This window comes from Saccopteryx bilineata, chromosome 10 (genome assembly GCF_036850765.1).
Source record: "Saccopteryx bilineata isolate mSacBil1 chromosome 10, mSacBil1_pri_phased_curated, whole genome shotgun sequence".
NCBI classification, from domain to species: domain Eukaryota; kingdom Metazoa; phylum Chordata; class Mammalia; order Chiroptera; family Emballonuridae; genus Saccopteryx; species Saccopteryx bilineata.
The window spans coordinates 54,782,849-54,927,027 of record NC_089499.1 but is presented as its reverse complement, the minus strand read 5'-3'; positions in this window follow the sequence as shown (position 1 = coordinate 54,927,027).

The window sequence follows — 144,179 nt, the reverse complement described above, 5'->3', positions numbered from 1 at the left end:
CCAACTAATCTCACTGGGGGCAGGGTTTTTTCTCAGCTTCAGTAGGGGGAGGTGTATCTCAGATCTCCATGGAGACCTGAGTTACTGCCCCTCCTCCCCACTTCTTGTTTTCAGCTGTGTCTTGTTGTGCTGATTGGAGCTGGATAGATGTCCGGAGATCTCTGATCCGGAAACACTTCAGCTCTGTTTTGTGAAAGGTTCAGTCCCTCCCCCAGCTATGGCCGCCTCCAGCACGAATGAGTCAGCTTTTTTATTTCGTTTCTTGCATACCTTAGCCCCTCACAGTCTGTCCTTCTCCCTGTCTTTTCCACTTGGGAGATAAACTGGTCTTTTCAACCCACCTTGCTCCCTGGTCGCCAGGTAAGTGGCTGTGAGCAGTAGTTTCTGCTCTTTTTCCTCTGTGAAATCCTCTCTGGGCTCTCAGCCTTCCATTCCTGTAAGCAGAGGAGATTCAGGCACTCCTTACCAGGATTATTGTGGCTTCCTTTTTGCTCCTTGGTTTTTGAGAGCTGTTGTTGCAGTTCAGTGTTGGTTTTTCATGCTGATTTTTTCTAAATTGATTTGTATTCCAGTTTGGTGTTGAGAGCTGGGCGTCTGTGCATCCGGCTACTCCGCTGCCATCTTACTACCCTCCTAGCTGCCACATCTTCTTTATCCAGTCATCTATTGACGAGCTTTTTGGTTGTTTCCATGTCCTGGCCACTGTGAACAATGCTGCAATAAACATGGGGCTGCATGTGTCTTTACGTATCAATGTTTCTGAGTTTTTGGGGTATATACCCAGTAGAGGGATTGCTGGGTCATAAGATAGTTCTATTTTCAGTTTTTAAAAATGCAATAAGATATTAATGAGGAAAAGGTTAGAGGTCATATTTCTTCTATATGGCCTTATCTGCAGAAGTTATAAGGTGAAATATTGTTTAATTGAACATAAACCTATAATGATTGTAACTCAAACAATAATCCTAAAGTTAGTTAACTCTCAGATACACAAGTAAAAACTGCATGGCCATCTGGTGGTCTTTAGTGCTATTCTGTCGGTAGTTGGCAGAGGATGAGACCAGTTGGTCCCCAAATGTATTCCTAGTTAGAAATAACTCATCATGCTTAAAGCATCAGGAAAACAAAATTATAAATTGAAAAGCTCTACTTGTGTCCCTGTATAAGTCCAAGAAAACCTAATGATAATGGAAAAAGTTTATTTCCATGACTTTCACTACACTGAAACATCCTATTTGTATTATACATATTCCATTAACTTGATCCTCAAAGTTGGCCTCTGCAGAGACACAGCCACTGATAATTATGTATGATACAAACAGTAGAAGAGCTATGAAGACCTGCCTTCCAAATATAGGCATTCCTCAGAGATACTGTGCGTTCAGTTCTAAACAACCGCAGTAAAGCAAATATTTCAATAAGATGATACTCTGTGCTGGTGGAGGGGTTTCCTTCAATGCGTTTAAAATGCAACATCTGTGAAGCACAATAAAGTAAGGCACAATAAATGAGGAGTGCCTGTATCATTTCTTGATTAAATTCAGGAGAAAAGACTTAACATTTTGCCTTTATTTTCCTCCCACAGCATGGAAAAGTGGTATCTCTACTATAAAAATTCTCTGTTTAGAGGAAATAATACTCTATCACTCCACAGATTCTGCCAGTGTGCTATAATAGAAAACTTTTTAGGTCCACTGCAATGTGAACCCTATAAAGTATAGATTTTCTCTTTTGCAATATTATCAATGGCAGTCAAAGCAGTATCTGGAACATAATAGATGCCCAATAAATATTTGTTGTTGGAGAGTGATGAATATAATATATTGAGTAGGTACTTACAAAATACCAGGAGATCCTATAGGGTATTTCTTTGGGCACTTTCCTCCCCACCAGATAATGCCCTTTAAAATAGTGTTGATTACAGCAGACAAATGCATGGGGGTGATCCGCCATCCTGAGGACTCAAACTAGCCTCAGGTGAGTAGGAAGGCAGACCAGGAAGCCATGGCATTGTGACTGCTTCCTGGATGGCATATCCCTTGAACAAAAGTACCTGCTGATTTCAAGAGGACACTAAGTTGGTCACCAGCTGACTTAGGAAGAGATCAAGGAAGGAATTGCTCATCAGCTGGTTGCACTTGATTCAGGCTAATGGGTATGGTCAAAATGATTGTCACATTTTGACTGGGGTTGGCTTACCTTTTTAGTGGCTAATTCTGGGTGTCAGATTAGTCAGATGGGCAGATGGTCTTGTTCCTAGCATTAGGCCTCCCAGGTATAACCCAATAAATTCATGCATATTATATACTATCAATATCAATTCATTTTAAATACTTAGTCCTATAAGTTATTGTCAGAAGGGTCACCTTTTACATTGGAAGCTCATTATCTTTTAGAATTTAATACACACTATTACTATTTACAATTAAACACATTATATTTGAGTAGTATTCAAAGTCTTGCTAATGCACAGTTTATTTCTGTTGATCAAAACAATGTGTTTAGGCCTGACCTGTGGTGGCGCAGTGAATAAAATAAATAAATAAATAAATAAATAAATAAATAAATAAAGCACGGACCTGGAAATGCCGAGGTTGCCGGTTCGAAACCCTGGGCTTGCCTGGTCAAGGAACATATGGGAGTTGATGCTTCCAGCTCCTTCCCCCTTCTCTCTCTCTGTCTCCCTCCCTCTCTGTCTCTCTCTCTCTCTCCTCTCTAAAAATGAATAAATAAAATAAAAAAAAACAAACAAAACAATGTGTTTACTGTTTTGAGGCTTATTGATGATCTTGGAAACATCTCTGGGAGAGTGTTATACACTTTTCTTCTCAGGAGTTAACAATGAGCCTGTGAATTGTCTAGAATTGCCCTGATGTCAGCAAAATCCTGGCTACTCTAAGCTTTGCCTCTCATTGTTTGACTTTATATGAACCATTTAACCTCACAGGATTCTTTCCTTATTTTAAAAGTAAGAGATTGGAAAATATAAACCCCTAGATCCTTTTAGCTCTAAATCCATGATTCTGACTTACATCACTCAAAATGGTGAGCAAATGGCACTCTGACGGGTTCAGAGTGGAATGTGAGTGTCAGCATTCACTAGAAGAAATACCCAAGAGAATATTAATAACCTGATGCTAATATTCCTTTAGCAGTGGAGGATCAAATGGCTCTTAAAGACACACTCCAGTGTAATAGAGTTTCAACTCATTGTCATTTTTAACAATGACAGAAGTGGAGGACATTAACATAGGTTTTTTTGTGCCATCAGGGTTACAGAGGGATTTGTTGAGCCAAGCAAAGAAAAAAATGACTGACTGGTACATTTAATTTATTACTTTTATTGACTTCTGTAGCTCCAGTGCAGTTGTACTCAGAAGGCCCATATGAGCTAATAAAATAGGACTTTAGAATTGATGTAGCAAATAAAATGCCAAATAAGAATGCCATTGTTATTAAAATGTAGTGACACTATCGATTTAAAATAAATATATTAGCCAGTTTGCTGTGCATTTAGGACTGGACCCAGCTTTTGAAGGCACCATTTAGGTTACGGGTTTGCATGACAAATGAAAGGCCTCTTACCAAGAGGAGTAATGGAGTTTTATGTAAGAGAATTGCCATGGAAACAGAAATAAATCCTGAGGCTAAATAGGGCCATGAATATCCTGTCTTCTAAGTTCAGCTCCCCATGTTCCATAGAATGTATTCACAGGAAGCTTACCATAGTTTCCTTTTTAAATGAAAAATTATAGGCTTGGTATTTCTCAACTCATATCATTATTGAATGTTTTCTTTTCACCATAATTGATGTGAAGATGGCAGGCTTAGACAAAACAGATCCTGCTCTGTCTCTCACACCTCCACTCAGTTTTTCTCTTACACACACACACACCTCACACCTCTGCTTTCCCACTTTGGGTAGTGTATAATCAAGCATTTTTCTATATAAGGTATAATACAGGCATGATCCTGAGCGGGTCTGAGAACTATATGGCTTCTTAAATGCCCGAGTGATATGTTAACAAGGTCTACATAGTTACCAGGGACCATCCTCACATGAGAGCAGTAAGTTTCCCTGCAATTCAGTGTCCTTGATATAAAAGTGTGAGTGTGTACGTTATGTGTACCATTTTCTTATAATGGCCCTGAATAAAAAAATAAATAAGTTCTTGGTAGTCTTCTCCTTTTAATTCAACCAATATAGAACCCCGATGGATGGTTTGTTTTTTTTTTCCTTTTTTGGGTTTTGAATGTTCTAGGACTGGCAAGTCTTCTGTAAAAAATGCCCACCAATCTTGATTATCAGTTTGAGATGCCCTTTTAAAAGCAACCACTAGAGACTCTGAGGACAGTTTTAAACTTTTTTAAAATAGCTCAAAACATTAAAAAGTAGCCTGGAAACAGTTTACTTCCCTTTAGGACTTTTTAACCCTCCCCCAGGGCCAGATAGAAGAGGGTCTTGTTTGCCTCCATGAAGGTAAAAATCAAATCTGTCCTGTTTGTCACTGTGGCAACAGTGCCTAAAACTGTAATTGACACATAGAAGAACAGTGAGTATTTCTGGCATGAATATATTAAGCCAGGCAAGTAGTTTCAGCAGTAGAATTGCTCTTCTAACAGTTTCAGTATTCATAGAAATAAAAGAGAATACTGAGATAGTCTGCAAGCGAATATTGGCTGGCAGTGCTGTTGCTTTGGACTGAATATTGTGTCATCCCCCTGTCCATCCCCAAATTCCTATGTTGAAACCCTAAGGAGGTAGGGACTTTGGGAAGTGCTTAAGTCATGAGGAAGGGGCTTTCAGAAATGGAATTAGTGCCCTTACACGGAGAGGCAGACCACCAGATCATTCTCCTCTCCCATGTGAAGGCACAAGAAGTTGGCAGTCAGCACAGCAGAGGAGGGCAGGTGCTCCCCAGAACCCGCTGTGCTGGCATCCTGATCTTAGGGTTCTGGACTTGTAGCCATCAGAACTGTAAGATGTAGATTTCTGTTGTGTGATCCAGCTAGGCTAAGGCACTTTGCTATATCAGCCTGAATGAAATAAGATAAGTAGTCTTTTATTTCTCACTCCCCATCAGAATGTAAGTACAACTGCAGAGCTCAACTACCATATTTTCACTCTATAAGACGCACCTAGGGTTTTAAGGAGGAAAATAAGAAAAAAAAATATTCTGAAGCAAATGGTGTGTTAAAATATTTAATAAAATATACCACAATAATATTTCAACAATGTAAACTCAACAGCAGTATTAACAACCATTAACACTGTTATTAACAAATGAGAAGATACTCTTCTAGTTGTCTGGGCACCTGCAACAGCTAAAATAAATGAACATTCACTCCATAAGACGCACAAGCATTATCCTCTCCACTTGTGGGGAAAAAAGATGCTATTATGGAGTGAAAAATATGGTAATTGTGGGTCTTAACTCTGTTCCCAGCAGGAATTCCAGAGTACAAGAAATCTTTTTCTTAGTCAACAATTGTTCAGTGGAGACAAGGTCAGAAACTGCACCTTCCCAGTGAAGTATGTACAGAAACTTGACTTTCTAGCAGTTTTTAGCCTTGTAGCTTTTATCTTAGTTATTTATGTCTTTTAGGTGTGAGGGTTAAGAAGAACCACAGTTACCCAGCAACTTTCTCCTACTTTCTAATTTGCTTTGACTGACTAGATGTGGCCTTGAATAAACTATTTTGCTATTGTGTGCATCTAAAGCTAAGTGGTTTTAAAAATAGATGAAAATCAGATTTGCTGTTCTCCCTCTACATTCCAATGTATAGCTTTTGCATAAAATTGCCATGAAGTTTTACTTGTGACTATAAATTATTTTGTGTGACTAAAATAATTTTTGACCTTCGCTGATGAATTGTCTTATTCCTTTTAAATAGTAATTTAAGAGTCCAATTCAAAATATAATTTCTAATAAAGGTTTTTAAAATGAATTGATTAAGACTCATTTATTATGTGTCAAGTACTGAAGTCACTGAGAAAGAGAACTAAGGTGACCAATTGTCCTCCTTTAGGGAGGACGTCCTTCTTTTGTAAGTTCTATCCTCCCTTGAAAAGTGTCCTACATGTCCTCCTTTTTGATATTGGAAGACTAATCTGTAAATGTTCGTATTCAATCGATGCAGAGTTGATGCAGAGTTGCGTGTGATGTGACGTATTTGTATCTAAATGAGTACTTTTTTCTTACAATTATTATTAAAAACCAATAGGCATGTAAGCATAATTATAATATAAAATATTACAAATGTTTTTATCATGCATTTATCATATTATAGTGTATTATTGTTGCATTGAATAAAATGTTTCTTTTATTTACGATATTTTTTTTCCAATTTATTTTTGTTCTCCTTTTCATTATAAAAAAGTTGGTCACCTTATATAATCTCAAGCTCACCTAAAGTATGTGATCCCCTACTGAAAACTAAGCACTATGATTCTGAGGAAAGTTTAAGATGCAGATAAGAGCTTATATTAATGAGAACGAGACAAACCAGAAAGTGGTGAATCCATGGTTTTCACTGATTAAACTCTTCATAAGTAGGATGTTCAATGTTGCTGCGGTTAGAAATTCTAACAAGAATGGTCCCCATATGCCTTCTGAAAGAGACCTACTTTTCAGATATGTTGCAACGCAACTGAAGGTGAATTATTTCCAGCTTTATAAGAAATGAAATGACATGTATTTTATAGTTGGTTGTCTTCTTGAGGAACCAGTTTTAGGTGTTTGAATGAAAGTCACAAAGCCTTATCTAAACTCACTAGGAAAAGCATGAACACACTCCAAGTTCCAGTTTTGTGAGCTAAATGATACTTATCTGTCTTTGAGGACTGAGGTCTGAACCCAAGTATTTGTGGGTCTTAACTCAGTACCCAAAAGAAAGAGCTCATCTATTTAAAGTCATAAGCACATTAGCAAAAATGACAGTGTCTGCTCAGGGTATGTCAAAGAAGATCAGCTCACCAGTCAGGGTTGCTTCTGCTTTGTGGGGAAGGTAGGGAAAGCAGCCTCAGAAAAGAGCTGTGGAAGAGGCCAGGTGAGGGGTAGAAGCTTAGTAGAATGAAGTAAACACTGGGCTAGGAGTCAGGTGAACAGAGTCAAGTGCCACCTCAACCAGCTGATGCTGGGAAGATATCTAATGGAGGCATCAGACTCTTGGTGTTTTAAAAGATAGTAACAGTACTGCTTTGTAAAGTTGCTATGAATGCTAAGGAGGAAAATGTGAGTGTATGTGCATGTGCATAAATATACATACATATACATAAAAGCACCAAATACATGTCAGTTTACACACACACACACACACACACACACACACACACTGCTGCCTTGCCAGTGGTCAGTAATCTTCTTTCCCTTTCTTCTTTGAACCACAGTTTGTTCATTTGTCAAGGAATAATACTTGCCTTACCTCCCTCACTGACAGAGCTGCAATGAATTTCTTACTTAAATATAAGATGCTAGCTAATAAAGGTGTTGGTTGTATTTATTTAAATTTATGCGTTTGAATCTCTGTGTCTGGGGTACTAAGAGCTGTAGAGGGTACAGTCACAGCAAAATCCTTGTCTGCAAGGAGGTCATACCCTCTTGAGTAGTGGTTCCTGCAGAGTTAAACGTAAGAAGAAAGTAGCAATACAGGACTGCCACATCCTTTCCATCACATCTGCCAAGTAGTCCGGACCCTTCACAGTCTGCTCTTCACACCTTGTTCTTCAGCCTCTCTTTCCTTTTCTTTTCTTTTTCCTCTTCTTCCCTCCCCTCCCCTCCCCTTTCCTCCCCTCCCCTTTCCTCCCCTTCCTTTCCTTCCCCTTCCCTCACCTTCCCCTGCCTTCCCTTTTCAGAGAAAGAGAGAGAGAGAGAGGGAGGGACAGACAGGAAGAGAGAGAGATGAGAAGCATCAACTCATAGTTGCGGCACCTTAGTTGTTCATTGATTGCTTCTCATATGTGCCTCACCCTTGCTCAAGCCAGTGACCTTGGGCTTCAAGCCAGTGACCTTTAGGCTCAAGCCAGTGACCTTGGGCTTCAAGCCAGTGACCTTTAGGCTCAAGCCAGTGACCTTGGGCTTCAAGCCAGTGACCTTTAGGCTCAAGCCAGCAACGATATGGTCATGTCTGTGATCCCACGCTCAAGCTGGCAACCCTGCACTCAAGCTGATGAGACTGTGCTCAAACCGGCAACCTCAGGGTTTTGGATCTGGGTTCTCAGCGTCCCAGGCTGACACTCTATCCACTCTGCCACCACCTGGTCAGGTGAGACTTGTACTTGACATGTAAGGCTGGTCCACCAACCATACCATATAGTTTTATTTCCTAAAGTTATCCTGACCTTTTGGCCTTAAAACCTTTTCTTACATTGTGTTCTTGGCCTCTGTTGCAGATTGTGGAAATCCTGTCCTTCAAAATAATCTCAGTTGGAATGCATTCTTTGTCAGGAATTTTCATCTACATTCTGCATGATTTAGAAATTCTCTTCTCCCTTTGAACATATTCCATGACTTCCTAGATGCTGAGGGTTTCCTTTTCTATGAACTGTCTGCTTATGCCCATTATATCATTATTTTTCTTACTTTTGTCCTGTAGAGTTCCCCAAATGACTCCCAGAAAAACATGTTGGTGAAGCAAAGCTCAGTGTATTATACCTACTTTATAAGAGAAAATGCACATTGACAGAGTGTTAGTTGGGTCTCAGAAGAGAGATCTCAGGGGTTGTAGGTTTTCAGTATCTGCCCTAGACATCTTTGAGGCAGATCTTGCAGGTAAGGAACTGCTCAGAATGAGGCTGAGTTTATAAAATAATAGTTGTTGAGGCTTTTCAAGTGAATATTGATAAGCAAGCAGTCAATTTTGAACAGAAACATGTTTTATTTAGTTGCAAGTCTTATCTTTCAGAAGTATATTTTTTTGAGCAAAGAGCTAAGTTATTTTCACTTGTTCTCAGTCTTGTTTTAGCAGGGACGGCAAAAATGTGTGATGAGTTGTGTATTCTATACCTAACAGCAGTGGTCTTTGTGCACTTTATAAAAGTGTAACTTCTATTTTTTCTTGTTACTTTAAAAACCTACTCTTCAAGAGATGACTTTGGGGGAAAAGAAGTCAATAGGCTGTTTGTATTAAAGGTGATCCATTTGAGAGACTCCAAGTCTCAAGTAAAACCAGGAATAACCTTAAGTAAACCTGAGTGTGCTGTGATCCTGGGAACCAACTTACTATCTCAGAAAAAGAAAGGATGAAATTGACCTCAAGGAAGAATGGGTTGTTGCAAAGGAAAGCAGATGAGAGTTCAAGATAGAGGGGCTCCAGGAAGGTGTACTTGGTTCTGATTAAAAGGCGACCCAGGCATGGGGCAGAATGTGAACAATGTCTGCATATCTGTTGGTTTCCAGCTGATTTTTTCTATGGCTATAAATAGGTTCTTTTTGGTGATGGCCAGCTTGCATAGTGTCAGTCTTGTACAAATTTACCCTGATCTCTCAGGAATAAAATTAACATCTATTGAAAGTGGGGTTATAACAAATATATAAGAATGTAAATGAGAACTATAGCACAGCTCACTAGCTTGCAAATACTGTTTGGAATAAACTAGTGATTATTAGCACTAATTTTCACAATGCACATCTTTGAAGTTCTGCTGCAATATGTCTGGGATAACAGTTCATCAAATTGGATATTTTAGTAATTAAACATGTGCAAAAGTCATATGGCAACTTTTAAAATACTAGAGAGCACTAAGGCTGGGGAAACTTCAAAATAAAACTGCTTCTGCCATCTTGAAGCATATTTTTGAGCTTTTATTTATTTTTAAATGTATACATTGATTGAAAAAGTTGTAGAAACTTTTTATTTTTTTAATCTTGTTTTTATCTTTTGCATATCCACTCACACAAAATTACACAGTTCATGGGCATTACATCCCTTAAAATGTTATGCAAAACTCAAGCACAATATCTCTGTTTTAGAAGTGCCTTGTCAGTACATGTCAGATTGTATTCTGTAAAGTTTCAGCACATATTTTAAATTTTAGTGCTTCTTATGTAACTTATATTTATAAAATGAAATGTGTTAGATGTTTTTAATAGACATGTTTGAAACAATAACCCAAATTATTGGTACCCTTTTAGGCATCTAATTCAGTTAATTGAAGACTATTCTATGATTGAAAATGAGTGATTAAAAAAAATAAGAAAAAAACCCCCATTACCATTGCCAAAGAGGATATACAAATAAAAGTGTTTTTCAACCATCAGTCCGCAGAAGGGTGCCGGTCCACGGGAGAGTTAGCCCCCTCGTACAGCATCAGTGTGGTTAACTCTCTCGTGGACCGGCACCCTTCTGCAGAATGACAGCTGAAAAACACTGCAACATAGTATATACTAAGAGTCGTATACTGTACAAACAAAATATAATAATTAGAATACTGAGTCCAAAAGAGACTACAGTTTTCATCCAAACACCCAAATTCAAATTTTGTGTTAAGATGTCCCATTTTGTTAATGATGCAATGGTATTATACATGAAATGATCTTATCCTAACAGAATAATGTTCTCTTCTATTAAGACATCAATGAGAAAAAATTATTTTGCCTCAGAATAATTAAAGATTGATGGGCTCTGTGACTGGAGTAAGAAGCTTCCCACCGACCCCAACTACCCTGTAGGGAAACAAATTCAATCAGAGGGCTATGCCAGAGCAGTGGAGAAATAACATCCTGAAAGGCCTGCCTCTGGCCTGGGCTCCATGATTTATAATATTTTAAAACAGCCATTCTCAACCTTGATTAACACTTTTTTTTTAATTGAAATTATTCTCTAGGGAGCTTCAAAATATATTGCTATCTAGGTTTCTCCCCTAGAGAATCTCATATCTTGGCTTGGTGCTCATACTATATTATGGGGCTTTTTAAAGCTGCCTGGTTGATTCCAATGTGCAGACAAGGCCAAGAACCACCTTCTAAATGGTTCTCAATTATCAGGCCATCTTGCATGCCTCAGTTTCTATTTGTACTAAAACCTCTGTTGAAGCAGAATGTTGACCTTACAGTAATGATCAAATAGTATAACATAGTGGATAAATTTTATCAAGGCTCTCCAATGTGTCAGCATGCAATGTGGGCTGTACCTACTTTATCTCAGTTCAACCTCTCAGAGACCCTTGGAGGCCATGATTATCTGTCTGTTACTGATTTTTAAAAAATTAAGGCTCAGAGAAATCAAACAACTTCCACAAGATCAGTCATCTACTAAATCGTGGTGCTTGGATTTCAACCTAGATTTATTTATTCCATCTGAATTTCTGATCAGAAAATACTATCTAGTTTGAAATAATGTACAAGATAAAACATTATTAGATAGTGCTTAACAAAACTACCAGGAAATGTTGGCAGGTAAAAACAGAAGCCTTATCCTTCTGAAGATAAACTAACTTATTTCTCACAAGGAACCATGTGTTTGCACAAGTCCTATTTCCCATCAGCTAATACCGAGAAGGCTCACTGGGGCATGTGAGTGCTGTTTCAGAAGGTAACCATGACAAATAATCAGCATTGACTATATGGCAGCAAATATTAATCAATGCCTTTATAATGCCTCCTGAGAAACTTTGTTACTAGTTTTCTAAATACTTAGATTTCAGACAGGGTGGGCTAATCAATATAGTAAAAAGACAATGAAACCAATATGTCTTTGTCTTCATGTAACAGCTAACAGATATTCACTAAATCCTGCCTGGTGATCTGGAAAGTACTGTTGTTCTCATTTGGCAGGGCAGGTTCTGGAGAAGTTAGAAACAGTTTTATGCATACCAATGTCCATTTTTTTCACCCTCGTTTGCTATTGTTTTTTCCACTTCCCCTACTCCTATTGGTTTTCCTTGGAAGTTCTACCTCTGCTTTAGTTGCAACCTAATCCCTCTGACCACCCTATACTTAAGGCTCAAGTCAAAGAACCATGCGTATGTATGGGAGGGGTCTTCCTTATTATAAGACAACAGTGAATAAACCTGTACTCTAGTTTTCATTCTGAAGACGGTTTCATAACTTTTGACTGCTGTTGTGATGTAGGGACAAAATTGAATTTACCCTGGTCATGGCCAGTGATTCTGAAGAGAAGAAAATAAAGGGATGTTTTCCCTTCTTCTTGTGGACTTTGTGGAATACCTAGAACAGTGGGGTCAGCAATTCTGGCAGGAGATGAAGAGCAGCTGTGATAAATCTTTAAAGAAAATCCCCTGTTATGTAGCTAAGCCCTGGATTTCAGAGTCTGTGCCTGGGTAAGACACAGGTTATGACTGACTATAGCTCAAACAAACCAGGGATGATAAATTCAGAGAAGTGCACCTGATTTATATGAATGTGATCTGGTCACCCTAGTTCTTAGTCCCAGATGAGAATGGTTGAACACAACAAGCCAATTACATGTCCTTATTTCTGACCAGCTGGCCTCTGACTGTCAACACTCTGCCGGGAAAACAAACCTTGTTTCCATAGTAGGGGATATTTCTGTCAGATCAATGCATTTGTGATTTTCCAAAAATCCTTGGATAATATAGAGAAAGAAACTGATTCAAGATGCATTGCCATTTGAACCTTCATAGAAGGGACTTACTTGTCTAGATGGTAGTTAGGCATGTGAACCTGGCTGCTAATCAAAAGTTCTGTTATTTTCAGAAGCAGCTGTTTGAGAGAGTATAAAGAACTTTGTCCAGAGAGCATAGGTCTACAAGTGCCATTATCTGTGGAGGCCAGCCTGGACACTGGACTCTAGTCATCTGAATTGAATGGATTCCTCACATCTGCTTTCAGTAGATTATTTTACAAAAAAAAAATTCAAAACACAAAAATGCTTTAAAACTTTCTACAAATGTAAAGTAGTATTTTTTTCATTGATATCTAATGAAACTCATTATGTAATAATTTTTCCAAGTAAAGTAATATCAGTGTGGTCACAAGACAGATCAGTGTTAACCTAGTTAGCTAATTCAAGAAAGCTGTTTATGAATGCAAAAGACTATTAAATGCAAGTACTTGACTTCTAAAACAACGGGTGTCAACTTTCTTCTCTCTCCTCTTTGGGAAAACTGACTGAGGAGGAAGGAAGTTCTGGATTTCCTCTAACTCTGCCTTTAATTTATTTTGTGTCTGTGGACCCGCCTCCCTGAGTCTGTACCTTTAAAACTAAGACGCCAGGGTAGACTGCTCCCACGGCTCATTTCCACTTCTAGGTTTAAGTGAAACCACAATACTTTCAGGCGGTAAACATGATGGCAACACCAAACACCTCACTCCTCTTCTCATGCCAGCCATTTAAAATATTTGAGACAAATACAAGGAAAATCCTCTTAAGATATATTCTTTAAGATTTTATTTATTGGTTTTACAGAGAGGAGAGAGAGAGAGAGTAAAAAAGATGTGGGAGGAGTAGGAAGCATCAACTCATAATTGCTTCCTGTATGTACTTTGACCAGACAAGCCTGGGGTTTTGAACCAGCAACCTCAGCATTCCAAGTCAATGTTTTATCCACTGTGCCACCGCAGGTCAGGCCTCTTAAGATATTCTGGTAGAGGTTCCCTTCATTTCTGCCTAAACACAAAGAAAACATTATTAAATTTATAGGCTAAAAAAGTTGCCTTGCATTCTAGAAATCTGATTCAGAAGCAGCGTTCACTAAATATATGGAGGAAAATAAGAATATTTATGGTAATGTTTGAGGCTATTTCCTTAAACAACTCAGGCAGTCATTCATTCAGGAATCTTGTTGCTTTGTAGCACATTAATTTATTGTCCATGTGCCAGCTCCACGTGGATACAAACACTCTGCAGGAATTGATAGTTTTAAGTTACAGCATTAGTCAGGCAAATGATAAATACTTTTCACTTCACCTTCTCTTCACTTCAGCATTAGACACATAAGGAGAATGATAATGCCCATTTTATGTTTCCCAAAGTATAAGCAATTTTGTGTACTAATAATGTGTACTAGATGGTGAGATTTTCACACGAACATCTTCCCAGGGGCCTCTGCAGTACACATGGCCAGAACATTTTAATTTTAAACCTAAACACTTTATAAAATGAGATAATTGTAACCCAAGAGTACCAGGATTATGTGTTTTTGACTGATTTCATAGAAACAGGCTAGACTCTGTGTTTCTCTAAGTGAGCTCTGTGTGTCTCCCAGAGTCAGAAACTGTGAGAATGGTTGTTAAAAATTCAGATTTCTGAGACCTGAAGATGACAGCAGAGTAGGCAGATGCACAGACTCCCAGCTCACACCACCAAACTGGATTATAAACTAATTTATGAACAATCAGCGTGAAAAACCAAATCTGGACTACAAGAACAGCTTTCAAAAATCAAGGAGCAAAGAAGAAGCCACAACAAACCTGGTAGAGAGCACCTGAATCTCCCCTGCTTACAGGAACGGGCGGGGGGTGGTGAGGCTGGGCTCTCAATTCCAAGGATAAAGAGCAGTAAATATTGCTCACAGCCACTTACCTGGTGACCAGGGAACGAGCAGTGTTGAAAGGGCCCGTTTGTCTTCCAAAAAGAAAGGAGAAAGAGAGAGACGGATGGTGAGGGGGAGAGGAATATAGGTAATGACATAAAAAGCTGACTCATTCAGTGCTGGAGGCAGCCATAACTGGGGGAGGGGCTGATCCTTCCACAAAGCAAAATACAAAAATACTTCCAGGTTACAGAGATACAGACATCTCTCCAGCTCCAATCAGCACAACAAGACACAGCTAAAAACAAGAAGTGGGGACGAGGGGCAGTAACTCAGGTCTCCTTGGAGATCTGAGATACACCTCCCCCTACTGAAGCTGAGAAAACAACCCGCCCCCAGAGAGATTAACTGGCAGAAGAGGATATCAAAGCCTCAGGTCACACCCACCGCATTCCTGGATACAGTTTCAAATAAGCCCCCTGCTGAGATCAGCAAACAAGACAATCACCTGTTAAGAAAACAAACAAATTAAGACTTCAAAGAGGCCCAAATCCTAAAGTGGATTACAAATAATAGCTGAAGCCAACCCAAGAAGACTTAGAAACAACACAAGTAAAAACTAGAGACAGACAACACCAAGCCTAGACTCAACCACCTCTACAAAGAAAACACCCAGATACCCAGGCACAATGAGAAGACAAAGAAGTGCAATCCAAATGAAACCACAAGAGAGACCTTCAGGAGATGAATTGAGTGATATGGAAATAATCAAACTTCCAGATGCAGAGTTTAAAATAATGATTGTAAGGATGCTTAGGGATCTTAGAACAAAATGGATGGTCATCATGAACACCTAAATAAAGAAATAGCAAGTATAAAAAAGGATATTGAAATATTAAAAAAGAATCAGTCGGAGATGACAAATACAATATCAGAAATGAAGACCACAATGCAAGGAATTAAAAACAGGATGGATGGAGCTGAGGATCAAATCAGTGAGTTGGAGGACAACTGAAATGAAGGCATGAAAGCAGAGAAGAAAAGAGAAAAGAGACCAAAAAGTCAGAGGAAACTCTTAGAGAGGTCTGAGACAACATGAAGAGAAATAACATCCGCATCATAGGGGTTCCTGAAGAAGAAGAAAAAGAACAAGGGATAGAGACTTTGTTCAATCATATCATAGCTGAAAACTTCCCTAAATTAATGCAAGAGAAACTCTCACAAGTCCATGAAGCACAGAGGACTCCATTAAAGAGAAACCAAAAAAAACCTACACCAAGACACATCATAATTAAAATACCAAGGCTAAGCGATAAAGAGAAAATATTAAAAGCTGCAAGAGAGAAAAAAGTTATCACCTACAAAGGAGCCTCCATAAGGATGATATCTGACTTCTCAACAGAAACACTTGAGGCCAGAAGGGAATGGCAAGAAATATTCAAAGTAATGCAGAACAAGAACCTACAACCAAGACTACTTTATCCAGCAAGACTATCATTTAAAATTGAAGGAGAAATAAAAAGTTTTCCAGACAAAAAACAACTCAAGGAATTCATTACAACCAAACCAATGCTGCAGGAAATGTTAAGGGGCATGGTGTAAACAGACCAAAGTGGGAAAAGAATATAGCAAAAGAAAAATACAGCTTTAAAGAATAAAGTGGCAATAAACAATTATGTGTCAATAATAACCCTAAATGTAAATGGATTAAATAATCCAATCAAAAGACATAGGGTAGCTGCATGGATAAGAAAACAGGACCCGTACATATGCTGTTTACAAGAGACACACCTTAAAACAAAAGATGCACATAGGTTGAAGGTAAAAGGATGGAAAAAAACATTTCATGCAAATGGAAATGAAAAAAAAGTTGGGGTAGCAATACTTATATCAGACAAAATGGACTTTAAAACAAAGAACATAGTAAGAGATAAAGAAGGCCACTACATAATGATAAAGGGAGTAATCCAACAGGAAGATATAACTATTATAAAAATCTACGCACCTAATATAGGAGCACCTAAATATATAAAGCAGACTTTGATGGATATGAAGAGCAAGATCAACAGCAACACTATAATAGTAGGGAATTTTAATACCCCACTAACATCACTAGATAGATCCTCAAGAATGAAAATTAACAAAGGAACAGCAGACTTAAAGGACACACTAGATCAACTCGATTTAATAGATATCTTCAGAACCTTTCACCCTAAAGCAGCAGAATATACATTCTTTTCAAGTGCTCATGATACATTCTCTAGGATAGACCACATGTTAGGGCACAAAAGTGCTCTCAACAAATTTAAGAAGATTGAAATCATATCAAACACTTTCTCTGACCACAACGGAATGAAACTAGTAATCAACCACAACAGAAAAGCTCAAAAATTCTCAAACACATGGAAACTAAATAGCAGGTTGTTAAATAATGAATGGATTAAGAATGAGATCAAAGAAGAAATAAAAAAATTCCTAGAAATGAATGATAACGAGCATACAACAACTCAAAATTTATGGGACACAGCAAAAGCAGTACTGAGAGGGAAGTTCATAGCACTACAGGCACACTTTAAGAAGCTAGAAAAAGCTCAAATAAACAACTTAACACTGCATCTAAAAGAACTAAAAAAAGAACAGAAAAGTAAAGCCTAAATGTAGTAGAAGGAAGGAAATAATAAAGATCAGAGCAGAAATAAATGACATAGAGACTAAAGAAACAATACAGAGGATCAATGAAACTAGGAGCTGGTTTTTTGAAAAGGTAAACAAGATTGATGAGCCTTTAACTAGACTCACCAAGAAAAAGAGAGAGAGGACTCAAATAAATAAAATTAGAAATGAGAGTGGAGAAATAACAACTGACACAACAGAAATACAAAATATTGTAAGAAAATACTATGAAGAACTGTATGCCAAAAAACTAGACAACCTAGATGAAATGGACAAATTCCTTGAAACATACAATCTTCCCAAAATCAATCTGGAAGAATCAGAAAACCTAAACAGACCAATTACACCAAATGAGATAGAAACAGTTATCAAAAAACTCCCAACAAAGAAAAGTCCTGGGCCAGATGGCTTCACAAGTGAATTCTACCAACTATTCAAAGAAGAACTAACTCCTATCCTTCGCAAGCTATTTCAAAAAAATTCAAGAGGAAGGAAGACTTCCAAGCTCCTTTTATGAGGCGAACATAATTCTGATTCCAAAACCAGGCAAAGACAATACAAAGAAAGAAAATTATGGGCCAATATCCCTGATGAATATAATGCTAAAATCCTCAACAAAATATTAGCAAACCGGATCCAACAATATATGGAAAATATCATACACCATGATCAAGTGGGATTCATTCTGGGGAGGCAAGGCTGGTACAATATTTGCAAATCTATCAATGTTATTCATCACATAAATGAAAGGAAGGAGAAAAACCACATGATAATTTCAATAGGTGCAGAAAAAGCATTTGATAAAATCTAGCACCCATTCATGATCAAAACTCTCAGTAAAGTGGGAATACAGGGAACATACCTCAACATGATAAAAGCCATCTATGAGAAACCCACAGCCAACATCATACTCAATGGGAAAAAATTATTATAAAAACAATCTCCTTAAGATCAGGAACAAGGCAGGGGTGCCCCCTTTCACCACTCTTATTCAACGTAGTCCTGAAGTCCTAGCCACAGCAATCAGACAAGAAGAAGAAATAAAAGGCATTCAAGTTGGAAAAGAAGAAGTAAAGCTATAATTATTTGCAGATGATATGATATTGTATATAGAAAATTCTAAAGTCTCAGTCAAAAAACTACTGGACCTGATAAATGAATTCAGCAAGGTGGCAGGATATAAAATTAATACTCAGAAATCAGAGGCATTTTTATACACCAACAATGAACAATCAGAAAGAGAAGTTAAGGAAACAATCCCCTTCACTATTGCAACCAAAAAGTAAAGTACCTAGGACTACATTTAACTAAGGAGACTAAAGACTTGTACTCGGAAAATTATAAAACATTGATAAAAGAAATCAAGGAAAATACTAACAAGTGGAAGCTTATACCATGCTCATGGTTAGGAAGAATAAACATCATTAAAATGTCTATATTACCCAAAGTAATTTATAAATTCAATGCAATACCGATTAAAACACCAGTGACATACTTCACAGATATAGAACACATATTCCAAAAATTTATATGGAACCAAAAGAGAACACGAATAGCCTCAGCAATCTTAAAAAAGAAAATAAAAGGGGAGGTATCACACTTCCTGATATCAAGTTATACTACAAGGCCATTGTACTCAAAACAGCCTGGTACTGGCATAAGAACAGGCACATAGATCAATGGTACAGAACAGAGAACCCAGAAATAAAACCACAGTTCTATGGACAACTGATATTTGACAAAGGAGGTAAGGAAATACAATGGAGTAAAGACAGCCTCTTCAACAAATGGTGTTGGGAAAATTGGACAACAACCTGCAAAAAAATGAAACTAGACCACCAACTTACACCATTCACAAAAATAAACTCAAAATGGATAAAAGACTTAAATGTAAGGTGTGAAACCATAAGCATCTTAGAAGAAAACATAGGCAGTAAGCTCTCTGACATCTCTCGCAGCGATATATTTGCTGATTTATCTCCATGGGCAAGTGAAATAAAAGACAGGATATAAAAAAAAAAGACAGGATAAACAAATGGGACTATATCAAATTAAAAAGCTTTTGCATGGCCAAAGACAATAAGAACAGAATAAAAAGACAAACTACACAATGGGAGAACATATTTGACAGTATGTCTGATAAGGGGTTAATAACCAAAATTTATAAAAAACTTACAAATCTCAACACCAGAAAGACAAACAATCCAATCAAAAAATGGGCAAAAGAAATGAATAGACACTTCTCCAAAGAGGATATACAGATGGCCAATAGGCATATGAAAAAATGCTTAACATCACTAATCATTAGAGAAATGCAAATTAAAACCACAATGAGATACCACCTCACACCGGTTAGAATGGCGCTCATCAACAATACAACAGGGAATAAATGCTGGCGAGGATGTGGAGAAAAGGGAACCCTCCTGCATTGCTGGTGGGAATGCAGACTGGTGCAGCCTCTGTGGAAAACAGTATGGAGATTTCTCAAGAAATTGAAAATCGAACTGCCTTTTGACCCAGCCATCCCACTTTTAGGAATATACCCCAAGGACGCCATAGAATGGTTCCAGAAGGAGAAATGCACCTCCATCTTTATAGCAGCATTTTTCACAATAGCGAAGACATGGAAACAGCCCAAGTGTCCATCAGAGGACGAGTGGATTAAAAAGCTTTGGTACATATAATATATACCAGGGGTCCCCAAACTACAGCCCGCAGGCCTCCATGAGGCCCCCTGAGGCCATTTATCCGGCCCCAGCTGCACTTCCGGAAGGGGTACCTCTTTCATTGGTGGTCAATGAAAGGAGCACATTGATCATCTCATTAGCCAAAAGCGGGCCCATAGTTGCCATTGAAATACTGGTCAGTTTCTTGATTTAAATTTACTTGTTTTTTATTTTAAATATTGCATTTATTCCCGTTTTGTTTTTTTACTTTAAAATAAGATATGTGCAGTGTGCATAGGGATTTGTTCATAGTTTTTTTTATAGTCCGACCCTCCAACGGTCTGAGGGACAGTGAACTGGCCTCCTGTGTAAAAAGTTTGGGGACCCCTGATATATACTATGGAATACTACTCAGCCACAAGAAATGATGACATCAGATCATTTACAATAACATGGATGGACCTTGTTAACATTATACGGAGTGAAATAAATAAATTAGAAAAAAACTAAGAACTATATGAACCAATGCATATATGGGACATAAAAATGAGACTTAGAGACATGGACAAGAATGTGATGGTAACAGGGCGTGCGGTGGAGGGGTGGGGAAGGGGCGAGGAAGGAGAGGGAGGGAGTTGGGGGGAGGGTAGGGGCACAAAGAAAACCAGATAGAAGGTGATGGAGGACGATTTGACTTTGAGTGAGGGGTATGCAGCATAATCAAAGGTCAAAATAATCTGGAGATGTTTTCTCGGAACGTATGTACCCTGATTTATCAATATCACTGCATTAAAATTAATAAAAATAAGATTTTAAAAAAATTCAGATTTCTCGGCTTTATCCAGACTCCAAATCAGAATGTCTGAGAATAAGGCTAGAAAATAGAATTTTGAAGAACTCCCAGATAGCTTATAGAACAGTAATGTTGCTAAGAGAATAAGGATAAGAAGTAAAGATTGTAGAAAGATTATATATGTGGAAAAATAAACAAACAAACAAATAAATAAAAACCCACAGAAGAGAAAAACCTAGGGAACCTCTGGCCAGGTCCGTGGCTGCTTCAGTGAGTCTAGTTAAATACCCTCACCTCCTCTATATAATGAGCGGCTTGGTCTAGAGATCTGTAATGCTTTTTGCCTCTTATACACTAGCATTTTCCAGTGTGTTGTAGCAGCTCATCAACAAGATTCTTAGAACTGGTATGTGAAGAGGATATTACTCTTCCTCCTATGTTATAAGTAACAGGGCAGAGGATGAGAGAAGCAAAGTGACTTGCTAAAATTTGCAGCTGTTAGTACTAGAGCAGAAACAAACCATTGTTCTCTGACTTCAGATCTCATTTTGTAGAATTCAATAATACTTTATGATTAAATAGAAAACATTGTTTGTGGGGCAATATTCAAATTGTATTTTATTGCAGAATTTTAATTTAGTTTTGTTTATAGATCCACCTGCCTCCCCATACTGCAGAATTGGGTTTTCCAATTATTGCTGGTGGACCTGTGGTGGGCGCAAAGAATGATCCTGAAAACCTGGTCCAGCAGCCCAAATATCCACATTGTAGTATTCAGAAGGTCTGAATTACATGCTTAGGTACAAATAAACTATGATTCTCTGGAAGTTATTTTTATGAGAATTTGGTAGAAAAGTAAAATTCAGAGAGTAACAAAGTTCTATGATTTCTGTGCTCACTCTTTTTTTAAAATTTATTTTATTTATTTTTTAGAAAGGAGAGAGAGAGGGAGAGAGAGAGAGAGAAAGAGAAGAGAGAGAAAGAAGGGGGAGGAGCAGGAAGCATCAACTCCCATATGTGCCTTGACCAGGCAAGCCCAGGGTTTCGAACCGGCAACCTCAGCATTTCCAGGTCAACGCTTTATCCACTGCACCACCACAGGTCAGGCCTCTATGCTCACTCTTAATTGAAAGAAAAAATGGGGGTAAGCATTTTGATATTTAGATTTGAAGTAATAATTTAAAGAGACATAAGTAAAAAGAGGATTTATTGGCTCACATTACATAAAGGTCTCTGATTATGTGGCTTCAGGTGTGGCTGGTTCCAGGAGCTCACAGGCTAGAATCAGAAATCTATTTTTTTAACTTGGTTATAGTTTCCTTTGCTTCCTCTCCAGACAGGTTCTCCCTGTGATGTGAGGCGAGGAGTGCCAGCAAGTCTTTCACTTGTCAGATTGAAGGAAGAGAGATAGTTCTCATTCACATTCTTTCTAGGACAATCATTGGGCCTAACTTGCCAGGAATTGGAAATATGCTAATTAACCATGCTTAGATCAAATGTCCATCCTCACTGTGGCAGGGACAACCCAGACCACCCTCATTAAGAAAGAAAGGAGAAGGGGTATTCTATATCAGATGGACAAACATCCCAGATGACCATGGCTGGCTACAGTGGCCTCTGGCCTCGAGTCAGTGCCTGTTCACTATGAACTCACTCCCGTAGCTATCTTTAACAGTATCATTAACATAGTAAAAATGGTGACTAGTTAGTGCTACTACAGCTCCTTTAAGGGTTCTGTTTATGTCTTTCTTATCAAAATAAGTTATTTTAATAAAAGAATGGAAAGAAAACGGTTTGATTGTTGGATTATAAATGAAAACTACACTTTAACAACATAATAAGATCTGTCATCAGTTAGACACGTATTATTTTAAGTCACTTTTGCCTTTTCAAACCTGGTTTATCTGTTTAGACAGGACTGAGAGTTGACTTGATTTTCCTTTGTGACATCTGGGTTCTCTACATCTTTCTAACCCAATAAGAGGTTTAAAAAATATTTTCTATAAAATAAACTCACAAATGAAGTGCTATGTGTATGCCAGGTTGATGGAGAAATGAGAGAAAATGTAAATGCTTGAGCAACACCCACATTTCTGGAACTTTTATTTTCTCATGTCACTGCTGTTGCATTACAAATTTGGTATTATTTCTTCTTACCTTTTCAGAGGGGGAAATATCAATATTAAAGGACTAACCTTAGTTCACTCATTTGGATGCTACATATTGAACTTCTTCTGGATGGCAACAGTCATCTGGACTACCAATGGAATTTTCCACACACATTCATCCCTGACAAACCCTGGGCAACAGAAAGTAAAAGTGTGGGCATCTCCTGACACCCTCTGTTCCTTTTCCCAGGTCAGACTGCCACTGAGAATAAAATTTGGAGACTATTACATGATTTTTTGTTTGTTTGTTTTTTGTGGGCTTTTTTGCATTGCGCAGAGCTCATTTTATTTTATTATTTTTGCATTTTCAATTTTTAAAAAAATTTTACTTAGAAAATCAAATTTAATGGGGTGACATTGATCAATAAGAGTATATAGGTTTCGGGTAAATATTTCTACAGCATTTGAACCATCAATTTTGTTGTGTGACCATATTCCTTAGAGATGCTAGCTCTGTCCACAGCACTGACACTGGAGGTACAATTCCTACCACAATGTCCTCAAGAAATCAGTTTCAGTTGAATTCTGTGTTTTTTCTTTCATCAGGGAACTAATACAGAAAATTAGTCAGTAAATGTGTTGTGGTTGTGGTATGGATTCCCTGACTGCCAGATGGAGAACATGCCAGGCAGTGCAGTGCACCCAGGAGAAATTAGGTTGAAAGAGGGCAGCTAAAAAACCCTGGTTCTGACAGAACCTTTCCTAACATGCATTCCTTGTTATTGAAAATTTGTCTGCAAAATCAGTGCCTGCTATAAAAATAATCCATAAAATGCAAATATTGCCGTCACGTTATTCTACTCTTGGACTATGACTAGTATCTAAAACTGTGTGCCTGGCTTTGTGCTATCTTATCATCTCTGTGCCTTAGTACATCCTCACAACAAGTCCATGCACTGGATGCTATATTCATTCTATGAGCTGAACACCGCTTTGCAGACGAGGAAATTAATGCACAGAGGGGCTGTATAACTTACTAAAGGTCGGTCTCCTTTGCTAAGTGCACAGTGGAGTTGGGATCAAACCCAAGAAATTTATGTCTGTAACCTGAGCTCAGAAACAGTCCGCAGCCTGCCCCTTCTGCTGGAAGGAAAGGGATGTTTCTGTAGTCATGTCGCTTTCTGCAGACTTGGGCACCTGTAATATTTTGTTTTCTTATAATGTGTTTAAATGTCTCACATTAACAAAGAAGGGAAAGGAGAGCATGTTATATTATTTAAATAAACTCAGCTTGAAAAGAAACACTGTTGCTGTGACCATACTTACCTTAAACAATTGTACCTTCTCTGGGTTGTTAGATTTTTCTGAAAAACTTTGCTTCAGGTGTAACTTAGAAATAGGCTGAGTGACTTCACAAAACTACTCAATCATCTCATCTCATTATTTATTTAGGAACTATTTCCATGGCATCTACTATGTTATATGTAAATCATGGTTATGATGGAAACACAAAAGTTCATAAATTCAATGACTGCCCCTAAAGTCAAGGAGAGGTGATGAGGGCAATGTCTGTAACTTTCAGAGATATATGCAAGTACACAGTGGACCGTGTGTGTGATCTCCCTGTGCATACCAGAGTGGTCATGTTTGTCCTACTTTGAAATCTGAATAGGTTACTCTAAAAGGAAAAAATAAATAAAACATTGCTGAATGAGGGAACAGTTAATACAGAGGTAGGAAGGTGTCAGTGTTTTCTTTTGTTTTTGTATGATGGTAACATCAGCATTTGGCTGACATATGACTATGGGGTTTATCTTCAATCAGAGAAAATGAGAAGTTTCTCAGAACTGTGGGAAGCAGGAGACACTAATAATGGATTATTATGTCCTTTACAGCCCCATTTTAGTCTCCTAAAACCAGACAATGTAGAGCTAGAGATAGGTATAAAATTGAGGTTAGGAGTTTGTGGTATCTATTAATAGCCCATTCTAGAAAACTTTTGTTGACAGGAAATAAGTTCTCAACTGTGGAAGACAAAAAGCATCAAGAATAAAGGTGTAACTAATAGGGAAACAGTACTGAGCAGGAATTCATTTATCTTATTCTCTCCCTGACTAAACATAAATGTACTTGTAATGTGCTGCTATGCTTTGATCTGAAGAGAGTAAATTGTCATTTGAGTGTGTTCAATCCTTGAATCACACAAAGTATATGTTATAAGAAACCCAAGGTGAGTACAAGGCGTTTGAACATTGCAGTCAGGGAATAAGACACATCAGTGAAAGACCTGTCTGTCATATGATGGAATTTGCTACGACTGGCTACCTGGTTCTTCTGTAGTCTCCCATATTAACCCTTTGAGTAGTACAAACATTCATGTACGTCCTCGTGCCTCCTGACCATCCAGAGTATGATTGATTGATTTTAAAAATGTGTAAGGCAACATTAAAAAAAAGGCAAATGTATGTTTCTCTTATTTACATTAAATTCGTTATCAAACAAACATGATTCTAAGGTAATACAACTGTAACTGGAACTAATTTTAGTTTTTGAAATAAAAACTCACTCCTGGGGGTCAGCGAGCATGAAAAATACTCACTACTCAAAGGGTTAATGAAGGGCCCTTAGATGTTGTAAAAATAACAAGGAAACAGACTGATCATTATGTCTTCTTTTCCATTATTTTATCCCTGTCCTCAATAACCTAACATTTTCCTGAATTCTAGAAAGCTTTTCTGTCTAGATTCTTATAAATTCATTGCTATTCCTAAAAACAGCTCAACTGATCATTGATTTCTGAAGCTAGAGCCTTTAAAGTCCTTAGCTTACCAGTTGCCTACCCCTCTCATCCTACTTAATGTCACTTCTTAGTTCAAGTGATTGTCATGTGAAAGAAATCCATCTCCAGACAGGATGCATATGTGGTATGAGGCTCATTATAAATGACAGGTCTTGTTCCTGATACCTTATATACATGTATTGCTCAGACCTCTGACTTAGATCTCATCTTCTTACTACTGAGACCATGACACTTGATTATTCATCCTCAAATAAGGTCTCTGATTCCTGAAACCTGAATTTCTAGATTTTGCTTAGAATTATAGTAATTATACTGCGATTGATGTTGTTACTAGACTTGACCTCTTGTCTGTTTTGACATAATTTCTCTGTATAACTTTATGTCCCAACAACTCAACCTGTAGCCTTCTTTGCAATATTTCATTCCATAGGGGATTTTGAATACTTTGCAATGATTCCAAGTGAAAACAATGTGACAATTTGTTGTAAATTTGTCATAAGTAGTGGATGATTAAGAAAAGTTTGTTTAACGTGTGAGGACATTGATAAATACATGGATAAATTGAAGGAACTAAGAGCAAAGAACTGAACTAAATTCAATAATAAAGAATAAATAAAAAATTTTGATAGTACCAGATAGTATTTTCTGATCACAAATTCAGATGGAAAGAAAATGAAGGAAAAAACAAACAAACAAACAAAAATTGCCATAAAAATTCTGCAGTAAAAAGTGACAGTTGTATTGATAACTCTGTAATGCTAAATTCATTTGGGTGTCAAAACTTGTTTTACATTTTCTAATTTTATTGTTTCACTAATGTTAGATTTTGGGTGATATTTTTAAACTGATTTCCTCAGAGGTCTTTCTGGACACAAAAGTTTGAGCCTTTTTTATTTTTATTTTTTTATTGAGGCATAACGAATATATAACATTAGTTTTAGGTGTAGAACATAATGATTCAATATTTATATATATGATCACCATACATAGTTAATAATTATTTTTTTTCTTGTTATAAACTTTTAAGATCTATTCTCTGCAACTTTCAAATATATAGTACAGTATAATTAACTATTGTCACAATGTTGTACATTCTATCCCATGACTTATTTATTTGATAACTAGAAATTTGTACTTTTGACCACTTTTCCACATTTTGCCTGTGCCTCACTCCCTGCCTCTGGCAACTGTGAATCTGTTCTCTATATCTGTGAGCTTGTTTTTTTTCTTCTTCTTCTTTCATTTTGGATTTCACATGTAAGTGAGACTATACAGTATTTGCATTTCTCTGATTTACTTCACTTAGCGGAATGGCCTCAAGGTCTATCCATGTTGTTGCAAATGGCAAGATCTTATTCTTGTTTATGGCTGAATAGTATTCCATCATATTTCTATATTTATTTTTTTATCCATTCATCTATTTATGGACACTCAGGTTACTTCTGTATGTTGACTGCTATAAATGCTGCTGCAGTGAACATGTAGGTGAATATCTCTTTTTGAGTTAGAGTTGCTGTTTTCTTCAAATACATTACCAGAAATGGAGTTGTTGGATCATTAGTTAGTCCTCTTTTTAATTTTTGAGGAACCTCTATACTATTTTCCATAATGGCTTAATCAGTTTACATTCCTACCAATAGTACACAAGGGTTCCCTTTGCTCCAGATCCTATTATCTCTTGTCATTTTGATAATAGTTATTCTAACAGATATGAGGTGATATCTCATTGTGGTTTTGATTGGTATATCCATGATGATTGCTTATGTTGAGCATCTTTTAATGTACCTGTTGGCTATCTTTAGCCCTCTTTGAAAAAATATCTATTTAGATGTTCTGCCCACTTTTTAATCAAATTGTTTTGTTTTTGGTGACAGAGACAGAGAGAGTCAGAGAGAGGGACAGATAGGGACAGACAGGCAGGAATGGAGAGAGATGAGAAGCATCAATTATTCACTGTGCTCCTTTAGTTGTTCATTGATTGCTTTCCCATATGTGCCTTGACTGGGGGGCTACAGCAGACTGAGTGACCCCTTGCTCAAACCAGTGACCTTGTGCTCAAGCTGGAGACCTTGGGGTCATGTCTATGATCCCACGCTCAAGCCAGCTACCCTGTGCTCAAGCTGGTGAGCCTGCACTCAAACCAGTGACCTTGGGGTTTTGAACCTGGGTCCTCCACATCCCACTCCAATGCTCTATCCACTGAACCACTGCCTGGTTCATATGAGATTTTAAAAAATATTTTGGTTATTAACTCCTTTTCAGATATACAATTGACAAATATCTTCTCCCACTTAATGAGTTGCCTTTTTACTTTTCAATGGTTTCCATTTCTGTACAGAGCTTTTTAGTTTGATGTAGTTCCCATTTGCGACAGTGTAGATAAATATAGTAAATTTATTTGATTGTGAAAACTTGGTGTTACATTTTTTCTAATGTTATTGTTTCTCTAGTGTTAGATTCTGGATACTTTGCCTATGCCAGTGGCTTTCAAAACAGCACACATGTATTTCTGATGTTTAAAAAGTTGTATTTTACAGTGACTTACAGATTACAACATAGTGATCTGTATAGCTGGCCATTCTTGGTGATATCATTGAACTCATAAAGACTCAGCAAGGAGGCAAATGAAAGGGATAGTAGCTGCCTAAATGTCTCTGGTCTACAAGGAGAGAGGACATAGTATTTGCAATGAGAAAAGAAGAAAAAAGAAAAATCATTAGGGAATCTACATTTATTTTTCAGCTTTAAAGGGATTAACATGTGATAATGACAGAAAGTTAAGGGTCTATATGAGTGGTGACTACTCCTTGGAAAATGCATGCTACAATTCATGGATTAAACACTGAAATTGAGATATTAGTGTTTCATATACAGGTATCCCCCATTTGAGAGGTTAGGATATGATAGATATCATATATATTATATGTCTACACAAACATGTATCCTCTCACATGGGAATCAGGAATTCTGAGTAACCCTGTCAATATGCTGCTCTCAACTAAAGCAGTGATCATAAGCAAATCAACTCAATATTGCTTTAATAGATAAAATACAAGTTCGTAACATGGTATATGAAGTGTGTGTTGTTTGGTCTATCTGGCCATATATAATTACATGTGGTTTCCAGAATTTATCATGTTTTCCTATGCTGCCATGCTTATTTTTAATGCGAAATCGTGTGTGTGTGTGTGTGTGTGTGTGTGTGTGTGCTTTTATTAACCTGAGATACTCTTTCCTCATATCTTCATTGGCTTCATAGAATTCTGCTTGTCTTAAAAACAATATGGATATCATCAATTCTTTTACGTGCTCTAGTCCTCAACCTATAGTTGTAGTCTTTCAAGACTCTAGATTAATTTAGAAAGGATAGAGGCTGGTCTCTTGGGAGATTTTATTGATATTGAAAAGCATCCTTGACTCATGAAAGAACAGGTAATATAATGTCCCAGCCTAACTCAAAGAAGATATTAAGAAGTTATAAAGAATCTCTTAGCCCTGGCCAGTTGGCTCAGTGGATAGAGTGTTGGCCCAGCATGTGGGCATCCAGGGTTCGACCCCTGGTCAGGGCACATATGAGAAGTGACCATCTGCTTCTCTTCCCTCTCTTCCCCCCCCCTCTCTCAGAGCCAGTGTCTTGATTGGTTTGAGCATTGGCCTAGGCATTGAAGATGGCTCAGTTGGTTCAAATATCAGCCCCAGATGAGCATTGTCAGATAGATCCCAGTCAGAGTGCATCTGGGAGTCTCTCCTTTTCTCTCCCCTCCTCTCATTTAAAAAAATCTCTTGTCCATTATTCTTATGCCCATATACCTTCTATTACCATTACAACCTGCCTTCCAGGTTATATTTAACCAAAAGGACTGGAGGAATGAACTATGCTAATTGTGTTTTTATGTTATTTCTGGCTGCCAATGAAGTCATATCCACCAATATCAGTATTATTATTATTTTATTTTATTTATTTAATATTTTTAATTGAGAGGAGGTGAGTATTGAGGCAGACTCCCGCATATGCCCTGACTGGAACCAACCCAGCAGCCCTATCTTAGACCAGTGCTCGAGTACCAAGCTATTTTTAGCACCTGAGGCCATCATGCTCCATTGGAGCTATTCTCAGTGCCTGGGGCCATGCTTGAACCAATCGAGCCACTGGCTGTAGGAGGGGAAGAGGGACAGAAGGAGGGAGGGAGGAGAAGAGAAGCAGATGATTGTGTTTCATGTGTGCCCTGACTGGGGATTGAACCTGGATATCCATATGCTGGGGCCAACGCTCTATCCACTGAGCCACCAGCCGGGGCCAATATCAGTAGTATTTTAACTCACTGCCAACACCACTCACCCCCAAAATCCTGCAATGTACAGGTAAAAGTTACCAAAGATCCTGATTACTTTGACCAATAGTATAGCACATTTCACAATTATTGTGTGTATGCTAAAGGTCATATAGTAGATTATTAAACCTCTGTGTGCCCTGGTTTCCTAATTGGTAAAATAATGATTATATCCAGGCCATACTACAGTTTGGATTTAGTTTCATGAATCAGATAAACATTGAGGTTTTCAAGAGCAGACATAGTGGCCTACTCCTTACTATATCTGCAGTCCCCAATATGGACACTCAATAAAAATACATCAAACATATAAACTAATGATCCAAAGTACATCTTACATCACTGAACAGTTATTTAAAAGAATCCCAGGGTAGAACTTTGGTAGAACTTCATTTTGACTCAAGAGAAATGAATCTAATTACCAGAGAGAATTGAAGCCAATATATGTATAGTTAAAAACTGCATTTCAGAAACTTGAGACATACTGAAGATATGACCTACTTTCCATTTCATGACTTTAGAAAGAATTAGACATTGAGACAGCATCTCAAGAATAAATACAATGATGGTACAAGTGTTAGAACACATAAAACCCTGAGAAGAAGAATACTCCTGAACTAAATGAAAACAAAATTCAAAAGATGACCAATAGATATTTTAATAATAAAAAAAATGATGAGGAATGGGAGAGCTAATGTTTGAAATGTAGAAATATGCCTACAGTGCCAGAGAGAACTTCGAAATTTTGTAGGCTTTATACTTTCATAATTTAGGGAAAGTAAACAGGTCAGATGGACAAAGACTCACCTAGACACATAAAAAGAATCTTATTTGTTATACTTTTTAAAAAGTAGGGAAACCAATTTTGACCCACCATGGTGGATAACTGATAATGAAATATGACAGAAAAAAGTGAAGTGTGTAGAAAGTCATTTAAGATGATAAAAGTCTCCAATTTGAATTTCTAGAAAAGTTAGGTTTAAAATTTAACTTGATCACTGACTAGCAGAGTGATTATGGGTTTCATTCCAAATTTTTAAAATGGGAGACATAACATTGATACATATTATCATATTTAATCATCATGTTAACATGTTTATTTCAGTGTCTTTAATATTCTCAATAACTAAAAACTTTTAGTTGAATATAAAATATATAAATTTTTCTCAACTATTGAAAGATTTGCAAGTGTTTTTCTTTATAACTTGTATTTTTCCAAAGTGAAGGTGGGTGCGGCAGATAGATTCCTGCATGAGCCCAACTAGAATCCACCCGGCAAGCCCACCAGGGGGTGATGCTTGGCCCATCTGGGGCGTTGATCCCCTGCAACCCGAGCCATTCTAGCACCTGAGGTGGAGGTCATGGAGCCATCCTTAGTGCCAGACTAACTTTTGCTCCCATGGAGCTTTGGCTGCAGAAGGGGAAGAGAGGGATAGAGAGAAAGGAGAGGGGGAAGGGTGGAGAAGTAGATGGGTGCTTCTACTGTGTGCCCTGGCTGGGAATCGAACCTGGGACTTCCACACACCAGGTCGATGCTCTACCACTGAGCCAACTGGCCAGGGCTTGCAGGTGTTTAATTTTTCAATAAAATAATATTTTGACAATATAAGGAACATTTTAAAGATTAGAGCTGCCCAATGATTAAGGAGCTGTTTTAGATTGTATTACACTAATATTTTTAACATGTGCTGTGTTCAAGCAAAGTTGCAATAAAAAGGATTCTTACTAATGGTAAGCTTTACTATATTAATAATGAAATTTGCCATACTTTTTTATTACATGGCAAGTGGAGTGGAGGGGTCAACTTAAGTTAATTATGAAATTGCATCCCAGATATAATAATTTTTAATAATTATAAAGTGTCCATACAGGCTCCAATTGCACTTAGATTCTTAATTACCAGTTCACCTTACACAAGGTGTATAAATCAGACTGTTTATAGAACAAAAGCAAGCAAGCTTTTTATGTAAAGAGTCACAGTAAATATGATTTTGTGAGCCATAAGTTCTGAGGTACTCAACTCTTCCATAGTAAGGTACAAGCCATTACAGCAAATGGCTATTGCTGTGTTTTAATAGAACTTTATTTGCAAAAACAGGTGGTAGGCATTATTTGACTGTTGATCCTTACTACAAACCTATGTGTTCCCAACATTTAACTTACTGTCTTTTTCAGACACATAAGCCTAGGAAAAGGAGAGTTGAATTTGGAATTGGAAGACTTATCAAGACCTCATGTCTTGGGTCACTTACCTAGTAGATATGTGTCATGGAGTAAAAGATACAATATTTCTGAGCCTCAGTTTTTTTTTCATGTTAAAATTTGAAAACATCCTTTTCTGCCTCAAAGTTGTCACAAATATCAAATGTACAGTGCAAATGATAGAGAAAAGATTACAAGGGCAAAGTGCTACATAAATCTAGATTTCTTTGGTAGCCAAGGTGACTATGGTGGAGATTTTAGGGAAGATGAAATATGACAAAGATTCTCTTATCTTCATTTATGTGTGAGGAAAAGAGGGCAGGGAAGAACTTCATTTTGACCTTATTTACTCCTGTGATGACTCGATCCTTGATCCTTGAGAGCAAGAGGCCTTTGAAAAAAGTGATCTGTAAAACAAATCCTTCATGCAAATAATCTAATGACTTCACATAATTCCTGGGTGTGTCAACCCATACGAGAACTTGAATTTTTTAAAAAGGAAAGAGGATATAGAGAAATCAATAAGAAAAATAAAATTTTTATATCATTATAGATACATGCAGTAAAAGCAATCAGTCTTTAATACTTAAAAAGTCAGTTTTATGCAAACTTACATCCTAAAATCAGAATAGTTGTTTAAGGAGGAATGCCTTTGTATTTAATTCTTCTTCAATAATTCAGTTATTACAGCTTTCATAAAATTGTAAGCTTTACTATATTAATAATGAAATTTGCCATATTTTTTTATTACATGGCAAGTGGAGTGGAGGGGTCAACTTAAGTTAATTATGAAATTGCATCCCAGATATAATAATTTTTAATAATCATAAAGTGTCCATACAGGCTCCAATTGCACTTAGATTATTAAGTGCATAATAATATGCACTTCTTCAGTTATTACAGCTTTCATAAAATTTCAAGGTGATCTGTAGATTTATATATTTTTAAAATTTTTAACTGTATCTTTTATTTTCTCTTATAAAAGATACTTTAAAAAATAGAAAGCATTTTTCCAGTGACCCAAGGTGCATGAGCCTATGAGCTTTAAATTAAATCTCACTGAGTAAACAACTAAACTTTCTGTTGCTAAAGCCAATTGTTCAGTTCTGTCTGAGGATATGTATCTGACTGCATTCATAAGGTATGATGGTTACTATCTGGTGGAAGAGAAGAGTCAAGTGTACAAATTATGAAGATATTCTAGGCACAGATCTTGAGATTCAAGCTCGAGAATAGAAGGTAGCCAGCCAGTGAAGTAGGCCATGAGAAATCAAGTATAGCAGATAATTCATTATGGATCATTTGAAGAGCAAAATATCAATCCAAATATTAGTTGTTTCGGAATCAAATCTATTTAGCTTTGAGCCACTAATTTCTGGAAATGGCACAAAGTTTAGTAGCAAATTACTATTATTATTATTATTTATTTATTTATTTATTTATTTATTTATTTTGTATTTTTCTGAAGCTGGAAACGGGGAGGCAGTCAGACAGACTCCCACATGCGCCCAACTAGGATTCACCTGGCATGCCCACAAGGGGGCAATGCTCTGCCCATCTTGTGGCGTCGCTCTGCCGCAATCAGAGCCATTCTAGTGCCTGAGGCAGAGGCCACAGAGCCATCCTCAGCGCCTGGGCAAACTTTGCTCCAGTGGAGCCTCAGCTGCGGGACGGGAAGAGAGAGACAGAGAGGAAGGAGGGGGGGTGGAGAAGCAGATGGGCGCTTCGCCTGTGTGCCCTGGCTGGGAATCAAACCCGGGACTCCTGCACACCAGGCTGACGCTCTACCACTGAGCCAACCGGCCAGGGCAAGTAGCAAATTATTTTTTTGGAAATGTCATTCACCTGAGATTTATTTAGACTGCTATATTGTTCCATAATACCATATACAATTATTCATTTTATTCAGTAAAAAAATAACAAAAAAGAAATATAGCCTCAGTTATAAGAAAGTATTGTAGTCATAATTATAATAAGAAGCCACATAGTAATTAAGAGCTCAGTATTTGATATTTGTATTTTAATCTTATCCTTTGTACATTTACTAGCTTTGTGATGCTGGAAAGGTTTTTAACTTCCCCAGGACTCAGGTTACTCTATATATAAATAATATAAAACACAGAAATTTACTGGTACATAGTAATTTCTTACAACATATTAGATATTTACATTTTTGCTTGTTCTCCATCTGACATTTCATTACAAATTAAAACAGATTCATTCCACTCTATTATTATTATCTTTAAGAAATCCAAAGAAAAAAATTATTTATAGTATCTTTGTTCAGAAAAATATTAGCAAAAGTAGATCAAGCTTTCTTGCTATTTCTATTGCTTTATTTGGAAGGGGCTAACTCAGGGCACTAATGGTGAGATAAAAAAAAAGAAAGAAAGCAAGGCAGGATGGGAGGCAATACCGACTAATACATTATATGCTTAATACTCCATTATAACAAACCATAAAAAGTAATAATGAAATTTGCTGTTCAATTGTACAGGCACAGCCTCATGTTATATTTTAGGAGAAGTGTTAAAAAGAGGCCATGCCTCACAGCCAACCATTGGAGGAGGAAAAGGTGAAGAAAGTGATCTGGTCATTACCCTTATAATTCCCAACATATATCCCTCAAACTTTGTACCAGGTGGAAGAAACTCCATCTCTCATGGGCAATATTCCCTAAACACTAGCCCTCAAAATTATTTTGATAAAAGTTCCATACATCATCTCCTAGCATCTTATAAACATTTCAGTTGTATCTCTAGATGATAAGGATTATTTTTTAAAGTTACTCTGGATATTTCTAATTTAGCCATAAAAGAATATTTCATAAACAATGACTAAAAACTCTGGACATAATATATGAAATTACTATTTAAAGACACTGGAAAATAAGCAGCCAGAAGGAAAGCACGGTTACCCCAGATTTTTTTGTGGGTATTTTGCAAATCGTAGCATAGTAGAGTAGAATCTAAGCAGAAGCAGCAGTCAGATTGAGTTTGGAGTTCAAGGCTGTCAAAGTTGCTAGGAACAGAAGAAATCACAGAGAGGGAGAGAGGAAGAAAAATAATCACAGAGGAGAACCAAACCCTGCAGAGAGATTACCATTAAGTCAATGTTTTGTTTCTAAATTATATACTATATGTTCCAGAATAGGGCTCTGAGAAATCCAACAACAGCATCATCAACAAAGACCCAACAGCTCAGAAAACTACTACGCTAAGCAGAGGCTACAGCAGTGGTGCAATGCTGGGGAAATAGGTTGGAATTCAAACCCCACCTAGGCACAAAACTAATGGAAAAAAAACCCCAGGCATTCAGTTCAGATTTTAGAAGGGTCACACACTAAGGTTACAGACCATAACCAAGAGGAAGACATATCCTAAAAGTAAGGGCAAAATTGACATAGAACAGAGCTCACAAGCCTAACACCAAGCTTTAATATGACCAAGATAGTCCAAAAGCCTTCTGTAACACTGCCAGAAAACATTACAAATATCTTGAAAATAGCATAATGAAGAGTTTTACAATTTTATTTGCTGATGTCTGCATTCAATGAACATATATGAGTCATGCTAGGAAAAATAAACAAATGACTGAAAACTGAGAGAAGAAATAGATGACAGAACCAAACCACAAATAAATAAAATATTGATATTAATAGGAAAGTTTTTAAATTCTGTGATTGATATAAGTAAGAAAATATAACAAAAAATAAACAAAAGAGAGGATTTTTTAATTTAGCAAAAGAACATTTCCCCTCTCCTAATATTTGAATGGGCTTAAAATTTCTCACTGTTATCAAAAATTATTTTCATTTTAACTTGGTTTGAGAACCCACTTTTACTTAAATTTATTGGGGTGACATTAGTTAATAAAATTATAAAGGTTTTAAGTATACAATTCTATGATGCATCATCTGTATATTGCATTGTGTGTTTATCACCTAGTCTAATCTCCTTTTATCACCATATATTTGACCCCCTTGACTCTTTATTATCCCACTATAAACCCCTAGCCCTCTGGTAACCACCATACTATTGTCTGTGTCTATGAGTTTTTGTTCAGTTTATGTCCTACATGTGAGTGAGAGCATATGATTCTTGAAGTTTTCTGACTTACTAAGCTTAGCATGATATTCTCAGGATCCATCTTTGTTGTCACAAATGGCAGTATTTCATCTTTTCTTATGGCTGAGTACTATTCTGCTGTATACATGTTTCCAATCATCTGTTGAGGGACACTTCAGTTGTTTTCATGCCTTGGCTGCAGTAAATAATGCTACAATGAATATAGAGGTACATAGACCTTTACAAATAAATGTTTTCAAGCTTCTCCCAAGCAGTCATATAAATGGCCAACAGATACATGAAAAGAGGCTCACCATTATTAGATATTACAGAAATGCAGATCAAGGTGCCAATGAAATACCACCTCAGCCCTCTTAGAATGGCTGTGATCAACTAGACAGGTAATAACAAGTGTTGGGGAGGCTGTAGAGAAAAAGGAACCCTCATTCACTCCTGCTGGCAATGTAAACTGGTACAGTCACTATGGAAAAAGAGTATGGAGGTGCCTCAAAAAATTAAGAATAGAGTCTCCATATGACCCAGCAAGTCCTCTTCAGGTTATCAACCTTAAAAACAGATTTTTAAGTTGCAACATTCTCAAGATTCTCTGTGAAGAATGAAATTAACATTGTATCAATCAGCAGAAAGGTATGGTTATACTACACTAACAAATAAATTGTGTAACTTAACTCAGTAGCATTAATATCCTCTACTAAAAAAACCTGCTGCATCTCCCGGTACTGTGCTTTTCCAGGACATATGATTTTCCTGTTGTTACTTGGGGACCAAGGAGTTTCCATGCTTTGTTTACTTGAATCTGCAAGCCTCTTCCAAATCTTGTCACTTTGTAACAAGTGAACAGAGGCACTGGTGGGGCCTATTACATCAGCTATTACTTGTTGTGGCTTGTAAGTGGCAAGTACTTCTTCGGCTTATAACCCATCCTCCACACAAATCTTAGTGACTTAAGGAAAAGCAACCACTATTTTGCTCATAATCTTTCATTTGAACAGGACTTGAGGGAACAGCTTCTCTCCTCTCCATGTGGTGTCACAAGCTGGAGAACCCACCTCCAGTGTAGCTACTTACGTGGCTTACAAGTTTATGTTGGTTTACAGCTGATGACCATACTTCCTCATCACATTGGTCTTCTTGGACTTCTCACAACAGAGCAACTGGGTCCAAAGAGTGCATATTCCAAAGACAAAAAATGAATATCACCATTGTCTTAAGACCTGGGTCCAGAAGGGGTTGCCACATCCCTTCTACTATATCCCATTAGTCAAAGCAGTAACACTGACTGCTCAAATGCAGTTAAAGAGGAGATAGGCCCCAGGTCTTTCTTTCTTCCTTCCTTCCTTCCTTCCTTCCTTCCTTCCTTCCTTCCTTCCTTCCTTCCTTCCTTCCTTCCTTCCTTCCTTCCTTCCCTCCCTCCCTCCATTAGTCAAAGCAATAACACTGACTGCTCAAATGCAGTTAAAGAGGAGATAGGCCCCAGGTCTTCCTTCCTTCCTTCCTTCCTTCCTTCCTTCCTTCCTTCCTTCCTTCCTTCCTTCCTTCCTTCCTTCCTTCCTTCCTTCCTTCCTTCCTATTTTTCTGAAGCTGGAAACGGGGAGAGACAGTCAGACAGACTCCCGCATGCACCCGACCGGGATCCACCCGGCACGCCCACCAGGGGCCACGCTCTGCCCAGGGGGCGATGCTCTGCCGCAACCAGAGCCACTCTAGCGCCTGGGGCAGAGGTCAAGGAGCCATCCCCAGAGCCCGGGCCATCTTTGCTCCAATGGAGCCTTGGCTGCGGGAGGGGAAGAGAGAGACAGAGAGGAAGGAGGGGGGTTGGAGAAGCAAATGGGCGCTTCTCCTATGTGCCCCGGCCGGGAATCGAACCCGGGTCCCCCGCACGCCAGGCCAACGCTCTACCACTGAGCCAACCGGCCAGGGCAGCCCCCAGTTCTTGATGGGGCAAATGTCAAATGTTTGTCCAAATAAATGTATGTTTTAAGAACAGTTCTCATATCTCTAAAGACAAAGATAATAAAAGACATTTGCATGAGATCTTCTTCATTTAATTTGTGTATTATTTAAGCAGTATTAAATATTAAACTGTTGAACAAATTGTTGAATAAACAAAGATCTATTCAATCATGAGAATCCATTTTCAATAAACATTGTAGAAATACTAAGTGGGGACAAAGAAATTTTAGTGGAGTTGGAGACAATTAGATGGTGTCAGGTAAGGCTTCCTGGAGGAAGTGGCATTTAATATAGACTAAAACAATGTTTGAGATTCAAATAACTAAAATCAAGGAAAATAATATCATTTAGAGTGAATATGTCAAAAAAATGGTTTGAAGTATGCAACCTGGGCCTTACCAGTGGCAGGGAGTCAGATCTTACAATAATTTAAAGCACATAAGATAATGTTGGAAAGAAAAATGAAGGTGATATATGTTGGACAGCCTTACATACCTAGGCTAAAGAGATTATACTTGATTTTCTAGATTAACTTTGTCTATGAAAATTTTCAAATAATTTTGAGGAAAATTATGGATCAAAGTGGTACTACTATGTCTCTCTATGTCTAGGCCTAATTTTCTCTCATCCTTTTAGCTCTGACTGATGTTACATGGCCAGTCTCTATTTCTGAATATTAGTTAGTATTCTCATAACTAACTCTACCTGCTGTGATATAGAATTACACCCTAATTCCAAAGAAGAAAGTAAAATTCCTACTAAAATATTTAAATAATTCCCTGTGTTCTTGATTTGATGAAATTGTGAACATGCATTATTATACATTAGGATGGCTTATCTTAATACACATCTTGGGCTGTCTGAAAAAATGGCTCAACAGAGTGGTTGATAAGGTTCACAAATTATGTAGAAAACACAAATACACTGTCTTCCCGATCACATGTAGAAGATGCATTTATACTGTTAATTTTTTATGTCTCTTGAACTCTAAACTCACGTAGTCAGCTGATTACTTATCTTTTCTTGGTCTACATAAAGGCACATAAAATATAACATGTCCAAAATTATACCCAAGAACTTTGACCAAACTTTATACCTTTTTCCAGTATAGTAGGTTTTAGGTGGCAGCCATTTTTGGTGGCCCCAAAAGATAAAAGATATGCCTACAAATATGTCCTAATCTCCAGAACCTGTGCTGTGAGCTTATTTAGAAAAGAGATCTTTGCAGGTGTAAGTACTTTAAGGATCAACTGATGATATCATCTATGATTAGATAGAGGGGACCTAAAATCAGTGACAAGTTGCTTCATAAAAGACCAAAGAAGAGGCCCTGGCCGGTTAGTTCAGTGGTAGAGTGTAGGCCTGGTGTGCAGGAGTCCTGGGTTTGATTCCTGGCCAGGGCACACAGGAGAAGTGCCCATCTGCTTCTCCACCCCTCCTCCTCTCCTTCTTCTCTGTCTCTCTCTTCTCCTCCGCAGCCAAGGCTCCATTGGAGCAAAGTTGGCCCAGGCGCTGGGGATTGCTCTATGGCCTCTGCCTCAGGTGCTAGAATGGCTCTGGTTGCAACAGAGCAATGCCCCAGATGGGCAGAGCATCACCCCCTGGTGGGCATGCTGGGTGGATCCCGGTTGGGCGTATGTGGGAGTCTGTCTGACTGCCTCCCCGTTTCCAACTTAAGAAAAAAAAAAAAGACCAAAGAAGAGAAGACATAGAGGAGATGACTGTATGAAAATGGAGACTGTAATTGGAGTTATGCTATCACACACCAGGGATCAGCTAGAAATACCAGAAACACAGGTGAGGAAAGATTCTTCCCTAGAGATTTTGGAGGGAGCTATTTTGGAATTCTGGCCTCCAGACAACAAAAAAATAAATTTGTTTTAAGTCACCCATTTGTGGTCATCTATTAGCAACCCAAGGAAATAAATACATCTGGTCATTCTGATCTCAGTAAATGTTCCAGGTAGTCAAAGTATACATACTGCTTGCCTTCATTCCATACTCTCTAATAGGATACATCACAAGTCCTTCTGGTTTTACCTTCTTTTCTCATTTTCCTCCATCCATGAACTCTCACCTCGTATACTCATGAATGTTGCACTCTCCACCACTACCAGCTTTCTGCACACAGAAAACAGTGTTACTTCTTTGGCAGACAAATTTTAAAATATTTTTTATTGATTGATTTGAGAGAGAGAGAGGAAGTGAGAGAAAGAGAGAGAAAGGAGAAACATTGATTTGTTGTTCTGCATTCATTGGTTGATTCTTGTACATGCCCTGATTGGAGCATTGAACTGGAAGCCTTAGTGTACTTGGATGATGCTTTAACCGCCTGAGCTACCCAGCTAGTGCCTAAAAGGCAAATTTGATCATGCTTTTCTTTTTGCCCCTGTGAATCTTTATTACTCTACTGCATTTAGGAGTAAAACAAAATACCTTAGAGAAGTCTACAATATCTGGCATGATGCAGGCGTCCCCAAACTATGGCCCGCGGGCCGCATGCGGCCCCCTGAGGCCATTTATCCAGCCCCCCCCCTCCCCCCCGCTGCACTTCTGGAAGGGGCACCTCTTTCATTGGTGGTCAGTGAGAGGAGCACTGTATGTGGTGGCCCTCCAATGGTCTGTGGGACAGTGAACTGGCCCCCTGTGTAAAAAGTTTGGGGACCCCTGTAGCCTTTCATTAATAGACTTTAATTAATAGACTTTTTTTTGGAGTAGTTTTAGTTGTACAGAAAAATTAAGGGAAAAGTACATATAGTTTCCATATACCCTTTTGTCTCTTCCCCTCCTGCATATAGTTTCCCTTATTACAGGGGTCCCCAAACTACGGCCCGCGGGCCACATGCGGCCCCCTGAGGCCATTTATCCGGCCCCCGCCGCACTTCTGGAAGGGGCATCTCTTTCATTGGTGGTGAGAGGAGCATAGTTCCCATTGGAATACTGGTCAGTTTATTGATTTAAATTTACTTGTTCTTTATTTTAAATATTGTATTTGTTCCCGTTTTGTTTTTTTATTTTAAAATAAGATATGTGCAGTGTGCATAGGGATTTGTTCATAGTTTTTTTTGTTGTTGTTGTTTTGTTTTTTGTTTGTTTGTGTTGTTTTCTTCTTTTCTGAAGCTGGAAACGGGGAGAGACAGTCAGACTCCCGCATGCGCCTGACCGGGATCCACCCGGCACGCCCACCAGGGGCGACGCTCTGCCCACCAGGGGGCGATGCTCTGCCCCTCCAGGGCGTCGCTCTGTTGCGACCAGAGCCACTCTAGCACCTGGGGCAGAGGCCAAGGAGCCATCCCCAGCGCCCGGGCCATCTTTGCTCCAATGGAGCCTTGGCTGCGGGAGGGGAAGAGAGAGACAGAGAGGAAGGAGGGGGTGGGGGGTGGAGAAGCAAATGGGCGCTTCTCCTATGTGCCCTGGCTGGGAATCGAACCCGGGTCCCCCACATGCCAGGCCGACGTTCTACCGCTGAGCCAACTGGCCAGGACCATAGTTTTTTTTTATAGTCCGGCCCTCCAACGGTCTGAGGGACAGTGAACTGGCCCCCTGTGTAAAAAGTTTGGGGACCCCTGCCCTATTATTAAACTCTTGCATTATTGTGATATACTTTTTATAATTGAACCAGTCCATTATTTACATTAGGGTTTACTTCAATATAGTTCTATGGATTTTGACAAATGCATACTGCCATGTATATACAATTATGGTATCATACAGAATAGTTTCCCTGAACATTTCCTGTGCTCACCTGTTCATTCCTCTCTCCATCTGCATACTCTGGCAATCACCAATCTCTCTACTATTCCCATAGTTTTGCCTTTTACAGAGTATCATACACTTGTAATTCTATGGTAGGTAGCTCTTTATATTAGCTTATTTCACTTAGCATTAAGTTTCCTGAATGATTTTTTATGGCTTGATAGTTCATTTTCTTTTATAGCTAGCTGACTAATATTCCATTGTCTGGATGTACCCATTAAGAAAATTATGAATAAAGTTCTAGAAATATTCCTGTGCAAGTTTTTGCATGGACCTAGATTTTAAACTTATTCAAGTAAATAATACCAAAGAGCTGGGTCATATGGTAAGACTATGTTTAACTTTGTAAAGAAACTGCCAAACTGTCTTCCCACCATGGGGACGTAGCTGTACCATTCCCATCAGCAATGAATGAGATTTTCTGTTGCTCCACATCATCACCAGCATTTGGTGTTGTCAGTGTTTTGGTTTTTGGCCGTTCTAATAGGTATGTGTGGTATCAGTTGTTTTAGTTTGAAATTTCCTAGTAACATAATGATGACCACCTTTTCATCTGCTTATTTGTAGTATATCTTCTTTGATGAGTTATCTGCTCAGATCTTTTACAAATAATTAAGCTGGGTTATTTGTTTTCCCATTTGAGTTTTAAGAATCCTTTGAAGATGCTAGATAAAATTCTTTATCAGATATGTGCTTTGCACATTTTTTTTTTAGCTTGTGGTTTGTCTTTTTAGTCTCTTAACAATGCCTTTCAGAGTGTAAGTTTTTAAAATTTAATAAAACCCAAAGTATAAAAAATTGTTTTTATGGATCATGCTTTTGGTGTTTTATCTAAAAAGTCATCACCAAACTCAAGGTCACCTAGATTTTCTACTATGTTATCTTCTAGAAGTTTTATAGTTTTGTATTTTATATTTAGATGTATGATTCATTTGAGTAAATTTTTGTGAAAGATGTAAGGTCTGTGTCTCTATTAATTTTTTTTGTATGTGAATGTGCAGTTGTTAGTATGTGCATAACTTTAGGAGATATTCTTTCTCATTAGATTTCATGTTTTGGTAATCTACATAAGCAAAGCAAAACTTAAGCCAAAGATAAATGCTCTTGAATCCAATAAATGAAACTTATGAACAACCAATCACAGTTGTTCCAGCACCATTTGTTAAAAAGACTATCCTTCTTTTCATTGAGTTGCCTTTGTGTCTTTGTCAGAGATTAGTTGATTTTATTTGTATGGGTCTATTTCTGGAGCTCTTTGTGTTCCATTGATCTTTTTGTCTATTTGTCTATTTGTGGTATTTCACCAATACCACTCTATTGTGTGCAATACTGAATTGAATACTGGAACACTACTGAATGGAATACTGTAATGGTATACTGAATCTTAAACTCCAATAGTGTTTCCTCTCACTTTGTTCTTTCTTTCCACTATTGGGTTGTCTATTCTGTGTCTTTTACTTCTTCATATAAACTTTAGAATCAGTTTGTTGATATTTGATATTCATAAAATAACTTGCTAGTATTTTGTTTAGAGGTGTGCTGAATCTATAGATTAAGTTGGAAAAAAATGACCTCTTGCTAATATTGAATCTTCCTGATCATGAACATAGGGTGATTCTTCATTTAGTTAGTTCTTCTTTCACTGTTTTTCATCAGTGTTGTAGTTTCCATATATAGATCATGTACTTATTTTGTTAAATATATACCTAAGTATTTTATTTGTGAGTGCTAATGTATATGGTGTTGTGTTTGTTCATTACTAGTATATAAGAAAGCAATTGTCTTTGTGTATTAACCTTATATCCTGCATTCTTGCTTTAGTCACTTAGTTCTAGCAGTTTTTAGCGGGAAATAACTAGTTTTTCACCATTAATCATGATTTATAGTGACTAAACAAGGAGGCCATTAGCTGTAAACATTCCCTACTCCTGACATGATGAAGACTTAAATAGCAATGAGTTGGAGATTTATTAAATAGAAAAAGGGTTAACATCAATCAGGCTTAATATATGCAGTCAAATTACTCAGTCTTTTTCCTTTAATTAGCAGGGTATAAGGAAACATCTCCAGTGTGGAGTGGTTAGTATGTGCATAACTTTAGGAGATATTCTTTCTCATTAGATTTCATGTTTTGGTAATCTACATAAGCAAAGCAAAACTTAAGCCAAAGATAAATGCTCTTGAATCCAATAAATGAAACTTATGAACAACCAATCACAGTCAACTAGACTTTCTCAAATCAGGCATCTGATTAAGCAATAGCCAATCCAATAATTTCTTGCTTTATATTTGTGTCTTCTCTATAAAAACCTATTACCTAGTTCCTGTTGGTAAAGTGCCTCTCACCACTTTCAGTTTGGTACTGCTCAATTCAAGTTGATCACACTCAATAAACTCTTTAAATTTTTTTTTAGATTTTATTTATTCATTAGAGAGAGAGAGATAAGGGGGGAGGAGCAGGAAGCATCAACTCCCATATGTGCCTTGACCAGGCAAACCCAGGGTTTTGAACCAGCAACCTCAGCGTTTCCAGGTTGACTCTTTATCCACTGCGCCACCACAGGTCAGACTCAATAAACTCTTTAAAATATAATATTACTATACCTCAGTTTATGTTTTAGCAGATGCTTGCCATGTGTCTTTTGCCTTTTAGCATGCTTTGAAATTTTTGTTGAAAGTTAAATGTGGTGTTTTGGGTAGAAGGTAGACAGGCCTTTGGTGTGATCTTTAAGTTCATCTGGACAGTGGTTAGTTAGGCTGTGTTTACTCTTTTTTGTACTGCTAGGCGTTGGAGTGTATGATTTCCTATACATCCTTATTTTTATCTCCCCTACTCTTTGTGGTTCCCTAGATACTTCATCTGAACTAGAGTCTGAGTTTCACCACTATGTGTCCAACACAGAATATCTGTCACATGGTAAGCACAGGATAAATATTTGGCAAATGGGCTCTTTTTGGTTTCTTTTTTTTCTTTTTAATTTAAAATTATAAATGTCTGGATTTAAAGTTATGTAATACTTAACATTTGTATTAATCGTTACTCCATTTTAGTGCAAGGGAGCTTAATATGTGTGCCCCAGGGAAGCTCCCCCACATTGCTGTACCAATTGTACCTAAAAACTTTGAAATTACAGAGCTCACAATTAGATTCATCACTTTAGTTTGGGGTAGTCAGTAATTGGAGTATTATTTTTTTCCAATTTAAATATATGTGCAGTGTGGCCTCCCTTTTAAAGATTAAGGGAAATTCCCCTTCTTACTGAACCATCAATAATTTTGAGTATATTTTATTTGTACACTTAATGCATTAGAATTATCTTTCAATTACAATAAGAGTAAGCATGTATCTCTATCTGTGTGTGGATTTATTTTTCCTTTGGGCATGTTTTGAGAGCTGTAAACATTCCCTACTCCTGACATGATGAAGACTTAAATAGCAATGAGTTGGAGATTTATTAAATAAAAAAAGGGTTAACATCAATCAGGCTTAATATATGCAGTCAAATTACTCAGTCTTTTTCCTTTAATTAGCAGGGTATAAGGAAACATCTCCAGTGTGGAATGGTTAGTATGTGCATAACTTTAGGAGATATTCTTTCTCTTTAGTATAAAAAAGAGATTTTTCAGCAAAAAATAGTCACAGATTTGCTTCCAAGATGCTGACTCTGTCTAATAGCTCTTAAATGGTTGGTCCTGGAGGAAAAATGCTGTTTCATATTACATCAGAGTCAAATAACTTGTGACATTGTCTTACTTTCTCTGTGGGAAGTGGGCAGAGATTTATTTAATAAGACCAAAATTAAGACTGATGAACTGTGAGTTCAAAAAACAGATTTATAATTTCCTTCCTTCATCTACTCTCTCTATATATACATTAGATATTCATTAACAGGATATTATAACAAAATGACTTTATGTTTAGATCTTATTTCTTAACTAAATTTAGGTTACTTGATTATGTAATCAAGTGACCACACTTGTTATAAAATGTATAGTTGTGAAATGTAGAATAACATTCTGATAACCAGTGATCAAATGTCATCTTAAATTATATTGGCAAGATGGAGTTAGAAAGTAGATAAGTATAGATAATATTTTTCCAATTAACTGTTCTATAACTCTAGAAGTTGTGTCTTGACAACATTGCTTATTTCTTATTTATAGCAATAAAACAAAGTAGAGATGGTTGAAAATTCATTGCTTTTCAAAGAGTTTGTAAGAGAGAGTGCAGAAGGCTACATTCTTTCATACCTTTGCTTATAATCATAGCAGTCAGTTACAACTCTGACAGAGATCTGAAGGTACTTTTAATCTTTCCAACAAAATGGAACTTGTGGAAAAGCCTGGATGTCCAGTGCTGTTTGCTTTGATCTGAAAACTAAAGCTGGTTTCTTTTGTGTGTTACTGTAGCTATTTATGCAACTTTATTAACCAGAATGACATTTTGTTCTGATACTGTTTTATTTTAGCTGAACAACTCAGAAGATTTTGAATTTTATATAAAACATATTATTGTAAAATTTGCGATTCCATATTCATTCTACAGTCAGCAATACTATTGGGTGGGGCTCTGGAGAGGAGTTCAGGGGAAGGGTCTTTGGGATGCATCCCTACTGGGAAATCCTCAGACTCTCAGACAGGCCTTGAAGTCCCTGTCAATGTCCTTTGCTATTTTCCACTCTTGTCCTTTTTTTGTCTTTTTCTTTACTTACAAATGTGAAGCATATATACAAAATAAATATAAGCAAAGATATAAATCATGTGAATTTCAAATGACCACCACTAATTAAGTGTGATAGATGATCTTGTTTGGCTGAAACAAAATTGTTCATATTGGGGTTAATAGCAGAAATATAGAAACTTAGTTTATTTCTGTGGGGTTTTTTTTGGAACATTACTAATGATTGTTTGCATAGTGTGTTGTACAAAACGTTGATGACTTTAAAGTTTCGTTAGCTAGGTTCAGAATATTAATGATAATTTTTAATCCAAACTCTGCCACTGATCAGTCCTCAAAGTGCCATGTTAAGGTAATAACTTCTTGTTTACTTGAATATATGGCTAATGTTACAGTGCTATTAAACTTCAAATTAAATTAATATCTAGTCTAATTATGAGTGAATTAAAGACAAAAATTCTTTGTTTATTTAATGCCATATTTTCTGTTAATAATCTATAGTTAGTTGATACAAAGTTAAGAACAACTCAGTTTATTTGTTGCTATGTGAATATTGTTTATACTATTAGACAATATTCATCATGTCTATACTATTATGCTTTGATTCAATTTTTCCATCATTTTTTCTCTTCAAATTATGATGGCATAAAGACCACTAAAAAATAAATGCAAAGCTAGGCTTCAAGTGACCACCTAGCTCAGGGATCGGCAAACTTTTTTTCTATTAAGAGCTACATAATAAGTATTTCAGGCTTTGAGGGTTGTATAGCTCTGTCACAACTACTCAACTTCATCATGGTGGCACAAAAGTAGCTGCAAATAATCTATTAATGAACTGGTTAGGGCTGTGTTACTCCTAAAATTATTGACCTATGGCTGTAGTTTGCAGTCCTCTAATATAGATGTTGTATTGTCCAGTATGATACACTGTGTTGTCCAATTAAACACGTGGCTATTGACATTAAATATAAGTTAATTGAAATTAAAAATAATTATTTTTATTCCTTTGTCCATTAAACATATTCAAGCATCTAGTAACTATGTATAGTGAGTGGCCACTATATTGAAACAATGCAGATATAGAATAGTTCCATATATAATATCTCTATCTTTACAGAAATTTTAGACCACACTGAAAGAGGATTTCAAACACGCTTACATCTCTGTCTCTAGTTATCATTGAACTAATGACACAAAACATAAGAACATATGTCTAAAAAAACTCATAAACTTCTAAAACACATTCCCAGACTTCCCAGAGGTAAACCAACTCTGATTTTAGAAACATCTTAAATGATGAAATGACTTGAATCTTGTCTCTGTTAATACATTTCTGATCTTAGGAAAGTTTGTGCCTGTCATCTTATCTCTTATATAAAAATTATAGCCTGACCTGTGGTGGCGCAGTGGATAAAGCATCGGCCTGGAAATGCTGAGGTTGCCAGTTCGAAACTCTGGGCTTGCCTGGTCAAGGCACATATGGGAGTTGATGCTTCCAGCTCCTCCCCCTTCTCTCTCTCTGTCTCTCCTCTCTCTCTGTCTCTCCCTCTCCTGTCTAAAATGAATAAAAAAAAATTATAATGCCTGCCAAGTTTGCCATAATGTGGTATTGAACAGGGATTAATCTCCTGATGACAACTGGCAAACATTCTATAATGAAGTAGGAGCACATGGTAGCAAGCAAATTAGTGTGATTACTAAGATTAAGGGAAGAGAGAGTTTGAAATTCAAATCCTGTTTTTTGCCATTTTCTCCATGAATTTCAGCCAACTCTTTCAAAGCCACTATTAGCTTGTCATTAATTAACTAATTTAGTTATGAAGATCAAATAAGATAATGTACTTAAGTTTGCTTAATGCAGTTCATAGCAAGTCCTCAGTTATTACTGTTGCATGAAGAAGGAAGGAGGAAACCTCACAACACTAGACATAAAGACTTTCTGCCACAACAGAAATGTCCAAGTGTAGAAGCATATTACAAATAATAAAGGTAAGGAAGACAGGTTAGACACATTAGAGAAAAACAGGAAGGAAAGAAAATAAAATTTTAAGTGTATATTGATTGGAGGAAATGGAAATTGTGATGACTTAATGAGAAATATATAAAAATAGATAAAAATTTTAATCTTTTGTAATGCAAAATATGAGAGGGTCAATTAAATGAGACAAAGTTTCTAGAAATGTCTTTGTGTGTTATGTGTTACCTAAACATATGAATTATTATAACTTTCTTCTCTAGATATAAGCTAACATTGGCACCTGCAGACCAGGCCCTCTGGAAATCTTCAGATTAAATGAGATAGCTGATTTCCAGGTTATGGTGAATCATCTATCCAGGCTCCTCTGTTCTGTGAATTGAGCACAGCCAGAGACTGTAGAGTGAAATTATTAAATAGAGTAGCACTACCTCTATCTGTCTGCTAGTCATAGGCTAACCAACTGTCCTAGTTTGCCCAGGACAGAGGGGTTTCCTGGGATAAAAGAGTTTCAGCATTAAAATACAGCAAACAGCGATAGCTATCCACCCAAGTAGCTGTCAGGCATCTAGAAGGAAGAACACTTAACTTAGACACCTGATAAACCAGATTGATTAGGATTAATGCTGCTTCTGTGTCTATCCCTTTCCTCCCAATAAATGGTGACAATACTGGTAAGAATTAAGTGTCTGTAAACACCAGTTAAATAATTCTAGCCTTTGCATGAGTAAGTTGATTAGTTCTTCATAGAATTCTACAACCCTAGAAGTAAAATTTAGAAAAAAATCATAGATGTTTTCTAGCCCTAAATTTTAAAACCTTTTGGCATCTATCTTTAAAAAAAAGGCTCAGGTGAGAATATTTTATGGAAAAAGATAAAAATGGCTAAAGGTCCCTGAACCTTATCTAGTGTTGCTTCTTTTGCACTTTTCATTCCCTTCAGAATGTGGTTTCAGAAACCACAGGATTCCCAAGAGCACAGTTGAAAAATGTGATCTACTTCAATTTCATCAGGTTAAAGAGGAGAAAACAGCCCCCTCAAGGCATCACTTTGTGCTTAAGTTTTGAAAGCTGACACATGTCAGAGCAGCAAATCAAGCTCAGGACTTGTTTATTGAGAAATGTAGCATTAGACATTTTTGTCATGGCCACTGGTTCTTCAGCTTGATTACATGTTGGGATCATCTTGGATTATTTAAAGAATAATGGATGCCTGAGTCCCAACCCCAGAGATTGTGAATGATGGCACTTAGTTGTGTCCTGGGCATAGAAATTTTTAAATGCTCCCCAAGTGATTCTAATTTAAGCCAAGTTTGAAAACCCTTGGCTTAGGCTAAGGAATACCAAACAAACAAACCAACACACATCCATACACATATGTATTGTAGTCAGGAGACATGGGTTTGATCTCAGCTCATTTAGTGATTGGTTTCTGACTTCTGGAAAGTCCTTCATTCTGTGCTTCATGAGATAATTGTCAGTTTCAAACATTTTAGAGCCATAGAAACCTTCTTCAAGTGAAAAATTTTTGAACACCTGATATAACATACACCTAAAAGCAGAACTACTTTGGTGAAACCACAGAAAAGGCCAAGAGGCTCAACATTCTGTCTGGATGCTACCAGATAATACACAGGCACATTTCAGAAGGCTCTATGCCAGTGTTTCCCAACCTTTTTTGTGCCATGCCCCACCTTAACCTTTCTAAAATTTTTATGTCCCCCCCTATGTAACATACATAATTTTTAACATTAAAAAATTGATTTGTTCACTTAAACATAAATGATAGGTTCTAGGAAGAAATCACTATGAAATTGTTAACAAAACACAGTAAGTAAAATTTCAAAACATATAATGAAAAACAGAAATTTAAATTCCAAATAATTTTAATACTGATTTTTCTATATTAATTTATTCTTTTAATTTAGTGTGATCCTTGCGCTTGATGCTTGCTGCACAGAGATTTTATATTAGGTTCCAATTTGGTTAGCTTTAGTCTCAAGTCTCCACGTTGTGTTATATCCAGCCGATTTCTTTTTTTTACCAGTAAATCATTTACAGCTCTAAATCCACATTCAGCTAAAAATGAAGATGGAAACGGTAGCAATAGTTTTCTTGCACATTTGGTTGAATTTGGGTATTTGATTTCTGTTTCCTCACAAAGCCATGCCATCACTCCTTTGATATTAAATAAAGCTTTAACTGACTCATCATTTTGCAATTTTGTGAGTTCTTCTTGATACTGCATATTTGATATATCAGACAAATCCACTAACATTGGCTGCATCATCCATGTTGGGCAATCAATTTGTTTCAAATCAGAAAATCTTTCTTTTAAATCAGCCAATAGAATATTCAAATGATTGACAATAATAAGTAAAGCAGTATCAGTTACTTCACATTTTTGGAGCCAATGAAACTGTTTAAAGTTTTTGTTGTTAATATGTTTCTGACATAACTCAATATTGGTCATGAAACCAAATATCTTTGCTTTTGCATCGACAAGAGTTTTATTTGTTCCTTGAAGTTGCTTATTTAATATATTTAGTTTTTCAAAGATATCGGCTAAATAACTCACAAATGCTTTACCATCTATTGTTAACAGATACTTCATTTCAGGTTTGTCACTTAAAAAATCACTAAGAGTATCAAACAGTTCCATAAATCTTTTCAAACAGTTTCCTTTAGATAGCCATCTTACTTCAGTATGAAGTAAAAGTCTCACATGGTCTTCATTTTGTTCTTCACAAAATAGCTTGAAAAGACGCTCACATTTGGCACTAGCTTTAATAGCATTAACACACTTTATTACTGTATGTAATACTTCATTCAGAACAGGTGAGATGTTTTTAGCTACCAAGTTTTCCCTATGAATAACACAATGCACAAGAATCATTTCTGGATTCGCATCTTTCATCAATTTTAAGCAGCCATTTTTCTTGCCCATCATATTGGGAGCACCATCTGCAGCACAAGATGTTATATTTTTCATTGGCTTATCATTGACATCTAAGTAGTTTTATAGCTTATTATATATATCTTTGGAGGTAGTGGTGCTTTCTAATCTTTTACAGAACAACATTTCTTCAGCAAAATGTCCTTTATCAATATATCTTACGTAAGTTATCAATACTGCCTCACTGTCTCTCAAAGTTGATTCATCCATTTGCAAGGAGAATTTTCTTGTTTTCAGCTTTTCAATAAGTTGTTTTTCAATATCCTCACTCATTTCGTCTATTCTTCTGCTAACAGTATTGTCACTGAGTGGCATAGCTTTTACATCTTTGTCATCTTTTTCAAGAACCGTTTTAGGAAATGCTGATATTGACGGTTTTATTAAATTCTCTCCTATGGTGTGATTTTCTCCAGTTTTAGTGATGAATAAAGAAATTTGATAACTAGCCTCAAGAACACAATTATTAGTTGAAGTATGAGCAGTAAATAGAGACTTTAATGTTGTTCTTTTTTCAAAAATTTTCTTTAAAGTTTTAAAGTAACTCAAATCTGAATTAATATGAGCACTATGTTTTGCCTTTAAATGAGCCTCAAGATGACCTCATTTCATTGATTCATTGGTCAAGCATTACTGGCATAAAAGACAAAAAGGAATCATCGTGAACAGCAGGTATGAACCCAAATTTTAAATATTCCTCCGAATATTGACGAGTTTTTTTCTTGCTTGCACCACTCATTTTACTATGGGCTATAAGAAATAAAAATAAGATCAATTAAAAACTAATATTAAAACATGTGTTAAAATATATTCAATGTGACATAGAGTAAACGTATACTAAAAATTCATATTTATTTAAATGTATATAACACATTTACTACACTACCACCGCAAATCAAAAGGTATCTATATTTTTTCCACTTGACAAAATTTTCTGGAAAGTTATGCTTCTAAAATTAAAATTGTCGTGCATGCACTATTATAGCCCCAATAATATTTATAAAATATTAGTGCTTTCTAGCCCCGATGCAAGAAGTACTTAATAAAGAGTTTAATATTGATAAAAATAAAATCAAATACTTACCAATTATATCTATACAATATATATGTATATTTATTAAGTCAATGAGCTTTTACAACAGTTTTGACTGACACTTATTTCAAATTAACACCAACTGAATGATGTGAAACACTACAGAAGTTGTGATGGGCCAATTAGGTGAGAATAACTGCGTTGTTTAGCGAGTTTTTAAAATGTCCGGGGTTCCCCGCGGCAGACAGCACGCTCCGCAGTGAACCCAGGACGAAGTTTACTTGATGACGCCAATCACCCAGTTGATATTTTGGTCTCATCAAACGAAATTATACTTAATAATTATTTACCGCAATTATTTAAGAATTGCATTTTTTGTTAAATTTGGCACCGATATCTAGCATTGCATTTAAATGGCCCGGGGTGAAAGAGTTAAAGTCGTGTCTAGTCCATTTTCAAATTGCCCCCCTTAACTATCGAATTGTCCCCCTGTGGGGCGTGGGCCCCACGTTGGGAAACACTGCTCTATGCTCTAAGGAACCCACAGGGTGTTATGATTCTGAGAGCTCTAGTTTGTTACTAAATTGTTATTTGATTGGCTAAAACTGCATGCTTCTTAGGAGGTTTACTTGCACCTGATTTACAAACAAGTTCTGGTTCTGTTGTCCAATCAAAAAGAGTGTTGACCTGAGATCAGGTTTAGTGATGAATAAAGTTGTTTCCTTCTCACTAGGCAACTGTGATGAAATGATAGACCGCTCTAATATTCTATGCTTCTCAACTGTAGGACAGATTACTTTTAGTTGAAGGATCCTATGGTCTATTTCCCTTAGTCAATCCCATAAGTATTTTAGATCACAACTGGGACCTTTGGAACTTTGAAAACTTAGGTCACAATTGGTTTCACCTGAGTAAATTCATGAGACGTCCCATCGTGAAGAAATCATTCTCCATTATTGTTTATAAGAACACAGGCATAGATGTGCAATTGTTCCCTGTATCATTTTCATACAGGAAATATCATGTACATTGAGAACACTGTCAGATGGCATAACACTGCATTTATTTCAGAGATGGAGTCTTTTCTTTGTCATTGTGCTTAGTACATGCATTTCCAGTATGGTGAGCAGCTGACTGTCAGTTCTGTTTCCTTTGCAAATATCCAATGGTTTTCAGAGTGTTGTCATTGTCTTATGTTGTTCTCAGTAAGTCACTTATTTATTTATTTATTTATTTATTTATTTATTTATTTATTTATTTCTATGAACTTATCCTTGACATTAGGAAGAAAAACACAAAACTTTTCATCAGCGACAGTTTTTCCTCCCCAGTTTCCAAAAACCTACTGGTCTTATGGATTCACATGACTATGTGTGTGTAGAAGGTATCTAATAACTCCTCCTTCCACCTTCTTGGAATTCTCTTTCATTTAAAATAAATCGTAAAATACTGACTATTCATATAAATAGGTTAGTTTTTTTCTCACAAAGTTTTTATCAGTTCAAATATGGAATTCTATATTAATAAAGCTTTTTGTCTGTTAAGACAGAAGATAAAAATACTTGACTCACAAAATCCAATATAAACCATTTTCATTACTCAATTTGACTTGGGAAGAGAAAGTCTTTTAGTTAAATTTTTTAAATTAATTAATTTATTTATTTTTAATTTTAATGTGGTGACATTGATAAATCAGGGTACATATGTTCAGGGAAAACATCTCTAGGTTATTTTGACATTTGATTATGCTGCATTCCCATCACCCAAAGTCCAATTGTCTTCCGTCACCTTCTAACTGGTTTTCTTTGTGCCTCTCCCCTCTCCCAGCAACCTCCCTCTCCTTCCCCCCAAGCCGTAACCCCCACACTCTTGTCCGTGTCTCTGAGTCTCATTTTTGTGTCCCATCTATGTATGGAATCATATAGTTCTTAGTTTTCTCTGATTTACTTATTTTGCTCAGTATAATGTTATCAAGGTCCATTCATGTTGTTGTAAATGATCCGATGTCATCATTTCTTATGGCTGAGTAGTATTCCATAGTATATATGTACCAAAGCTTTTTAATCCACTCGTCCACTGACGGACACTTGGGCTGTTTCCAGATCTTCGCTATTGTGAACAATGTTGCCATAAACAACCAAACAGCCAAATAGCCAAACAGATGACCTTGGCCAGTATAATGGATAGATGACTATTTTCTTTATGCTTAGAAAGTTTTCCAGTTTATTATCTCTCCTTCAATAACAATGATTAATAACTATCTCTGTAATTTCAATGGTAATTTATCTTTTGAGATAGTCACTCTGGAATTATAGGATCTATAGTTTTGCTGGCTAATTAAAAAGATTTTAGTATATGGGAAGAGTGTGTCCTTAATTCACTGTCTTCCTCATGTTACACGACCCACAAAAAGCTTCATTTCTCTGGAATCAAGTGTTAAATCTAAGCAAAAATTACATCTTGGAAAAGAAACCCGGGCAAACAAGTCAAGATGAAGGTGCTGCTTTGGTGCGTCCTTGTCTTCCCCACCTTGTGTTTATACTAGCACTCCTTAACATATAGTTGTTTTCAGGAGAAAGTAAAAAAAAAAAAAAAAAAAAGAAAGTGTGCCTAATACACAGGAGGAAAGAAATGACTGCTGATCTTCAGGTCAGGGGGGAAGTGGACAATGATTTTTTTTTTTAATTCTACTCCCTATTGAGTTCTGCACTCAGCCCATTCTGAGAACCATTGCCTTTCCCTTCTTGTCCACACTGAGCAAAGAAGTCTCGTAACTAAGATTTCCCAGTAATCTCAGTTTGGTTTGCCATCCCCTGAGAATCTTGGAGTGCTGCTTTTTCCAGAGGGAGGCAGAATAACACAGTGGATGGAACTGTGAACTGTGGAATCAGACTGATAGAGGTGTGCATTCAGATTTTGCATTCAGATTTTGTCACTTCTTAATGTATGATTTTAAGGAAAAATCTTAGTTCTTTAATTTTCACTGCTCACTAAAGTGGTAATAGCGATATTCCCTAACATACAAAGTTATGTAGAGGCCCTGATGACAATATTTGAAGTTAATTAAGAACAGGATCTCACACATGATAAGCAATCAATATAATAGGTATAATTATTTAAAATTATACCTTTTATACCCTTTTCTCCTCATTCCCCTTTTTATTTCATTATCATCATGATATAGTTATTGAGCTATCAGTTTTAATGAAAGGTATCATCATTCTTCAGATGAATTGAGGAAGAAGGAAGCTTACAAAACCATTATAGATAATAAACTAGGCCCCATAGAGGAGAGTTTTATTGGTTAAATGTTACCACTCCAGAAATTTCTTATTTAAGAGAGGATTTTGAAGATGGCTGAAGCCTTAATGCAAGTGAAGATGGAATAGAGGGATATCTCCTATTTACTAAGTTATGGCCCCATAGATTCTCTAGGGAGGAATTTCTTGCTCTTCAGCAGAGAAATGTGAGCACTCCTTCTATTTCCCTCTGAATTACGTTTTAGGCAATGAAGTAGGGCATAGGAACTGACACACCCTGCTATGCCTCAAGGAAAGCTTAAATCCAACTCTGCACATGCCAGGATACATGCACCTGTCTCCAAAGCATGTGAAAAGATTTATCTAATTCTTTATATAACGCAGCTAACCTAATGGTTCTTTAAGCAGGAGCCCTCTGTAATTCACTGGAACTCTATTATATGCTTGAACGAATCCTGGAACAAGACTGTTCTCCTTTATTCAGAGAGTTCATGCATGATCACATAAAGCAGAACAAGAATCAGTAATATCCACTACATAAAGTATTATCGCCTTATTAACGTATCTACCGCACATATGTGCAGCATCAAAGGCTCAGCCCAGATGGTCTGCTGGGGAGGGTGATGAACACTCTACTTGGTATGCAGTCAGAATCTGGCCAGGTGAGCTCTTCCAAGGCAGAGTTCACAATTTGGTTGTAAGTAGAGCATTCAGAGTCTTTGGATGAAAAACATCCCCTCTCCCTCTACTTTCTTATAATGCTCAGACACCTTGGACTTGCCTGCTGGTTTCTAGAGAGAGATCTTACACTGTGAAAGGATCCCTTGGGATGATTTCATGGGTAGTGACCGATATTAAGAATGCAAACTACATAGTTTGGTGTTTGAAGCTCTCCATAATATTATCCCAAGCCCCCTTTTCAGCCTTATTTCCACTACACTCATTCCTGGACCTTGCACTTCAGCTATGATGACTCTTTTAAGTCCTCTCCAGAGGCTTTATTAATTCCATTCCCTTTCCCTAGAGTGTCTTCAGCATGCTTTTCCATTCGATGAGAACTTGCAGTTTTGAGGACCACCCCAATGTCATCTTTTTGCTCAGAAGGAGAAGGATAACAGAAAGTGTCACTCTTATGGTACTGGAGAAAAAGGATTGAAAAAAAAAATTTTAATTTCTATTCCTAGGGGAAAGGCCAGGAATACATGCAGAAGGAATGACAATGGTAGGCAGGACTTTAGCCCTGAACAAGCCACACCATGATACCAAGAACACAGTGCCTTCCCGAGACTAAAGGTTAACCCTTGCTCCTCACCACTAGTCCAACCAGCCATGGGATACTGTCAGGAGAGTTAGAAGATGGACTCTCACTGAGGGGAAGGAAAAGCCTAAACCTGAAATTCAAAGAGGCATTTATTAAAACTCTCAGGAAAACCAGCCCCTACCTAAACACAAGACATCTCTGGATGTCTTTAAGCCTGAGATATGCTTCATGTAACCATAGCAACCACAAACTTTAAAACCAAACTAAGTTTAGAACAGGAATGAACAAAACAAAACAAACAAACAAAAACCCAATAAAGCAGTTATCAGGAGGAGGTGGGTGGAGTGTTGAGGAGTAAGGACAAATAAACAGTGACAGAAAATGATTTGAATTTGAGTGATGGGCACACAACACAATCAGTACTTCAAATGCTATAGAAATGTTTAGCCAAAACCTATGCACTTTTATTGATCAATGTCACCCTGTTAAATTGTTTTACATTATTATTTTTAAAATTTTATTTAGGAAGTTAAATTTAACAGGGTAACATTGATCAATAAGATCAATAGGTTTCAGGTAAATGTTTCTATGGCATTTGAACTGTTGATTATATTGCATGCCCATCACCCAGAGTCAAATTATTTATCATCACTGTATATTTGTCCCTCTTTACTTCCTTCCCCGCACTCCCTATCTACACTGCCCTCCCCCTGGTAACCACTTCACTTTTGTCCATGTCTATGAGTCTCAGTTTTATATTCCACCTATGTGTGAAATCATACAATTCTTAGCTTTTTCTGATTTACTTGTTTGACTCAGTATAACGTTCTCAGAGTACATCCATGTTGTTGTAAATGTCACTATGTCATCATTTCTTATGGCTGAGTAGTATTCCACTGTATATATGTACTATATCTTTTTTTTTATCCAATTCTGTATTGAGGGACAATTGGTTGTTTCCATGTCTTGGCTACTGTGAATAATGCTGAAATGAACAGGGAGTGCATGTGTCTACATACCAATGTTTTCAAGTCTTTGGGTCACCCCATTAAATTAAATTTTCTGAAAAAAAAAGCCCTAACACTAAAGTCCTAGCAGAAGAAAAGGGCATAACCATTTGCAAGCATAAAAACTACTTTCCTCAGTCTGTACTACTGTACAACAAACAGAACAACAATAAAAATAACTATAAGGCAGAGTCCCAGGGTGGCTGTCCCTGACACATAACCGTCCTTATTGCTGCTCACCCAGAAGAGCTCAGGCCACACTTCTTTCCTAAGTTTTCATCCAGCATTCCATCTAGAATATCATCCAGAATTCCACCCAGAACACCTCATTACATGTAGCTGTCACATCTCCTTACAGAGTTCAGACTGTGGTGAATTTTCGGAGACATCAGTCCACACTCCACACACCTTCTGAAGTACTGCAGGAATGAGGGATCTGTAGAGTGCCCTCACCTCTCAGGGGCTCCCTAGGGTATTGATATAGTCATTATGTATCTTTAATGTTTATAATGTTTACATTTTAATTTGAAAACATTTTTAAAATAAGTGCTGAAACAATACTTTTAGAACTATGAAAAACCATAGGGTTCTATGGAATAGAGCCTGAAGTCCACTGAGCTGGAGAATCTGTTATTTCCAACTCTCACATTCTAGGATTCTAAGCAATTGGCTAGGAAGGGGAAGTAGGTTTTCTCAGCATGTGTTTATATATTTTAAATTTAATTAATTATATTTACAAACATTCTAGGGTCACCCCGAATGCATCCCCCTCCCCCCATTCCCCTCAACATCTCCCTTGTCCTCCTCCATACAGTGCCCTCCCCCCTTCCCTTCAAGTTTTTCCCATCCTATCATCCCCTTTCCCTCTGTCCTCTTTTCCTCTGGTCTCTTTGATCCCTCCTCTGTCTCAATTCCGTTCCTCAGTTCTCGTTATTCCTTGGATTCCTCAAATGAGTGAGATCATATGGTATTTTTCTTTCTCTGCCTGGCTTATTTCATTCAGCATAATAGTTTGCAGGTCCCTCCATTTTGTTGCAAAAGGTAATATTCCCTTTTTTTTCATAGCCCGATAGTATTCCATTGTATATATTTACCAAAGCTTTTTTATCCACTTGTCCACTGATGGACACTTGGGCTGTTTCCAGATCTTTGCTACTGTGAACAATGCTGCCATAAACATGAGGGTGTATTTCTTTTTTTCAGTCAGTAATATGGTGTATTTGGGATATATTCCTATAAGTGGGATGGCTGGGTTAAAGGGCAGTTCCATTTCTAATTTTTTGAGGAAATCCATACTGTTTTCCACAGTGGATGCACCCGTCTGCATCCCCACCAGCAGTGCAGGAGGGTTCCCCTTTCTCCACATACCCACCAGCACCTATCCTGTGTTGTTTTGTTAATGAGCGCCATTCAGAGTGATGTGAGGTGGTATCTCATTGTGGCTTTAATTTGTATTTCTCTAATGATTAGTGATGTTGAACATTCTTTCATTTGTCTATTGGCCATCTGTATGTTCTCTTTGGAGAAGTGTCTATTCATTTCTTGTGCCCATTTTTTGATTGGATTGTTTGTCTTCCTGGTGTTCAGTTTTACAAGTTTTTAAATAAATTTTGGTTATTAATCCCTTATCAGATGTATTGTTGAATATGTTCTCCCATTGTGTGGTTTGTCTTTTTATTCTGTTCATATAGTCTTTAGCTGTGCAAAACCTTTTTAGTTTGATACAGTCCCATTTGTTTATCCTGTCTTTTATTTCATTTGCCTGTGGAGATAAATCAGCAAAGATATTGCTGCGATAGATGTCGGTGAGCTTACTGCCTAAGTTTTCTTCTAGGATACTTATGGTTTCACGATTTACATTTAAGTCCTTTATCCATTTTGAGTTTATTTTTATGAATGGTGTAGGCTGGTGGTCTAGTTTCATTTTTTTGCAAGTAGCTGTCCAGTTTTCCCAACACCATTTGTTAAAGAGACTATCTTTACTCCATTGTATGCTCTTACCTCCTTTGTCAAATATCAATTGTTCATAAAGATGTGGGTTTATTTCTGGGTTCTCTATTTTGTTCCACTGATCTATATGCCTGTTCTTATGCCAGTACCAAGCTGTTTTGAGTACAATGGCCTTGTAGTATAACTTAATATCAGTAAGTGTGATACCTCCCACTTTATTCTTTTTTTTAAGATTGCTGAGGCTATTTGTGTTCTTTTTTGGTTCCATATAAATTTTTGGAATATGTGGTCTATATCTTTGAAGTATGTCATTGGTATTTTAATTGGTATTACATTGAATTTCTAAATTGCTTTGGGTAATATAGACATTTTAATGATGTTTATTCTTCCTAACCATGAACATAGTATATGCTTCCATTTGTTTGTGTCTTCCTTGATTTCTTTTATCAATGTTTTATAATTTTCTGAGTAAAAGTCTTTAACTTTCTTGATTAAATTTACTCCTAGGTACTTTATTTTTTTGGTTGCAATAGTGAAGGGAATTCTTTCCTTAATTTCTCTTTCTGACAGTTCATTGTTGGTGTATAAAAATGGCTCTGATTTCTGAGTATTAATTTTATATCCTCCCACCTTGCTGAATTCGTTTATTAGGTCCAGTAGTTTTTTGACTGAAACTTTACAGTTTTCTATATTCAGTATCATATCATTTGCAAATAAAAATAGTTTTACTTCTTCCTTTCCAATTTGGATGCCTTTTATTTCTTCTTCTTGTCTGATTGCTGTAGCTAGGACTTCCAGTACTATGTTGAATAAGAGTGGTGAAAGGGAGCACCCCTGCTTTGTTCCTAATTTTAGGGGAGTTGCTTTTAATTTTTGCCCATTGAGTATGATGTTGGCTGTGGGTTTGTCATAGATGGCCTTCATCATGTTGAGGTAGGTTCCCTGTTTTCCCACTTTGCTAAGAGTTTTGATCATAAATTGGTACTGAATTTTATCAAATGCTTTTCTGCATCTATTGAAATTATCATGTGGTGTTTCTCCTTCCTTTTGTTTATGTGGTTAATCACATTAATTGATTTATGAATGTTGTATCATCTTTGCCTTCCCAGAATAAATCTCACTTGATCATGATGTATGATTTTTTCCCTGTATTGCTGCATCCAGTTTCCTAATATTTTGTTGAGAATTTTAACATCTAAATTCATCAGAGATATTGGCCTATAATTTTCTTTCTTTTTATTGTCTTTGCCTGGTTTTGGAATCAGAATTATGCTTGCCCCATAAAAGGAACTTGGAAGTGTTCCTTCCTCTTGAATTTTTTGAAGTAGCTTGAGAAGAATAGGAGTTAGTTCTTCTTTGAATATTTGGTAGAATTCACTTGTGAAGCCATCAGGCCCAGGTGTTTTGTTTTTTGGGAGCTTTTTAATAACTGTTTCGATATCTTTTGTTGTAATTGGTCTGTTTAGGTTTTCTGATTCTTCCAGATTGATTTTTGGAAGATCATATGTTTCAAAGAATTTGTCCATTTCACCTAGGTTGTTTAATTTTTTGTCATACAGTTCTTAATAGTATATTCTTACAATATTTTGTATTTCTGTTGTGTCGGTTATTATTTCTCCACTCTCATTTCTAATTTTATTTGAGTCTTCTCTCTTATTTTATTTTTATTTTTATTTTTTTTCCAAAGCTGGAAATGGGGAGGCAGTCAGACAGACTTCTGCATGCGCCCGACCGGGATCCATCCGGCATGCCCACCAGGTGGCGATGCTCTGCCCATCTTGGGGTGTCACTCGGCCGCAATCAGAGCCATTCTAGCGCCTGAGACAGAGGCCACAGAGCCATCCTCAGTGCCCGGGCCAACTTTGTTCCAGTGGAGCCTTGGCTGCGGGAGGGGATAAGAGAGACAGAGAGGAAGGAGAGGGGGAGGGGTGGAGAAGCTGATGGGCGCTTCTCCTGTGTGCCCTGGCCGGGAATCAAACCTGGGACTCCTGCACGCCAGGCCAACGCTCTACCACTGAGCCACCCGGCCAGGGCCCTCTCTTCTTTTCATGGTGAGTCTTGTTAAAGGTTCGTTGATCTTGCTTACCCTTTCAAAGAACCAGCTCTTTGTTTCATTGGTCCTCCGTATTGTTTCTTTAGGTTCTATGTCATTTATTTCCACTCTGATCTTTATTATTTCCTTCCTTCTACTACCTCTGGGCCTTACTTGCTGTTCTTTTTTTTTTTTTTTTTTTTTGTATTTTTCTGTAGCTAGAAACGGGGAGGCAGTCAGACAGACTCCCACATGCACCCGACTGGGATCCACCCGGCATGCCCACCAGGGGGCGATGCTCTGCCCCTCTGGGGCATCACTCTGTTGCATTCAGAGCCATTATAGCACCTGAGGCAGAGGCCACAGAGCCATCCTCAACACCTGGCCACTTTTGCTCCAATGGATCTTTGGCTGCAGGAGGGGAAGAGAGAGACAGAGAGGAAGGAGAGGAGGAGAAGTGGAGAAGCAGATGGGCGCCTCTCCTGTGTGGCCTGGCTGGGAATCGAACCCAGGACTCCTATATGCCAGGCTGATGATCTACCACTGAACCAACCAGCCAGGGCTACTTGCTGTTCTTTTTCTAGTTCTTTTAGATGAAGGGTTGGGTTATTTGTGCTTTTTCAAGCTTCTTAAGGAATGCCAGTAGTGCTATAAACTTCCCTCTCAGGACTGCTTTTACTGTGTCCCATAAATTTTGAGTTGTTGTTTGCTTATTATTTGTTTCTAGGAATTTTTTTATTTCTTCTTTAATTTCATTGTTAACCCATTCATTATTTAATACCATGCCATTTAGTTTCTGTGTGTTTGAGTATTTTTCATTTTTTCTGTTGTGGTTGATTTCTAGTTTCATGCCATTGTGATCAGAGAAAGTGCTTGATATGATTTCAATCTTTTTGTTGAGACTACTTTTGTGTCCTAATGTGTGGTCTATCCTAGAGAATGTACCATGAGCACTTGAAAAGAATGTAATTCTGCTGACTTAGGGTGAAAGGTTCTAAAGATATCTATTAAATCAAATTGATCTAATGTGTCCTTTAAGTCTGCTGTTTCTTTGTTAATTTTCTTTCTTGATGATCTATCTAGTGATGTTAGTAGGGTATTGAAGTCCCCTACTATTATAGTATTGATTTCGTCCTTTATATCCATCAAAGTCTGCTTTATATATTTAGGTGCTCCTATCTTAGGTGTGTAGATATTTATAATGGTTATATCTTCCTGTTGGATTGCTCCCTTCTTCATTATGTAGTGACTTTCTTTAGTCTTTGTTTTTTGTGTGTGTGTGTGTTTTTTTCTGAAGCTGGAAATGGGGAGAGACAGTCAGATAGACTCCCGCATGCGCCCGACCGAGATCCACCCAGCACGCCCACCAGGGGCGATGCTCTGCCCACCAGGGGGAGATGCTCTGCCCCTCCGGGGCATCACTCTGCTGTGACCAGAGCCACTCTAGCGCCTGGGGAAGAGGCCAAGGAGCCATCCCCAGCTCCCGGGCCATCTTTGTTCCAATGGAGCCTTGGCTGAGGGAGGGGAAGAGAGAGACAGAGAGGAAGGGGGGGTGGAGAAGCAAATGGGCGCTTCTCCTGTGTGCCCTGGCCAGGAATCGAACCCGGGTCCCCCACACGCCAGGCCAACGCTCTACCGCTGAGCCAACCGGCCAGGGCCTATAGTCTTTGTTTTAAAGTCCATTTTGTCTGATATAAGTATTGCTACCCCAGCTTTTTTTTTCATTCCCATTTGCGTGAAATATTTTTTTCCATCCTTTTATCTTCAGTTTATGTGTATCTTTTGTTTTAAGGTGTGTCTCTTGTAGACAGCATATATATGGGTCCTGTTTTCTTATCCATGAAGCTACCCTATGTCTTTTGATCAGATCATTTAATCCATTTACATTAAGGTTATTATTGATATGTAATTGTTTATTGCCATTTTATTTTTTAAAGCTGTATTCCTCTTTTACTATATTTATTTTCCCACTTTGATCTGTTTACAACAGGCCCCTTAACATTTCTTGCAGCATTGGTTTAGTTGTAATGAATTCCTTGAGGTTTTTTTTTTTTTTTTTCTGTCTGGGAAGCTTTTTATTTCTCCTTTAATTTTAAATGATAACCTTGCTGGATAAAGTAGTCTTGGTTGTAGGCTCTTGTTTTACATTACTTTGACTATTTCATGCCATTCCCTCCTGGCCTCAAGTGTTTCTTTTGGGAAGTCAGATGTCATCCTTATAAGGGCTCTTTGTAGGTGATAGCCTTTTTTTCTCTAGCAGCTTTTAATATTTTCTCTTTATTGCTTAGCTTTGGTATTTTAATTATGACGTGTCTTGGTGTAGGTCTCTTTGGGTTTCTCTTTAGTGGAGTTCTCTGTGCTTCTTGAACTTGTGAGACACTTCCTTGCATCAATTTAGGGAAGTTTTCAGCTATGATTTGATTGAATAAAAAGTTTCTCTCCTTTGTTCTTTCTCTTCTTCTTCAGGAACCTGTATGATGCAGATGTTATTTCTCTTCATGTTGTCACAGAGCCCTCTCAGATTTTCCTCAGACTTTTTGAGTCTCTTTTCTTTTTTCTGCTCTGCTTCCATGCCTTTGTTCATCTTGTCCTCCAACTCACTGACTTGATCCTCAGCTTTATTCATCCTGCTTTTAATTTCTTTCATTGTGGTCTTCATTTCTGATATTATATTTGTCATCTCTGACTGATTCTTTTTTAATATTTCAATGTCTTTTTTTAAACTTGCTATCTCTTTATTTAAGTGTTTGTAATGACCATCCATTGTTGTTCTAAGATCCCTAAGCATCCTAACAATCATTATTCTCAACTCTGCATCTGGCAGTTTGGTTATTTCCAAACTACTCAGTTCCTTTTCTGGAGATTTCTCTTGTGGTTTTATTTGGATTGCACTTCTCTGTCTTCTCATTATGTCTGTGTGTTTGGGTATGTTGTTTTTAGGACTGGTTGAGTCTAGGTTTGGTGTTGTCTGCCTCAGCATGTGTTTATATTTATAACCAAATATGATAGAATAATTTTTGTCCAAAAGGTAAAGGGAACTCAAAGAAATCAAACTGTTGAGTACATAAATAGTTCACCCTACAGATATTCTGATTCTGAAATTTGGGAACAAACCTACAAATAAGAATAGCCCTGCCTGGCTAGGCAGTGGCACAGTGAAGAGCATCAGACTGGGATGCAGAGGACTCGAGTTTGAAACACCAAGGTTGCTGGCTTGAGTGTGGGTTCACCTGGCTTGAGCTCAGGCTCACCAGTTTGAGCGAGGGGTCACTGGCTTGAGCATGGGATGATAGACATGACCCTATGTTCACTGACTTGTCCCAGAGGTTGCTGGCTTGAAGCCCAAGGTTGCTAGCTTGAGCAAGGGATCACTCACTGTGTTATAGCCCCATCAGTCACTGCACATATGGAAACGCAATCAATGAACAACTAAGGTGCTGCAACAAAGAATTGATGCTTCTCATCTTTCTCTTTTCCTGTCTGTCTATCCCTCTCTGTATCTGTCAAAAAAAAAAAAAAAAAGCCCGCCCAGCTACCTTCTCAATTAGTATTTGCTGCAGTTGCTCTTCAAGGTTTTGTTCTTGCCTTTTCCTGTGAAGCCTGAAAGCATTATCCCCAGAAATGAGGTAAAAGTTCTGCTTGTTCAAAGTCGATGAAGAGATTACATGCTTATCTCCATGGTATCTCAGCAATCTACAATTTGGAGAATTGAATGCATCCATGTACAAACAGGCAATTTGCACTACTTACCCACTCTCTATTCTATTCTCAAAAATTAAATTGGGATAGACTCTAAAAAACAAAATGTTGCTGAGATTAGTATTTTAGTGATTCTTACAAAGTACACTTGTAATCAAGCATACCCTTCTTTGATTTTACAAGGAGAGAGCACAAAAGCCCATTGAAAGAAAAAACAGTTCAAACGTCTTCTTTGACTACAATTAGGAAGTTGGATAGTAATTAATAAACAGTCATTAGAGGATTTTCTGTGTTGCATTTACATTATTTGGCTCAACCTAGGCAAAAATAACTCACAAAGAAAGAGGGATATGTATCTCAGTGAATTACAAAACTTCGTATGTGCTGATTGAGAAATACTGCCTCAGTGATTCCAACATATATTTATTTAATTATGTATAGTTTTTCTTTTTAAAATGTGATTATTAAAATTCTTGTCTTTTGTAATCATGTAATATCTCTTTATGAAAAATCCTCCTGATTACTGTACCATATTCTTTTTCCTATTTGTACTGAATGTAGAAATTATAAAGATGGTACTTTTGCCAGAACTTTGTACCTGCCCTTTTCAAGTTTACAAAGTGTGGTATTCTAGGTTATTTATGACTACATACAAATTGCCCCAAAACTTAGTGGATTAAAATAATTTTTATTTTCCCATACTTCAGATGATCAGGAATCTGGGAAATCCTGGAAAACAACAGTGCTTACATGGTGTTTTTAATGTGGTTCCAGTTAGATGTTGCCTAAACCTAAAGTCAACTAAGGGCTTGACTGGGCTAGAATGTTCATGACTCAGTTCCATAGCTGGCAGTAAATGGCTGATTGTTGGTGCATCTATATGAGATTCCTTCATGGCTGATGGATGTAGCACAGAAGGACAGTTTGGTTAAAAGAGAACTAGTCCCAAGAGGGAGCATTTGGAATGCAAATTGTTTAAGAATATCAAAGCAGAAACTGCTAGGTTTCTTCTACCCTAAATTAAGGTATCTCACTGCATGGTGCACATCCAAGTAAAGAAGAGATTTTTTAAAAGGGTTCAAATACATCTTCAATGCACTACATATGGAGTTCCTTATGCAAAAACATGGACATATATTATTTATCAGTTTACCTAAGAATTATCAATGTACTATCCATATCCTCTCATAGCTCTGTCAAAATCTTCTTTATGCTCACCTCCTTTCTAGTTTCACAGCTTATTGATATACCTTAACATAAATATAATTTAAAATACATATATAGCAGTTGGCAAGAGTAGGTTTATAGATTTTGAGTGAGAAAATACAAAATAAATGAATGAAAATACAAGAATAAACTGTATCCTATTTATTCACAACTATAAGCTCACCCCTGTATGTAATTAATAACATTAATTGTAAAAAATCCAAAACTACAGTAAACTATCAATAGCAAATACATAATGCCTCTTGATCTAATCATCAAGTGATAGCCATATTTTGCATTTTTGTTGCACTCACATTATATAGTTTTGTAAATGTAATACAGTTAAATACTTTAAGACATTAAAATTGTTTTACTTTACATATTTTGACTATTTATATTATTATTTTTTAAATCTTGCATTGCCTTGCTAATTTCTTAAATAAGGTACAGAGAAAAATTTAACCTGACTCTCTTTATGGGTCACATTCTTTATCACTGTGATACTGATATGGATATAATAGAAATGCAGATGAAGATGATGGGAAGCCAATGATTAAACAAATCATCTTGTCACAGATATAGTACTGATAGTGGTATAGTTCCAAAATTCTTGATCAGAATTCTAAAATTAAAAAAGAATCTTAAGAACAATTTTTTTTGTTTTGTTTTAACAACTTCTTTGACAATAAAAACTGATCTAATCTGTTGAGAGACTATAATCTTCATCTCTATCAATATTGTATATATTCATACATACCTTCTCCTACAGAAAATATTAGTATTTAATTATGGGTTGTTGCCTAAGACTCCCACTGATTATTTATATGCTATAATAATTTTCTGAAATCTGGACACTTGAATTCTGAAAAATACCTGTCCTCAATGTTTTGTGTTTTTTTTTTTTGAAAAAAAGAAAGAGCAACAATTAAGATTTGTCAAGCTAATTTTTGTACAGGGGGACAAAGTGTAGTCAAGTTTCATTCTTTTGCATGTGGCTTTCCAATTTTCCCAGCACCATTTATTGAAGAAGTTTTCTTTTCTTCATTGTGTGTCTTTGGCTCTTTTGAATGATGAACACACAACACAATCAACAGTTCACATGCTATAGAAATGTTTACCTGAAACCTACATACTCATATTGATCAATGTTACCCCATTAAATTTAATTTCTAAAATAATAAAAAAGATTTTGAGCTAGTGTTAAACACTATTATAAGCCTTTAATATGCATTTTTTCATTGTATTCACTAAACAAACAAGTATGGATGAGTATTTATTTCTCAGGTGATATTAAATAACTACCAGCCAATGGAAGAACTATAATTCAACTTGACCCCTGATCCTCTGTGTTTATCTTTTCCATTACTTTGCTTGAATGATTTATTGTCAGATGTCTTCCAAGCTGTACTGAAATGCCTTCAGCAGGGCAAAATGATGCTTTTAGCATTTCTCTCCTCCTCCACTTGAGTATTTTCTAAATTTCTGTAGATTCAAAGAATTCTAAAACAGAGTCTAGCCCTGCTGTCACCCTCCTAGGATGGTCTGTTCTCAATTTCTTTGCTTTTTTTCCTCTATTGGCTATTTCTTAAATTTTGTTTTTCTCTACCAAAGACTTTGCCTAATTCTATCTTCTTTACCTTGTTTTTTGTTCAAGATATATATGGAAGGCCACCTTAATGTAATGTGTCATGACCAAAAATAACTTCAAACGAGAATTCATAAGGCTTTGAAAAAGAATGTATTCACAAAGGCATTCTGGATGGGATAACGAATGAGAAATTGCAGCATACAGCACACAGAAGGTCTTACTAAAAATACTCTTCTAAAAAAGCCCAAATCCTTCTCCAGTTGTACCTTTCACAGTAATTACTTCTTTTTGTTTATTTCTTTACCTTCCTTTATTTATAGTCATCTGGCTCAAACTTTTTTATCTGTTTCCCAAATTCTTTTATACTTTATTTCCTCTTTTTTCATTCTGGACCTATTATTTTCTTCTTCAGGTCATTCCGTGTCATTTCTGATGTCAAGGGACTCAGCCCTTTATTCAAACAAACAAAAAAATTTTAGAGGGTTGAGGTAAATGTTGAAGAAAATGGGCTTAGGTGTCTCAGACATTTGTGTTTCAGGATATTGTCTATTCATTTCTGTTTATGAAACAGTCAACATTGATATATAATGATAGACAAAGTATTGACACTCTAACCACTAATGATTTCTTTTCTCAGAAAATTACTGTCTTAATATATGGTCAGGCCTATAATGCTCAGTAAAAGTGTTATTTGCTTGTTTATGTGTAATTATTCTAGTTCTATTGTATTTATAATCTCATGGAGGATGAACAGGGGAATTTAATTATCAACTTGGATAAGAATAAATTTGATGTACAAAAGGATATGACTATTCCCCAAATCTTATGTGTTGAGCCCTTTGCAGTGCCCACCATACCTTTCAGAGACCACTTGTTTAGCAAATATTTGAACAGATACCACACAGTATTAATGCTCTCTTTTTTTTTTATTTTTTTTATTTTTTTTTTTTTTTGTATTTTTCTGAAGCTGGAAACGGGGAGAGACAGTCAGACAGACTCCCGCATGTGCCCGACCGGGATCCATTTGGCACGCCCACCAGGGGCGACGCTCTGCCCACCAGGGGGTGATGCTCTGCTCCTCCGGGGCGTCGCTCTGCCGTGACCAGAGCCACTCCAGCACCTGGGGCAGAGACCAAGGAGCCATCCCCAGCACCCGGGCCATCTTTGCTCCAATGGAGCCTTGGCTGCGGGAGGGGAAGAGAGAGACAGAGAGGAAGGAGGGGGGGGGTGTGGAGAAGCAAATGGGCGCTTCTCTTACGTACCCTGGCCGGGAATCGAACCTGGGTCCCCCGCACACCAGGCCGATGCTCTACCGCTGAGCCAACCGGCCAGGGCCTATTAATGCTCTCTTAAAAGGATATGGGCCCATGAGATTTGCTTGCTAGCCAATTTCTAATTCATTCCAATTGAAAATTCACATTTTGCTATTTATTATTTACACTATTTTGTATTTTTTCTGAATCTTTTTAAGCTTAGGAGGCAAGGATGTCACAGGGTCTGTAATGAGCATTCCCCAAACTGTACTTCATAAAAGACAGGGTGATTGAATATGATACTTATGTCTGAATATGATACTTAAATGGATAAAAATATGCTAAAATTTACATCCTCAACTGTCTGAAATATTGGTGGTCTATTCAACCTTATCATGAATACTGTGTTCCCTAAGGAAGAGGAAAAATAACAAAATGTGTATCAAAATCAGAGTTCTGACATTATTTGAAACTCACTTACCCTAGCCCCCTGAAGACAAATGTCCCATTCTTCATTGTTCTTGATTTTGAGCTAATATATAAGGCAAGGTTGAATTTATAATGTATAGCAAGCTTGGAATGTGATGGGGGCAGAATAATGCCAACTGACTTATATGTGCAGTTTTGAAGGAGGGAAGACATTATATGAGTTTTTTTTATACTCAAATCATCTACTTTACAGTCACAAGTCACTTCCAATTATTTATGAGAATAATATGTTATCTTCCTTTTTTTAGATTTTATTTATTGATTTCAGAGAGAGGAGAAGGAGGAGGAGAGAGAAAGAAAGAGAAAGAGAAGGAGAGATAGGAATGGGAAGCACCAACTCATAGTAGTTGCTTCTCATATGTGCCTTGATCTGGCAAGCCCGGGATTTCAAACTAGTGGCCTCAGCATTCGAGGTCCACACTTTATCCACTACATCACCACAGGCCAGGTTGTTGTCTTGACAATTAAAAGCATTTCCCTGTGTTCAGGGCCAACTACATAATGTATGGAGCCCTGTATAAAATGAAAATGCAGGTCTTGTTTTAAAAAGCAGGTAAGAATTGCCATTAAAATGCTAAAATATAAAGCTTTTCTTCATTCTTTTGTGGTTTATCTTGTCACAGTTATTTGATAGTTGAGTCATTCTATGTTAAAAGTAATTAAAATTATATATTATTAACATGACTTTTATCACTCACAATTACATTAGACAGTGCTAATTTTAATGAAAATATAGGAGTGTTGAACTCATAAGTAGAATCATCAAAATTATACAATTCCTATTTTCTAGCTTACAGATTCATATGTAATTCATTCTTAGCATAGTAATGAAAACAATGCACAAAACTAACTCAACTCTTTTTACTTCTCTTCGTGATAGATGCACATTCTACCAACACTGTCTTTAGTTACAGTAAGGAGTAAAAGGAAAATAAACTATGGATTGCCCTATGATTTCCTATTTTCCTGTGTCACTATTTTTGCATAAGGGTTGGTTGATACAGGGAACTAAAGAAAGAAAATGTCTGTGAGGCTTTTTTAGGTGTTCAGGTATTTTAGAATGATGTCTTTTTTCTATCTTCAAAGCATGTTCTAATTTGAATAGAAAGGGTAGTCTCTCAGAGTTGTCAGTACTCTTCTTATTCGGTCATGGAAGGAACGTGCTTACCTTGTATTATCTTTAAGTCCTGCTGAACTCCCACACATGGTGGAGAAACAGAATGCTGTGTTTATGGGACTCCTACACCACTACACACACAGGGTGTCAAGGAATGGCAGCAGAGTATATAGCCTGTGCATGTCCTGTGTTCTGTCACACTCCATTGTCCCATGGACCCTCATCACAAAACACAAGTGCAAGATCAGATTATTAATACTTTCAAGATGGCAACAACAGATCACTAAATCAAGAGTGAGGCCCTTCTGAGGGTGGCCTCCCTGGATGCACACCCATGAAGTCAGCTGTCAACATTTCACTCTTACTTCGTGGAACAGTTCTAACTCAAGGCTGGATAAAAGAAGATGAAGGATTAAGCAAAAAAAAAAAAATCATATATATGTGTATAAAACACATAGACACACACAACAGTGTCATGATAGCCAGAGGGAAAAGGGGTTGAGGAGTAGCTGGAAATGGCCGAAGGAGGGGGAAATGGGGGTGGAGAGACTTTGCTTGGGGTGATAGGCACACAGTGCAGGGTGCAGATAAGTTTTATTGAGTTGTACACTTGAAACCTGTATGATTTTGCAAACCAGTACCATCCCAATAGGTACAATTAAAAAATAAAAAACTAAATAAAATACACATGCACATAAAAAAAAAAAGAACAATGGAGGAAAGAAAGGAAACAACATGACCACAAGGCTTAGGTCTCATGCCAGGATTTTTAAGTAATGTGAACACATGAGTCCACGACTAGACATTTTGTATTTAACTAAATCCTACTGTGAGAAAAATTATTTTATCCTGGAGAGAATAGATAGATAGATAGATAGATAGATAGATAGATAGATAGATAGGGCTACTTGGAAAATAGATGGGGCATAAGCAGATGCTGCTTAAGTGGTAAGCTTTAAAACAATCAGATGGTTTCTAAATCCTAAACATAAACTCAGATGACGTTTGAAATTTTTTATTTTTTTCTCTTCTCCCTAGTAAATTCCTAATCCTGCAAAGATAATAATCATACGCCTGACTCACAAAGCTCCCACTGCCCTAGATATGATTGTGTTTTACGTAAAATGTGCAGCCACTGAATGAGGGAAGGTGGCGGAGAAGAGGTGTGGAGCCCCGGATGTCGGGCCAGGTTGTGCCCGCTTATTGTGGGCATCTCTGATCCATGATTCTGAAGATGGATAGTAATCCAGAAATGGATTTGTACCTTTTACACCTCATTAGCTTACATTCTCTCTGCTTGTCAGGCAGGGCAAAGATTTATGATTCGGGCATTCTCTGCCTCACTGCTTCTTTTTCCCTCCTGGGATTCATATTTATTTTTACCTTCCACCTTTGACCACTGAATTTGACTCAGTGAAGCATGTATGACTGCATCCTAGTACTACACTTGTGTATTACTCCATCTAAGTACGATTTTTTAAAATGTATTGATTTTAGAGAGAGAGATAGGGAAAGAGAAAGAAACATTAATTTGTTGTTCCATTTATTTATGCAATCATTGGTTGATTCTTGTGTGTGCCCTGCCTGGAGATCAAACTTGTAGCCTTGGCATATTGAGGACAACCCTCTACTGATTGAGCTACCCGGCCAGATCTCTTAAATATGAACTTTAAGGGGGAAAGTGGTGACACAAAATTAAATGTCATAACAACCAGTTCAATAAATTTGGGGAATTTCTCTTCTTTGGAGCTACATCAGTAAATTTTTAAGTTGGATTTATTGGGGTGATACTGGTTAACAAAATTACACAGTTTTCAAATGCACAATTCTACAACACATCCTCTGTATACCATATTGTGTGTTCACCACCCCAAGTGAAGTCTTTGTTTATCACCATTTATTCCCCCATACCCCCTCTACATCCCCCAGCCCACAATCACCACATTGTTGTTTGTGTCTGTAAGTTTTTTTCCCCATCTCTCTTTATTTTGTCCTTTTTTGCTCAAATTTATCTTGCTTGTAAAATCAAAGCTAGTGAAATGCAGGTGACTAGATAGTTAAATTTCAAACATTCAGGAAATTTTCACATATTTCTCTTCAGGGAAGTCAGTTTTCTTAGCTCAGTGAAAATGATAAGCTATTCTGAATAACTTTTTTGATTTTCAAGGGAAACTTGAAGTAGGTGAATTTCTATCAAATTTTTTATATGAAATATTTATTACATATAGTAAAATCTTATTGCATTTGCAGTAGTTCAATAGTCAAAGGAGTTTGACCCTGTTTATGCCAAGCACATTTTTTTAGCTACAGTGTAATGGCAAAAAAAGGTGTGAAGTTAGGGACGATATTTGAGACCCAGAGAGCTCTTGTACAGCATCCAGTTTTCAGAGCCTCAGTAGCGTTATCTGCAAAAGGTTCATAATAATTCTCACTTTGGTTGTGAACACCAAAGAAAGATGGTTGGACATTGAGCATGGAAGAGGCAGTCTTTGGCAAATGCACTTGGCTGTCCTCATGGACCAAGAGTGGTATTTGCAGAAACACATTGTATCCTCACAAACATCCCATGAGTTTGCTTCAGTCTGTGTTGCCCCATTTTTAAAAGAGACTAATGTATAGAGAAGTTTAATAAATTTCCCCAGTTTACACAAATTAGAAATGGTAAGACTGGGACATTTTGTTTAATTCCAGAGTCTGTAATTATGCCTTTTATATTACAAGATATTAAGTGCTGAATTCTGTCTTTAAACCTTCATAAATAATTTTATGTTTATTCCAAAGAAATAGCAGTCCTGTGTTTCATGGGCATTTGCTAGTCATTTCTCTTAATAAAACATGCCCATGAAATAATTTATTTGTTGAAAAACCATAAGGGGAAGGCCAGAATAATGCAATAAATTAAGATTTCAAATATAGCAGAATACTAATTACAAATAAATTGGTAGTTGTTCATCTATATACGTTTAAGATTCAATAAATCAATATAATTTCAAGGACACAATTGTTGATTTGTTCACAGATGTGGTGACATTTTAGATCAACTTTCTCACTTGAAAAACAGTTTTGAAAATAGGCAAACATGATTTTCTAAAATAAATTTTTCAAACATAAACTATTCACACAGGTGCAACTGCTTTGAAGACCACATGAAATAAATGCCAGCTGTTTTTTTAGAGCTGGCATTCTAATGGTTAGCAAGGACTCATTTGATGTGGATATATTTTAAGTATTAATAAAGCATGGTAATATATCACTTACCTCAAACTAATGTCAAAGATCATGACATAACACGTGGGTTTACCTGACAGACTAAAACTGAAATCTCCAAAAGAAATATTTCCATGACAGTAAAAGTATTTACTCATATTTTAGCCTAGAAGTACAGTGGGCTCTAAGAGGTTTTTTAAAAAAGAAAGGTCACTTAAACTCTACTACTTTTCTCTGCATTGTCAATGGCAGATCATTCATTTAGCATATTGAGAAACACTTTTTGAGCAGTGATGTGTCAGACACTACCCCAGAAAATGGACTAACAGACGTAAACCAAGTGGTCGTGGTTTCGATAAGTGGCCTTTTAAGACAGCAGATATAATAGGCAGAGGGAACAGCTCGCTCACCCAGGTGCAGACAGGAAGTGAGTGCATTGCATGAAGAGTATTTAAACGCAAGAATAAAACAGCATAATCAGTCTTCTTTTGTCACTGTATTCTAACAATTTTATACAATGTCAGTGTTAAAATAGCCCTCCATGTTGGGAATAGACTTTTCTATGCACCCTTGCTCCCTTTTTTTTGTAAAAGATTGTTGAGTGCTTTATTTTAAAAAGTTGGAACAAACCAGGTATCAAACAACGGGTAAATAGATAAAGTGTAGTAGGTACATACAATGAAATATTACTCAGATATAAAAAAGAACAAAATACTGTCACCTACAATAATATGAATAAACCCCAAAATTACTATTTTCTAGGAGAAGCTTTACTTCTGTATGATTCCATTTATATAAAAGTTCTAATATATGGTGGGGCAATGACTAGGACAATGCTTGCCGCTGAAGTAGCATGGGTGGAATTTGACTGGGGAGAGATATGAAAAATCTTCCTTGGATGCTGGGCATGTTCAACATCTTGATAGGGTCTTGTGTTACAGACATACATGCATTTGTTAAAATGCAACAAATATATACTTAAGATTTGTGCACTTTATTGTCTGTATATTTTGTTATCAAAAGAAGAAAATCATAGTCAAATGTTTAATTTAATTATATAAATGTGTATTATTTATGACCTCTGAAATTTATTTTGAAATGCATGAAAAATAAGATGGATTGATAGATAAATAGAGAATGGATAGATGGTAAAGTAATAAGATATTAGTGGTAGAATGTTAATAGTAGGGATATAAGTTTAGTGTAAAATTCTTTCAATGGTTTTTTATGTTTGATAATTTTCATACATGATGTTTGGAAAAAATAGATAGATAGATAGATAGATAGATAGATAGATAGATAGATAAAAATGACCTGCAGTTCTGGTAATTATTAAAATTATTAAAAATTGCTTTGGTCAGTTTGCTCAGTGGATAGAGCATTGCCCTAGTTGGATTCCCAGTCAGGGCACATAGGAGAAGTGACCATCTGCTTCTCTTCCCTCCTTTTCTCCCTCTTTCTCTCCCCTTTCTCTTTCTCTTCTCTCTCCCTCCTCTCCCCCTTCTCTCACTCTTCCCACAGCCAGTGGCTTGATTGGTTCAAGCATCAGCCTTGGGCACTGAGAATGGCTTGGTCAGAGCACATCAGCCTCAGGTGCTAAAAATAGCTCAGATGATCCAAGCATGGGCCCCAAATGGGGATTTCTTAGTATGCGCATGCAGGAGTCTGTCTCACTGTCTCCCCTCTCAAAAAATAAATTAAAAAAAATTACTAAAATTCCCAACCAGGTGAATTCCAGATACTGATTGTTTAAGGATCTGAACAAGTTACTATTTCTAAGTGGGATGAGTTGCATTTATTGGCCTAGTTCCCTGGTCGGGAAACTGTGGCTCGAGAGTCACATACAGCTTTTTGGCCCCTTGAGTGTGGCTCTTCCACAAAATACCACATGCGGGCATTACCTCGATAAGTAATATACCTATCTATATAGTTTAAGTTTAAAAATTTGACTTTCCCAAAAGAAATTTCAATCGCTGTACTGTTGATATTTGGCTCTGTTGACTAATGAGTTTGCCAACCACTGGGCCCTAGTCCAACTGTCATTTACTCCAGAAACTGAGGGTGATATTTTTCCAACACCCACTACAGTCCATTTTGTTTCTTAAAAACATTTTTCATTCTTTGTTTGTAGAATAGTTTGCCTGCCTTTATGTGTAACCCCCATTCACCTCCAAACCCAGGTGACAGAAGGATAGTGAGCTTAGTTATCTCCATGTGCAAGCTGAGAGACCCTAGCTATTTAGGCCAGGATCATGCGAGGAACCAAACGGGTTCTCTGAAGCTGCTGGTTCTTAGACTTGCCCTTCAACTCACTGAATCTGGCAGCCTCTACAGGGTGGCAAAAGATTTTTCTATTTTATTCCCTGAGTTCTGAGAGTGCCTTTACAAAGTAACCAGTCAATGATTCTTGATCTTTCTTTTTCAGAATTTGTTGTATGTGGTTCAAAGTCTGAAATGGAAGCTCCCTAATGATTCCTTCCTGGCTTTTGTTAGCTCATTGAAATAAGCCCCATCATTCAGCAAATCACATCCTCCTGGATGGACCAGGCAGGCTTTAAGATAAATAGATCTATTAGTTTCCTCGAGATGTCCTTTTGGTAACAAAGACACTAAAATATATGCCTCGGCATGTTTCCAGTACCTGAAACCACAAACTGCCTTTGGCCAGTTCACGGTAAGATTTTAGAGTCTGCCTGACACCTTTGTTCTACATTGGAAAGCTTTAACTTTACTAAATATAAATGACTTCCTGACAGTATACTTTTATTTAGAGAAAAGCTTTGAGAAAAATTTAAAAATGAAATCTAGCTCTGTTATCCCTTTCTTAACAAGAATTTTTTCTCTTATATTTGAGGAATTGTTTCCCAACATAATGTATAGGAGAATAAAATCATGCTCCAATCTTTTTAATGGACTGTGGATTTTTGTATTTAAACTAGGATCCTACATTCAGTCAAGTCCTCCAATAGGCAGAAATGTAGAAATAAGGACGCTGCTGTTCTGCTTGTTGCACCTGTGGAGTTTTTGGACTCAGAGTTTCATTTCTATTCACTTATTATTTAAATGTGTAAACCTTATGGGCATTGGTCAGTTGACTGACCAGTCCTGTACTAGATTCCATGGAACAGAGGCTAGGAACAGTCATGTGCAACAGCCTATAGTAACAAAAGCTTTGACACTTAGCAGAAAAATCATCTTGACAGTTTATTAAAAATACAAAATTTTAGGTCTCAAAATGACATCGATTTTGCTTCAGTAAGCTAGAGGGGAGCCCTTAATCTGAATTTTGAACAAGTTGCACAGTTGATTCTAATGCAGGTGATTTCAAGGGCTATACTAAAAGGAATACTATTTGGAATCCAGTTCAAAGTCAATAACATAGCAATTTATTCAACCCTAGGGCAGGAGTTAGAAAGCACTAAATCAGCATTCTAACTTTTTTGCTTATTTTTTGAGAGATAATAGCCAAATTATTGGCCCTCTGAGCCTTAGCTTCTATAGCTTTATCAAAGGAAGAACGCTGTTACCTGTCCCCCAGTATCCTGAAATGACTACATGTGATTAAACACATAAAACACAATGCCTGTAAATGTATACTACCTTTTGTACACAGACACCTGTTTAAACCACAAACATTGATCTTCACATTGTGATGATCTACCTCTCCAGAACCTAATCTGACAAAATTTCCAAAGGCAATAGGTTGTGAACTGACATGGAAAAGAAAGATAAAGAAATCTATTGATTATGGAACACATCATTATATTCTACATGTAGTGCTGGACACTCTAGAATAGTTGCCTCATTTTATCAGCAGAATATTACCTATATGAGGGATACAATACACAGGAAGTTAAGAAATCTCAAAGTCTCATATCTAGTAAATGGCACAGTCTGTTTTATTCTAGATCTTTTTGATACCCAAATTCTTCAAATAATGGGAAACATTTTCTTTTCCAGTCATATTAGTAATTTTGGAGGGCTCATCCTAAGAAAGGAAGCTCCATGAACTTCAGGCAGTGACACAGTGTAGTGGAATAGAGAAGCCCCAGGATAGAGAAAGAAAGGTGAAAGAATTATAATGAAACTATATGGTATTATAACATGTGTCTATGGCAATGCTTTGCTTCACCATTTTTCCCTGGGTAATGCCTATTTTTACCCAGGCTCAGTCAGAGAGAACTGGTACACTAGTGATCTCTACACTGCATTATGGAACAATGATAGTTCTTTAAAAGGGTCCTTACCATCTCCCACAAGCCAGTCTGTGTCTCATTTGGAAACCATGAGGCTAACTCTGTCAGAACTTACATGGAATGGGGTGCCTATTAAGAACGTATTCTTTAAAAATAATTCCCAATCTACATTCTTATGATTTACCATTGGAATAGGAGGCTGTATAAGAATAAGGTGTGGGATGATTATGATTCATTTGAAAGACAGAGTTAAAATTGTCATGTTTCTGTGTTACCATCATGGGCCAATACTATTTGTTAATTCATAGTTATTTCCATGATTAAGCCAAGGTTGTCTGTGCTAATTTGTCCTCAGCTGAAGTAGATTACATTGGGAAAAAGACCTGGTTGACTACAGTCTGACCATTTACTGATGTGACGCAGTTCACTAAATGAGTTTTTTGTGATATGATATCTTTTATCAGGAGACAACAGATTTTTGTCAAAATTCTATTTATATTCGAATTTTCATGTCTTAACTTTCAAGATTGAACACATTGATTAGTCCATGGGACAATTACAGTCTTTCTTTCTGGACTGTCAGTTTGCTTGAATATTTTAGGATTAAACAAGTAGAGATGTATATGGAGTTGAATATAAAATTTATCTGAACATAGGGCTGTGTACTCGAATGCTTAATATTTGCTTTATTTTTATAGCAAAGACTTACCAAAAACTACTCTCTGCCAGGTAATGTGGCAAATGCTCTACCTGTCCGATTTTAATTTGCCTCATAAGACAATGAATTAAATATTATAGCTACCATTATTTTACAGTGGATGAAACAAGCTTACGGGCTAAAAGTTTTCTCATAGCTGTGTAGTAAATATTATTGTGCTCTTAACTACTGAGTTATAGTGAATGTTGATATTATCAGTTACCCTGCACCTGTAATTTAAGAATTACTGACTTAAGAATGAAGGACAAGCTAGCTATAGAAGTAGTTTCACTTGTGGAAAGGCTATGTGAAGCTGATCTTTTCATTTCTAGAGGCTCACATGATCCATTTCTTTGTTTAGGCTTTAGAAGGCTTATTTGAAGAATTAAAGAAAAGAAGTGCATATTTTCTACTCCTCCTTGAAAATCAACCACTTATTTTTTTTCTGTATTTTTCTGAAGTTGGAAATGGGGAGGCAGTCAGACAGACCCCCTCATGCACCCAACCGGGATCCACCTGGCACGCCCACCAAGGGGCGATACTCTGCCCATCTAGGGTGTAACTCTGTTGCAACCAGAGCCATTCTAGCGCCTGAGGCAGAGGCCAGAGCCATCCTCAATGCCTGGGCCAACTTTGCTCTAATGGAACCTCGGCTGTGGGAGGGGAAGAGAGAGACAGAGAGGAAGGAGAGGGGGAGGGGTGGAGAAGCAGATGGGTGCTTCTCCTGTGTGCCCTAGCCGGAATTGAACCTGGGATTCCCGCATGCCAGGCCGACACTCCACCACGGAGCCCACCGGCCAGGGCCTCAACCACCTATTTTTTAAGGAAAGACAAATAGTGATAACTTTATAGAGTATTGTCTTCTTTTTCAGAAACTGAAATATACAGTGATTGCTGGTTCAAAATTAATGACTTGCCTATGCAAAAAGAATTTTGTGGTATTTCTCTCAATGGAGTATTTCAGAGTTAAACATATTTGCTCTTGTCAGCAGACAGATATTATTTCTTGAAGTAATTCTTTGTGCCCCTCTGGTTTCAAATTTCATTCAAAATCCTTGAAAGTCAAAAGTAAGTAGTTAGCTCCTCTGTTTCAGAACTAACCATACACTATAATTTTCCAAATTATACATAGGAGATCAAGGTGTGAAAACTCACAATTGTATCTCAAAAGTGGTTTTAGTCTCAATTATCTCTGGGCAACAAAAACACCTCTTTGGGTCTGCCTACAGCTTTATCATTTGTTAGGAAGTTTCTCATAAATATCTCATTCAGTACTCACAACTACCCTGGGAGGTCTGTTATGATTATACACATTTTATGCATTCAGATAAGTTTAGAGGCATCTAGGAAGTGGAGGGGCTGTCCCAAATCCCGGTCTTTTGATTTCAAGTCTGATCTTTTTTCTAAATCTTGTCTTCTGATGCTTTTTTCTACCTCACAGAAGTAGACAGGATGGATGCATTGTGTGATGAATGCTGTGAGTGATGAAAAGTTGAACTTAACCTAAAGTTCATAAATTAGCTAATATGAAAAAGAGTGTGATGGTTGATTTTATGTGTCAACTTGACTGGGCTGAGGGGTGCCCAGATAGCTGGTGAAACATTTCTGAGTGTGTCTGTGAGACTGTTTCAGGTAGGGATTTGCACTGATTCAGTAGACTGAGTAAAGACATATGCTGTCATCATGTGGGCAGGCCTTAACACTTTGGGAGGCCTGAAGAAAACAAAAAGTAGAGGAAGAGTGAATTCCCTCTCTATTTCTGAGCTGGAAAGTCCATCTTTTTCTGCCTTTGGACAGTGGAGTTTCTGGATCTCAGTTCTTCAGACTCTGGGACTTACACCAGCCCTCTTGTTCTCAGGCCTCTGGCCTCACAGTGAATTTCACTGTTGGCTTTCCTGGCTCTCCAGCTTGCAGACAGCAGATTGTGAGACTTCTTGGCTTCATAACTACATGAACCAATTCCTATGCTAAATCAATCTGTGTGCATGTGTGTGTGTTTCCGAAAGTCTGCATTACAATGCCACTTCATTTTTACAAAAGACCTATATTGGTATGGTAACAGCTTTTTTCAAAAAAGCAAAAATTCTCTTTGACTTTCTTTTGGTTAGTGGAAACAGGTATTATTGTATGTCTTTAGCAAAAGTGAAAGGCCATAGATCACAAACTTTTGGAAAGAGAGGGATACTTTTGTGTATATACAGGGAGTCCTCAGGTTATGACAGTCTTGATATACAATGTTTTGAGTTTATAATGCTTACATCCATAAAAACTTTAAAAAATTGAGACATCAGTGTTTTGGCTTGCACCATTAGCATCATACTTATGGACTGTGTGGGTGAACTAGTTTGGTTAGAAGAAGTCATAAACCTTCCAGACTAGCCTGGAACAATTTTTTAAGATGAGAAAGAGGCCTGCAACAGATCCTGTACCCTCTACATCAGCTGCTTCTCGAGGTGAAACACCTGTAGTACAGGCAGAATCATCTCCAGCATCTCCTGCATGTTCCTTAGACAATCCTGATTCACCTGACCCAGTGTCTCCAGCACCTTCTGCAGGTTCTCCTGCCTCTCCAGCTTCCTCCTCCCAATAGGTCACTCTCTCCTACCTTGCAATGCCCCTTCCAGTGTGCAAGCCAGCCACAGGAATAAAAGTAAGGAATTTTTTACATGCATTTTTTGTCATATTTTTTGTTACAACAGTATAGTGTATAGTACAGTATATTTGTGTCATTTTTCTTTTTCTGTGGCTTAGTTGTGTTGTTATGTTCTAGATTATGACTTAAAACTGTGTTAGGATAGGTAAGCGACTTAGGCAAGGATTTGTTTTGACTTACACCAAAACTCAGGTTACGTCACTCTCTTAGGAACAAAACTGTGTCGTAACCCGAGGACACCCTATATAGATCTTCTGGTGGTTCTTTTTCACTAGAGAACCCTGACCGATACAAAAAGTGATCAGTAATTTGTTTTTTTTTTTTTTTTTTTTTTTATATTAATGTATTAACTTTTCTCCTACCACTTTCACATGTATCCCTGTATCCCTGCTCCTGGAATCATCTACTGATCTTAGTTGTCCCAGGATTGTAGCCTGTATATCATCTCTCCCCTCTACCATTCTGGAGTCTCCATTCTAGAGTGCAGTACTTACAGGTATCCATCTTACTCAGGTTGTTGTCCACACTAACAGATCAATAAATAATTGTCTAGCAAAGTCTTTGCAACTATTGGTATAGTGCTATTGCAGGGCACATAGATGTGAGTCTGTCATTGAGGAAGTTAGATCATCTTCCCTTGGAGAATCAATGACTAACTGTGTGGGCTTCATGACACTGAAATGTAACTCAGTAGTGAACTCTCCTATCTGAGGCTGGATAGGATCCATAGGCAACAGAGGAACTTTGTAGCTACAAAAAGCAAAGCAATAGAAAACTGAAGAGATATATATATATATATATATATATATATATATATATATATATTTTTTTTTTTTTTTTTTTTTTTTTTTTAACTTTTCTAACAGGGCTTAGAGGCCCAGTTGACCTCTTCCCATTATACCAAGCCTATTGGAGATTATGTAATTTAAAAAGAGAAAAACTCCCAAAAGGATGTGATCCACTGGTAAACCACTGATATTATATGGAGAATTGTGATTATGGTTACTAACATTAAATAAATAATATGGCTGTTTTTTTAGAAAACAACTTGTGAAATGGTTCAGACAAGTTAGATTTGGGACCAACTCCATAATTTATATCTTTATGTCAATTACCTTCTCATAGTAGTTGATGACTTCTATCATAGAAGACAATAACTGATCTGGGAGGATGTGGAGTAGATAATAACATCTGTCAACTTAATATTTTATAAGGGACAAATTACATTTCTTTTTACCTAAATCGGCCCTCTGAAAGCCTGGCATGTATTATGTAGTTAAAGTATGAAAAGGGCCTAAGGAGTTGAGAACACCTAATCAACCAATTATGATCTATTGCAATTACTTTTAAATGTTAATTCCTATATAAGTGGCTCTGACTAGAGATATTCATCTCTGCCATTAACCCTCATAATATGCAATAATGAGAAGAATTATGCTGTGGCATATTTCGTTTTCTGACAGGCATTATTTGATTGCCTCATTTCTCTTTCATTGGTTTAGGGCATTTTGTTTCAAGATGAATGAGAATGTGCAGTGTCCAAGGGTCTAGGGTGAAAGTTGGACTTGTAATATGTGGAAAGGAATTTAGGGGTCATTATTCATAATAAGCATAAAATGTGCTTTGTGTCTGGATTATTTTTTTGGCTTCACAGAAGGAAAGCTTTATACAAAATAAAACAATCCAGAAACTCCTTACCCTGCCTGTTTTGAACAAACTGAATGTATAATCAGTTATCTTCTTGATCTGAGTGTTTCAGAAGAATTTGTCCTCGTGTATCTAGTGCATGTCATTTTATAGCATAGCACAGTGAAAACAGCCATCTCTGAACTGCTTACCTCTATTCAAGGCAGCTTTAAATAGTCCCACCTAAGCCAGGCATGCTCATGAAGAGCATGACGAAAGTGATTAGTGTATAAATTTTTGCTCATTTTCCTGTGTCTCAATCATGAACAAGACTTCTTGCTTTGCTAGGGCATTTTCTTCCCAACACCTGTTCTTCACAGATGGCCCTTTCTGGACAGATTTGTTCTTTGGAGTTAATGGAAAATTGAAAAGTATAGGTGGAAAACAGGATGGATAGGTAATAGAGAAAGGACAGGACTTAACAAAACAAGTTTTTAATTTATTTATTTAGAGTGGAGGAAAGATTATTAAAAGTGGGGGAAAGAGATAGGCAGAGTTAAAAGCAGAAGGCCAGAAGACAAGAGAGGGAGTTTTCAACATTTTGAAAATAGAGCAGTGATAAAGCACCTGCAATGGGAATACATGTAAACAGGAGAGAGATCAAGAATCTGCTGTGATCTAAAACTTCCTGTTAGTTCTAAAAATTCAAGTTAAAAATTTTTTTAATTTATTTTTTGGTTTCTGAACTATCCCATCCATTGCAAAATAGCTCTAGGCTAGGAACAAAGATGCAACGCTTCCAAAAGCTTACATTTAACAATCTTCCTACGGGCTGTTTAATCAACAAAAGGGGTCTGCAAACTGCAGGGCCTGGGCCAAGTCCAATCTACTGTCTGTTTTGGTGAATCAAGTTTTGTTGAAACACAGCCGTGTTCATTCATGGGCTTGTGCCTACGTTGCCTTCACACTGCATGGACAGAGGTGAATAGTTCTAACAGAGACCTTATGGCCTACAAAGCCAAAAATAGTTATGGCCTTTTTTTCTTTAAATTAAACTCTTTAATTTAAAATAGTTTTTAATTCACATGCAGTTATAAGGAACAATACAGAGATAGGTAGCCTGCACCTCATTTTCCCTACTTGTACCATCTTTCAACACTAGTACAATATCACAACCATGACAATGACAGTCTCACAACAAAGAAAAGTTCCATCACCAGAAGGACTTCTCATGATGCCTCTTTATAGCCACATCTACTTCTTTCTCAGTCCCCATCCCCTTCTTCACCTCTAAAACTTTCTATTCTCTTTTCCACTTCTATAATTTAATTTTATCACTATAACAATGTTATATGTATATATATTTGGAAACGTATAGGATGTTACCTTTTGAGATTGACCTATTTCATCTAGTAGAATTCACTGGGAATTTATCTAATTTATTATATGTATCTAACTTTTATTCCCTTTTATTTCAGGATAGTATACCATTGTAGTAAATATGCTACAGTTTGTTTAACCGTTTTCCCATTGAAGTATGTCTGGGTTGTGTCCAATTTTTGAGTATTACAAATAAAGCTGTTTTGAACATTTGTGTAAAGGACTTTGTGTGTCATGTCTTTATTTATCTGGGATAAATGCCAGGTGTGCAATTGCCAGGTCATAATGTAGTTGCATGTTTAATTTTTTTTTAAAGAAACTGCCACACTGTCTTTCAGAGTTGCTATAGCATTTTGCATTACCATAAGCAATGTATGAATGATTTCATTTTTCTGTATACTGACAACATTTGTGGTCGCTAGTTTTTATTTTAACCATTCTGGTAGGTGATAGTGTTACCTTATTATGGTTTAATTTGTATTTCTGCAATGGGTAAATATGTTTGACTTCTTTGCATATGCTTTTTTAACATCAGTATATTCTCTTTAGTGAAATAATTATTTATGGCTTTTGCACATTTTTAAATTAGGTTGTCTATTTTTTTACCATTGAGTTTTGATAGTTCTTTATTCTAGATATTATTGCATTGTCAGATATGTAGTCTGAAAATATTTTTTCCTACTCTATAACTTGTCTTTTCATTCTCTTAACAGCGTGTTTCACAGAGCCAAAGTTTATAATTTTAATGAGGTCTCTTTATTCTGTGGGTCATGCTTTTGCTGTAAAGTTAAAGAACTCTAGATCTACCACTAAATCCCCAAATTTTTTCTTATGATTTTCTGCTATACGTTGTGTATTTTGACATTTTACCCTTAAATCTTTGATCTGTTTTGAGATAATTTTTGTACACAATGAGTTTTGTGTAGTATCATTTTTATGCATGTTTATGAATGTCTAATTGCTCCATAATCTTTTGTTGCACAGTACTGCCAGATATTTTAGAGAAAAGGTTTGCTGACCCTCAATCTGGGATATTATGAAACATGTTTTAGAAAGTACACTATTGAAAAAGAACCCAATCTAATTTACTACATAGAAATATAAACATAAATATATTTAACAAACCTTAAAAAGATATAAAGTTTTTATAAAAATGACTGTTCCTTTTTTACTAATAAATGAACAAAAGGGATATTAAAATTAATAGAATAGTGCCTAATTTTTATGTATTCTATTTTTATCTACCAATATTGTTCTGCTTCAATTGAATAACTTCTGAGGACTCCACAGACATTTTCTTTTATATTATGCAGGACTTTTTTTTAAAATCAGGATAATTTTTAAGAATGTAAAAACTTTTTTAAAAATTTTACTACTTGGTTGTGTTCAAAGTTCAATTTGACTTCCGGGTTTTTGTCACCAAATGTTTAACTCAGGGGTCATCAACCTTTTTATACCTACCACCCATTTTTGTATCTCTGTTAGTAGTAAAATTTTCTAACCGCCCACCAATTCCACAGTAATAGTGATTTATAAAGTAGGAAAGTAACTTTACTTTATAAAATTGATAAAGCAGAGTTATAGCAAGTTAAAACATATAATAATAATTACTTACCAAGTACTTTATGTCGGATTTTTGCTAAGTTTGGCAGAATAAATCTTTATAAAACAACTTACTATAGCTAAATCTATCTTTTTATTTATACTTTGGTTGCTCCGCTACCACCCACCATGAAAGCTGGAATGTCCACTAGTGGGCAGTAGGGACCAGGTTTACTACCACTGGTTTAACAGAATGCGTGAAGCTCCAAAAAATGCAGTTGGCCTGCTTCTTCAATTTTGCAGGATAGCTTCATATTTGAGAAGCTTCTAATTTGAGAGGCCTGACATCTTGTATTGGAATCCCCCTACGGCACTGCTGTGAAGGAGAGGCATTTACAACTCCTTGATAAAATGGATGACCCTCAGATAGAAACGTGAGCATCATGACACTTGGGGTAAACAATATTAGTTATGAAGTTCTTTCTACCATAGCTGTACCCCTCCAAAAGATAAGCCACATCAACAATTTAATAACAAAATGTTATGCAGGTTATAGTCTTATTATCAAGTATTTTTTTATCCCAAGACAGTGGGCTTTTATGAGTGAATTTTCCAGATGCTCAATGCTTTAAACTCCACAACTTTCTTTCACATTAAACACTCATATGAAAATCTTTCTTAAAGGAATGGGACTCGAAGCCTACTTCTGAGTGACGTCACGGAAATGGCGCCGTGAGCAGCGCGTCCGACAGCTCTCCCCTAAATCACAACAAATTTATCAACTAGAAACAGAAAAATTTATCCTCGGAGCATTCCAGAGTTCCACACAAACTGAAAGCGAAAGGACTGTTATCACTTGAATCTGAGAGACGAGGGTGTGGAGGAAGCTACCGCAGCGACGCTCATTCAAGCCGTGAGGGAGTGCGCCTGTGGTGAGTCAGCCCACACTTGGGAGCTGCGAGCAGCCGTGGGCGCGCGCCCCGGTCCGGTTGCAGTGCGAGCACCGCCCACACTCGGGAGCCGCGAGCAGCCGCAGGCGTGCGCCGGGTCCGGTTGCAGAGCGAGCACCGCTAACGTTCCCAGCAGCCCGCGCACTGCGAGTGAGAGTCCCCAGCCACCGGTGCCCGGAGCACCCCATTTTCGCGCGTGCCCTGGGCATTCCACACGCCCAGAGCGCCCTACTGGCCCGCACACCCAGGGTGCCCCATTATCCTGCGCCTGGTGCGATCCAGCCGCCAGCGGCAGGGAGAGTGGGAGAGGCACCAGGGTGGTCTTTTGCTTGGGAGATTATCTCCGTGGGCGGGGCACCTCACCCAGCCATTCAAGCTAACAATCAAGCGTTGGGGGAGGGGCGCGCGCAGGCAGCCTAAAATACCTTCGGGAGCACAGCTGCGACCCAATCACTGAAATTAGCTTAACCCATGAAATCTGAGCACCCTTGGTTCTAATTGATAAGATCTCTCTCAGTTCAACGACCCAAGACAAGAGGCGTAATATTTTTTAGTGCCTCTCGCTAAAGGGACGGGGGTAACTTCTGATTGATAGAGCCTCCATATTCAGGGATAAACGCTAACAAGAGGGACTTGGCAGATAATAAGATCTATACTACACTAGTCGCAAGCAGAGACTAGTGCCTCTTCTTCCCAGCCAAAACAGGCTACAAAGTGTGGAAAGCCTGGGTTGAGAGGTCCAACTGAATGCTAGGCGCTGAACAGTCACCTTGACAACAATTGACTCCCACCCCCGCCTGATTACACTGGAGGCCCTGACTGCCAGAGCCTTTCCCAAAGCCTTGCACTGAGTGGGGATAGAGTGGGGATTTCCCAGCTCTTTGAGCCTCTTACTCCCCAGGCAGAAGCAGTTGCAGCCTTATAGCTGGATCACCAGGCTGCTAATTCAGGAAGGGGGGACTAGGAGAGAGAATCCAGGAAAGCAAACTCTCTCATCGTTGGACCCTGCAAACGCCAACAAGCCTTGACTACCAGCAAGACTAAAGCCAATTATATGACATTGCCATAGAATCCCATCAACTGCAAATCCCTACCTAAGTGTGACACAGGGGCAGAGCCTGGGGTACAGAGTCACCGACCAGGAAGAGGGAGAGAAAAGAAAAAGGAAGAAGTTAACCTCTCAAAATCAAGAAAAATCCACAGACTTTACAACTTGTTCCACTAATTTTTTTTGTTGTTGTTGTTTGTTTCTTCTATCTTATTGAATTATTTCCTCCACCTCGGTCCTTCTATTCTCTGCCCATCTTATGCTTCCCTTTTCTTGAACTACACTACCCATAAGTGTTACATTTTATTTCTCTTCTTCATCCTCACCCTCCTTTAAGGTTATACTCCAAAACACTTAACTCTCACTCTCTCCTCTTTTGTTTTTTTTTTTGATTTGCTTTATTTTGTTTTTTTTCTCTTCCTTTTTTATTTCTTCCTTCGTTTTTCTCTATTTCTTATTTTTTCCTTTCTATTCGTTTTTTCTTTTCTCGTTTTACTTTCCTCCCATTTAATCCTCAATCACGAACAAATTAGTTAATTTGGGACTCAAGGCTTTTTTTGGCTTTATTTTTCTTTTTTGCTTTTGTTTTTGTTTTTTTCTTGTTTGTTTATTTTTGTGGCATTTTGGGTCCTCCCAACCCAAGGTCTCCATTGTATTTAGTCTTCGCTCCACTTAATACAACAGATTTTTACTTATTATTTTTATTTTTTTCTTCTTTATTATTCTTTTTTTGGTCCTTTTTTCTGGTTCCCTCTTATCCCTCTCATTATATCTCTTAGTTGACCATCACTTACAAGCAAATCATCTTATGCTTGTCTAAAATTTTCTTCCTTTTTTTTTTTTTTTTTTTGCATTTAGTAGGTCCCTACTCCCTTTTTTTGCCCCTTGAACTCTTCACCCCAAATCAGGCCCTCCATTATAGGCACGATATTTCCCTGAGGAGGGGAGAGGAGGGAAAGAGAAGAAAGAAAAAAAGGGGGAAATAATAAATTATTACTGTTTTTTTTTTTGTGGGGTGTTTTACCTTTTTTTTTTTTTTTACTATTTACTCTTTATTAATTCTAATTAGTGCTATCAACAAGACCACCCTCAGATGCCAATAAGAAAGAGGAAATAGAATATTATGGATACAAAAGAAAGAGAGGTAACACAAATAGATGTGGAAAAATCTATGGAGAAAAGACTTAACATATTGGAAGCCTTGGAGCTAAATGACAGAGAATTTAAAATAGAAATCTTAAAAATGCTCAGAGATATACAAGAAAACACAGAAAGGCAATATAGGGAGATCAGAAAACAACTCAATGAACACAAAGAATATATTACCAAGGAAATTGAAACTATTAAAACAAATCAAACAGAAATGAAAAACTCAATTCACGAGCTGAAAAACGAGGTAACAAGCTTAGCTAACAGAACAGCCCAGATTGAGGATAGGATTAGTGAAATAGAAGACAAACAACTTGAGGCACAACAGAGAGAAGAAGAAAGAGACTCAAAAATAATAAAAAACGAGAAAGCCCTACAGGAATTGTCTGACTCCATCAGAAAGAATAACATAAGAATAATAGGTATATCAGAGGGAGAAGAGAAAGAAAATGGAATGGAGAATATACTCAAACAAATAATAGACGAGAACTTCCCAAGCCTGTGGAAAGAACTAAAGCCTCAAATTCAAGAAGCAAACAGAACACCGAGTTTTCTTAACCCCAACAAACCCACTCCAAGGCACATCATAATAAAGATGACACAAACCAATGACAAAGAAAAAATTCTCAAGGCAGCCAGGGAAAAGAAGAGTACAACATATAAAGGAAGGCCTATTAGATTATCATCAGATTTCTCAGCAGAAACTCTACAAGCTAGAAGAGAGTGGACCCCAATATTTAAAGCCCTGAAAGAGAGGAACTTTCAGCCAAGAATACTATACCCATCAAAGCTATCCTTCAAGTATGAAGGAGATATAAAAACATTCACAAATACAGAAAAGATGAGAGAATTTATCAACAGAAAGCCCCCACTCCAGGAAATAGTAAAGGGGGTTTTCCAACCAGATTCAAAGAACAAAAGAAAACAACACCACAAGTAACAGCTCCACCAAGAACACAATAAAACCAAACTTAAACTGTGACAACAAAGGAAAAAAAGGGGGGAGAGGATGGAGATTAACAGTAGCAAAGGACGATGAAGTGCAGAAATACTTATAAGATAGGGTACTACAATGAATATGGTAGGTACCCTTTTCATTACTTAATGGTAACCACCCTTGAAAAAACCACCACAAAAACACTTGACTTAAAAAAGGTAGCAACAGAGCAAAGAAGTATGGAACACAAACAAACAAAAACAAATGATAGAAAAACAAAAGAGAAGAATCAAACTAGATACAAAACTAACAGAAAGCAATTTATAAAATGGCAGTAGGGAACCCACAAGTGTCAATAATTACACTAAATGTAAATGGATTAAACTTACCAATAAAAAGACACAGAGTAGCAGAATGGATTAAAAAAGAAAATCCAACTATATGCTGCCTACAAGAAACACATCTAAGCAACAAGGATAAAAACAAATTCAAAGTGAAAGGCTGGAAAACAATACTCCAAGCAAACAACACCCAAAAAAAAGCAGGTGTAGCAATACTCATATCTAATAATGCTGACTACAAGACAGAAAAAGTACTCAGAGACAAAAATGGTCATTTCATAATGATTAAGGGGAAGTTGAATCAAGAAGACATAACAATCCTTAATATATATGCACCAAACCAAGGAGCACCAAAATATATAAGACAGCTACTTATTGACCTTAAAACAAAAACTAACAAAAATACAATCATACTTGGAGACCTCAATACACCGCTGACGGCTCTAGATCGGTCATCCAAACAGAGAATCAATAAAGATATAGTGGCCTTAAACGAAATACTAGAACACCTGGATATGATAGACATCTACAGGACACTTCATCCCAAAGCGACAGAGTATACATTTTTCTCTAGTGTACATGGAACATTCTCAAGAATTGACCATATGTTGGGCCACAAAGACAATATCAGCAAATTTAGAAAAATTGAAATTGTACCAAGCATATTTTCTGATCATAAAGCCTTGAAACTAGAATTCAACTGCAAAAAAGAGGGGGAAAACCCACAAAAATGTGGAAACTAAACAACATACTTCTAAAAAATGAATGGGTCAAAGAAGAAATAAGCACAGAAATCAAAAGATATATACAGACTAATGAAAATGAAAATACGACATATCAGAATCTCTGGGATGCAGCAAAAGCAGTAATAAGAGGAAAGTTCATATCACTTCAGGCCTATATGAACAAACAAGAGAGAGCCCAAGTAAACCACTTAACTTCACACCTTAAGGAACTAGAAAAAGAAGAACAAAGACAACCCAAAACCAGCCGAAGAAAGGAGATAATAAAAATCAGAGCAGAAATAAATGAAATAGAGAACAGAAAAACTATAGAAAAAATCAATAAAACAAGGAGCTGGTTCTTTGAAAAGATCAACAAAATTGACAAACCCTTGGCAAGACTCACCAAGGAAAAAAGACACAGGACTCAAATAAATAAAATCCAAAATGAAAGAGGAGAGATCACCACAGACATCATAGATATACAAAGAATTATTGTAGAATACTATGAAAAATTATATGCCACCAAATACAACAATCTAGAAGAAATGGATAAATTCCTAGAACAATACAACCTTCCTAGACTGAGTCATGAAGAAGCAGAAAGCCTAAACAGACCAATCAGCAGGGAGGAAATAGAAAAAACTATTAAAAACCTCCCCAAAAATAAAAGTCCAGGCCCAGACGGTTATACTAGTGAATTCTATCAAACATTCAAAGAAGACTTGGTTCCTATTCTATTCAAAGTCTTCCAAAAAATTGAAGAAGAAGCAATACTTCCAAACACATTTTATGAGGCCAACATAACCCTCATACCAAAACCTGGCAAGGATGGCACAAAGAAAGAAAACTACAGACCAATATCTCTAATGAATACAGATGCTAAAATACTAAACAAAATACTGGCAAACCGAATACAACAACATATTAAAAAAATAATACATCATGATCAAGTGGGATTCATCCCAGAATCTCAAGGATGGTTCAACATACACAAAACGGTTAACGTAATACACCATATCAACAAAACAAAGAACAAAAACCACATGATCTTATCAATAGATGCAGAAAAGGCTTTTGATAAAATACAACACAATTTTATGTTTAAGACTCTCAACAAAATGGGTATAGAAGGAAAATATCTCAACCTGATAAAGGCCATATATGATAAACCATCAGCCAACATCCTATTAAACGGCATAAAACTGAGGACTTTCTACCTTAAATCAGGAACAAGACAGGGTTGTCCACTCTCTCCACTCTTATTCAACGTGGTGCTAGAAGTTCTGGCCAGAGCAATCAGACAAGACAAAGAAATAAAAGGCATCCATATCGGAAAAGAAGAAGTAAAGGTATCACTTTTTGCTGATGATATGATCCTATACATCGAAAACCCGAAGGACTCCACAAAAAGATTACTAGAAACAATAAACCAATACAGTAAAGTCGCAGGATACAAAATTAACATACAAAAGTCCATAGCCTTTCTATATGCCAACAATGAAATATTAGAAAACGAACTCAAAAAAATAATCCCCTTCACGATTGCAACAAAAAAAATAAAATACCTAGGAATAAACATAACAAAGAATGTAAAGGACCTATATAATGAAAATTACAAAGCATTGTTAAGGGAAATCGAAAAAGGTACAATGAGATGGAAAAATATTCCTTGTTCTTGGATAGGAAGAATAAATATAATCAAAATGGCAATATTACCCAAAGCAATATACAAATTTAATGCAATTCCCATCAAAATCCCTATGAGATTTTTTAAAGAAATGGAACAAAAAATCATCAGATTTATATGGAACTATAAAAAACCCCGAATAGCCAAAACAATCCTAAGGAAAAAGAATGAAGCTGGGGGCATTACAATACCTGACTTTAAACTATATTATAGGGCCACGATAATCAAAACAGCATGGTATTGGCAGAAAAATAGACACTCAGACCAATGGAACAGAATAGAAAGCCCAGAAATAAAACCACATATATATGGTCAAATAATCTTTGATAAAGGGGCCAACAACATACAATGGAGAAAAGAAAGCCTCTTCAACAAATGGTGTTGGGAAAACTGGAAAGCCACATGCAAAAGAATGAAACTCGACTACAGCCTGTCCCCGTGTACTAAAATTAATTCAAAATGGATCAAAGACCTAAATATAAGACCTGAAACAATAAAGTACATAGAAGAAGACATAGGTACTAAAATCATGGACCTGGGTTTTAAAGAACATTTTATGAACTTGACTCCAATGGCAAGAGAAGTGAAGGCAAAGATAAATGAATGGGACTACATCAGAATAAAAAGTTTTTGCTCAGCAAGAGAAACTGATATAAAAATAAACAGACAGCCAACTAAATGGGAAATAATATTTTCAAACAACAGCTCAGATAAGGGCCTAATATCCAAAATTTACAAAGAACTCATAAAACTCAACAACAAACAAACAAACAATCCCATAAAAAAATGGGAAGAGGACATGAACAGACACTTCTCCCAGGAGGAGATACAAATGGCCAACAGATATATGAAAAGATGCTCAGCTTCATTAGTTATTAGAGAAATGCAAATCAAAACTACAATGAGATACCACCTCACCCCTGTTAGATTAGCTATTATCAACAAGATGGGTAATAGCAAATGTTGGAGAGGCTGTGGAGATAAAGGAACCCTCATTCACTGTTGGTGGGACTGTAAAGTAGTACAACCATTATGGAGGAAAGTATGGTGGTTCCTCAAAAAACTGCAAATAGAACTACCTTATGACCCAGCAATCCCTCTACTGGGTATATACCCCAAAACCTCAGAAACATTGATACGTGAAGACACATGTAGCCCCATGTTCATTGCAGCACTGTTCACAGTGGCCAAGACATGGAAACAACCAAAAAGCCCTTCAATAGAAGACTGGATAAAGAAGATGTGGCACATATACACTATGGAATACTACTCAGCCATAAGAAATGATGACATCAGATCATTTACAGCAAAATGGTGGGATCTTGATAACATTATAAGGAGTGAAATAAGTAAATCAGAAAAAAACAAGAACTACATGATTCCATACATTGGTGGAACATAAAAATGAGACTAAGAGACATGGACAAGATTGTGGTGGTTACCAGGGGTGGGGGGAGGGAGGACATGGGAGGGAGGGAGTGAGTTAGCGGGAGGGGGAGGGGCACAGAGAACTAGATAGAGGGTGGCGGAGGACAATCTGACTTTGGGCGAGGGGTACGCAACATAATTTAATGACAAAATAACCTAGACATGTTTTCTTTGAATATATGTACCCTGATTTATTAATGTCATCCCATTACCATTAATAAAAATTTATTTAAAAAAAAAAAAAAGAAATGGGACTCTTTCCTGGCTTCTTCAATAGAAGATGCATGAAGTCTAACCTTCCCTTGGGAACCAGAAATCATTCTCATGTGCATCAGTTATTCTGCCAGATGCTAACACAATGATTTTCTCACAACCACCAAAGTATAAACAGATGTTTACCTCTCCACGAATTATCCCCAGAGTGCTGGGGTTTTGAGAATTTAGAACTGATTGCAATAGTTTGAGCAGCTCTGCTTTCTTTGCCACCTTGTTGCCGCCTTTGCCCTGGCAATCCAATCTATTGCTTCTATGCTCCTGTGGGGGTTGGGGCCGGGGCAGTTTGGAATAATTCTAATGAAAATAAAATAGAATTTTTTCTGTAAAGCTTATGAGAGTAAAAGAAAATAATCTTGCTGTCATCTTTTAGAACCACCAAATGAAAAAAGAAAGGAAGAAACATTGTGTTAAATACTGTGGTTATGTAAAAACTAGAGGGCCTATGCCTAAAGAACTTCTAATTTAATGAGAGAGAAAGTATATACGGGCACTGGTTTTCCTCTTTTCCTTCTTTCTTCACATCAATATATTATACTGTCCCCTTGGGGTGTGCCCTGGCATGGCGTGCTAGTGTAAACAGAACTCAAGGATCGGTGCACAATCCCTTCACAATTCAGAAGAATTTCATCTCAATATTAAATGTCAAAATATTGCTTATATAACTCAAATGCTTATATTTAACAAATAAATAATGTTAACAAAATATAAGATGATGACTATGCAATTCACAGGATAATTCCACTATCCTTAAAAAAAAAATTTGCTAGTATTGTGATGGGGTCAGGTAATGGAATACATGTTTAAAGTTGTATGATAACCATATTATCCTTCATTTCTGCAAGGGTATCAGTCCTGTAAAGATATCTCCAATTTTGGTGATAATGTCAACATTGTAAATTTGAAAGCCTTCAAGAGTGTGAAGTCCAAGCTGGAGGTGCTCCCTTGACCTATTAGTTGGGATTCAGTTCAGTCTCTACAGAGTTGAGAGTGTAAGATAAAGTATAGAATCTACAAGCAAGCAAATCTGAGAATAATCCAGGCCAGTCATAAATATATATAAAAACAAGTTCAAAATTCCTAGGAAAATAGCCATGGGCAGGACAGCAGGAAGATACCTAAGCAGGTGGACAGATTGGATGCCTCAGACGGAATCCTCCCTGAAGCTGTGTATGGTTCTAGGGACCAGCTGACACATCTCTAGGGACAAGATAGGCTTTTTTTGGAGTTGGTGCATAACTAAAGTGACTCCTGAAGGATCAACTTCTGTACCAGTTTAATCAGTAAGTACATATTCGAATTGAGGTACTACAACTTACCCATTTAGACTATTACACAGCAGATGCAGGTAGACTCGGGTTCATATTCCAGTTGCAAGCTAACTCATAATGGATTCAACATTTTTGAACAAATGCATTTCATCACCTGTAAAAAGGGTATATTACTACTGTAGTCTACCTTATGATTTTTGTATGAATTAAATGTGATTTTTCATATAAAGCATTTAGTACTATGCTTGACATGCAAAAAAAACCTTGTAAGGTATAAATTACTTATGATTATTATATCATCATATTTTAGCTTTTATCATTCTAGTAAAATGGAGCTTTGCTAAGGTATGAATAAGAATTATAATGACTAGTTATAATTTGGTAAATTTTGCAATTCATTGATTGATGGGTATATTTATTTAACAAATATTTAACATTTATTATATTCAGAAACTGCACATATATAAAATATTAATTTGTTCTTTAAAAGTAGTTCTTTTATTTTTTCAAATTTCTTTGATTTATTGCATGATGTTTATTTCTATATAAATGTCCACTTTTAAATTTCTATTGGATTAGGAAAAGCTTGAGATTTAAAAATAGTTCAGTTTTCCTCAAAAAAGAGAGGAAGATCTTATTTTTAGGGGTTAATAAAAGTATCAGTTGAAAGTATTAAGCCATTTCCCCATATTTGCTTTAACTATGATAATGCAATCATGATGCAGGTGCCAAAATCAGATTGTGCCTACTGTGTCTTGGGCATTGAACCACATCACAGATTTGTCTTAAAAGAATGTTTCTGCATACATATTTGGAAGTTCTGGTGATGCCTTTCAAATCACTCTTATTTTTCTCTAACAGCCCCCATCCAGCTTGAAGCTTGAGTCTCAGTGGCAGAGGTGGAAATCAATGGGTAAATGTCTTTCCTTAATGAAGCCTAAATGAATGGAAATGCAGGAATGCCTTCTGCACCTGCTCCCAAAATTATAGAACCCCAGTGGTGGTGATTTCTAAGATGTGGTGCTGCAGAAAAGCAGGATGCCTGGAGTTTTCCAGCGACTTGTGGAAAACACATTTACAAGGCAAATTACTTTTCTCAGAGCAACTATGCAAAGAGGCACAAATAATCCCCTAAAGGAACTGGAATTTAAGTTAATTTTCTGAATAGAAAATATAAAGATAAAAGATAAATCTCTCAAAATTGGTAATGATTGCATTTTAATGACAAGAAAGCTGGTCAATATTCTAGCAGTTTGAACACCTGTTTTTGACAAGTTATTGCAGGAGCAGGAAGGGAAGTTTAAAAGAGGCCTTGGAAAAGATAAACTAAATGGAAAACTAGGAGGAAATAAAAAGCTAGAAATAGTATAGCTATAAACACAATGGACATACTCTTAAATTGGACAGCGGCATACAGCTAAGCCTGGTAGAAGCCAGTCTTAAAGATTCAAAGAACTTGAGTGAATTAGCAGGATGTGTCAGCCTCAGTGTTACTGTGGGCTGTCCTGTGTACTGTGGGCTGTTTAGCGGCATCCCCAGTCTCTACCTACTAGATGCCAGTAGCAATCCTTAACCGCAGATTATGATAGCCAAAAATGTCTGTGGACATTGCCACATTTCCCTGGGGAAAGAGCAAAATCAGACTCATAATGATAAAAACATCTAAAAAATATTAAAAGAAGGCACATTGTCAAGGAAAACAGCATAGTATTAAATAACTTGGGATTGACTTAGGTTCAAAGCCTGGCTTGACCTCTATTCAAGCTCAAATCTTAAGTTACTAAAATTTACTAAGATGTAGTATCCTTATATGTATAAGAGAATTATGATACATCCCTACTGTATGATTTTGATAAATGGGTAAATCAGATGACACAATATGCCACATAAAAAGCATTCCATATACCATTTTGCCTGGCATATTAATGTTCTCTCTTGCTCTCTCTCTATATATATATGTACATATGTCACAAATCAATATGTACATTCCCTTGCATACCAATATATTTCTTTGTCTTAGAATTCTAGTATTTAAGAATGCAATTATGTTTGGACTCAAAACTGCCACCCTGGGAACGACAAGATGGTGATGGAATAGGCGGACGTACCAACCTCCACCTCGCAGAACCAAAGTGGAATACAACTTAATTTTAAGAACTATAATCTGGAGAAACCAACTTGGGACTAAACTAAGAGGACTCTTTAACCAAGGAACACCGAAGAAGTCACACTGAGACTAGTAGAAAAAGCAGAAACGCGGAGAGGGCTGCCCAGCTCCTGGGAGCCCAGAGAGACTCGTGTGGCAGGAAGTGAGTTTAGTGGAGAGGAGAGGGTCCTGAGCCCCAGGAACAAAGCCCCAGCCTGCAGCCCCAGAGCCTAGAAGAGGCGTACAGACAGTATTTAGCTGTGAAACAAGTCAAGATACTGTTTGTGAGAAAGAGACAGATTTCTCAGACCCAGGTTTCTTTTTAAAGGGACCATGCAGAAAACCTCTCTCACAACCACTCACCCAGGGATCCGGGGGATGGGAGAGAGGAGAGGACTGGAGCAGCAGGAACAGAGTGTAATCTAGGAGGCACAGGGAGAAACACATTGAGGAACAGCCAACCTAAATCCTGGGCTGAGTCACTCCCCAAATCTGAAGTGAATATTTCTTCTGGAAACAGAAATACCAGCAAAGGGAAGCAAGACACCAGCCAAACAAGCTCTCCTGCGGCACTCAGAGCAGAGTCACTTAGAAGGAGGGAGCTTTCAGGACTATAGTATGGAGTGTTAGGGTCTGAGCTGCAACACCTCCACAAATTGGAGGGCTCACCAAGAGAAGGCGGCGGTGGGATGTGGAAGCACGGTTCCATCAGCAAGGGCAGAAGCTTAGGATTGCCAGGCAGAGCAGAGAGGACAGAGAAAGTGGTCAGGCCAAGCTGCCGGCCCACCTACAATCCCGCCTGCAGGGGAAGGGCAGGAGCCCCGGAAGGGGCGAAGACCAGCCGCTGAGAAAGGGCGCATGGGCGCGCAGCCTCGCCTGGCCCGTGGAACTGAGACTTGCAGCACAATGTGCAAGCTGGCACCTCCTGCTGGGGTGGGGTAAAAGCCCAGAACAGGTGGAGACCTGCAACTGAACTTGGGCTCCCAGCCCCAACCTCGAGAGGCCGAGGCTTGCAGCCGACATGTGAGCAGGCTTCTCCTTCAAGGGAGGGGCAAAACCGGAAACAGGCAGAGACCTGCAGCTGAGCAAAGGTGCTCGCCACTGCATGCAGTGCCAAGGTTTGCAGCCTGGGCATGGCGCATAACTCCACTCATGGGAGTGGGGTTTAGGCCCAGGCCACCAAGGCTTGTAGACCTGGGCACATGATCACAGCCCGTCTGTGGAGGAAAGGCAGAAACCGCAGCAACAGCCCAAGTGGGCTGGCACCGGCAGCCCCCATACACAAATGCCCTAGGCAGCAGCCGCAGAGGGGGTGGCGGGTCTGCTGACAGTCCACACCTAGGGAACATAGGCCACACCCAGTGGACTTCAGTGGTCAAAACCTTCTTACACATAGACAAAATGGAAAGGCACAGAAATGTAACACAAATGAATGAAGAGAAATACCTAGAAAAGGACCTGAATGAGTCAGATATAACCAAATTACTGGATGCAGACTTTAAAATAACGATTGTTAGGATGTAATTTAGCAAATATAAGAAAGGACATTAAAATAATAAAAAAGTCACTCAGAAATGACAAATACAATATCAGAAATAAAGACCACAATGGAAGGAATTAAAAGCAGGATGGATGAAGCTAAGGATTGAATCAGCGAGTTAGAGGACAAGATGAACAAAGGCATGGAAGCAGAGCAGAAAAAAGAAAAAGACTTAAAAAGTCTGAGGAAACTCTAAGAGAGCTCTATGACAACATGAAGAGAAATAACATCTGCATCATAGGGGTTCCTGAAGAAGAGAAAGAACAAGGGATAGAGACTTTGTTCAAGCATATCATAGCTGAAAACTTCCCTAAATTAATGAAGTAAAAAGTCTCACAAGTTCAAGAAGCACAGAGAACTCCGTTAAAGAGAAAACCAAAGAAATCTACACCAAGACACATGAAAATTAAAATACCAAAGCTAAGTGATAAAGAAAAAATATTAAAAGTTGCTAGAGAAAAGAAGGCTATCACTTACAAAGGAGCCCCCATAAGGATGATATCTGACTTCTCAACAAAAACACTTGAGGCCAGATGGGAATGGCAAGAAATATTGAAAATAATGAAGAACAAGAGCCTACAACCAAGACTACTTTATCCAGCAAGGCTATCATTTAAAATTGAAGGAGAAATAAAAAGCTTTCCAGACAAAAAAATAACCTCAAGGAATTCACTACAACCAAACCAATGCTGCAAGAAATGCTAAGGGGCCTGTTGTAAACAGATCAAAGGGGAAAACAAATATAGCAAAAGAGAAACAATGCTTTAAAGAATAAAATGGCAATAAACAACTATGTATCAATAATAACCTTAAATGTAAATGGATTAAATGATCTGATCAAAAGACATAGGGTAGCTGTGTGGATAAGAAAACAGGACCCATTCATATGCTGTCTACAAGAGACACACCTTAAAACAAAAGATGCACATAGACTGAAGGAAAAAGAATGGAAAAAAATATTTCATGGCAAATGGAAATAAAAAAAAGCTGGAGTAGCAATATTATATCAGACAAAATAGAGTTTAAAACAAAGGCTATAGTAAGAGATAAAGAAGGTCACTACATAATATTAAAGGGAGCAATCCAAAAGGAAGATATAACTATTATAAATATCTATGCACCTAATATAGAAGCACCTAAATATATATAGCAGACTTTAATGGATATAAAGGGCAAGATCAACAGCAATACTATAATAGTAGGAGATTTCAATACCCCACTAACATCACTAGATAGATCCTCAAGAAAGAAAATTAACAAAGAAACAGCAAGACTTAAATGACACACTAGATCAACTGGATTTAATAGATATCTTCAGAACCTTTTACCCTAAAGCAGCAGAATATACATTCTTTTCAAGTGCTCATGATACATTCCCTAGGACAGACCACATGTTAGGGCATAAAAGAGGTCTCCACAAATTTAAGAAGATTGAAATCATATCAAGGATTTTCTCTAATCACAATGGCATGAAACTTGAAATCAACCATAACAGAAAAACTGAAAAATAATCAAACACTTGGAAACTAAACAGCATGTTAATAAATAATGAATGGGTTAACAATGAGATCAAAGAAAAAAAATCCTAGAAACAAATGATAATGAGCATACTATAACTCAAAATTTTGGGGACACAGCAAAAGCTGTGAGGGAAGCTGAGAGGACTGAGAGAGAAGTTCATAGCATTACAGGGATACTTTATGAAGCTAGAAAAAGCTCAAATAAACCACTTGATCCTGCATCTAAAAGAACTAGAAAAAGAACCGCAAGTAAAGCCCAAAGATAGTAGAAGGAAGGAAATAATAAAGATCAGAGTGGAAATAAATGACATAGAGGCTAAAAAAATATATATATATAAAGAGGATCAATGAAACCAGAAGCTGGTTCTTTGAAAAGATAAGCAAGATCGATGAACCATTAACCAGATTCACCAAGAAAAAAAGAGAGAGGACTCAAATAAATAAAATTAGAAATAAGAGTGAAGAAATAACAACTGACACAACAGAAATACAAAATATTGCAAAAAAATACTATGAAGAACTATATGAAAATAATTAGACAACCTAGATGAAATAGAAAAATTCCTTGAAACATATAATCTTCCAAAAATTAATCTGAAAGAATCAGAAAACCTAAACAGACTGATTACAACAAATGAGATAGAAACAGCTATCAAAAAACTCCCCAAAAAGAAAAGTCCTGGGCCTGATGGCTTTACAATTGAATTCTACCAAATATTCAAAGAAGAACTAACTCCTATCATTCTCAAGCTATTTCAAAAAATTCAAGAGGAAGGAAGACTTCCAAGCTTCTTTTATGAGGTGAACATAGTTCTGATTCCAAAACCAGGCGAAGAACACAATGAAAGATAATTATAGGCTAATATCCCTGATGAATTTAGATGCTAAAATCCTCAACAAAATATTAGCAAACCGATCCAGCAATATATGAAAAAAATCATACATCATGATCAAGTGCGATTTATTCTGGGGAGGCAAGGCAGGTACAATATTCACAAACCAATCAATGTGATTCATCACATAAACAAAAAGAATAAGAAAACCACATGATAATTTCAATAGATGCAGAAAAAGCTTTTGATAAAATGCAGCATCCATTCATGATTGAAACTCTCAGCAAAGTAGGTATACATGAAACATACCTCAACATGATAAAGGCCATCTATGACAAACCCATAGCTAACATCATAATCAATGGGCAAAAATTAAAAGAAATCTCTTTAAGACCAGGAATAAGACAGGGGTGTGCCCTTTCACTACTCTTATTCAACATAGTTTTGGAAGTCCTAGCCACAGCAATCAGACAAGAAGAAGAAATAAAAGGCATCCAAATTGGAAAAGAAGTAAAACTATCACTATTGCAGATGATATGATATTGTATATAGAAAACCCTAAAGTCTCAGTCAAAAAACTACTAGACCTGATAAATGAATTCAGCAAGGTGGCAGGATATAAAATTAATACTCAGAAATCAGAGCCATTTTTATACACCAACAATGAACTGTCAGAAAGAGAAATTAAGGAAAGAATTCCCTTCACTATTGAAACAACAAAAAAAATAAAGTACTTAGGAATAAATTTAACCAAGGTGATTAACGACTTGTACTCAGATTACTATAAAACATTGATAAAAGAAATCAAGGAAGATACAAACAAATAGAAGCATATACTGTGCTCATGGTTAGAAAAAATAAACATAATTAAAATGTCTATATTACCAAGGCAATTTATAAACTCAATGTAAAACCAATTCAAATGCCAATGACATACTTCAAAGATATAGAACACATATTCCAAAAATTTATATGGAACCAAAAAAGAACATGAATAGCCTCAGCAATTTTGAAAAGGAAGAATAAAATGGGAGGTATCACACTTCCTGTTATCAAGTTATACTAAAAGGCCATTGTATTCAAAACAGCCTGGGCCCTGGCCGGTTGGCTCAGCGGTAGAGCATCGGCCTGGCATGCGGGGGACCTGGGTTCGATTCCCAGCCAGGGCACATAGGAGAAGCGCCCATTTGCTTCTCCACCTCCCCCTCTTTCCTCTCTGTCTCTCTCTTCCCCTCCCACAGCCAAGGCTCCATTGGAGCAAAGATGGCCCGGGCGCTGGGGATGGCTCCTTGGCCTCTGCCCCAGGCGCTAGAGTGGCTCTGGTCTCGGCAGAGCGACGCCCCGGAGGGGCACAGCATCACCCCGTGGTGGGCAGAACGTTGCCCCTGGGGGCGTGCAGGGTGGATCCCGGTCGGGCGCATGTGGGAGTCTTTCTGACTGTCTCTCCCCATTTCCAGCTTCAGAAAAATACAAAAAAACCCCCAAAAAACAGCCTGGTACTGGCATAAGAACAGGCCTATAGATCAGTGGAACAGAAGAGAGAACCCAGAAATAAACCCACACCTTTTGAATAACTGATATTTGACAAAGGAGGTAAGGGCATACAGTGGAGTAAAGACAGTCTCTTTAATAAATGGTGTGGGAAAATTGGACATCTACCTGCAAAAAAATAAAACTAGATTACCAACTTACACCATTCACAAAAATAAACTCAAAATGGATAAACGACTTAAATGTAAGCTGTGAAACCATAAGCATCTTAGCAGAAACCATAGGCAGTAAGCTCTCCGACATCTCTCGCAGCAATATATTTGCTGATTTATCTCCACGGGCAAGTGAAATAAAAGACAGGATAAACAAATGGGACTATATCAAACTAAAAAGCTTTTACACAGCTAAAAACAACAATAACAGAATAAAAAGACAAACTACACAATGGGAGAACATATTGAACAATACGTCTAATAAGGGGTTAATCACCAAAATTTATAAAGAACCTGTAAAACTCAACACCAGGAAGACCAACAATCCAATAAAAAAATGAGAACAAGAAATGAATAGACTCTTCTCCAAAGAGGACATACAGAGGGCCAATAGGCATATGGAAAAATGCTCAATATCACTAATCATTAGTGAAATGCAAATTAAAACCACAATGAGATATCAACTCACTCCAATCAGAATGGCGCTCATCAACACAACAACACAGAATAAGTGCTGGCGAGGATGTGGAGAATAGGGAACCCTCCTGCTGGTGGGAATGCAGACTGGTGCAGCCACTATGGAAAACAGTATGGAGAGTCCTCAAAATATTAAAAATCGAACTGCCTTTTTGTAGGTAGAGCACAGAGAACATTCCTAGCAGCTGTGGCTGATGCAATGCTGTGAGGACACTCCAGCACTGGAAACCCTCCTAGGCACACCCAGGAGGGAGCTCACCAGCTGTAAGGAAGTGACTCTGTGCCAACCATGCAGCTCCCTGATCTTTTTAGCTATTGGCTTTGAAGAATACGCTGTAACATCCTATGGGCTGAACCTGTGTATATAAGCTAGCTTACTTCCTGAATAAAGCAGATCTGCGTTGCTGAACTTGGTCTCTGGAGTCAAATCTCTGCATCTCCGTTGTCCTCACTCCTGGATGGGCCTTGTCCACACCTTTTGACCCAGCTATCCCACTTTTAGGAATATACCTCAAGAACACCATAGCACTGTTTCAAAAGGAGAACTGCATCCTCATGTTTATGGCAACATTGTTCACAATAGCAAAGATCTGGAAACAGCCCAAGTGTCCGTCAGTGGACGAGTAGATTAAAAAGCTTTGGTACATATATACTATGGAATACTACTCAGCCATAAGAAATGATGACATCGGATCATTTGCAACAACATGAATGGACCTTGATAACAGTATACTGAGTGAAATAAGTAAATCAGAAAGAACTAAGAACTATATGATTCCATACATAGATGGGACATAAAAATGAGACTCAGAGACATGGACAAGAGTGTGGTGGTTATGGGGGGGTTGAGGAAGAAGAAGGAGGGTGTGGGGAGAGGGGAGGGACACAAAGAAAACCAGTTAGAAGGTGACAGAAGACAATTTGACTTTGGGTGATGGGTATGCAACATAATCAAATGTCAAAATAACTTGGAGATGTTTTCTCTGAACATATGTACCCTGATTTATCAATGTCACCCCATTAAAATTAATAATAAAAAATATTAAATGAAAAAATGTCTTCTTGTTGGAATAAATACAGTATTTGCTATTTAATGTAGTTTATTATGACTATAAACAGATAGTATTGTGGATTATTCATCGGTTCTAAATTCTGTAACAGAGAGTCTCTTTTTATTTTTTCTATTACCCTTTGATCACTGACTATATTATGAAATAAAAACATTCAAATACTGAAAAAAAAGACCAAATAAAACCTGCCACCCTATAAAGTTCACCCATTGATGGTTGTTCTAATTTATGGAACCACTTAGAGTGATATATATTCATTCCTTTGTTAGACAGTTGGTATAATTCTAGAAGACAGTTTTTCTGTGTTGGCTTAATTTTTGCTTTTATTGCACATGCTGAAAAACCTTCAACTGCCAAAAATTTGTACTTTATGTGGTTTCATGGAAGTGTATAGTTACTCTCTTTCTGAGAATGACCCTGAGGAATGGATATGGACATGGCTTCTAATCTTATTAGTAATAATATTAATAGCAGAATAATAATCACTGACTATTTCAGTCTCTAAGAAGAGCACTTCTCATGACTGAACTTCACCTTTCCTCACAGTCATCTCATGATGTAGGTGTTCAGGCTCCTCATTGTGTGTTTTATTGGTTAGGAAGCTGAAGCAGAGATGATTATGAAACTCTTCCAAGATAATGCCTACAGCAGCTGGAGCCAGCAATGGAACACGTTCTGTCTGGTGCTGACGCTTGCCCTGCTAACCACTCTTGGTATTTTGTCCTGTCTGGTCAGTCTCACTAAAGAAGTGGGTGCTAAAGCCAGAACCAGAAGGGCATCCTCTCAAGATCTGAAGCAACAGCTTTCTTGTGCCAGTCACAGGACAGGATTCAGCGTGGGAGAGAAAACCCACACCCAGGCGGTACTCGTCTTCCAAGCGGGCTAGGGTTTTGTCTTCGAAGCAGACATCAGGGTGGCTTTTCATGTTCCTTGGTTATTTGTCTTTGAAGATTCTTTTTCTCTTTTACTCCTTAGTAAAAGTTGTTTTTAAGTTAAATATCAAGGTAGTTTCTATTGAGATCATGGATAAGCTTTAGGTTTCTTTTTTTCCTGTTCATATGGTTGCTTGGGTTTTGTCCTTAATTATCCTGGATCTAAGAATGAAGATAGTACTCTAAGAGCCCTTTCCTAAACTCAAAGATGCTTGTGTTTGCATGTGAGCACACACACACAAGTACACATCCCACGACAGGAACAATGAGTGCACACACACACAAGTACACATCCCACGACAGGAACAATGAGTGCGCGCACACACACACAAGTACACATCCCACGACAGGAACAATGAGTGCACACACACACACAAGTATCCATCCCACGACAGGAACAATGAGCACACACACACACACACACACACACACACATAAGTATACATCCCACGAAAGGAATAATTTCTTCTGTTTTTTTTCCCATCCCAAAGAGCAGTGCTTCTCAATCTGTTGAAAACTCTTTATTTTTATTATTTTAAAAACCTCTTGCAGATTGATACTTTTCATATCAACCTGGAATGCTGAGATCACCAGTTCTAAACCCCGAGCTTGCCTGGTTAAGACACATATGGGCAGCAATGAGTTGATGCTTCCTGCTCCTTCCCATCCCTTTCTCTCTCTTTCTCTTTTCTATAAAATCAATAAGTAAAATATTTTTAAAAATATATAAAAATCATAAAATAATAAAACAATAAAATTAAAATGATACATAAAATACAAACCAACAGTTTTATTGTTATGTTGAAGGGACATAAATTTACTCTGTCAAGTTATAAGTTTCTAAACACAGCTTGGTTTCTGTTCTTATCTATAGCAAATATTCTGTGTGGCACTTCATGAGAAGATTTTGTTTCAGAGAGTGGCACATGAATATGTTTGTGTATAAGCTATGTTGTAAAATAGCTTGATTTTAACTCCTTTTCTTATTTCTAAGTCTTGTGAAAGAAGAGGTAGAGCAAATAAAAAAAAGATAACAAATATCACGGTGACAATGAACTACTCAGAAACAGATGACATACTCCAAGAGACCAAGGGGAGGCAACAGCCCCAACCAGCAGACTGAAGCCCCGTGTCCAGCCTTACTCAGATATTTATTAGCCAGTACAAAGAACTCAAGGAAGCAGATAGCAGAAGTTTTCAGGTGGGTGAAGTAAAGCAGTGGTCCCCAACCCCTGGGCTGCGGACCGGTACCGGGCTGTGGGCCATTTGGTACCAGTCCGCAGAGAAAGAATAAATAACTTACATTATTTCTGTTTTATTTTCATTTAAGTATGAACAATGTTTTATTTAAAAAAAAATGACCAAATTCCCTTTGTTACATCTGTCTAAGACTCACTCTTGATGCTTGTCTTGGTCATGTGATACATTTATCCGCCCCACCCTAAAGGCCAGTCCGTGAAAATATTTTCTGACGTTAAACTGGTCCATGGCCCAAAAAAGGTTGGGGACCACTGAAGTAAAGGACAAGGAACATGTTGACTTTTAATCTGTTCTGAGAGCGTAGACATTTCTTGTTACTGAATCTCATCCTGCTGTTTGCGGTTTCCAGTACAGGGTCAGAGAAGCCCCTGGACTCGTGTCACTCAACGCTTTTGCCCTAGGGCGCCTTGCTGTCTCTGATTGTTATTCTACAATAACTCTGCATGTCTTCAGAACATATTCCTACAAAGAGAAGAATGGGACCAGTGTTCTCACCTAACATTTTTGATACTTTAAAATTTTTCCTCTTTCTTTTTTTCTTATGTCCACTCCTTACTTCCTGTCATAATTCTTCTTCTCTTGACTACTTACTTTCTTCCATATTATTATGCTTTCCTTTTTTCCTTTCATTTTCTTTCCCCTCCTCTTTTTTAATTACATATGAAACATTTCAAATATGGAAAAAAAGTCTGGATAAATACAGAACACCACCCATGGACCCACACTACTTTTAAAAATTGTGATAGTTTAATATAAAATTTTTATGATGTTTTGTGGAAATAAAATATTTTTTATACCTTTCCTGGTAACTACTATGGCTGAAGTTGAAAAGTCTCCTTCTCTAGGTCTTGGCTTTAATTCCATAGGGGCATCTCAGAGAACAACAGATAGTACTGCTTTATTATTTCTGAATGTTGCTTAACGTAGGTGGCATGGTGTTCATATTATTATTATTTGCTTTTTGAAAATTTAACATTGTGCTTGTGAGTCATTCAAGCAGACACACATAAATTGAGTTCCTTCATGGTTGTTGTACATAGTAAATATTCCATTGTATGGATATGACACAACTTGAGTATTTGGTTAGGTTTTTCCCTTAGGTGGATGTTAGTATTTTTTAAATTTCTGCCATGATAAATATTGTTGCAAACAATATCTTTGTACATGTTTCCATGTGGACTTTTGGAAGAATTTTCTAGGCACAGTTAACAGAGAGTGAAACTAGATAGTGACAAGATATTCTCTAGAGAATTTGTAAAAATGTATATAACCTACATGATCACTATTCCCTCATTTTATCTAACCCTTGGTGGTATCAATTTCCTTATATTTTCCACAATAATGTGAGAGAAATGTTACTTTTTTAAATTTTGCATTTCCCTGATTACTACTGAGATTAATATTTGTCATAAATGTAATGCCCCAAAAGGAGGATTCTTCATCTAACAATTGCTCATTTATTGTTTGCTCATTTTTTCTATTAGATCATTAGTCATTTAAAGTTAATTTGTATGAGTTCTTTAAATATGAGTCATTAACTGTCTGTGATATGGATTATGAATATCTTCTCCTAGACTGCTGCTTGTTTGGGGGCTTGGTAAATGCTGTCCTTTGTTCTGATGAAAAGTATTTAATTTATATAGTTAAATTTGTCAATATTTTTTATATTTGTGTCTTGTATGGATGTTTTAGGAAATATTTCTCTATTAGTGATATCTTGAACATATTTTCCTATATTTTGTCCTGAGTTTGACATGAAGTTATTAAACATTTCAATGTATAATCCATCCAGAAATAATTTTTGTTTTCCTTACTTTTCAGCCTCCTATTTTATTTATTGTCTTTTACATTTTCTCAATATTCTTGTGTTGTTTTTTTTAATTTCTTTATATCCTTTAAACTGTTCCACCCACCTATTAGGTTATTTGTTAAATAATCAAATTTTTATATTTAACTATTTTATTCTTTTTTTATTTTCCGAAGCTGGAAACGGGGAGGCAGTCAGACAGACTCCCGCATGCGCCCAACCGGGATCCACCCGGCATGCCCACCAGGGAGCGATGCTCTGCCCATCTGGGGCGTGGCTCTGTTGCATCCAGAGCCATTCTAGCGCCTGAGGCAGAGGCCACAGAGCCATCCCCAGCGCCCAGGCCATCTTTGCTCCAATGGAGCCTTGGCTGTGGGAGGGGAAGAGAGAGACAGAGAGGAAGGAGAGGGGGAGGGGTGGAGAAGCAGATGGGTGCTTCTCCTGTGTGCCCTGGCCGGGAATCGAACCCGGGACTCCTGCACGCCAGGCTGACGCTCCACCGCTGAGCCAACTGGCCAGGGCCATATTTAACTATTTTAAAAAAACTTTCTAGAATGTTGTGTGTGGTATAGTTTTGCTTTCTTTATTATATATTATATGTATATATGTTTTAATTTTAGTTAGAAAATTAAATTTAACAGGGTGATATTGATCAGCAAGAATATACAGGTTTCAGGTAAACATCTCTATAGTATTTGAACTGTTAGTTATGCTGTGTAACCATCATCCAAAGTCAAATATTTGCTTTCTTCATTATATTTGTAGTTCATACTTCTTCTTGGCATTACTAGGCTTGGCCATCCTGTGCAAATTAGAAATACAAAAAGTAGATAATTGAATGCAAAGTTAGTACTAAAATTTCTCCTTGCTTTTTAAATATTAGATAAGAATACTTTACATAGTATTCTTCCTTTGACAAATGAATAGATGAAGTCCTAAAAAGACATTTAATGCCTTCTTACTAAGTACTAGAAACTTGAACTTGCCCAATTCAATTCTTACAATTCCCATTTTTTAACAAACTTCCAGCCCCAATTCCCTATGCACTTGCAGTTAAATCTTTCCTTTCTGTCCCATTCAAGAAGGAAAACCCATGAATAAGAGAAGTATAAAATGCACTGGATTGTATTAAAAGTGAATTAAGCCCTGGCCATATAACTCGATTGATTAGCACATTGTCCCAAAACAGAGGTTGCTTGTTCCATTTCTGGTCAGGGCACATACAGGGATGGATGAATGTTCCTGTCTCACTCTCTCTGACTGACTGATGGTGGCATAGTGGATAGAGTGTCAATCCGGACTTCGAAGTCTCCAGTTAGAAACCCTAACATAACTGGCTTGAGAGTGGGCTTGTCAGCTTAACTGAGGGATCACTGGCTTGAATGCAAGGTCATCAACATGATCCCAAGGTCACTAGCCTGAGCCCAAAAGTCACTGGCTTAATGCCCAAGGTTGCTGGCATGAGCTCAAGGTTGCTGGCTTGAGCAAGGTGTCACTGGCTTAGCTTGAGCCCTCTGGTCAAGGCGCATATGAGAAACAATCAATGAACAATTAAAATGAAGCAATATCAGTTGAAACTTCTCATCTCTCTCCTTCCTCTCTCTCTGTCTCTCAAATCAATTTTTCAAAATTGAGTTAGAAAAGAGAAACCTACTCAACTTACCATTTATAAAGTCTGTGACTTTTCTGACAGTACATGGCATTTAAAATCAAAATTCTAGAGAAAATCACTTCCCCCACATTATACAAAAATATTTCAAAGACTGGTTTTGAAACATAAGCCACACAAATTGCTTTTAATCTTAGAAATTGGTGAATAGAAACAAATTTCTGCTGAATCAGCAAATATGTGGTCATTCTGTTCATTATGATTTTCACAAATTGACTTTGGCTAATTGCTTTTAATTCACTGATTATTTGGTATACTGTTTGGGTTTCCTCTAAATGGGTTTACCATATCCTACATGTATTGAATTTTTGCATTATACTGCAGATGCCAAGTAATAAAAGTAGGGTCTAATATTTATTGACTGCTAATTACATTTAGTATAGTATACTCCCATTTATCCCAGTCTCCACTGAGCTAGTTGTTGTGTTCTTCTATCTTACCTGCCTTTTTTCCCTGTCAGCATTGGACTTGCAATTTTTTTCTTACACTCTTTTAAACATGATCAACTGATTTATACTTTTAAAATATACTTCATTATTTTTCAAGTACTGAATACATCATTATAATTTCTAAGATTTCTGTGGTTAAAGGGCAGTTAGAGAGCTTATTCTAGTTATACTCATTTTATAACCACTCTCAAAATTAGCAACACTTCTCCTTGAGATGGGAGAGGGGCTGATCTTTCATTAAAATGATTCTAAAAAATGTATTTTAAAGGAAAATACTTTTTATTAAATGATTTTGAATTTGTAATCAGTTAAACCCAGGTTTTCTGTTTGTCTTCAAATAGATTGAGATTTCCTTTGTCCTACACTTATTAAATATTTTTGATGTTATAGGATGAAATCTTTTTTGTTCTACTTCTTTTTAAATTAGTTTACTTACCTGGTTTATTTTTGTTCATTTATGTGCATTATGTCTGATTCAGTGGAATACAGTAATAGTAATCCATAATATATAAAATAGTTTATTCATGTATTTATAATATTAGGGTTTGAAAAAAATCTTTTGAGACTATTTTGCTCAAATCCCTCCTACACAATATTTTCTGTAAATTCCTTATAAGTGGTCAATATTTTCTTACCTCACTAATTCTAGCATCTTAGAAGGCAAAGTTTTTGAGAGAAATAGCATGGGTTTGGAAAACAGGTAGCTATGCCTGGGTTGAATTCTACTTTCATTACTTGTTCCATTGCTGGTTCCATTTATTCTTTTGTCCTAGTCTCTTCATATTTGCAAGTGAATGTAATTAAATTCTCTGAGTGCAGGTTATACCAGATGAGGATGCAAAGGCTGTACATGTAATTATCAGTCAGTAAATATTAGTCCTTACTTTTATTTCTTGACATCTACAGTGTAATGCAAAAAATCAACACATGTAGGATTTGGTAAGCCCATGTAGATGCAATGATTTGATTTAAAAACAGTGCAAGGGTGGGAGTTAGCAATATCAGGTGTTAAATGGTATAGCAACAGAGCTTCCTATGAGTTAGAGAAGAAGAAATGTGAAAATTATAGACACCTCTTGCCATTTCAGCCATGTTGACATAGTAGGCTGTCTGTTTAAAGAGTGAATTTACATTGTCAAGGAGTAATTAGTATTGAGAAGCTGTTCTTTTTTTTTTTTTTTTTTAAATCATTATCTAGAGAGACGTATTGACAGCTTGTTCCACTGTGCTGTAATAGAAAGAAAGTTAATACAGGCAATGCCCAATGAAGATTGTTCAGGAAATAAATTGGGCATCAAATAGCGCATAGGTAGATGATGCCTTGCTGTGCCTCTCTATGCTTGATGTATGAAGAAGGTAAATTAAGTAGGCATTTACAAATTTTGAAAGTGATTATATTGTTTTCTGAACTGTATCTAGTGGGCCCTATAGAGAAAGCATTCTCCACTGTGTATTATTTCTCCAGCTTTCAGCAAGGAGCCAATTACCTTTGGAATTAAACTGGCAAAAGTCTGCCTGTGGCAGCACATCAATACTAGATCATACAGAGATGTGCAAACTTCTGTGCCTTGTTTCTCCAAGGGTGGCGTGTGGGCCAGCAGCATGGCCATCACTCGGGAGCCTGGAGAGAGGCGTCATCTCATGGTCTACTCCAGACCTCCTGGGTTAGAATCTGCATTTTATTTATTTATTTTTAAAAGACTTTATTTATTTCATTTTTAGAGAGGAGAGAGAGAGAGAAGGCAGGGGTGGAGAGAGAAGGGGGAGAAGCAGGAAGCATCAACTCCCATATGTGCCTTGACTAGGCAAGCCTGGGGTTTCAAACTGGCGACCTCAGCGCTCCAGATCGATACATTAACCCACTGCGCCACCATGGTCAAGCCTAGAATCTGCATTTTAGAAATGCTCCCCAAATAAGTCCTATGCATGTAAAACCTTAAGAATGTCTGTTGGACACACATGCAGACACACACACACACACACACACACACAATTTTGATTCTGATTCTTTGATTCTGGCATAGGACTCAGGAATTTGTACTTTTTACAATGCACATTTTCTTCTGATCACACTTTAAGTCTGTTCAGAACCCAGTCAATGTACCCTCAGAGTGTGGCCAATTCTTTTGGGGAAATTTGGAAGTCTGCAAACTTTAGATGTCTATAGTTGCTGGTCAACTCAACAGCACCAAAATGTACAAAATTTGCTTTAATGTCTAGCCTTGAAAGTAACAGTGAGAAATACATATATATTTCTTTATATGTATGCGTACACACATACACATATGCTCACTTTTTAGTTTTAGTTTTATACATTCTCTAGGTACCTGAAAAGAATACATGAGGGTGACAAAACATGATCTTTTGGAGAAAATAAAGCTCTGTTAAATAAATGGACACATTTCTTTAAATGTTGGCAGCTCCCCCAGAGTCTGTGAGTGCCAGAAGAAGCAGAGCTTGTCTCTGCAAAGTAAATTGAAAGGGTTTAATCAGCTCCTCCCGGGAGATTCACCAGCTAAAATGCAGTGGGGAGGGGGTGATCTGAGGACAGTTTTCCTCTGCTTGCTAATGCTTTGTTTGTGTGAGTGTGAGTGTGTGTGTGTGTGTGTGTGTGTGTAAGAAGACTAATGAAAAACAATTGATGTTACAATATCTATTCCAACCTTCATTCCCAACTATGAAGAGTTCTGCCAAGTCATAAGGGAAAGAAGCAGACTGGGCGTTAAAGGGGAAGGAGGAGAAATGCATCACCACAGGGAGAAACCTAAAGGAGATACACCGAGGCAATGTAGAGATGGGTACATTTGCTTATTGAGAATAATGTTTTATTTTATTTTTGGAACAGACAAGTGTGTGTGAAAGGATATACCCCAGTTTGCATATGTAGTAACAGAAATGCAATTTAGAATATGAAATGTCAAAGGTGGCAGGGTGCTTAAACAGCCCTGCACCCATCTTTTATTCAATAAATAACTGGTGCATAGAGAAGTGATCTCACTAAAGAGATCTAAGAATTTAAAAATAGAGTTAGAAATTGACTTCTTATCTTCTGAGTTTGTTCTAGAAACTCAAAAGTCATTCTTGACTTCTCTCTCTCCCTCCCAATGGTTTAATCCATTGGTAAGTCTTGCCACTTGGATTTCCAAACCTACTTGTGGCTCCCACTCTCTGTGCTGCGACCGTCCAAGTTCAAGCTGCCTTCCCTGTCTCCACTTGAAGTTCCGGATACATAGAATGTTCTTTATTTCCTCAAACCTACCAGACTGTTTATGACCACAGGCCTTTGCATAGCTATTTCCTCTGCCTCCTTGTCCACTGGCCACACTGTCTGCCTTTTCCTGCTTACACTTTAGCTTAAATGTCACTTCTTCAAGCGGCTAGAACTAAAATGTCTTATTAAGTGTGTCTTCCTGGTATCTTTATCAATGCATTCTTACCATCTATCCTTACATTTATTACAACTTATTATACACAATTTTTAGTCTGTTCTGCAACAACAGATTGGTAACTAGCACAGTAATTAGTCACTGTAAAATTTATTGTTTAAATTTGGGTACTTTTGAAAATAAAAGGGATGATATTAATACTTATGCCAAGGCAGCAGGCTTAAGCCAGAAGAAACTGGGACATATGGGCAGGAGCATAGTCTTACTGGTGTTCTAATAAGGAAATGGTGTTTGCTCGTATGTGATTTTTTTTCCCCCAGGCGAGGAGGCCAGAATAACTGAGATCCAGAGCTTAATACTTCACCAGGAGTGAAAAAAGCTCTAAGCCTGGCTGCTGCACAGAAATGGTTCTGCTCTGTTAAAGGCCAAAGGCTTTTCGGTTGAGGGGCTTTAAGAATAGAGGAATGCTTAAAAATAGATGCCAGGACCCAGTCCCCCTCCGCACAGAGGTGCAGCCTCCTAACTTTGCGTGGCTCTCTGTGAAAGGCACGTTTCATTTCCTCCAGTTCTCATCTTAACAGCCGCCCTGCAGGTGCAAAGTCATACTTCTCTCTGCTTGTGTTACATACCTACAAGCCTCCTTTCTAAGACCACTGTTTGTGCATACCTTATAAAATTCTCTGAAGTAACTTGTCTTGTCCAGACTCTCTAAGTTAACAACCAGGGGAAAAATTATTGTTTTGGTTTGATCTGGTTATAAAATTGCATAGATTTTGAGTGATCTGGTCTGATTTTTATTTTTTCCTATAAGCCACTCTTTTTGTGCCCAGGTGTTCCACTGGTTTTGAAATATTTTAACCACAAATCATAGAAAATTATTTTATACCATGACTCATCATACATGTATATATGTTCACATGTCATATATAAACTTATATATATTTATGCATATAAAGGTGGGCAAAAGTAGGTTTATAGTTTGTATGGAAAAAGACATGCAGGTTATGATTATTACAATAGCTTTATTAACTCTGTGTTTCACCTGCTCACAACTGTAAGCCTACTTTGCCCACTTTGTATACTTAAACATGAACAGAAACATATGTTTGCCCCAACGTTTACCCTTGCTATGTATGAGAGGATTCAAGGGAAGTGAAAATGAGCTTTTATTACTTACGTTAAATTTGAAGTTGTCAAAGGATATCCAGATGGAGTTATCTGGTAGTTTATCAATGAAGGGTTTGATTGGGACAATGTGGGGTACAGTGCAACCTGTACTGTTTTATGAGATCTCAGTGGGTGAGAGATAAGACATGACAACTGAAACTTGGGAAATATTTGTGTCTGAGTGGAGGTAGAAATAGGAGCCAGCAGAGGAGCTGGGAGACATTATTGGAGGGAGAGAGAGCAAGGAGAGGTGGCCTGTAAGGAAATCATTTTAGAGGAAGGACGGAATCAGCAGGACCAAGCGTGGACTCAGTCAGTATGAGTGAATTTTGTTCACTCGTGGCATGTGAGCTCCCTGAAGCTAGGCGTTTCCTTTTGCTCCCTTTTTGTCACTGATTGAAAGTATTCGGCACATGGTAGGAACTCCCTCTCTGTCTGTCAGTTTCTGTCTTTTTACTCACACACATACTTTTTATTCCTTTTTCTTTTTGAGTGAAAGAAAAAAAATCGAGTGTAACTCAATTTGAATTTGGTACCAGACTAGATGCTTAGGAAATAGAAATAAATAAATGTTATCGCCATGAGTCTTCTTGATCAGGTGAAAAATAAAAATGTCAAGGAAGGCATTCAAGTTGTTAAACTACAGACGCTCTGGGTTTGTACTACTATATACACTTCGCTTTGTAATGCTGGGGCTAGAAGTTTGCGAACCATGTTCTGCTTTTCCACTTGGCTCCCTGTTGGGCTCTGACAGTTGGGGGTGTGAGAGGGAAAGAAGGGGCTTACTATATGCCCCTTTTCTGCTTTTGTTGGCTTCCAGCAGGCTTCACGTCTGCTCCCCACTCCTGAAACATGCTCCTGTCAGAACACGCCAGCCTTTACCCCGGCATCTTCACCCCAGCACTGGACATACATTCCTAGAGCAGCACCTGAGCCCAGCTCCACTTGTTTTTAACATGTATGTGCAGAGTCAGCCTTGCTGTGCATCTCTCACAGGCATCATCAGAATTAGGTCTTGTCCCGTCCTTGGAGAGGTGGGTCCAAGCCCTGCAGGGCACATTCTCTGAGCTCAGAGGCAACAGCACCAACTGAGTGGTACGTCCTCCTTGGAGGTCTGTCTGCTTTATTTCCCACTTCTAAGGATGACAGCCGTTTCCTACAGCTGTTACCTTTATGCTGTTTTGCTGTTTCCATTTTGCCTTCTCAGTTACTTAGAAAACAATTTCATTTTTAGTTATAATTTTTTATCATAAATTATCTCTACCAAAATTGTGTGCTTCCTGTGCTATGATTGGACATTGACTTACACAGAAATTGGTAATAGGAGTGGTCCTAGGAAATAAAACAGATGGGCCAAAAGAGGTTCCTGAGACAGGAAGTTAGTAGTTTCTGAAATCAAATGTAATATTTATACAGAGAAAAAGGGCAGCAACTTTTGAGTTTCTGGATGTCACTTTAATGTGTATGTCTGCAGAGGCAGTGTTAATGTTCTGTGTTATAAAGGATATAATGAAGAGCAAATTAACCCTAAAACAATAATTATATTGATTATAATTATATTATAATATAATATAATTATATTATTATAATATATAATTATATTATTAGGAATAAGTAACATCTATCAGTTGATTTTTGACTAATGAATACATGGTACAATTTCTACTGCCTAAGTAGAATCTAATTGTTGGGCTTAATTAAAATGTAACAACTGTTCCATTTATGTAATATTACTTGTTATACTCCCTAATTATTTTCATTATTATTTGCAGAAGTCATTATTTTAAAATGAGAATTGTATAATTATTTACACAGTTGAGCTGTGTGTGTGACATGACATGTTCTGACATAGATAGTGATTAGTGATCACCCCAGGAAGAGGAAATTGTAATTTACCCCTCTGTCTAAATATCCAATTCTTTCAAATCTCTCTCCACTTAGCAACTCTCTTAATGAGAGTTTCTGTATCATCTCAGTTTCACTGAAGGGAAATGCATGTTTTTATTGGGTGGATTTTACTCATGTATTTTCAGCTACTCATTAATATTTTACTCTATATATGTATGTCATTTTATAACCAGCTTTACTACAACCCAGAAAACATGATTGTTATTTGTTTGGTTGCTTTTTCACTTTCTCTAATGATAAAAAAAATAGTAATATTCTACTGGTGAAGCATAGAAACAAGTACTATATTTTATAATCAGAAAATTAACTGTTCTGTTTTGCTTCTACACCTGAATGGCTTGGCATTAAAGAACTATGGGTATAGAGTTTAACCTTTAATTCTAAATATTGTTATTATTTTTAATGTAAATATTAACATTACTTCAGTTTTCTGTTTTTAATAATTTATTTTCTGACTACAATTGACATACAATGTTCTATTTATTTCAGCTGTACAATATAGTGATTAGACATTTATATATCTTACGAGGTGATCACTCTGAACAAATCTAGTACACATCTGACACCAATATTATTGACTATATTTCCTATGCCATACTTCCATCCTCATGACTATTTTTATAACTGGAATTTTTAGTTTATAATACCTTTCACCTTTCTTTAAAGGAGTCATTCAGAAGATTCATGTAAATACTATGCACAAATCCTGACATGGCATAGATGCTTGATTATTATGAAATTATATTATTTTGGCCCTAAAATCCTGAGGAGTTTATTTTCTTCTAACAAGCAAGATCAATCAGTAGCTAAAGGCTTAGTTCATGTGACAGAAAACCACTGAATTTTGTTTATTCACATATTTATTTTTATATTCAACATAATTTCTTAATACTTAAGAAACTTAAAATGTACTGAGATGAATGTGCCCAAAGAAATATAAAAGAAAGTTGATAGTCTATAAGTTCTTAGATATCAGAGGAAGGATAGTTCTACAAAAGTGATCAAGACAATTTTATTGAAAGAAGTAACATGTGAGTTGACTCTTGAAGGATGGATACAATTGTATTAGATAATTGGATGGATTCAATTGTATTAAATAAATCACACAAAAAAATTTTGATCAAAGCAAATATACAGGAAGAGGCATATACATTGTTTTTTGTAACTTGAGGTGTTTTATGAGAAGCAGTAAAATATATTGAACACATTTCTCTGGAGTATTTTGTATTCTGGTTTCATCTATTAAAAATCCAACCTGCTAGGACAGTGACCATGTGATCTCACTTCTGACACAAACCTAGTAGTATCAAAAGTAAACATCAGTTTCTGCCTCAATATTATTAATATTCTTCCAATAAGAATACTTATTTAATGACTATTTCATCTCTGAGCATCTCCCAAGGATTAGTAGGAACCAAATATACAGCATCTCCCATGGATTAGTAGGCAGCAAATATAGAGCTGTGTTGAGATGGATTCTGGAGATCAGTAGGAAAGAGTTTTTAAAAAGTAGAATTTGCTATGTGCACAAAAAAAGAACCATTTGTCTTTATAAATCCAGAAATCTGAGTCCAGGTCTAGCTTCACTAGAATCAATGGAGTGATAGCTCCATTAGTTGAGCCATCAATCAATGGAGTGATATTGGTGGAATCATTATTCCTGCATATCCATATCACATGGATCAGAGACAAGACATGCCCATAGTTCCCTGTCTGAATTCCTGACCCCAAAATAATGAGTCAATAAAATTAAGCCATCATGTTTCTGTGGGTAGTTAATTTTATAATAACATAAAACTGAAATAGAAATTAGAACCCACTGGTAGGGTACTGAGGTAACAACCTAAAACAGTGGGTTTTAACCTTTTTACACTCGGGGACCAGTGATCTAGCTGGCTGAAAATAGAAACACACAATGAATAGTTTTATCTTACTGGGCATAACAGTGCTACAGGGTAAAAGCTGGTACTTGATTTCCAAACTCCACATGTATGATGCTTTGAATACTACATGTTTGTCTGAATGCTCTTTGTCTATTCCTCATAATTTATAAATGCTCTGCACAATGCAAGATGTTGTTTGAATAAGCCTACAAGTTCCAAAGATATCTAAGACAACCTCAATATTATTTTTATAGATGATAAAGGCTGATAAGTGGCAATCACCCTGAGCATAAGTGAATTCAACTAAGATCATTGAATCTATAATCTTCATACAGCATCAGGGTGGTTAACTCTTTACTGGACCAGCACAGTATTTCTGGCAGACTAGCACTAGTCTGTGGACTGTTAGTTGAAAAACACTGCTCTAAACATGTGGTATTGGCTTATGACTGGGTAGCAGGTAAAATCTTGAAGGACCCCAAGGCTACTGTTAGTGGAAATGGAAAGGCAGTGTGGTTAAGCTATAGGAATTATAAAAGCAGAATCCAGGTGATGTGTTGGAAGAATGAGTAGTAAATCAGAATCAGTGGGCACTGTCAACAACCTTTTCTTAGCTGCCTAACATGACATGAGGGAGATGACCTAAATTTTAATCATAATTTAGAGGAGAGAACCAGGACTTGATGAATTTTAGAATAAAACTGTTTCTCATCCTCAGTTTAGTCCAACAAAGACTCTAAAGTCAAAATGAATTTAATGAAAATTTCAAATACAGATTATTGCCAATAAAAATGGGTTTTTAAGATAACAACCAATCATTGTTGCACTTATAAGTCTCATTGTTGAAAGCACAGAAAGCTTTTCTATAGACAAAAGAGTTTTTAAGAATCTCAAAGGTAGTCTGACCAGGTGGTGGAACAGTGGATAGAGCGTCAGACTGGGACGTAGAGGACCCAGGTTCAAAACCCTAAGGTTGCCAGCTTGAGTGTGGGCTCATCTGGTTTGAACAAGGCTCACCAGCTTGAGCCTAAAGTCACTGGCTTGAGCAAGGAGTCACTTGATCTTCTGTAGCCCCCCAGTCAAGGCATATATGAGAAAGCAATCAATGAACAACTAAGGTGCCACAACTATGAGTTGATGCTTCTCATCTCTCTCCTTTCCTGTCTGTCTGTCCCTATCTGTTCTTCTCTCTGTCTCTGTTACAAAAAAAAAGCATCTCAAAGATACTCAAAGGTATACTTTTCAGACACAGGGAAAACAGCACTTCTGATAGTCTTAAGAACATTTTCCTAGGGCACCCTGACTCAGAGCCCAAAGTAGAGGGGAGCTATTATTAAGTGATACTGTGACTTTTCAGTAATGGAGTGTATTATAATTTAATATATAGAAAATGATTTCTAAATGCATTATATCAACTTGGACTTTTGAAAAGCTCAAATAAGTAGAAATGGTACACAATAATAGGTGGTAACTCAACAAATCTGAATAAACAGAGAAAGCTACTCAAATACAAACATGGGCCATTGTTAGTAGTAAGGTTGATAAATAATGCATTTTCTTTAATAAATATAGGATTATGCAGTTTTTTATTTCATTTTGTGTCAGTTTTAATAGACGCATTTTTCAAGAAATTTTATCAGTTTCATCTAAACTGTGAAATCACCAAAAAGTTTACAATATTAATGTAGGCAGGTAGCTAGATAGTGATGGGGAAAGACAGCAAAGGGAGCTGGACATCATTTATTTTATAAAAATTGGAAAGCTTGCTTCAGTAAAAAGCTTCAGCATTTCATTTAGCTTAATTTGCTAGAAGGCTAAAGCATTCACAAGCTAATTAGTACATTGTGCTCTCAGAGTCCATTGTGCCTTCTAGACGCAGGCTTGGGAGGAGTTTCCCAAGGCACTGCTGGTCCCAGTTCTGGGAGAAGAAAGGAGGAAATTCTTCTACTTTAAGGCATGTGCAGTGGAAGCCAGAATGGTGACCATGGAATCCTGTCAGTCTAGCCTAGAAGAATGATCTGATTGTTTAGTAGGAGAAACCAACACAAGCTCTCAAAATTTTAAAGAAACTGATTGATGGGCTTAAAGGAAAGTTAGTTCTTCACTCCCAAAATATAAACACAGGCATAGCAAAGCAAAGTTCTCTCCCTCTTCCTGCTTGGAAACAAGCTTGTCCCACTCATTCATTCACTGGGTCTCCAATCAGACGCCATTCTGTTTAGGCCGGCAGCCCAATGATCTCCCAAGTACAGGCTGTGAGCAGCGCCTGGACTGGACTGAGCTTTGATATGGGCGAAACCATAGCACAGAATATCTGTACTTTGGTTTTCATACTGGGCTTAATGAAGACAAAACTGGACATTTTCCTTGGCTAGACAAACAGAGATGAGATATTGAATACGTGTGAGCAACTGTCTATTTTAACCCTGATTAAATCTTACTGCAACAACCTAAGCTTCACTAAATGGAGGTTGTTTAAAATTTCTTTTTTTCAAAAACCGCAACCAAGCCATATCAGAACTGACATCCACGCCAGTATCAAAAATAGGATTTTTCGATGTCATCATTTCTTATGGCTGAGTAGTATTCCATAGTGTATATGTGCCACACTAAAAGTGAAACTAAGAGACATTGATAAGAGTGTGGTGGTTAGGGGGGGGAGGGGGGAGAGGGAGAGGGAAAGGGGAAGGGGAGGGGCACAAAGAAAACTAGATAGAAGGTGACAGAGGACAATCTGACTTTGGGTGATGGGTATGCAACATAAGTGAACGACAAGATAACCTGGACATGTTATCTTTGAATATATGTATCCTGATTTATTGATGTTGCCCCATTAAAAATAAAATTATTAAAAAAATAAAAAAATAGGATTTTTTTTAACTTTATGCAATATGTGAAGTTATATATAAGCATTCTCATTTCAGACATTAGGCATTTTCTGTCTTTTCTCTGTCTCTCAGTATTGCTAAAAATGTATTTATTTTGAAAAGCCTAACTTTTGACTTGCTATATTTCTTTGTTGCTCTATTTTATGTATCTTTGATTTCTACTCTTATTTTTATTATTTTTATTTATCTAACTTACTTTGCCTTTAATTGCTCTTTTTCTAGCTAATTAAACCAAAAACAGATCATTGATACTAAATCTTTCTTTTGTCAAATATATTCTTGTAAAACTATACTTTTTCCACCAACCAAACTTTATCTATATCCTTAAATATTGATATGTTGAATTATAATTATTGGTTAGGCAAAATGTTTTCCAGCTTCTCTTTTTTATTTTTATATTTATTATTCTTTTATATTTACTACCTATTTATCATTTCTGATGCTTTTCTTTTTCTTTTTTCTTCCATATATATAGATATTTCATTTTGTGTTAGTCCCTTTTATGCTGAAGACTCATCTTTAGCATTTCTTGGGCTGTTGGTAGGCTGATGATGGGTTCTCTCAAGTTTAATTTTTCTAAAAATGTTTATTTTACTCTCATTTTTAACTGATTTTTCTTCTGCACATAGATTACTGGGTTGATGGTTTTAGATTAAAATTGTTCTGTTTCATTGTCTTCCAGCTTTAACTCTTTCTCATGAAATCAGCTAGCATTCAAATTGTTGTTCCTCTGTATGCAATAAGTCTTTTTCTCTGGCAACTTTCAAGGATTCTCCCTTTGTCTTGGTTTTCAAGTTTCATTGTGATATACTAAAGTGTAACTTTTTGTCTTTATTCTCCTTAAAGTTTGCTAAGTTTCTTAGATTTTCAAGTTGATATTTTTCACTAAACTATTTTTTTTTGCCATTACTTTTTCAAATGCTTCTTTTCTACTACTCTCATTTATCTCTGTTTGGGGAGGATTCAACACACACACGCACACACATATGTTAGGCCATGTAAAATTGTCTTAAAGGTCACTTATTCATTGTTCATTTTTTCATTCTTTTCTCTCTGTGACTTTATCTTTGTTGACAGTCATTATTCCATCATTTTAATTTCCAAAAATGCTTCTAAGTCTATCTAAATCATTTTAATTTAAAATAATTTTCTAAAAAAATTTATAAAAAATAAAATAATTTTCTATTCTAAACATTTGATTTTTTTATGTTTTATTTTTTTGCTAAAATATGATTCCCTATCTGTCCAAGATTCTTTGAAAACCCTGAACATACTTCTTATAGCTATTTTGAAGTTCTTTTCTGCTAATTCTAAAATCTGTAGCAGCTTAGTGTCCATTTTATTGACCTTTTCCCCTTGATGTGTCACACTTTTTGCCTCTTTACATGTCCAGTAATTTTTTAAATGGTTTCTAGGTATTGAGGATGTTGTGAAAACTGGGTTATCTTTCTATGAATCATTTCTTTTATTTGTTTTTCCTTTCCAGGATTTAATTTAGTTGATAATCACCTTGTATTAACTTTGAATTTTTGTTAGGTAACAAAATTCAAGCAATGTTTACCAAAACAATAAAATTTGGCAGAATTCAAACTATACTTTCTTCCCACATTGGTGGACAGCAAATGAAATCTCTGTAATATTTATTCAGCTTTCCATCTGTTGTTTGTCATTAAGCATTTTGGAATATCTCTCACACATGAATAGTTCAAGGGTCAATCAAGATTCTGAGTGGAGATTATATCTGAATTTTGGGCTTTTCTCTACTGTATTTATTTCTTTTCAGGCTTCCTATTAATGTTCAACCACTTTGGAAGCACAAACACTATGTTCTGATATCCCAAATAAATCAAGACTATATTTTTTTATATTAAGAATAAGCTGTTTTCACTGTGAGCACAGGGGTCCTTTGTAGAAGGAACACCCTATACAGGTGAATCTCTCCAAATGGTTTCCACTTTTTTCAATGATTGAAAACCCTTAAATTTCTGCCTCCTTTTGTTCACTTTTTAGTCACTTCAAAGAGTTGTATTTAATATTTGGTCCAGAGTTTATATTTTTTATCTGCAATATAAGTATTCTAACATATAATACATCATCATTAGCAGAGTCAGAAACAGGAGTTAAGTTTTCTTCATCTCCAAATCTCCAATGCTAGCAAGAAACTTCATGAGTAATAAATCGTCAACAAATGTATATTAAGCAAATGGATATGTGTTTGTATAAAAAATGACCTCATCCGGGAGGAAAGGATGGTATGGAAGACATAATGTGATTCCCTCTCACTTTAGGTCCCCGTGAAATTCACTATAGGCTTAATGATACCATTATAGACCACTAATACCCTTTATGCCTTTGGATCCCCCAGCAGTTCTATCTTGGTCAATTTCTTCCATCTAGGCTTTTCAGTTAGTTTTATAAACTTGCAAACCATCCCTCTCTTCCACTTTGCTGTCTGTGAGTTGAAGAGACATTCCAATTTTCAGATGAACCTTAAAGACAGACATAGAAACTGTTCTTCTTATCTGAATAACACTGAGTATCTCAAGGGAGACAGAAGTAGGTTTAGAAAGCCTTTGCTGCCTTTTGATTTCTTTTTTCGGTATAAGTGGTAAACATGTAAAAATTTTTCCATCACTTTGTCTGAGGCTTCATATCATTTTGCTTTGCTTAAATGAATCAGCAGTTTGGGGTGAATTAGGCTTTTGATTTTTGTCAAAATTTACCTTGTTTAGAAATACAATTTCTATTTATTTTGTTCATCCCTCTATTGCCAGCCCTTAAAATCTTTATACTACTATAAGCCTATGCTATACATTTTACCCAGTGCTTGTGAACAATCCAAATTCATATTATTGGTTTCTATATTTATTTGTTTACCTGTGTTTCTTGCCACTTTTGTCTATAATAGATTTACAAATCCCAGAGATCAAAGAACATGTTACTCAACATGCTTTGTGGGTTACCTTACAATTGGATTATGCACTGAACTTCATGAAAATTTTAATAACGGCTTCTGCGATGTAAAAACACAGTTGACTTAAAATTAACCTTTTCCTATCACCTGTACCCTACCAATGAATTGGATTAATGTTTCAAAACCAACTGCTTTAAAATTTATTATTTCATTATTTATTGAATGTTCTTTCAACAAATATTTATGAGGACTCATTCTCTATTAGTCACCCTTTTAGGTAAAGGGGGCTCAGGGATGAGAGACACTAAATTCAGTTTTGAGGTTCAGTGAAAAGTGACATAAAATATTGAGACCCTCATGCTTGAAGGGCTAAGTAAATTTGAAATAGTAAATCATATACAAATAAACAGGAATTTTAAAAAACTGACAAGAAGGGACCTCAACTTTGAGCAACTCTACCTGAGAAGACTCCCGGAAGAGACACTGATTGAGTTACAACGTAAATATAGCTGAGTGTTTTAGTTAAGGCCAAGCCAGGTTAACTTTTAGTCAGTGAGTAGGAATGAAATGGAGAAAGGGAGTGAGGATGCTGTTCAGAAGGTGTTATTTTTCTTGGTGGGATGAGGTCAGAGTGCAAGGATGATAAATGGCAGGGCAAAACATTTGTTGTTTCTTCTTTCTCTGAGACTGTTGGGTTATGATTAATTTCACTGGAAAACGGGTTTAAGGTCTATAGAAGAAGGAGAGCTTTCAATACAAAACACTTTGAGAGACCCAGGAGACAAATGGTATAACTTTTAAAGCAGTAGTGAACAGCTATTATTTCTGAATCTCCAATATCCACTTACTAATTTTCTGATAACATGTGTCCAGTCTTTCTTTCTTTCTTTCTTTCTTTCTTTCTTTCTTTCTTTCTTTCTTTCTTTCTTTCTTTCTTTCTTATTAAGAAGCAACTTTCTTCTAGTCTTAGGCCAAATGCTTCTGGAAGGACTCATCTACCCTTACACGCTTGGGTGGGGCATGATATACCTTTATTCAATCAACATACAGTATTTGATCTCTACTACCCTTGGTTTAAGGATGAACATGTGACACAAAGCAGGTAACATAGATACTATCTAGGTGTATTTTTGGAGTACCTGTGCTGAAGAGTCTCTCCTGCAGCCAGTGATGTCAGCTGGACCTCTGCTTGAGCCTGAAGCAGACAAAAGCAAAGCAAAGCCAAGACATGGAATGAGTGAGCAAGATTAAGTTCTGATGACACATGCAAACTGTGAAAGTCAGCCATTTCTGAATGAACTTTTGAGATATGAAATCCAGGGAACTATTGGCATGACTTAATAATTTTGGGGTTAGCTCATACACTGTTGGTGGGAATGTAAAGTAGTACAACCATTACGGAAGAAAGTATGGTGGTTCCTCAAAAAACTGAAAATAGAACTACCTTATGACCCAGCAATCCCTCTACTTGGTATATACCCCAAAAACTCAGAAACATTGATACGTAAAGACACATGCAGCCCCATGTTTATTGCAGCATTGTTCACAGTGACCAGGACATGGAAACAACCAAAAAGCCCGTCAATAGATGACTGGATAAAGAAGATGTGGCACATATACACTATGGAATACTACTCAGCCATAAGAAATGATGACATCGGAACATTTACAGCAAAATGGTGGGATCTTGATAACATGATACGAAGCGAAATAAGTAAATCAGAAAAAACCAGGAACTGCATTATTCCATACGTAGGTGGGACATAAAAGTGAAACTAAGAGACATTGATAAGAGTGTGGTGGTTATGGGGGGGAGGGGGGAATGGGAGAGGGAAAGGGGGAGGGGGAGGGGCACAAAGAAAACAAGATAGAAGGTGACAGAGGACAATCTGACTTTGGGTGATGGGTATGCAACATAATTGAATGACAAGATAACCTGGACTTGTTATCTTTGAATATATGTATCCTGATTTATTGATGTCACCCCATTAAAAAAATAAAATTAAATAAAAAAAATAATAATTTTGGGGTTAGGTTTTTCATAGAAGACTTAAGTGAGGAAGTTTAATATAGAATCTGCAAAAAGATGTGTCATTCTGTATCATTCCTTCCCAGACCCCACTATTTCTAGTTCTTGATATACTGCAGAGTTCTGGCCTTTTGAGAATTTGGCATGGCCGTTAGTGAGTGATTGCACTTCATAGTGCAGCAGTGGGAGTGATGATCCCCCAGGAGCTGTTGTCCTGTGGGCAACAGATCAAAATAAAAGAAATTGAATATAAACATGTTTCATGAGAACCCCTCAGAATCACTGAAGAGACATTGAGAGGGGGCTGCTGTCTAATGGTCACATAGATGGGCTAAGTACTCTGGCAGTTTGAGCCTTGATGTTATATATTACATTGATGTTACATTTGTACTCAATGACAGGTTGGCTGGAATAATTAAATTACATAAAATATAAGGTGAGGTCAGCAGGCTACAAAGTGGGAAAAGCCATTCCAAAGAGTGGGAATGGTATTGATGGAATAAAGCATGAGAGAATATGGTGTGTGGGGGTTATAGCAAATGGTTGGATATGAGTGAAGCAATGGGATTATGTGTTTAGGGGAAGAGAATGTAGCATTACAGATATGTGAGGCTAGATAGCTCACTTTCCCTTTTCTCAAAATGTACTTATGCTTAAATTGTACCCTTCAGCTTGGCATCCAACATTCATTTTCATATTAAACCTCCTTCTCAAACTTTTTTTTGGCCCAACTCCCCTTCTCCCTCTTTCACTGAGCTGGTGAATTGCTTCTCACTGACAATCTAGGTGAAGAGAATTGCTCAAAGCTGTTCTCCTCACTTAGATTGTCATCCTCTAGCAAGGGAACCTATTCCATTCACTATGCTAATTATAAATTATTCTGTGGGTGATTCATCTTTTTAAAATGAATCCATGTCATCTTATCAAATTAGTTTGTAAGCTCATTGAGGAGCAAAGGAAAGAACATTATATTTCTCTTTCCCACCTCCTAAAGAGCCTGGTATAATCCCTAGAATGTCATGCCCAATGAGCAAAGGTGTGATGATTCATGGATAAGATCAGAGAGTGTTCGTGTATAATTTCCCTACAGCTTTTTATGATCCTGGGGATTCCCAGGATCAAGCCATATACCTGGATAACATATCTTCTTAAAAGGGATTTGGGACATATCACACTGATCACCCTCCAGGGACACACACCCTTGCTCTCACCATCCTAGTGTATCCTGGCAATGCCTCAAAGGCTCCCTGTGACTGTTCAGGAGACCATCTCTAAGAGCTTTCAGAGACTGGCAGCTGTGGTGGGGGGCGGGGTGTCATGGTGAGAAACTTGTAGCTTACCCACTAGTGACTGTACTAAGTCATCATATAGTTTCCCAGAAGTGGTTGTTTTGTTTTGCTTTGTTTTTTTTTCCCAGCAGCCTTGTAGTTGACTTCAGCTGTGTAACCTGTTAATGATCCCCAGAGCCATTGTCCCCTCCAGGGCCACTTCCCAGAACACAACTGAACAAGCAGAGAAAGGGCAGTTAGGGAGAAGAGGTGCTGCTGCCTGGGTACCCATGAGGTGTCATTACAGACTGCAGGGGTCTTGCTTTCGAAGCTTCTGGGGTTTAAAAACCCATTTTAGGAATCGTGTTTCCCCTTTTGCAAAAGATCTGAACTATCCCCTTGTATTTCAAATAATTAAACAAACATTTAACAACTTAATCACGTGCAATATCAAAAGGGAACTGGCTGACACCTTGATGGATAAGAATAATGCAGAAAACTATTTCCCAATTGATGTGCCTTAGATAACTAGTTCTGTCTGAGGCTAATGGCTGTTATGGAACAAAGCACTTCTGTGATCAAATAGCTTGGGGAATTTCTGGGTTTTCCTACCATAAGATTTCTTTGAGCCTGTGCCTGATGAAGCTCTAAAAAGTGGTTATATAGTACAGTATTTACCAAATTTACCTGAGCACACAGACTTTTCATTAAAAAAATACCATTCACACCTTCCTGGCATTAACATTTATGGGAAAAGCCATTCCAGGCATTTCTATGTGCAGGGGGGAAGGAGTATTGCAGTTCCCTTGCTAATGAAGTGCTCATTAGTATTCTTTGGTTGTCTTTGAAGGCTGGAAACAAATAGCCCCTGTGTTTTGTATCTATGTATCTGAGTACATACTCATTCATTAATTTATTCATCCATTCAACAATAATTCAGGGTGGCGGATACCACTGCATGGGGCTTTATTTTTCCTCTAGGCCCATTGTAAGTCCTCTATAGAGTAGTAAAACTTTCCCCCTCTGGTTGTGTTCTCCTCCATGTCATAAAAAAGATCTGTAGTAGAGCTATATGACCACCTTAAATGCCAAAATTTCACTTGTATTTTTATGATCTGTTGGTTGAGAATCTATATAATAGGATATTGTGAATTTATTAAAATATTTGCATTTGTGTTTATTCTAAGAAGCATGCTAAAATTCTGTTGCATATCTTTGTGAGATACAGTAACACTTTGGTTTACAGCTAGCACTTACTGCACCTGTAGATTAAAGAATCTTTTAAAGTAATGCCAGTATCTCTAAATCTTTCTAACACATCAAATGGAAAACATTACTCTAGAGTAGAGTTTTCTAAATCAGAGAAAAGTAAGTTTAAATCTGAACTCAACCAGTGATAAGTGGTGTGACTGAACAAGTTAAGTAATTTCTCTACGCCTCATTGATTAGGATGATTTGAGGATTGGATAAGTTAATATACAGACACACTACATATAGTTGATAAAACTCTTAGCCTTCTCTTTCATTAAAAGCTGACATAAAACTGTGGTTAGAAAATACATTTTGAGGCAAAAATGTCATTATTATTATAGTTGTCTTTACTTCTTATAGTTCCAAAACAAATGTAGGAAGAGATAATTCTCAGAATTATTGGGATTCTAAATAAATAAACCCAATGAAATTAAATGAATGATATTAAGGACTGTGTGCCAGATTTTATTGGAAATGCTTTATATGGCATTAGAGCATTTGATCCTCATACAAGTCTTATAAGACTGGTAGTTCTAGCTTTCAAACTCAAAGAGTATTTTTCCAATAGCTATTTCTTCTTTGTTTATTTTTTTTATCCAGATAAAAAGCATATAGAGGACTTACTTGCTATGTTTTATTAATTTGTCATTTTCAAGGATATCATAGCATTGAACCCAACAGCCCTGCTCTTTGCCTAAGGATAGTAACCCTCTCATTAGGAATCAGCATATATACATTTAATTTTTCTAGTTCATTGCTATACCAAAATATAGAAACTGTTATGGATATTGCTAAGAAATGATCATTTTTGGCCTTGGCCAGTGGCTCAGCAGATAGAGTGTTGGCCTGGCATATGGACATCCCAAGTTCGATTCTCAATCAGGGCACACAAGAAAAGTGACCATTTGCTTCTCCCCTCCCCTCTCCCACTTTTCTTCTCCTTCCCATCCTGCAACAGTGACTGGATTGGTTCAAGAATTGGCCCTGGGCACTGAGAATAGCTCCAGTTGGAGTGCATCAGCCTCAGGCACTAAAAATAGCTTGGTACTTGAGCATCAACCCCAGATGGGGTTACTGGATAGATCCTGATCCAAGAGTATATGGGAGTCTGCCTTATTATCTCCCCTCCTTTCACCTAAAAAAAATAAAAACAAAAGAAAGAAATGATCATTTTTCAGCAAAATTGAAGCTAGATAATAAATGTTTCTAAAAACTTGAACTATATTACTTCAGTAAGTTGTTTCAGTGTTTAAATAGCTATGAGGAGGCAGAAGTTCTCTATGTAGACTTCTGTGGGGGAATAGTAAAGTTCGGAGATACTCAAAAGGTCATCTTGTTTATTCACCAGAGTATTAGCTGCAAAATTTATTCAAAAGTCTTATTCAGTATTTCAAAAGCTACTCTTCCAAGATGGTGCAAGCACTGGAAACACAAGAAGAATAAAAAACTATCCCTGTCTTTGGAGCACTCAAAATCTAGAAATAGACACAGGTAGTTAAGTAAGTCGTGACCCTACCTTGCTATTGGGAGCATGTGTGAAAAGTCTATCAGTGTAGGGGAAGATAAGAATAGCAAAAATAGTTCAAAATATAATAGAGTGGACTTTACGATTTTATTTGATAACTGGTAATGGCATATAAAGATGGGCCTAAATATAAGAAGTTTATGTTTGGGCAGTCATACTCATTCTTTATTTTATCATTGGTGTTTTAAAATCTTTGTTTTCATGAACACAATGATGAAGTAGCTCACCATACCTGCTCTAGAGTTGGATGGCATGAGCTTGAATCCACTTCCACCAATTAAATCTCTCTGGCCTTGGGCAAGTTGTTTAACCCTCTCTTTGTTCCACCATCAGACAAAATGGGATTAATAGATGAGATAAACCATGTAAACATTTAATATATGTTAATTGCAGCTATTTTTATTTTTTTTGAGAGTGAAGTGGTGTGAGATAAGAATATATCTGTATATTTAAAGTTTATTTTAATATACAGTAACAAAGGAGAGAAAATTTTTATATATAAATTCAAAAGTAAATTTGAAAAAAATCTGTGTACTTCTCCCACTGATGCTAATCATGTCCATATGGTTAATAATTCACATAGTTGCCTATCTACATTGTTCACCATAATCTCATTAAAGAAGAAGCTCGTTCTTCCAGAGTGGTCAGTGAGTTGGCCTGGAATGAAAACAATCATGAAAGCCTGTTGCTTGGTTTGCACTCTTGCCATGGTCCAGTCCTTCCACTAAAGAGACCAGAAGAAAGTCAATGATTTTTAGCATCATATTTGCTTGTCCTAATTGCTTGGTTTCAGTTTGATATAGATGGATTCGGGGTACTGCGAGTGGTGGGATTCAAATAATTTAACAACCCTAATACCTTTTTTAAGTATAAAAAAAATGCCAAAATGTAGTTTATTATTTAATGCATTTAATACTTAAATGAGAAAAATAAAAGAAGTACATAAAGCTATATAAGAAAAAGTTTTAAAATATTAATGAAAAAATATTATATATATATATATATATAATACCTGACAAAAACAATTAAACTGTTAATATATTTCCATATCACTTTTTTTTTTGTGGCAGAGACAGAGAGAGTCAGAGAGAGGGAAAGATAGGGACAGACAGGATGGGAGAGAGATGAGAAATATCAATTCTTCGTTGTGGCTCCTTAGTTGTTCACTGATTGATTTATCATATAGCAGACTGAGTGACACCTTGCTCGAGCCAGCAACCTTAGGCTCAAACTGGTGAGCCTTGTTCAAACCAGATGAACCCATGCTCAAGCTGGAGACCTCGGGTCTCGAACTTGGGTCTTCCACATCCCAGTCCGATGCTCTATCCACTGCACCACCGCCTGGTCAGTCTCCATATCGCTTCTTGATTGGTGTCCTCACTTCCTACTGAAGAAAAAAATACAAGGGAATTAAAATATAATAGTATTTCATCAAAGGTATAAAGTGTTTTATGAAATGAATAAATATTACAAGCATAATTACATCAATTTTTTTTTTTTTTACCTATGGACAGAGTGAACATTACTACAGGCACTTAGAATACGCTGTTGCACAGATGAATGTTAAAAAAAAAAGTAAAGAATGTAAATCTGTGATTTCCACATTGGGTGGCTGCCCAGGTGCCCACCTTAGAGAGAACCCTGATTACAAGTGCCATTTTAACAACCAGTTTGCCAATTTAACAAAAAATTAAGAATTAATTCTGCCAAACTGGTGCAAACCAGCTAAATGCTACTACTGGGTACTACCTAGATAATTTGGACTTAAATATTTATGCTGGTTCCAGGTTTACCAGATATTGTCGTTACCAAAAGAGAAAGAGGAATAATTAAAAGCCATTTAAAAATTTGGGGCAAGCATTAATGATCCCAGTGTGGTTATTAGTGTTCTTTAAAATAAAATTGGCAACTTAAATCATGGACTCAATGAAATTGAACAGATGTTTTGAACTTGGTTAAATGCATTCTGATTAGCCAATCAGTATGAACAACTGATTAAATGATTTGTCACAAAATTTTAATTACACAAACAACAAAACAATTTACACAAGTTTTGTTTTGTTTGTTTGATTTTACCTTCTTCCTTAAATCATGAAGTTGTGAAGGGAAATTACAGATGATTATCCACACAGAGTCCTTGTGTAATTTCTAGATGACTAAAAAATTACCTTAGCATAACTTTAAAATTTTGATGAAAAATTAGATTCAAATGGATGAATCATAACATTTAGAAAATTTTGGTAATGTGTGTTTTATTGTCTTGTGTATTACAGATATTTTAAAAATAGCAACACTATATTTTTAACGTGTATAGAATGTAATATATATATATATTTATATGATACCACACATATATGTATATATGATCATATATAATATCTCAGTTCAATAGTATGCTATAATAATTAACTTTCTGTATTTGATGCATTCAGATAAACTCTGCACTTAATTCTCATCATATCTCTAGGTGCTAAAAGACAGGAATCCCTTCGTTACAAATAAAAGATATCTGTCACAGAAATTGAATGACGTGCTCAATGTCATTTATATTGATAAAGCCAGTCCTAACCTCAGGTCTCTGAGATCTTAGCTAGTAATTCTTCCTACTTGTCAGCTAGATATCTCAATAAAACTGAAACGTTTTCACCACCAAAAAGAAATGTTAATTATGTGATGTGATGGAGGTGTTAGCTAATGCTATGGTGGTAATCACTTTGCAATATAAAATGTGTCAAATCAACACATTGTAAACCTTAAAGTTACATACTGTTATATGTCAATTACATCTCAATAAAATTGGGGAAAAATAGATGTTAGTTAATGAATATGGTGGTTAAATTGATATTATTGAGGGAATGCAGTTGCTAATAATAACAAGGCTCAAGAAACATCTGGGAGAGTGAGGGACTGTGTCTGGGAAGGACAGGATCTCTGGAGTAAAGGAAGTCAAGGAATTGAGAGGCCAGTGAATTAAAAGAACCATCCATAGGCATACTTAATTCACAATATAATGAGATAGGTAATTTCAGATAGTGCGGGTGATGAAATCTCCAAGAAATAATATTGTGGAATGACGAAGAAAAGGATGGGTAATGGATGAGTGGTGTAGCTTGATGGATGAAGCTTCAAATCTGTACATGTTTTTAGGGAAGAGGGAGGGAGATGTCTGAAAGAACAATGAGGAACAAAGATGACCCTCACCCTCCACCTAGAAACAGGGATGTGGACAGAAGGAAAAAAGAGCATACTGTAGGGAAACAGCATCCCCATAGGAGAACAAGGTCCCAGAGCATGAAGGTAAAGTTATTGTTCAAAGAGAGGTTGAAAGAAAAGGAAGTTTTGCTCATTTCTGACCCTCAGTTTCAGCACCCACTGGGGAAAGGTTTTGAGAGAGGGAGACTGGCAGAGAAGGACACAGAAAAGGAGATGCCTAGAATGAAATTGGAAATGAAACTGCAGATTAAGTGAGATTCCTAGTGACTGACTAAAACAAGAATACCAGGCATGATGAGATTAGTCCTGATGTACAGGCCAGTCGCCACCTGCCTGTGAGGTCATGCTTGCTGGAGAGGAAAGAGGAATGGCCCAGATATCACTAAACCTGGGCAGGACTATGTTCCTCAGTATCATTCAACGCTAGATTCCCAGTTCTGGTGTGCAACTTTGCATCATAGGATTTCTGCCTTCTGCTCATGTCCTTTGGGAAACTTTAAAGTGTGTAGAATTATTTGCTTTAATTCTTAAAGGGATCTACTACTTAAAATTCCTCGCTTCCTCCCAGACCAGGGCTGGTGTTCTCTTTCACTCATTTTCTGGTTAACTTTTGGCCATGACTTTGCTGTCCCTACAAAGATGTTGGTTTTTCTTGTTTTTGATAGGCAGTTGATCTTAAGTTGAAAGCCACTGCAATTTTGCAATGACAAGAGAATTCTGAAAGCCATGTTTTTCAAGAATAAGGATTGTGCTGAGCTGCTTTTTTGTCCTGTGCCTTTATCTTTAAAGGCTTTGTGGAGTTTGCCCTGTTTCACTTTCAAAACATAAAAAAAAGCATCAGTCTTTGCCCTTCAGGTTGTTCAAAGGTGATCATGTTTTTTTATAACAACCAGTGTACTTGGATGATAATGCTTAGTGGGGTAAGACATTTGTTGAGATGGAAGAATGAACTCACAATATAATAATAAACTCTTGTATGTTTAGAGCTAGGGTGACTATATCATTTGTCATCCAATCCAGGACCCTTTTTAAAGGAGGTACTATGAAAATTAATCTGGGACAGCAGGCCCTGTATTAGTGTGCTGCTAAACTGCTTTAACAAAGACATCCACAATACAGAGGCTTAAATAACATAAAAGTTTATTCCTCTTACATAATGCCCCAGAGGGGAGAGTTTGAGGTTGCAGAATAGCCTGTATTCTTTTATCCATGGAAGTCTAAGGGTTGATCCATTTATAATAATTTTTCAGAAAACAGGAGGAGGAAAGAAAGAATACATGTGAGGAAGGGTGTAAAGAGGGACAAATATACGGTGACAGAAAATGATTTGACTTTGGATGACGGGTATACAACATAATCAACAGTTCAAATGCTATAGAAATGTTTACCTGAAACCTATGTACTCTTATTAATCAATGTCACCCTGTTAAATCTAATTTTCTAAATAAAATTTAAAAAACACTATTAAATTATACTTAAAAAAGATAAAGAATGTGAGGCAAGCTGCAACTTTTTAAGAACTCAATTAAAAAAATTACATACCACTTCACTCATGTAGACCAGCATGTGTCATTGGACAGAGGGAAGCCTTATGGCATACTTAGCTGTATGGGAGGCTGGTGAACTTTCATCTTGAAAGAATATATTGTTTGGCTTGGCCAGTTGGCTCAGTGGATAGAATGTTGGCCCAGTGTATAGATGTCCTGGGTTTGATCCCTGGTCAGGGCACACAAAAGAAGCAACCATCTGCTTCTCTTCTCCTCCCTCTCCCCCTTCTCTCCCTCTTCTTCTGTAGCCAGTGGCTCAACTGGTTTGAGCATCAGCCCCAGGCACTGAGGATGGCTCAGTTGATTTGAACATTGGCCCCAGACAGGGTTGCCAGGTGGATCCTGGTCAGAGCACATGCGGGAGTTTGTTTCTCTATCTCGCCTCCTCTCACTTAAAAAAAAAAAAAAAAAAAAAAAAAGAAGAATATATTCTGTTTGAGATATGGTTGTCAATCACCTCTAAGTGGTCTATTTACACATATGTGAGGTAACTTTTGTCCTAGCATACTAGTGCTAGAAGAGTAACCATCATGTTCAAATGAAAGGTCAGATAATAAATATTTTAGTGATGATAATTGTCTCTGTCACAACTACTGCACTCTGCTGTTATACTTGGAAAGCAGCCATAAATAATACATAAACAAATGGGCTTTGCTGTGTTCCAATAAAACATTACAAAAACAGGCAGCATCTGCCTTTGATCTGTGGGCCATAGTTTACCAACTCCTGATAGAGTTTCTGCCATATTTTAGATGAGAAAATAGTCCAGTTGTGCCTGCAAAGAAAAACAAAGTTATTTTATTCACACAGGCACTAAATTTTCATTTTACCTTCTGTCCAGAACTCTGTGTGGCAAAGTTTGCTTCTGTTTATTGTTGTCCCCTCATTTTAACTGTGAGGTGACTGTGGTAGAATGTAGTCATCGACGACCAGACCAGGAAGCTAAGTGCTAACATGTGCCTACTGGATAAATATACCTCCGTGTATGCATAGCTGTAATGCTATGTTGTCATTGAAGATAAAAGAAATACTACCTTTGCACCTATTTTTGCTGACTGGAACATCATAAGAACACTACGAGGTTGGTGGACCCATGGAACTGTTCCCATTTCACCTATGAAGATGCTGACATTTGAAGAAATTAATCACTTTAACCAGGTCCACACAGTCAGTACAGGATACAAGGGTATCTTTTCCCATAAAATCTCATTCTTCAGAACTTGAAATTAAAATTCGTCATAACCGATTGTTTGTTGTTTGTTTTGCTTCCTGGAAAATAGAAACCTATCACTCATGGGATTCTAAGGGTGGAAGGGAGTTTAGAGATCACTTGTTCAGTCTCCCTAATTTTATAATTGGAGAAACAAGGGCACCAACATGTTAACATCTGACCAAAATTTTTAAGCTAATTAGCACTCGAAGCAGGGCAGAAATCTATCACACAAGATCCCCTAATCTTTTTGCTTATTTAGTTCTTTCTGATGTCAAAACATGAATGATAATACCGTAGTGACTTCCAAGTACTGGTTCTGTTGTTCTGTTTTGTACCCATGGCTTCTCAAATTGGCTTCATCAAAGAGACCAATAAACACTTGAAGTGTTACAAAAGAAAGGAAATGCTTTATGTCACATTTTGCCGACCTAAACAGTACACTTATTTCAGCACTTTAAAAATTGAGATAAAGTATACTGCTGTCTGTTCTTAACTTGACATTTCTACTATAAACTTTTCAATAAAAGAAAAAGGCTTAACAGATATTTTACATGTTTTAAAGTAAACACACACACAAATATAAACACATACATATTAATATATTTTACATGTTTAAAAGTAAACACACACAAATATAAACACATACATATTAATATATTTTATGAGCTTCTGAAATAAATAAGTGAAGTTTCTTTATGTTTTTGACAGTACATAAGTTTTCTATCTGATTTTGTGTTATTTCTTTCCAACATGAGTTATAAAGAGTATACCATTTAAACCTTTGAGTTGTACAAACAAATCAATAACATCATGCTTTGAACCAGAAAGTTCATGCAGGGAGCCAGCGTGGGCCCTTTATTGAAAAGTGCTATTCAGAGACCCAAAGAGTAGCACTGCAGCTTACAGTGAAAGATAATGCTGACTTTAATCTTAGGTGGGAGTGAAAAATCACTTAATGTGCATGGCAGTGAGAAGTATTTGCCTTCATGTGGAGTCCAAGTCTCTACAATGAAAGCAAGTTGAACACTGAGAGTGAAATAAGACTCTATGCCTCAAGTTCCGGGAGGATCATTTCTACTTACGTGGAATGTCAGCAGAATAGTGTCGTGGAAGATTGGCTGGAATTGGCGATGAGACAAGATTCCTCTACTTATTGGGGGAAACTGGCTCAAAAAAGTGAAAGAACCCCCGCCTTTGTGGAAGAGAGAAACGCGGACGTTGTCTTAGAGACCAGCTCAAAGAGGTAAGAAGAGAGAGAATAAAAGAAATAGAGCTGAGCGATAAAAATTACGTTGTTAGATAAGAGTAGTAGGTTGGAGGCGACATGAAACGTGGGCACAGAGGAAATGAGAAGCAGGTCAACATTAAGTGCTGAAGATATTACGGAAATTAATGTGAGCCAAAAATATGTGTCTATGGAGTAAGTACACAATTATTATTTTCTTTTTATAGAGAGCTTATCTGTATTTTCTATAATGCAAATGACTATTGCTATAACATGAAAAATATGATAAAATGTCATATAGACAAAAGGTCAAAAATATGCTATGGAATATAAAACTTTTAATTGAAATTGGAAGCCTCGCTAACATGAGAGGTTCTTGCAGTGATTATACATTTTAAACACAAAATTAGAATGTTGTATTTAAAATACACATGTACACACAATTTTTTAAACTTTTATTTAAAAGAACTTCAGATGTTATAAAAATTCAATCTAATTTAGTTCCATCTTCAGAGAACTGGATGTGTCCTAGAAAATTTGGTACAAATTGTCACTATCTTCATTCATCTCACTGATTTCATTAAAGGTAAAGTTTATGGCCCAATAATACTGAAGATATGTGGGAGACCTTAAGAGGTATTATATTAGGATGATAATATTCAGAAAACTAAAGAAAGGTTAGGACCTTGCTGAAATGATAGTACAATGCACATTTGAAAGTGTTACGAAAAGACTCAGTAATCATTTTTTAAAATTCAGTATTATTGCTTCTTCAAAGATACTCATTTTTAAAACTTGTATCTTTTTATTTTTCTTTTTTTCAGTTTTATTGAGATATAATTGACATACATCACTGTATGAGTTTCTGGTGTACAGCATTAATGTCTTGACTTCCATATATTGTGAAATGAACAGTTAGCCTCTGTCATCTCATATAGATACAATAAAAAGATAGCAAAAATATTCTTATCTTGTGATGAGAATGCTTTAGATTTACTCTTATAACAGCTTACATGTAAATCATACAGTGCTATTAACTCTAGAAATTATGCTGCATGTTACATGTCTAGTACTCATTTATCTTGTAACTGGAAGTTCATACCTTTTAACTACCTTTCTCCAATTCTCCTTTCCCTCTAACCCTGCCTCTGGGTAACCACAGATCTGGCCCCTGTTTTTAGGCTTCATTTTTGTTTTTGTTTTTATATTCTACACTTAAGTGAGAACATAAGGTATTCATCTTTCTCTGTCTAACTTATTTCCCTTAGTATAATACTTTTAAGATCTATCCAATTTGACACAAATGGAAAGATTTTATTGCTTTTTAAATGTGGAATAATATTTTATTATATATAATATATGTTAATTTAGATTATATATAATGTAAATTAATAAGAAGCTGTGATTGATATAGATATATCACAATTTTACCTATTCATTCATCAGTGGACATTTATGTTTCCTTCTCTTGCTATCGTAAAACATGAAATTGCAGATATTGTTTTTTTATTTAAGTCCTTTGCCCATTTCCCTTAAAATATTTTAATATTTTCATTTTTTTTCACCCCTTCCCCTGTGGTAACCATCAGCTGTTCTCTATATCTATGAGTCTGTTTCTGTTTTGTTTTATTTATTTATTTATTTTGTAGCTTTTTAGATTCCACATATGAGATCATATGATATTTGTCATTGTATCTGACTTTTTCACTTAGCATAACACCCTCTACATCCATCTATGTTGTCACAAATGGCATTTTATTCTTTTTTATTACTGAGTAATATTGTAATATATAAAACATATTTCTTTATCAATTCATCTGTTGATATCTAGGTTGCTTCTAGATCTTGGCTCTTACTAGTAATGCTGCAATGAACACAGGGGGCTTAGATATTCTCAAATTAGATGTTTTACTTTTCTTTGGATAAATACCCAGAAGTGAAATCGCTGGATTGTATGGCAGCCCTATTTTTTATTATTTTGAGGAATGTCCATACTTTTTTCCATAGTGGCTGTAATTTACAATCCCACCAACAGCATCTAAGGGTTCCCTTTTCTTTATATCCTCATCTGAGATGATGTCTCACTGTGGTTTTAATTTGCACTTCCCTGATGATTAGTGATGTTGAGAATCTTTTCATATGTCTATTGGCCATCTTCTGTTTGCCTTCTTGGGAGAAATGCCTATTCAGATCCTCTGATCTTTTTTTTTAATTGGATTTTTTTTTTTGTTGATGGTTTCCTTCACTGTGCAAACACTTTTTAGTTTGATATAGTCCCATTTGTTTATTTTTAGTTTTTCTTTTCTCTTGCTTGAAATATATCCAAAAAGATATTGCTATGAGTGATGTCAGAGTTTACTGCCTGTTTTCTTCCAGGAGTTTTATGGATTTGAGTCTTACATTTAAGTCATTTATCTATTTTGAGTTTATTTTCTTTCACATGGTATAATAAAGAGTGGCTCAATTTCCTCTTTTTTTGTATGTGTCTGTTCAATTTTTACAACACCATTTATTGTAAAGACTGTCCTTAACTCATTGTATATCCTTTCCTCCTTTGTCATAGATTAATTAACTATAACAGTGAGGATTTCTTTCTTGGCTCTTTTTATGCCAGTATCATATAGTTTTGAATATTTTGTCTTTGTAGTATAATTTAATATCAGATACCTCTCACTTTGTACTTTGGCTGTTTGGATTCTTTTGTGAGTCTATATAAATTTTAGGATTATTAGATCTAATTCTGAGATGAATGCCACTGGTATTATAATAAGGATTGTATTTAATCCATATATTACTTTAGGTAGTTCCGACATTTTAACATATCTATCCTTGCAATGCATGAGCAAGTTATATCTTTCCATTTACTTATATCTTGCTCAATTTCTTTCTTCAGTGTCATATAGTTTTTAGACTATAGTTCTTTCCCTTTTTGGTTAAATTTATTCCTAGGTATTTAAGTTTTGATGCAATTGTAAATGAGATTGTTTTGTTAATTTCTTCTGATTGTTCATTATTGGTGTATAGAAATGTAACAGATTTTTGAATATTGATTCTGTATCCTACATCTTTAAGTCATTTAGTAGTTATAATGTATTTTTTGGTGGAGTCTTTAGGGTTTTCTCAATAGAGTATCATGTCATATGCAAATAATAGAGTTTAACTTTTTTTTTTCCAACTTGGATGCCTTTATTTCTTTGTCTTGTCTGATTGTTGTGACTTGGACTTTCAATATCATGTTGACTAGAAGTAGTAATAATGAGCATCTTTGTCTTGTGTCTGACCTTTAGAGGCAAGGTTTCCCATTTTTCACCATTGAATATCATATTAGCTGTGGATTTGTCATATATGGCCCCAGACAGGGCTTGCCAGGTGGATCCTGCTAGAGCACATGTGGGAGTTTGTTTCTCTATCTAACCACGTTCCTTATATAACCACTTATATAACCACTTTGTTGAGTGCTTTTATCAAAAAAGGATGTAGAATTTTGCCAAATGCTTTTTCTGTATCTCTTGAGATGATCATGTTTTTTCTTCCTTGTTATGTTAATATGATGTATCACATTGATTGATTTATAGATTTTGAGCTGTCCTTGCATCACTGTGTGAATCCTACTTGGTCATGGTGTATAATTCTTTGGCTATATTGTTGAATCTGGCTTGCTAATATTTTGTTAAGAATTTTTGCATCTGTGTGCACCAGATATTGGCCTGTAATTTTTTTCAATGTCTTTACCTGGTTTTGATGTTAGGGTAATGCTGGCTTTTTTTCTATAAGCTAGTATTTTCTTTTGTTTCCTTTGTATATATTGTCAGAATTAGGACTGCTGGATCATATGGTGGTTCACTTTTTTAATTTTTTGAGGTATTCCCTTACTGTTTTTTATAGTGACTGTAACAATTTACACTCCCACCAACAGTGTATAAGGGTTTCCTTTTTTCTATATCCTCACCAGCATTTGTTATCTCTTACCTTTTGGTGATGGCCATTCTGACAGGAATGAAGTATTATTGTGGTTTGGATTTGCATTTCCCTATTGTTAGTGATGTTGAGCATCTTTCTGTGCCTGTTGGCCTTTTGTATATCTTTTTTGGAGAGAGCACACACCCTGTCTTCTTCTTGGTCTTAAAGAGAAAGCTTTCAACTTTTCACTATTGAGTATGATATTAGTTTTGATCTTATATTTATGGCTCTTTTCATGTAGAGGTATGTTTTTTCTATATCTAATTTGTTTTTCTAGATTTTTAAATTTATTATTTAGAGAAAAGAGAGAGAAGGAGAGAGAAAGAGAGAGAGAAACAGAAAAGGGGAGGAGGAGCAGGAAGCATCAACTCCCACATGTGCTTTGACCAGGCAAGCCCAGGGTTTCAAACTGGTGACCTCAACATTCTAGTCAATGCTTTTCCCACTGTGACCACAGGTCAAGCCTCTATATCTAATTTATTAAGAGTTTTTTTTATCATTAATGGTTAATGAATTTTATCAAATGCATTTTCTATGTCTATCAAGATTAACACAAATTATTTCATTCTACTAATGTGATGTATCACATTGATTAATTTGAATATGTTGAACCATCCTTGCATCCCTGGTATAAATTCCATTTGATCATGGTGATTGATGTTTTTGATGTATTGCTGAATTTTTCTACTATTTTATTGAGATTTTTTCAGGAAGATTGACAGCCAGTGTAATCTAGTCAGCACAACTTATTCATGGGCTTTGCAAGATGGTTACCACCCAGTTTTTCAAACTTTTCTCTTGTGGTTCCCTCCCCTCATTTATGGTCCTACCACATAGCCCAAGACCCCCATGGTGTTCATGATTTCAAATCTTTGCACTTGATATTTAATTCTCTTTGAATGGACTTCCCTTTCTCTTTCTTTAGTAATCAAATTCCTTGCAATCTTTAGACCTCACCAA